Source organism: Camelus ferus, chromosome 13, assembly GCF_009834535.1.
Source record: "Camelus ferus isolate YT-003-E chromosome 13, BCGSAC_Cfer_1.0, whole genome shotgun sequence".
Lineage (NCBI taxonomy): Eukaryota > Metazoa > Chordata > Mammalia > Artiodactyla > Camelidae > Camelus > Camelus ferus.
This window is the reverse complement of record NC_045708.1, coordinates 2,022,053-2,150,764: the sequence shown is the minus strand read 5'-3', so window position 1 is coordinate 2,150,764 and position 128,712 is coordinate 2,022,053. Positions and strand designations below refer to the sequence as shown.

The following is a 128,712-nucleotide window of genomic DNA, read 5'->3' as shown; positions in this document are numbered from 1 at the left end:
CACCTGAAACTCAAATTGTAAATCAACTTCACTTCAATAAAAAATTTTTTTAAATAAAAGGAACAAAATCACCAGGCGATTGCACTCTGGTTACTCTCTCTGCTTCTTCCCTGGTTTCTGGAACGACCCCTGTGCTGGCAGCTGTGATCGAGACAATGTGGGTCAAGACCAGTAGGTGAAAAATAGACAAACAGGTCAATGGAACAGAATAGAGCCACATTCACCCAAGGCTGGGGGGAGCTCGGCCTTTCAGGCCACGCAAGACCCACGTTCACTAAGGCGGCTCAGAGCCGTGGCTCCGCCTGCTCCCCTGACCCTCTGGATGTCAAGGATGCTTGTCACGACTGAAGCAGAGCCCAGGGGCTGTGTCGGCTGACTGATGCCCCCCCACCAAAGATGCCCCCCGTCCTGGTTCCCGAGCCCTGTGACTGTGTCACCTTACATGGCAAAAGGGGCTTTGCAGGTGTGGGTCAGGTAAGGATCTTGAGGTGGGGGTTATCCTGGTTGCCTGTGTGGATGAAGGCTGTCCCCTGTGGGGGAGGGTACAGCTCCGGGGTAGAGTGCTTGCTTAGCATGCACGAGGTCCTGGGTTCCACCCCCAGTGCCTCCACCAAAAAATAGATAAATAAATAAACTCAATTCCATAAATAAATAAATAAATAAATAAATAAATAAATAAATAAATAAATAAATAAATAAAGAACATCTCCTGCCCTGTCAGCAAACAAAGGATGTCGAGGCATCAAGCCAGCGGCCACTGCAGCCGCCCCGACTGCACCCAGAGGGGGCTCGGGACGGAGGAAAGCAGGAGTGCTGGCCCTGCACAGCGAGGTGCGCGTCAGAGGGGTGACTTCCAGAAGCCCAGGCTCCTGCATCTTTCCCCACACAGAAAAGCACTAAATTCCTTAATTTGAGGCGTCTGGTTTTCTTTAATTAACAGCCGTCTTTTGATGTTGCGACTACCTGGTCTTGGCAGTAAAACTCCTGTGTGTCCTGGCTCCTCTGTGGCAGTCTCCCGGAGCGATCAATCTGAGAGGCCACCTCCCAGGCTCGAGTCCTCAGAAAGTCCACCAAAGAAGATACAGTGCTCAGCTTCTAGGTTGGACATTATTTTCCGTCAACACCTGGGTGGCCCGATGTCATCACAGAAGCCTTGTAAGAGAGGCAGCGGGGGCGGCAGTCGGAGGGAGAGGCTGTGCCTTGGGCTTCGCAGATGGAGGAAGGGCCGCAAGCCAAGGACCGCGGGAGCCTCTAGAAGCTGGAAAAAGCAAAGAAGTGGATTCTGCCTGGAGCCTCCAGAAGGAACCATCCTGAAGGCCCACTGTGGCGGCCTGGCCGCCAGATGGTGAAAGAACAGCGTTGTGGGGGGCGAGGTGGGAGGGTGTTACAGCCACGACAGGAACCTAACACCATGAGCATCCCTTTTCCAAATTTCCCCCCCAAACTCTTGGTCAACACCGGGCCCCTGGGTTCTCCGGACACGGCTTCAGATTTGCCTCTGGTGGCTTCCCGGCCCCATGACCTCAAGCAGGTGCCTGGTTCTCGGCTCTGATGTTGGGCCGTCAGTGTGTCCGGACAGCAGGGCATGGACTGGGGCAGCTGTGCACCCGCAGCCCTGCCTCCCGGGCCACACACGCTGCATTTGGAGAGCGCTGGCCACAGTGCCTGGCCCAGCAGACCTGCCTTCAGTGACCACTGCCGTCTGCCTGAGACTGCGCCTCCAGGAAGGATGACGCAAGTCACGCCCACGGCCCAGGGAGGGATAATTAAGGCTGAAGTTAGCCGGCTCGGGCTGGGTGAAGGGAGGGCTCAGGCCGACCAAGTCCCACACAGGGCTCTGCGACCCCAGGTCTAGGACGATGACCTTGGAGGCCAGATAGAGGGTGGGAACATTTCCCACCCCCTCCCAACCCCCGAACCTGCCTCAGAGAGAGAACCATGCTCCCCTGAACACTTGACTCATGTATCCAAACTTCTGAGCCCCAAGGAGCATGAGGAACAGACTGGGCCCCTGCCCTCCAGAAGCCTGGGGTCTGGACAGACACAAAGGGCTGAGCAGGGGACTGAGGTCCGTGGAGCAGCCCCACCCCAAGGGCGGGAGGGCTCCCCGGAGGACAGTGGGCAGGGCTCTGTGTGAACCGCATCTTCTGGGCACACAGCACCTTGTTACAAACTGGTCGGGGTGGTCTCAGCCAGGAAAGGTGTCTGTCATCTGGCTGTAGACAGACGTGTCCACAGCTCACTGTAATTCAGAAATCTGTGGGAGGTGGGGAGGACCACCCAGGCCAGGGGGGCTGCCGGGAAGAAGCGGACCCAGGGGCTGTTGAAGAAACAAACCAGTTGGGAGGCTGATTCTCCGAAGGGCCAGGAGGGACAGGGAGTTGCCGGTGACTGGGCAGCCCTGAGGACAGGGGGCCATCTGCCAAGACGAGGGTGCAGCCAGGGTGGGGCTGGGGCTGACATAGGGCGTGAGCCAGGTTGCAGCTGCAGCCTGTGAGGCCCAGCAGAACCCCTGCACGGAGGCGCAGGCAGCTCAGGAGGCCACGAACAGTCAGAGTAAGACAGGCCAAGAGGCCTCTCTGAAGAGCAGAGCCTTCCTCCCACCAGCGGGAAGCTCCCTCCCCGTCCCTGCTCTTCTCTGCCTGCTGACAGCCGGGGACGCCACCTGTCATTCCCCTCACCCACAGTGACAGGGCAGCGCCAGCCCCAGAGGCGCTACTGAAGCAATCAATCGTCCGGAGGATGGGGGGGCTCTGCCCCCAGGGGTGGGCTGCAGGCACGCTGAGAGCCGTGGCCAGGCAGTGAGGGGGGCCCCCTTCGGGGGAGACATCTGAGGGCAGGGCACCGCACCCGGCCCCTCGCAGTGGCCCTGAGGTCAGTGTCTCCAGAAAAACCCTCAGGACAGCGAACTTCAAAAAGGACGAAATCCGGCGGCCCGTCTGTGGCTCAGCTGGCAGCTGGCAGAGTGTCTGTAACAATTTCAAACTTCTGCTTAATCCCTCCAACTCTGGGTGTCTTACATAATCTGTTCGTCCGTCGCTGGGGAAACCCGCAGTACGCTGGGCAAGCCTGTCCCCGCACGACCCAGCCTGCAGGACCACAGGACCGCAGGACGGGGCTCCCCTCCTCCCGGCCAGCAGGCTGCTCCAGACACACTTCCCGCAACTCAGACCCCGGCCCCGGGCAGATGGGTTTCTGGACACCGCCTGGTGCCAAGTGACGGACGAGGCTGGCTCCTCTGACACCCTGTAAGAAGCTGGGTGCCAGTGGTGCCATCCCTCCCCGGGACACCCCCCTGAAGGCTCCGGGCCTGTCTGTCTCTGTCTATCTGTCTGTCTTTGTCTGTTTCTCATTCCTCCAGCCAAGCCCACCTCCCTACCCACACTGTGTGACGTCACGGGATTCCCAGCCTGTCACGAGGAGAGTGAGGACCCGGGGAGGGGCCCCTGGCGTGACTCTGGAGTCCTGAACCATCTCCAGATTGTGACCCTGAGAAGATGCAGGAAGGCCAGTGGTCCAAGGAGCGGAGCCAGCACCGAGCACCAGGGCCTGAACCCAGGCTGGCGGTTGGGTGGCCTGGGCACGCTGCTCCTCCCTCTTTCGGGGGCCCCACTTGTCTCAGCTGTAAACTGGGGCGACGGCGGCACGTCCTGCCTCCCAGTCACTTTCCCGAGGTCCAGTGGTCAGAGTGAACACTGTTGCTAGTGGTGCTGGTAGGGAGACTGAGCCTGGAGCGGCTGGCTGGCTTGTCCCAGGTCCTCAGCTAGGAGCAGCAGAAACAGGACCACGCTGCCTTTCAGAACAGCAGTCCAGATCCCAGTGTGGGCAGGGCTGTTTCCTGCTGGACGCTCTCTCCCAGCTCCTGGTGGTTGCAGGTCATCCTTGGGGGTCCCTGGACTTCTAGAAGCATCACCCTGATCTCTGCCTCCGTGGTCACATGGCCCTCTGCCCCGTGTGTGCACCTGTGAGGTCCCTTTACAAGGCACGCTGCTTCCCATGCGCCTGCGTCCACAAGGACACCCATCATCAGACAAGAGCCCACCCCAACCCAGGATGGCCTCCTCTTAACCGGGCGACAGCCACCAAAGCCCTATTTCCAAATAAGGTCACCATCACAGACACCAGGGTTCGAACCTGACATGTTTGGGGAGACCCACGATTCAACCCACTACACCTGTGAGCATCAAAAGAAAGTGACACCAGACATTACCAGCTGCCTCGCCAAGGGGACCACATCCAAGTCGGATTGAGCCTCTGGTTTCTGCTGCGCCTCGCCAGGAAGTCCCGGTGACAGCGGAACATGGTGACCGGCGCCAGCAGGATGCAGTCAGCAAGCCCACAGTCCAGTGGCCCGGGCCCTGCGGCAGATACATGCAGGGGAAAGCAGGGGTACAGGTGGAGTCTGTCCACCGAAAGAAACTTAAATATTTATCAGGTTTAACAGAATGGATAAGACGAAACCAAGTTCCACTTCCTGATGGGGGTGGGGGTGGGGGTGGCGGCGGCAGGGGCGTCTGCCTTATAACAATGCGTTAAACTAAACATGTCTCTATGGTTTTCCACACACAGGCTTTATTTTACAATGAAAAGGTTTTAAAAGTTAACTACTGAAGGGAGACGGTATAGCTCTAAAGGTAGAGCTCACGCTTAGCACGCACGAGGTCCTCGGTTCAATCCCTGGTACCTTCGTAAAAAAAAGTAGTCTGCATAGTGAATAGAAATGAAAATACTTAAAAAAAAAACTGATTTAAAAATGGGCAAAAGACCTGAACAGACACTAAAAACTAAAAGTTTAACTACTATAATTGTCATTAAAATGATCATCATTTTCATCAGCATCCTTATGTCTAAGGAGTTCCCTGTGTCCAGGACTGTGCCGTGTGCTGAGCACTCAGTGAGGAGTGAATGGGACTTGCTCCCTGCACTCGTGAGACTTACCAGCGGGGCAGGCAGGCGGCGGGCGGGTGGAAACCTGCGCACACAGTAAGCACACAGTCACTGTGTTGTTCCAGCAGACACTGCACGAGGGTGACGAGGACCAGAATCTGGGGGTGGGGGGCATGTAAAGCCTCAGGAAAGATGGGTTTGAACCAACGGACATTCCCATCCACTGTCTTCAGAGTGGAGAGAAGAGAAGGCGTTTCGTGTCAGTGGAAGGGTGGAGACCAGTCACTAGGAATAATAAAAAGTAGTGAGAACACTGAAAGCCAGACTTCAGTGTCCAATTACCACGGCCCGTTCTCTGTACCAAGAGCCTCGCATGGATTTCGCATTTAGTTTTCATGACAATCCTCGTTACACACGTGAAAAAAAAAACAGAAAGACTTGCTAGTGGGGAGGGTATAGCGCAGCAGTAGAGCACGTGCTGAGCACGCACTGGGTCCTGGGTTCCATCCCCAGTCCCTCCATTAAAAAATAAATAAATAAATAAGTAAACCTAAAACCTAAAAACCAAAAAATAAAATAGTTGCTTAAACAAAACTATAATTTTAAAAAATATTTTTTAAAAAAAGAATTGCCAGCTGGTGCTGAGAAATGTTTCTTAATTGATGTATGATTTGCTTATCCCCCAAATGCACAGTTCTGAAGTGCTCCTTTCTAAGAGTTTTGGCAATTGTACACACGCTTGTAATCACCTCCAAACAGGAGCTGTACTCTCGGATTGGAAGAATTAATGTTATTAAAATGGCCACACCTCCCAAAGCAATCTACAGATTTAACGTGATCCCTATCAAATTATCTAGGACACTTTCCATAGAACTAAAACAAAGAATCCTAAAATTTATATGGAATCACAAAATACCCAGAACTGCCCAAGCAATCCTGAGGGAAAAGAACAAAGCTGGAGGAATAACCCTCCCACACTTCAGACAACACTACACAGCCGCGGTCATCAAGACTGCGTGGTCCTGGCACAAACACAGACACACAGATCAACAGAATAGAGAGCCCAGAAATAGACCGACACACCTACAGTCAACTACCCTCTGACAAAGGAGCAAAGGGTGCACAGTGGAGAAAAGACAGTCTCTTCGGCAAGTGGTGTTGGGCAAACTGGACAGCAGCATGTAAGTCAGCGACGTTAGATCACTCCTCGCACCACACACACACACAAGCTCAAAATGGCTTAAAGAATTAAACATAGGATATGACACCATAAAATGCCTAGAAGAGAACATAAGCAAAGCATTCTCTGATGTAAATCATATCAATGTTCCCGTAGGTCAGTCTCCCAAGGCAATAGAAATGAAAGCAAAAATAAACAATTGGGACCTAATCAAACTTATAAGCATTTGCCCAGAAAGAAAACCATACAGAAAATGAAAAGACAACCTGCAGGATGGGAGAAGATATTTACAAATGATGCAACCGACAAGGGCTTAATTTCCAGAATATACAAACAGCTCATAGAGCTCCATTTCAAACATAAACAAAGTCCAAAAATGGGCAGATGTAAATAGACATTTCTCCAGAGAAGACATACAGATGGCCAACAGGCATGTGAAAAGGCTCAACGTCACTGATTATCAGAGAAATGCAAATCAGAACTACAGTGAGGTATCACCTCACACTGGTCAGAATCCATCATTAAAAAGTCCACAAAGGATAAATGCTAGAGAGGGTGTGGGTAAAAGGGAACCTCCTACGTGGCTGGTGGAAATGCAATTTGGTGTAGCCACTATGGAAAACAGCATGGAGATTCCTCAAAAGACTAGGAATAGACTTACCGTATGACCCAGGAATTCCGCTCCTGGGCACATATCCAGAGAAAACTCCGATCCAAAAAGACACCTGCTCCCCAATGTTCCCAGCAGTACCGTTTACAACAGCCAAGACATGGAAGTGACCTAAATGTCCACTGACAGATGCCTGGATAAAGAAGCTGTGGGATATTTATACAATGGAATACTATTCAGCCATAAAAAAGAATAAAATAATGCCATTTGCAGCAACATGGATGGACCTGGAGACTGTCATTCTAAGTGAAGTAAGTCAGAGAAAGGCAAATATATGCTATCACTTAAATGTGGAATCTAAAAAAAAGAAAGAAAGAAAACACTAATGAACTTATCTACAAAACAGAAACAGACTCACAGACAGAAAACAAATTTATGGTTACCGTTGGCGAAAGCAGGTAGGGAGGGATAAACTGGGAGTTCAAGATTTTCAAATATTACTACTATATATAAAATAGGTCAAAAAAACAAACTTCTGTATAGCACAGGGAACTATATTCAATATCTTGTAACCTATAATGAAAAAGAATATGAAAACGAACATATGTGTGTACATGTATGACTGAAACATGATGCTGTGCACCAGAAACTGACGCATTGTACCTGACTATAATTCTATTAAAAATAATAAAATGAAAATAAAAAGTAAAATATGACACAAATGAACTTATTTGTGAAACAGAAACAGACTCACAGATGTAGAAAACAAATTTGTGGTTACCAGAGAGGGAAAGAGGGGAAGGACAAATTAAGAGCTTGGGATTAGCAGGTACACACTATTATACATAAAACAGATGAACAACAGGTCCCGCTGTGCAGCCCTGGGGGCTACAATCAGTGCCTTGCAGTAGCCTCTAACGGAGAGGATCCTGACTCAGCTGGACACGCAGAACTGAATCACTTTGCTGTAAACCTGAAACTAACACAACATTGTAAATCAACTCGACTTCCGTAAAAGGAAAGGGGAGGTGCAGCCGGACTCCCATCACCCTAGAAAGTCCCCCGGGCCCCGCTCCAGCCCAGCGCCCCTCCTCCAGGGCCTCGGCCTTTGTTTTGTGAAAAGCTGCCCAAGGCGGTTTTAAGAAGCTTTCCTGTCATCGTTTGGCTGCAGCGCTTCCCAGAGGAGAGGCCGGGGCTGGCTGCCATCTCCAAGGCCCTTGGACCATCACTCCCAAACCTGCAGAAATGGGCAGGAGACAGCGCCAGGCAGAGAACCCCAGGGGCTGGGGGCTGGGGGCAGGTGGGGGTGGCTCGCAGGTCTGCGTCACCCATGGAAACGCAGGGTTCAGAGCCTGTCTTCATTCTCGGGATGAGGGTCCAGAAACCTCGGTGGCCCCGGGCAGCAGGCGGGGAAGGCACCCAGAGCAGTTCCTGGGAAGAGAGGAGACAAGGGAGGCGCCCCGAGGGGTCAGAAGTGCCACCGGGACTGGACAGTCAGGAGGCTTCGCCCCTTCTCCTGGGCTCCCCAGGGCCACAGGGCAGGCAGCAGCCTCTTCCAGGGCACGCAAGGCAACCCATGTTTAGGCCTTCCTCCAATAATCCTGTCTGTTGGTCAAAGCATCCTTGGAATTTCAGCAGACAGTCTCGGAGGTCATTTACCCTCTGCCTCCTGAAGCCCAGCTGGCCGCCTGGCCAACACCTGCCTTGAGCACAAGTTAAAGTGGCCAAAGACATCGTGGGGGTCTCCAGGTAAGCCCACCCACCCCCAGCCCCACGCACAGAGGATCGCGTCCTCAAACAGGGAGAGCATCGCCCTTCGATGCCACAGTTCAGGAGAGGTGTCGCGATGCAGAGGACTCGCGCCCTACCTGGGAAAGGGAAGAGACCGTCCCTGCGGGAGCAGCGGATGGCCGTGGGCCGGGGCAAAGCAGCAGGAGCCGCCTCCCCCGCTGGCCTCCCTGGCACACAAAGGCCTCCTCCAGCCGAGCAGGAGACTCACGTGAGCAGCGGAGCCACGAATAGCGCAGGAGCGGGCCAGCCCTTTGTAGCTGAGAATCGCCCGACAGGGGTCCGGGGGTTGGGGAGGCAATCGGGGGCATCTTGCTGGGGGAATGAGGGTCCCACAGACACCCCGTCCTCTGTGCCAGCCACTCCCACCAGCCCTCCGGCTCCGCTTTGGCAAGTCCCAGGGGTGGTGATCCTGGAAACAAGCCCCCGACCCCATTAGCAGCCCTCCCTTGGGGTGCCCTCCCAGCCCCCGCTGTCTGGGCACAATCTGACATCACACCAGCATGCTGGGCTGTTTGCAGTGGGAGGTTTTGGAGGAGAATTCTACCTGGAATTAGTTCAAGAGCTTCGTCGGAAACCTGCCACGTGAATGTCCCCTGGAGTCTGCCTTTCGTCCAAGCCCCTGCCCACCCCCCACCCCGTGGGCAGAAACACGTGCTTATTCCAAGAAAGGAGGTTAAGTACTGGCTCCCCTGCGGAGTCAGATGTGTCTCCGCACACCCCACACGTGCACAGAGGAGGAGGAAAACCACCTGAGCTCCGTCGTGCACGCGAGGGGCCCCCCGTCAGGATGCTGGCACCCCGCTCTCCTTTGCACCCTCCAGCTCGGCCTCAGAGAGCAGATGACTGAACGGGAGGACAGAGAGAAAGGTGATCTCAGTCTCTGCGCCCCCTTAGAAGGTGTCTTATCTGCACAGAGGAGGGCACGGGGGACTGACTTGTGTTTGGGCGCCCAGCACGGCCCCCCCACCCGGGACCCCCTTCTCCCCTCGCCTCTGGGGCATGCTGGGGCGTCCCAGCTCCGGAGGGGCGTATAACCCAGGCCTGACCCATGGGCTCCAGCCATCCCCTGGCTCACACGGGGGCTGGGACGCAGTGAGCATCCGGTCAGCCCAGGTGCCTGGAACCTGGGAGGACCGGTCCTGAGCGGGCGTCCTGCTCCCATGCACAACGTGCGGTGAGGAGAACCAGGGGCTGAGGCCAAGCCTGTGACCCACAGTTCCGGGACCTGCAGTCGCTTCCCGGGTTGGAGCCAACGGGGGTGGTTTCTCCTCATCATCTGCCGCCAGGAAGTCTGACCCAAGTGAGCCCCACTCTCAGGTAAGGCAGCGGGGCCAAGGCACAGCCCACGCTCACACAGCTGCTGAGTCACAGGGCTAAGCTTTGAGCTCAGGTCTGTGTGAATCTGCCTGAAGTAAATTTCATCCCATTTCATCAGATCCAAGGTGGATCATCATTTTATAAACCACTAAGAAAGAACGAAAAATGCCGCCCACTGTCCTGGAACACAGTGTTTTCTTATCGCTTATAATTTGATTTTAAAATTCTTGAAAAAACTCTTTTAGACTTACTTAGAGTTTTTTAATTTCCTGTTGAAACCAAGTCGCCCCAAAGCCGAGTTCCTCTGCTGAGGTCCCTCTCTTGCCCACACCTGCTCCCCTCAAGACAGGCGGGCGCCAGAGGAAAGGGGAGAGTGAACCCGCACAGAAGCCCCCGTGCCCCTTATGCTTTAGTCTCCCCTGAGTCTCTCGGGGCTGGCTCAAGCGTGAGTGATAGGAAATGTGAAGATGTAGAAACGCAGAAGGCTTGTCGGGCCAGAGACTGGTGACAACGGAGACCATAAACCAGCCACGCAGCAGGGTCCCTGAACACCTAGTTCCCTGAAATACAGACGAAGGGCTGGCACATTCTTAAGCTGTTTTTTTGCAGGAAGTAGACCCCCACTAGATGGACTGTTAACTGCAGGTATGTAGACCCCAGACCACTGCTTGAAACCAGAAGATGGGTGATGCTCCGAACTTCACCTTGGTCTCAACCCATCCGAGAGTTGTGCTGAGCAGCTCACACCCCTGACACTGCCTTTAAGACTTGGTGGTGCTCTCGGGACGTGAGTCTGCCATCCCCCCAGGTTGCCAGCCTCCTGAGTAACACAACCTTTCCTTTTCGACCAACACTTGTCTCTCGAGTGTTGGCCTTTCGAGCAGGGAGCAGCTGCACTTGCGTTCAGTGCTGGTCTCATCTGGTTAGAACATGTGCCCCACACACATGCATACAAAGGGACGTGTAAGGGCTAGGAGGCGTCAAAGGAAGGGTTTGGCCACAGTCAGGACCCTTACTCCTTCCCCACCTGGTCCCAGGGTGGCCCACGGCCAGGGCCTCGAGGTTCCTGGGACGGGGGAGAATGTGAGTCACGTCCTGTGGAGGGGACCAGTTTGCACGTGGTCCCCACAGACTGCAGGGAGCTTGCTTCCCACTTGATTCTGGAAGCATCGGTGAGACTTTTTTTACCTGCATTTTACTGTGAGGACCAGGGATTTGCAAGTGTCCCTGGCCACTCATAAGTCCATGGCTGAGCCTGGATCCCAACTCATGCATTCTGGGTCCAGAGCACGAGGGAAATATGAAGGTCGAGGAAAGAGAGTTGCTGTTTCTACAGCCGCCTGCTGTCCAGGTCTCTGAAGAGCCAAATAACGTCCCCTTTCTTCCCACCCAAGTCCTGAACTGTCAACTGAAACACAGATGACAGCGGTGAGCTTCGGTTTTATTCAGGGACTTGCTGAGGACTCTAGCCAGGAGACAGCCTCTCAGGAGCTCTGAGGAGCTGCTCCGAAGAGGCGGGGGGCGGTCAGCGCACGTGAGCTTGGAGAAGGGGCGCGTGCGCTCAGAACCACGTGTCGGTAGACGGCTGCTGCTCGTCACCGGGGCAGGTGTCTCCAGCAGTGACTTCAGTGCTTTTCTAGGAGGGAGAAGATGCGAGAAGCGGGCTCAGAAACTCTTCTCCCCAAAATATCTAACTATCTGAAGGCCTGCCCCGCCAGTCTTCCCAGAGCACAGAGCGCCTCCTTCCTGAGCTCTGTCCTGAACTCTCTTCAAGGACGAGTTGAAGGTCAGTGACTGCAGTGGCTAATGACCTCTTCCTCATAGAACCAGAGGGCGAGTGACATTTTTTGTCAGAACCAAATAAGAAATGGGACAAATGTGCCAGCGGGTGGAGAATCTGAATCGCACTGCTGTCGTGGATGGTTGGGGGTGAGCTGTGGGCAGAGCCGAGCAGGGTCCCTGCCCCAGCGCAGACCTGGGGCGCCCCCACAGGAAGAGCTGAGTCATGGGCAGACACGCTCGCCTGGCTGGCTGCCTCCCCTGATCCAGGCAGAGCTGGGGAGGAGAGGCCCGCCCGTCAGCTCAGGAGGTCTCCTGTTTTGTCTGCCTCCAGCCGGCAGAGGTGGGTCAAGGCTGCCTGAATTGGAAGGTTCCCCCACTGCAGAGGGAGGAGACAGGGCAGCAGACCAGCTAGGCGCCTCCAGTGGATGGATGTCTCTCCCCTGGAAGGGGAAGCCAGGAGCGGACAGTAAGCACCCTGTCCGGCACCCGCGTCTGTCCTCTGTGCCCTGGCGGTGTTGGCTTTGTCTGGGGAGCGTCTCTCTTCTGTTTAATGGCAGAACCCGCCAGTGGACCTCCTGGTGACACAGAGATGCTCCCGGAGCTGCTGGGAAGTTCGTGTGTGACGGGGGTTGGGGAGCCGGAGAGCTGGATGCTCAGTGCAGACACGCCTCCACCTCATGGGAGCCAGGCCTCCGCTGGGAGTGCACAGTGCAGGCCAGTCTGAAGCCAACCAAAAAGACACAAGCACCCTCCATGTTGCAGGAAAAGGGAGTTTCTTACAGGAATTGAGGCCTTTATGCATGTGAGGGTGGCCAGGGATTGAGGTCTGGGAGAGGGGAAGAAAACTGTGTCTTAGAAGCTGAAGCCCCCACATGGGACCGCAGCTGGGTCTCCACAGAGGGCCGGCTGAGCACCCCCTGCCCCATCCAGCACGATGTCAGAGCCGCTGTGTTCACCACCACATCTGGCTGCGGGGACCTCCCTGGAGCTTACGGCCGCCCCGAAGACCTCACCGCCTCTGTCGCACCAGCCAACCCCACCCACCTGGGGGGGCAGCTTCCAGCCTCGCAGAACGGGGCAGCGAGCTGACAGCAGACGACCCAGCCCTCTGAATGGGGGGGAGATGGAGGGTCTGAACCCTCAGGAGTTGGGGAGAGTCCACCGCAGGGGCTGAGGAGGAGGGGAGAAAGGCACAGAGGACCCAGTGCAGACGGAAGGACCAAGGGGTGCTTCAGAAGGGTGACAGTAAGGTCCCCTCCACTCCTCTTTCCGGAGGAACTCGTGAGGCAGGGACCTCCGAGCGCAGGTGCAGCATCGGCCACCGAGGGAAAGGGGCTGCAGCGAGCCGGCCGCCCGCCTGCAGGGGCTGAGGGCCGATCGACCCTGGAGGGCCGTAGGCTGACCTTGCCGGAGGAAGGGGGATGGCTACGTGTGCTGTGCATTAAAGGGAGGCCTCGCTGGGGCCAGTGGGGCGGCGTCGGCACAGCCATCAGCGGCACAGCCTAACGACGGGAACCTTTCACTCCGGCAAACCGTGACGTCACACACACGCACACGGTCGTTGTCGCGGAACCGCAGACCCCTCCCCCAAGCCCGTGAGGGATGCTCTTCTCGCTGGGCGCTGCTTCTCAGACAGTCACCACCTTCTCCTTCTTCTGCCTCAGGAAACCTCAGATGTGTCCCGCTGTGTGTGAGTCAGGATTCTCCAGGGCCACAAAACCAAAAGGACGTGTACGTGCACGGAAAGTTAGTCCAAGGACTGGCTCACAGCCGCGGAGGCCGTTGGCCCCAAACCTGCAGCTGGAGACGTAGGAAGAGCCGGTGCTGTGGTTCAGGTCCCAAGTCCGTCTGCGGCAGAACTTCCTCTTGCTCGGGCCACATCAGCCTCTGGTGCTACGCAGACCTTCACCTGATCAGATGCAGCCCGCCACACCATGGAGCCCACTGAGTTAAAGGTTGATCACATCCAGAAACACCCTCCCAGAAACATCCAGAACAACTGTAGGCCCTGCATCTGGGCACCGTGGCCCAGCCCAAGTGACACGTAGAATGCATTGTTGCAGATGGCCTTGAGATGGTGCCCAGGGGTCCCTGCCGGTGCTTTGTCACAGGCAGGAATCAGGCCATGTGCCCTGCAGGATTTTCTCCCTTATTCCCCAGTAGGACGGCTGTCACAGTGCATCAGAGCCACCTGCAGAGGCCCCGTGGCCCAGGAAACCCCCAGGAGATGCAGTTGGCTGTTTCTCACCTCCCTGCAGGGGTCACTGAGGCCATCCCGGCCTCACTTTCCGACCCAGACTGCGGGCTTTCATTGCCTCAATGTCTCTGCATTGCCGTTGCTAAAGTCGCGGGGGCTTCCCCAGGGCTCCCCATTCCCCCCGGCCCATTCTGTCTCCCAGCGCCCTCCCTTGGCCTCCCGTGGCTTGCTTAGCTGTGCTGTTTACCTCCATCTCCCTAGGCCCTGAGGTTCACAAGCACAGGCATTTGGGGCCAGCGTGCCCCCAACATTGTCCACATCAATGACAGGCACCTGGTAGATACTCAGTAAGTTCTGGTTGAACAAATGAATAATCTATATTTCAAAATCAATTCTCACCTAAGCTTGTCCAGTGGAGGCCCCAGACAATAATGTCACAAGCAAATCTCAACAACAAGAGCCCCCCGAGGCCTCCAACCCCCTCTGTGAACACGGGATTTGGACCAGCAGATCCCCATGGGCCCTCCGGCACGACTCACCTGTGACCCCACAAGAGAGTGGGTGTTTTCTCAAAGTCCAGGAGAGTGCGGAGCAGGAGAGGGAGGGACAAATCTCCCCGAGTCCTAAGTCCCACATGGCCTCCTAGGTCCCAGCGGGCCGGGCCAGGGCTCGCGGACGCCCTCTGGATGGGACGGTCTGCCCTGGCGGGCTCAGGGGAGGGCTGGACTCCCGCCTTCACACAGGATGGTCCATGGGCAGCAAATATGCTTGCAAAGACCAGCAAAGGATCAGAGGGGGATAAGCCAGCCCCAGGCCAGAGGCAAAACTTGGGGCGGCAGAAAGAAGGCAACTTCTTCACCAGGAAACCCCCACTCCCAGCACAGAACCCATGGGGACCCCCAAGGGAACCCACGTCACCTCCAGACCAGAGGGCAGGCCAGCCCCTCTCCTGACAGCCCCGCGCCGAAAGCAGCTGCTGATTCTCCTTAATTAACTTTTAATTCGCTGATTTCACTCCCTGGTGTTCACCAAGGTGTTTGTTGGGAACCCGAGAAGCTGAAAATTCACATTTTCCAAAGAAGCAGCAGCTGTTCGCTTGGCTCCTGGCCAGCTTGGGGGGGGGGGGGAGTCCTGAAGGTCATTAGAAAAGCAGCCACTTTCTCTGCCCCCGCTGTCCCTGAGAGCAGGACCAGCAGGGGAGCCAGCCTTCCCAGCCGCTGCTGCGGTTCTCTGTCTCATCCTGCCCCCTGGTGTCGGGGACCCAGGACACCAGACTCGGTGGGCGAGGAGGCCCAGGGAGCAGCCGCCCTTACCACGGGCTCAGCCCCCAGCCCCTCCCCGCGGTCAGGGCTTCTCCCCTGCAGAGGCCCAGGTGGGGTGAAGTGGGGTGTCTGGGGCCAGATCCTGACCTGCCACCTCCTTGCTCCTTGCTGTGTGGCCTTGGGCAAGTCATGTCCCGTCTCCGGGCCTCAGTTTCCCAGGTGTACACGGGGCCAAGAGAGAAGCTATCTCGTGGTGGGGGGCGGAGGATGAGATAACCCACGCAAGAGGCTTAAAGCCAGCCAGGCCCCCCCAGATGTGCTCAAAAAACATGTGAGGCCCCAGGACACAGAGAACAGACTCATGGTACCAAAGAGGAAGGGAGGAGGGTAACCTGGGAGTTTGAGATGAGCAGATACACACTACTGCATACAAAACAGACACGCAACAAGGTCCTGCTGTGGGGCACAGGCAACTACACTCTGCGCCTTGCAATCGCCGAGAATGGAAAGGAATGAGTACGTATAACCGAGCCACTAAGCTGCGCACCAGAGGTTAACCCAGCATTGTGAGTCAGCCCTACGCCACGAAACAAAAAGTCAGCAGCGCTAAGTTACGTTGACGGCAGAAACCTCTGACACGGTGGGATGAAGTGGAAATTCGCCTCTGTGGTCTTCCTCCCAAAACCCACACTCCAGTCTGATCATGAGAAAAACACGAGGCAGATCCCTGCTGAGGAGGGGTCTACAAAACTCCCGGCCAGTCAGATCGTCAGGGGCATTAAAAACAAGGCAAGTCTAAGAAGCTGGAACAGCCCAGAGCAGCTTCAGAAGCCCTAGCTGGGCCCCGAGAACAGGAGAGGGACATTAGATAAACATTAAGGAAATGCAGGGGGAGGTGGAGCTCAGTGATAGAGCGCATGCTTAACATACACAAGGTCCTGGGTTCCGTCCCCAGTACCTGCATTTAAAAAAAAAATTTTGAAAAAAATTTAAGGAAATACAAATAAAATGTGGGCATTAGCTAGTTTAAAAAAAAAGAAAAGAAAGAAGGAAAAAAGGAAAGGAAAACGGGGGCCGCACGAGGCCCGGCAGCGTGGGGCTCGGACACCAGGACGTCCCTGTTGTCACCACAACTTGCTTACTCACTCCGCGGTTACCAGTGGCCTGCTAGGGACCCCTCTTTTCCCAGCAAGTCCCACTCGAGTGTCAGCAGCCTTTGCAAGTAGACACCCAATTCTCTGCAAAGGTGAGGCCCTGGTGCAGCTCTGCAGGGCTGTGTCTGCAGAGCTGGGGCCACGCCCCTTATGATGGCTGCACAACCTGCTTCCCCACCGTCCCCAGGAAGCGCCCCGAGATCCAGCGCCCGGCGTCGGTCCCCACTCCGCACACCCCACCATCCTGCTCGGCACCCCAGCTCCAGCCCCAGCCCTCTGGTGCGGCCCCACACGCTGACCCCAGGGTTCAGGGTCCACGGCATGAAGGCCGCCCAGGCAGGGAGACTCGGGAGGGGGGTGGTGTTCCCGCCTGGACCGCGGACCTGGGCAGCAGCCCTGCTGCTTCCTGGAGTCAGCGGTACTTGACGCCCAGCATCCTGGCGGCAAAGTTTAAAGGCAGTCACTGAGCATCCCAAGACAAAAGGGTCACTGTTTAGACGCAGTTCCCTGCCCTGCGGGTGATGCACGTAACCACCCACTCGGGCGCCGCCGTGGTGGGACCGTCAAAATTTTCCTGACCTTAAAACACAGAATTTTTTTTAAACTCCAGGCAGTAAATGAACAGCAGACAGCAACAGCTCTTTGGGGATATGGATACTTTCACTTCTCAGCAGACAGGGAAGGCTGGTCTCTGGTCTGCACCAGCAGCCAGGGTCGTTCTGGGTGGGGCTGGAGAGCGCAGCCTCGCTGGGGTCCCCGTGGTCTCGGGGAGGAGCAAGGCTGTGCCGTGCGGCCTGGGCCCCTGCTTCTGTGGTGATGGCGAGACAACAGGAGCGGTCTTACAGATCGCCACGGTACCGCAGCCCCCAGGCCGCCGCCGGCCACCCTCCAGGGCAAGGCAAGTATTAAAACATTGTTATCTGCACGCCTCTCTGCTGGAAGACAGCATCCTCGAAGCCACAGCTTCAAAAACAATTTAGTAAATTAAAAAATTATTCAAAAGAACATTCTCTCTCACTGAGAAAAGGGCAGGGTGCCTCATTTTTTCCTGAGAGGAAGAATGTTCTATAACATCTTTTCCTTTGTAATCAGGTACATACAATAGGCATTGGTTCCAGGGAATTCAACAGCAATCAGGAAAAAAGAGATAAGAATTTCCAACCAGCCTGTGAATGGGGATGTTACAGACCCACAGAGCAACATTTTCTCTTTTTCTCCTTCTGTTTGTGTGTTAGAGAATTTAACCAGGCCTTTGCCCCTGCTTCTGCGCAGTCAGCCCTAAGACGCCCTGCCTGATACGAATGTCTTTGGTTTCCTGGGAGCCTCCGGTCACCCCAAATAGTCCACTGATGTGGGTGGGAGACAGCCTCACCTAGAAGTCTCAGGGTGGGGCTGGCCGGGCCGGAAAGACCAACCTCATGATTTAGGGAGGGGGGTCCCGGGTATCAGCCGCCTGGAGACGGGGGTCAACGATGTGAGAAATCCACCATTGATCAGTCCTCAGTCGCTCGATCATCAGTCATGCCTGTCATGGAGCCCCACCTAGTCAGGGTACGGGACACTGAGACTCAGGAGGCCCTCCCTAGTGGGCAGTCGTCCCCGAGTGTTGTCACATGCCAGTGCCAAGACAGTGAGGCGTCCAGACTCCATGGGGCAGGGTCTGCACTTGGGGTGCTTTCCCGGGCCTCGGCCTGCACGTCTCCTCCTTTGGCTGGTCTCCATCTGCGTCCCTTCCCCGCAAGTAGCCGTGGCTGTGAGGGTGACAACTCCCGTGGGTCCTATGAGCCTTCCGGAGAACGAGCAAGTCTGAGGGTGGGCTTGGGGACCCCCAAACTTGCAGCTGAATGAGGTCTTTGCGGACTGTGTCCTTTAACTTTGTAGTTGGTCTGAACCCCCCAGCCTGCACCCACGTGCGTGTGCCTGTGTGCGTGAGCACGTGAGAGAGAAAGAGAGAGAGAATGAACATCGTTCTCCATCTCCTGATCTGGTGTAAATCCATCCTCTGGAATACCGAAGGTAGATACCCTGGGATCGGCAAATCCGTAGGAAAAGATCATCCTCACCTTTTCACCTCTAAGCTCGTGCCTCAGCTCGAAAATGTGCAAGATTTCCAGATGGCTCAGCCGTAAAACCCTCCTAAGGCACAAACCTTATTAAGCTGCTCCCTGTCCACGAGCCAACATCCCACGAACCGAGAGACCAGATAGCAAAGCACGATCTGCCTCCCGTTTCGTGCTCAGGCTGAAAAGAAGGCAGGAGGGGAGCTCGCGCCGGAGCCAGACAGGTGAGACCGTTTCATCAAGCAGCCGGGAGAGAACCGCGGAGCGAGCCAGCCTCGGCAGAGTCACCACCTGAGAAGCAAGGTTACATCCGTGACGTTAGTGCGCACCTGTTGGCCGCTGTGGAGGGGCCACCGGCATCCCTGTCTATGCCGCTTAAATCTGTGTCCAGCGACATTTATCCAGCGCTGAGCTGCCTGGACACGCGCTGACCTGAGTCTGCTCTAGATTCCCAGGAGGCAGCAGGGTGGGGGTGCGTCAACAGGCCGGTGTCCTTCAAGGATACGGGGACTCCTGCAGGCAGAGGAGCCAGCCAGCCTGAGCGGAGACTGGCCATTTGTCACTCTGCTGCCTGTGCCCGTGGAGGAGGGCAGACCCCGCTGACTGACGTGGGATGGGATCTTTCCGGCCCCCCGAGGACCCCAGCTCACCCGCAGACTGGCGTCAGTTACGTTTTTGTGAGTTAACCACCTTCCCTATTGAATACCTCTCTCCCTTCCTGGACCAGCCACCAGCCACGTGGTTCGGGGAGACAGATGGGGTTCCCCCAGGCTTGCCTTGTTTCCAGGCAAATGCTGGTGGTGCAAAATCTCTCCAGTCCCACATCACTGAAAGCAAAACTGCGTATCAGTGCCTTTCCGGTCTTTCAAGCAGTTGAAATGCTTCTGGAAAGAAGGGCTTTGTGCGCCACGCGTCCTCCCAGGCAGACACTCCTGCCATCCTGCGTCTGTCCCCCCATTCTTCCCACCCATGGCTAGGGTCCCCCTCTGAGGGCCTCGTCACCCTTACTGATAGCTGGGAGGGTATGGCACCTTGTCATGTCTCTGCAGCCCAGATGAAACTTGATGGATTTGAAATCTGATGAAATTTAGCTCCGTGAGGGCCTGGCAGGAACGGACCTAGACTTGAGGTCAATTGCTCCTGGCACTAACTGGTTCTGCGTCTAGCCAGAAAGGGACATCAGTGAGGACACGCAGAGCCACAGCGGTGCCTTCTCCTGGGTGGCCTTCCCCACGTCGGGGGTGGCAGGGTCCCACAACGTTTGGGCTTTGATGGAGGCAATTTGCCTTCAAACCAGGAGGTACCTGAACAGCTACTGCTCCTGTGCACGGCCGCGTGCATCACATGGCCACGGAGGGAAAGCCGCCGTCACCCGTTGACGGCCGCCACATTTACGGGCAAATTCATATGCTTGGCGGCCGTCCCTAGCGTGCCACTGACGTTTAGCCAAACAAGCCGAGAGCGATGGAACCGGCAAGCGTGGGGGAGTGGGAAGCAGAGCTAAATCTGCTGCGAGAGACTCATTCCACGTTCCCTTCGCAGTCTGAGCCTCCCTGCGCGTGAGTGCCATCTAAGCCCATTTCCCCCAGCGGCGCCCCCCCACCCCGGCCTGAGGGCCAGGGGGCTCCCGGAAGAGACAGAGCTTTTCTTCCGTGTGTCTCTCTTCCTGCCTGCCCAGACGGCCTCATAACACGGCATCTTCTCCACTAGCTGGAAACTTAGCCTTTCCCAGGCTCAGCAAATCCCCGGGTTTTTACTCAAAGGACACGGCCACTGCGCTCCCCCCGCCCACCGAGTGGATGTGTTGAACTGCTGGAAGCTTCCATGCCAGGACGATGTCGGAGTTCAGGGCCTGAGTGTTTTGTTCTGCAAGTCAGTTCCATTAACACCCGAGTGGAGTGTGTTTGCTGTGATGTCAGAGTAAACGGGGACCACAGCAGCTCCCAAAGCCCAATCGCCCGGCCATCCTCCGCTGGCTCCACCTGAACGGCTGCGGATCTCCCAGACCCCGAGCCTGGGCCCCTCCCGGCTGTGGGCCGGGCCGTGTGATGTGGCTGCCAGGTCTCCTCCGGGGCTGCCGCGCGGTGCACGCGCAGAGCTCGATAAATGAAACGAACCTGTAACGATGTCCGTCACAACGCGCGGTGCAGGCGTCCGGAGGCCTCTCCTGGCTGATTCTGCTGTGTTTCTGCCCATCGCCCATCAGCGGCGGAACGTGGACGCTTTACGAGGGCTTTGCTTCATGCATGTTTCCACCCTGGCTGCCTCCCCCATGCGATCTGGAGTTGCTCTCAATAAAAACAGAAGCACAGTCAGCCTTCCTAGAAACGCACACACAATTAATTGCAGACAAAAGACAGAAGCCCTGATTGGAAAGCCAAGTGAACAAGGGAAAACAAGAAATTCTGAATAAGGAATCTTCCAAGTCTCCTGCCAAGGAGGCAAAGAGGAGGTGGGAACAGCTGTGAGCTCGGGGAGCCCCGGAAAGAACCTTCCACGGTCACAAATTTACTGAACCGTGAGCTTGTGGAACAGACCCACAGTCGGCCTCCCTTCCCAGCAGGTTGTAGGCGATTTGAAGCAGGAAATGACCTATTGTTCACAGGCGCTTTAATGTCACCGACTATTTGACGAGCCTGCAAAGCAGCCAGCGGACACCGCCCTGATGTTCAGCCACCAGGGAGACTCCGAGAAGAGCCTCACTGGGCTCCGCCCACAGACGCCGGCACACAAATGCCCTCCACCTGCTGCTCCCCCAGCTCTGCGTTGACATTTCCTACACATGTAAAGCCCAAGGCCAGTGCCACCTCCTCCGGAAAGCCCTCCTTGACCAACCTAACTCCAGAGACCTTTCCTGCTCAACACCAGTGGCCCTCTGGAACTTCCTGGCACGTTCTGACGGTCACAGGAGCTCTGTGAGCCTCTCCTGTGCCCCCTGGGGCTCTGAGCCTGCACATCCTTGTCAACCTCCGTGTCCTGAGGTCGCTGGCACCTGGCGGGACCTTGGCAGACTTGCGTGGGATTGACTCACATGTAGAGTGAGACGCCGCCCTGCTGGAAGTTTGAGACTGCCCCACCAGTCAGGCATGAGAGGAAGCTACTGAGGAAACTTACTCTCAGGGTCAATCAAAACTACAAATCAGGCTGTGAGCTTTTCCTTTTTTTTTTTTAAATCACTGCTGAAATTTATCACATTTTTTCTTTCCACAGACTTTTTATTTTTTAGAGCATTTTTAGGTTCACAGCAAAATTGAGAGGAAGGTGCAGAGATTTTCCACAAATCCCTGCCCCGCTACACACACAGCCTCCTTCATCACCAGCATCCCCACCAGACGGCACCTTGGTCACAGGCGACGAGCCTACACTGACGTCATGGCCACCCATGACCACCCAGAGCTTGCACCGGGTTCACTCTTGGGGTGTACACTCTGTGGGTCTGGATAAGTTTATAATGACACGTAGCCATCATTATGGTATCACACAGAGGATTTTCATATTTCGCCCTAAAAATCCTCTGTGCTCTGCCAGTCACCTCTCCCCCCACCCCTCAGCCCCCTGGAAACCACTCATCCTTGTACTGTCTCCATACCGGTGCCTTTGCCAGAATGCCATATTGTTGGAATCACATGGTATGCATGTATCCTTTTCAAGTTGGCTTCTTCCACTTGGCAATAAGCCTTTAAGATTCCTTTATGTCTTCTCGTGGTTTGGTAGCTCATCTCTTTTTAGTGCTGAGTAATATTCCAATGTCTGGAGGTCCCAACAGTTTATCTGTCCATTCACCTACCAAAGGACATCTTGGCTGCTTCCAGGTGGTAGCAACTAAGAGTAAAGCTGACGCAAACACCGTGTGAAGCCCTGGGTGGACACAAGCTTTCGACTGCTTTGGGTAAATACCAAGGGGATGCCTGCTGGGTCGCACGGTGAGAGCAGGTGTGGGTTTGCAAGAATCTACCCAGCTATCTTCCAGGCGGCTGCATCACGCTGTGTCCCCTCTGGCGACAGAGTTCCGGCTGCTCTCATCCTGCTGTGAGGCTTCTTTGGTTTGGGGGGTTTTTGCTTGTGGGCCTCTCACTTTTTAAAAACCTGTTATATCTTTCTTCTAAATATAAAAGGTCAGGGTATGAGAGACAATCCATCATCATACAGGCCACCGTCTGCGGGCAGTAGGGAGCCGTGCTCCAGCCAGGGTGGCCCCAGTTAAGGAATCCACTGGCTGCTGACCAGTGGGAGATTCTCTTCCAGCTTCCCGCCAGCCCCGAGTTACCTGTAAAAGGCAGACAATGAGCTGTGGACACCTCGGTGTTTCAGCAGCTTCAACATTATGTCACGGTTGAGAATATAAAGTTTCCTCGGAAATTTCAATCCTCAGTTTCTCAGTACGTGTCACCACCACCATCCATCACTCGACAGGGATGTCCTGGGCACCTGCCAGTGATCCAGCCACTATGCTGGGTTGTGGGACCATGGTTGGAAGCAAAATACAGTCCCCACCTTCAGGGAGCTTACAATCCATGGGGAAGACCAACCACCAATGAGAAACAACATCTTGCTGTCCTGAGGACACCCCTCTTTGGGCCCGTAACCCTGGAAGGGCAGGGGGTACAGCTGATCAGGAAGAAAAAGAGAGACAAAGTTCAGGTGAGGAGCCCAGGAGGACGTGCAGAAGTGTGACTTTGGTTCTGGGTCCTGTGTGCCCTCCAGGACAGACTGCACCCCGTTGTGGCGGCTCGGGAGATGAGGAGAGCGGAGAATCCAAGAGTGGTGCGTCCGGCAGCGCAGGGCCTCCCGCCACATCAGGAGGGGGCGGCCTTCTGCCCAGACGGAGGCTCCGCTGGATATCAGTTACTTGTTGAGTTCCTGCCTGTTTCCTCCTGGGGGCCCTGAAAGGGGCTGAGGTCCAGGAGGGAAGACATGACTCCTGATCAGCTTCCACTGTCGCCTCCTCCAAGGAGCCTGCCTGACCTCCGAGTGGACCTGACACCCCACATGCTGCCCCTGACGTGGCTTCTCCCCGTGGCTCTTACCACCGTTGCAGATGCACAATTCCCTGTGTGATTATTCCAGCAACGCCCGTCCTCCACTGCACTGAAGCACTAAAAAGGCAGGCCGGGCGTGAGCTCCCCACCGCCAGGACCCCAGGCCCAGCTCAGCCCCGGCTGCGACAGGAGCTCAGCAGACACACGTGGGGTCAGCGAGTGAAGGAAGGCCGGGCGGTGCTCCGGAAGGTGGGGCAGGAGAGCAGGCCCAGCCCCACATACGGGAGGAAGGGTGCGGGAGGCGGGCGGCCACCACTGAGCAGTGACCACCCAGTGCCAGCAGTGCCGGCAAGTGCGCCTTTGCAGTCCAGAACCAGCAGGGACGGTTGCTTATGGGAGGTGCGCAACAAGCGTCCCCCAGCTCTTGAGGATGGCCCAGGGGTCAGGCCTGAGCAGCTGGGTGCCTGGAAATACTATTCATAGAAACTGGGGGCTGGGAAGGGGGAAGCAGAGCAGATCTGCGACCAGAGATGGAGAGTTCTTTTGGGATGTTAAACTCCAGTGACACCGAGAGGACCCAGTCAGGCACACTCAAGCAGCGGGCACTGATCTCCACTGACACGAACCACCAACTACTGTAGGAGCCCAAAACTGGCTGGTGTGGATCAACCCCTATTTAGGACAACTCTGAGCTCTTATGGAGTCCAAATTAAAACCACAGAACCCAGCTTACTATGAAACCAACTTCACTGGAAATGGGCCAGGTGAGGTACTGAACACAGCATCACTTTGGTTTTTTTCTTAGCAGCTGGCAGTGATTAGATTCGTTTCCTCTTCAAACGGATTTCCTGCCAGCCCACATTTGTCTTTTCCCTTCGGTGTGCAATGGGGAGCAGCTCATTGACAAGCACAGGGGTGGGAAGGGAGACGGCCAGGAAGGTGAGCACGTGCACTTGTGCATGTGTTACCGCGGCACGACAGGCCAAAACATGGGGAGACGCGGTGTCGGGGCAAGGAAGGGCGACTTTCTTCGGAAAGCCAGCGGACGGAGAAGATGGCAGACTAATGTCCTGGAGAACCATCTTCCCCAAGTCAGAATTCAGGCTCCTTTTATACTTAAAAAAAAGGGGGGGGAGGGGTGTGGCTGGTCGTTGCAAACTTCTTGGTGTAGGATTCCCTTGTTCTTGGAATCCTTTGTTCCTGTAGCTGCCCACGTGGCTCAGACCATGGTGTCCCTCCCTGTAAACCTTCAACAAAACAAACTTTACTGTCTATTCTCCAACTTATCTTTATATGAATGGAAAAGTGCAATACTCTTAAAGGTCACAGCGTTGAGAATAGGTCATCCTGACCATTTCAGGCTAGAGGCAGCATTCTTTTACAAAAGGTGCAGAACCAGCATGACTCAGCCCAGGGAACAGAGCACAGGGTTAGAGCTCAAGGAACAGATCTACCCTGGAGTCAGGTTTGTTCTTTTCTGTTACACGTGAGTGTGCTCTGTGTGCATGGAAAGGGCCCGTGTGCACACCAAACTGCACCTGTCTCCACGCACTGCCCATCTCAGTGAACGGGCTCCCCCTAACCGCCTAAGGAGGCATTTCTAAAGAGAGGACCCGCTGCAGAGCACCCTTGGGGATCCTGAAGGACCCTCATTTTTTATGCACTGAACAGAGGCTGTACTTCCAGGCTTTGAGGGAGTCATTCCTTCAGAGCAAAGACCATGAAAGCCTCTGGAAGAGAAATGGACTCAGGCGACCACGCTTCTGCTGGGGAACCACGCGCAGAGGGACCCTCCAGCGGTACTCACTGCAGCCGTTGCAGTTTAACTGGAAAACCCATTGTTTCTGGCACAACTGTCTGAATCAAATGTTCACACCTGTTTAAAAAAAAAAAAAAAACGGTAGTAACAAAAGGAAACAGCACTGCCTTCCATTTGTGAAAGGCGTGCGGTCCCCGCGTGGCTAATGAGACGGGTGGGCGATTCCCGGAGAGGGGTCTCTGCGGGCGCGGAGGGCGGGTGTCCCCCAGCCCGAAAGGGTTGAGGCCCAGACCCGGGGGAGCGCAGGGAACCAACCGGGCGTACCTCATGCTCGTCCGCGTGGCGCTGCCGCACCGGCCTGAGAGCCAGGGCCGCGGGGCTTCGCAAAAGGCAGCGCGGCCACGCGCCCGCCTCCAGGGCCTCGAGCACCGCTGTTCGCGAAGCCCGGAGGTCCCGCAGGGCAGTCGCCTGCCGGACCAGCGCGGACCGGACCACCGCGAAGGCCCTTCCCGCTCTCCTCCACGCACGTGGCCGGGGCCCCTCACAAACATGGCCACCGCCCGGCCTAACCGTGGCGGCCGCAGAGCCCCACGGGAGGCGCCCCTCACAAACATGGCCGCCGCCCCGTCCGCTACGTAAAACTCCGACTTTGTTGGATCACATGCCTGGAGAGGCCGGGTTGTGATTGGCCAGCCCTCTGATGACGTCAGACGCCGCGCCGCGAGCCGAGGGCCGTCGGTTCACTGCCCCGCTGGAAAGCGTTAGGCCGGGCGCGGGGCTTTGGCGGCGGCGTTGGGGGCGGCAGTTCGCCGCTCACACTCATGAGGAGCCGGAAGGTGAGGGGGCCGAGGCCGGGGGGAGCTGCGCCGGGCCGGGCGAGGGCTCTGGCCGCTGGTTGTCTGGGGGCGGAGGAGGAGCCACGGGCCGCGCCAGAGGAGGGGGATTCGGCCGGGGCCTCGACGCCGGGAAGGGGCTCCCGGGCCACACCTCCCGGAAGGGGGCCAGGGCCCGCCCCCGGCGGGGAGCTCCCGGACCACAGCCCCAGGGTGGGGACTCCAGGGCTGCATGCCAGGAGCGGGACTCTGAGGCCACGGCCCCGAGAAGAGAGGGGGATCCCAGCCCAGCCCCGGGAACGGGGCCCCGTCTCCAGAGCTGGCCTGGACCCCCTGCGCTTCTGATACTGCCTGGCCAGGGGTTCGCGTGCCCCTGCTGCCGCCACCCGCGCCCGGGGTCGCTCAGCGTGTGACCTCGCTTGGTCCCGCACGGTTAGGGGTCCCCCCGGGAGGATGGTGAGGATTGAGGGGCACCCGTTCCTGGCACTCGGCCGCTGGCGGGTGGTTGAACTGGGGCGAGGGACTGGGACACGATGCGCCCCTGCCTGGGGAGGGGTCGCCTTCATGGCGGGCCCAGGCCGAGGGGCCCCTGGGGGATGGGAGCTGCACCTGGGCTCCCCTGACTTGCTTTCCTTTTACTCTTTGTCCCTTGGACCCTGGAGTGTGTCTCCCGAAGACCCCACGTGGTTGGGTCTCAGCAGTGGCGCTGCCCCGGCCCCGCGTCACTGCCTTTTGATGGATTGTTTAGTGGGTTATTGACTTGGTTGGATTCACACGTCGTTTTCCTTTTTGTTTTCTTCACACCTCTGTTTTGTTTTCCTGTTCGAATGTAGCATTTTAGTTCAATAATTTTTTTCACTCTTTTTCCCCCCAGTGATTGCTCTAGGTTAACCATGTACCTTGTAAGCTGGCAGGCCCAGTTTCAGATTGCACTAGCTCAGTTCCAGTGAGACACACAAATGTCACTCCTGTTTAGCTCTGTTCCCTTAACCCACTTTTCTGGTGTGTGCTTTTAACGTTTAATGTTACAAACCCTATGATACACCGTCATGAATACTTTACCACCTGTGGTCATTTCCTTAGCCGGGGGCAGCCTTGCTCCCACCCACCTGCTTTGTGCTGTTATAGGCAAATAGAGCACATTCCTGCACACATTGTGTACCCAGTGTATGCAGTTGCTCTTCACATCACCCAGGGGAAGTGGGTCATACGCATGTAAACGGCCTCCTGTAAGAACGCGATTACCTTACTGTTGGGCTCTTTTCTCTGTGGACTTGAATTACCGGCTGGGGTCACTTGCTTTCAGTCTCAAGAACTTCCTTTAGCATTTCCTGTAAGGGGCGCCTGCAGCAGCAAATGCCTGAAGTGTTTTTGTCTTAATTTTTTAGAAGGATAGCTTTGTTGGGTATAGTATTCTTGGTTGACAGTTCTCTCTTTGAGAACTTTGAGTGTCTGAATGTACCCACTGTGATCTGGCCTCCACTGCTTCCGCTGATTCAGCGGCCTGTTTATTGGGCTTTGCTTGTAAGGAGTCATGTTCCCCTGGCTGCTTCCAAGATTTTCTCCTTGTCTTTGCTTTTCAACATCTGTACAGTGTTGCGTCTGTTTATAAATCTCTTTGCATTTATTTATCATATTTGGAGTTCCATTCTTGGAGATTTCTGGATTTTGTGGATTGTTGTTCTTCAGTAAATTCAGGGAGTTTTCAGCCATTATTTGTTCTGTTTCTCTTCCTTCCTCTCTCCTCTTACACGTGTGTGCAGCACTGAACGGTGCCCCCGTCTCTCCAGAGCGCTCCCCGTTTTCTGCGTTCTTGTCTCTCTGTCCCGGGCTCGTTCGTGCAGCCCAGCAGGCTGTCTTCCAGTTCACGTGCGCGTGCTCTGCCACTGCACACCCACCATTGAGCTACCCCTGGTGAGCTTTTTACTTCAGTTATTGTAATATTCAACTCCTGATTTACCATTTGATCGTTTTCTAATTTGTCCTTTTATTGATGATCTCTATCTGATGCAATCAGCCATCAAATCTTTTTTCTTAGTTCTTGAACATGTTTATAATGGCTATTTTGAGATCCTTTTCTGATAAATTCAACATCTGATCAATCTCACAGGCAGTTTTCGTTGCCAACTTTTATTCTAGTGTACGGGTGTGTGTTCCTATTTCTTGCATGCTTAATAATTTTTTGTTGAAATCTGGGCATTTTAGATAATATATTTCAGCACCTCTAGGGACTGGCCCCCACCCCACCCCGGGGCTTGTTGCTGTCAATGTGCTTTTCATTCGTTTAGTGACTGGGTGGATTATCCTAGTGCTGCTCTCGGGGGCAGCACTGGCAGTGCCCACCGCCACCTGGCTTGTCACCTGGGTCAACAGTAGTTTTAGGAGGGCTCTCTTCCCCCCTCTCTCTGACCACACCCAGCTGTTAAACTCCACCAGTTGCCAGCTGACGGCTCAGTTGTTTCCAGTGATGACACGGCATAAATTTTCTGCAGACTAACCCAGTCACATTCTGGCTTCTTTAAAGGAACAGTTTCTAAGGTCACTGTTTGATACTTGTTCTGACCCCTGAAGGGCTCCCTCTGCTGTGTTGTGTGATTCCCTGGTTCTTCCCTGCAGACTAGCCGGCTTACAGGTTACCTCGATTCTCCTCCCAGCTGCTTTTCATCGCAACGTCCACTGTCCTTGAGGACCCCTCTGGCACGAGCTTCTCCACACTCCGCTGTCAGTGCAGAAGGAAGAGATGGAGAGCTCTAGGTTTTGATGCCTAACTCTCCCCTGGGAAGAATCTCTGTGCCGGGGCTTCCTGGCTGGGGACAGTGGCAGGCCTTTCTGTGTGACGCCCTGCTCTAGGAGCTGAGTGCCGGGAGCGAAGTGGTGGGCAGCAGCCTGAGGCGCGCCCACCTCGCCAGGAGGGGCGAGGGTGCTGGGGTCCTGGTCTTAGTTCTCTGGCTCCACGAGCGGGGTCTCGGCAGGAGGGAGTCCCCTCCTCTCAGCCGCGCCTACTGGGCACCTCAGCCTCACAGCAGGTAGGGTGAGGACAGAAGGAGAAAGGCAGCCATCCTGCTCCCCGGGGGAAGGCCCCAGCCTGGGAGCTGGGCGCGGCCCCTGAAGTTCAGACACTACACATTTGCACCTGGGTCACCACAGTCGTTCAGGTGTTCTCGAGTAACTGTCCTTCATTTTGCTCTCCCGTAGGGCCACTTCCACAGATTACGAGTGCTTGTACTTTGCACCAGTGTCACTGAGGCGAGGGTCGGTGGAGCGCCTTGTTCTTACTGCGGAAGCTGCCCTCTCCTTCCTTACGTCACTGGCTTTTCTTTACCTCCCCTTTAAGTGCTCTCTGCCAACTGTCACGTTTCTCAGAGCCAGCGGCCACCTCCAGGGGCCTCCAGAGGCATGAGGGCTGCAGGCTGTGGGCGGGGATGAAGGGGATGGGGGTGGATGAGAAGCTGCTGCAAAGATCTCGGGACCCGCTTGTGTGCTTTCTGACTTCTTTTCCCGCCGTTGGGCGCTCGCCCTCATCTGGCCCCATCTGCGTCCCTGGTCCTGGCCGTTGTGACGGCCGCTGTCGGGCCCTGCCTGCTGCGCCCTCTTCCCCAGCACCCACCTCTCTCATTTTCACTTTCTCACCTGAGCTTTAAGTGTAGTGTTTTCTAAGTGTCCGCGGTACCGACCCTGGAACAGAGAAAGGAATCTGTGGAAAAGCTGGTGAAATTCAGATACAGGCGAGTCTCGTGAACGGCGAGGCACCGATGCCAGTCTCTTAGTCGTGACAGACGGTCGTTGGCTGCAGGGAATCGGAGCGAGGCTCTGCACCATTTCCCTGAGCATTTTTGTGCTTTTCGGAAAACTTGAGATTATTCCTAAGTAAAATGATTGAGTTTTGTTGATTTAATTAATTCCTTGTTAACTAGACTTTCCTCTGCATTCTGAGTGAGGTGGCAGCGGAGGGTTGCGGGAACGTGGGGTACATCCCCCAGCAGCCGCGCCTTTAAGCAGTCAGAATTAGGACCGGCTCCCTGTGATCTGACGGGGGGCTAGGGGGGTTGTGCTTCTCCTCGTTTTATCAAGAACGTGGACGCCGTAGAAAACTTAAACAACCTTCTGAGCAACGATGCATGCTGCTTATTTTAAACACCCAGATTGACTTAACATCTGCTGACTTACAAATGGAGGCTCTGGAAGCCTCAGGTGAGGGGACGGGGGGCACCCAGGCTTCCCAGACCGTGGAGACAGGACCCTGCACCTTCAGCCCAGACTGCTGTGTGTGACCATGCACGTTCCGGGCACAGGTGTCTGTCTGTCCACAGAGATGACAAAGACATGGGGATGGGAGGGACTGACATCAGGTTTTCCATACTCGGGGACCCTCTGTGTCCTCACGAGGGCGCTTTCTGACCAGCCTCCTGGTCTGGTCCAGCTCGCAGGTGGAGTGCGGTCCTCAGCGCGCCTCCGAGCCCGGAGCTGCTCGGCCCGCTTGGCCTCGGCCCAGGAAGCCGGCATCACCACGTCTGCCCGGACGGCATGTCAGGTGAGCCTGGCCAGCGCAGAGACACGGACTCGGCTGAGCGTCCGCTTTCACACAGCACCTGTCTCGTTAGACAGCGTTGCGGGGAGAGGGCACGGCGTAGCGGGGGGAGCACTTGCAGGGCGCATGCTTAGCGTGGGCGGGGTCCTGCGTTCAGCCCCAGTGCCTCCGTTAAATAAATTAATAAGTAAACCTAATCTCCTCCTCCCCCAAAGAAAAGCACTGAGCACCACTAACAGACCAGGGGAAGGTGGCCACGCCCTCCATCCACATGCTCCCCCCTCAGGGCCGTGGGCTCAGTGCCCCGAGGGCCCCCCCGCAGGCTGGGTGGGAGGGACAGGACCCCGAGGCTGCTGTGAGTCCCATCTGCTCCCTTGAGCCCTGGCCCGGGGAGTCCAGCTGGCCTTGGTTTGACACCAGCCCCTGGCTGAGCGCCTGCTGCGGCCACAAAGCACAGACCCTGCCTTCACGGCTCCCGCTCCAGCAGAGGTGAGCAGACACTAGGGCTGGCTTCATACAGCGCCGCGCGCTTCTGAGTCTGCTCGGGCACCCGACAGCCCTCGGGGGCGGCAGGTGCAGGATGGCATCGTGTGTCTCAATTCTGTCCCTGTGGTGGCAGGCACTGGAATGACCGCGTCCTAGAAGTCACGGGTGTGGCGCGAGCACCATCCCCCAGGACTGAGGCTTCTCTTGCTGCTGCTCCATGATCTGGTGTGTGTGCTCTCCTATTCTCTTGACAGACTTCCTCGTCACACAGAGCCACCGACAGGCGGACTTCCAAGAAGTTCAAGTATGACAAAGGGCATCTTGCGAAATCAGAGTTACAGAAACTAGCCCCCCAGAGGGACCGTGCTGCTGTGCCCAGAGTGCCTTCTGGGACCCCTTGTGAAAACGAGCCTCTGGCATTTGTCAAGGACAGCGCACCGCTCCCGGGAAGGAAGGCCGGCAGTTCCACACAACCAGAGGCGGCGGGCCTCCCCGCAGGGCCCCGCCGGGCTGGGAGCGACGCTTGCCCAACCCAGACTGAGGATGGGCAGTCCCTGCCAAGGCCCAGTGCCCCCTCGGGAGAAGACCCCAATGGCGGCTACACCAGGCGGGCTGGGGCGGCAGAGCCCGAGCCCGGCCCCGGGCCGCTGCAGATGGACAACAGCGCCCTCCTGGACGACGACAGCAACCAGCCCATGCCCGTGAGCCGGTTTTTCGGGAACGTGGAGCTCATGCAGGTGAGGCTGATGCCCCCAGCCCCAGGGGGGCAGCCCTCAGCAGGCCCCAGGCTCGGGCCTGTCCCCCTCCATGCACGGCCGTGAATGCTGCCACGGTGCAGATCAAACGCCATAGGGTTCTGACCGGGAGGAGAGGGCAAAACCAAAACCGAAGTTGATTCACTGCCTGCCCCCAGCTGAGAACGGTTGCCATGGTGAGTGGGGGTCTCGCCTGGCCAGCAGGGGTGGGCGGCGTGGGCCGGTGTGTCCGGACCTGACCTCCCTGCGGGGCAGCTGGCGTGTCTGTGGCTTGTGGTTCAGGGGACACTGCCCCTCCCTTGCTGGGCTGGCTTCGGTTTCTAACCCAGTGCCCTTCCTCGCTCCCGGTCAGCCGGCGGGGGGGTGGGCGCTCCGGGGGTTGGGGGGGAGTGGGAGTCGGGCGCCCCACATCTGCAGGCGGGGCAGGCGCTGCTGCTGGGTGACCTGTGCCTGAGGCGAGTGTCCTCTTCCCTCCAAGGACCTCCCCCCGGCGTCGTCCACCTGCCTTTCAATGAGCAGACGCGAGTTCAGGAAAATGCACTTCAGGGCCAAAGAGGACGACGACGATGGGGACGAGGCAGAGACGTAGACAGAATCCCCGCGCACGTGTGCGCGACTGGCGCAGCCCCGGTCCAGCCGCGCGGTGTCCCCGCGGGAGCGCGCTGGGTCAGAGCGGCCGACCCCGCCGCCGGCCGCGGGGAGACCCCGAACTGAAGGGCCCTCGCCTGTAAAGCTGCTGTTTCCGCGGGATGTGTTCTCTGCGTCTGCACATGCGGTGGTGGTTTGAGCCACCCCCTCTCCTGAGAGACGTCTTGTAAAGAAAACCCCACTGGCGCTCTTTAGTTTTGATAATATGCAGGTTTATTTTCCATAATCAAAATTTGATCAGTCTCCTGACTGATCAGTGCGGTTCTCAAAGAGCTCTCCTTTATTACTGTATGCGGAGCTTGTGTTTACCTGGGAAATTCAGCAAAATACATATGGAAAAGAAATAAAATATATTTTGAAAATGTTTTCAAAGAAGTTTATCTCCTTAGCGTTGTATTCCTTCCTAAAATGTTTGGGAGCCAAGTGCCAAAAACGAATCCTGTCTCGTCTGACACTCGTAAGGCTGGCTCAGCCCGTGCACCCACCGCCCAGCGGAGAGGTGAGGGCCAAGCACAGTCCCTGGAGCGTGGGCTGGAAGGGCCACGCCCCTCCTCATGCGTTGGGCATGGGGTCTCAGATGGCAGGTGTTCGCACATCCCTCTTCCCAGATGGCAGGGAAGCCAGCCGTCCAGTGAGGCTGCGCTCTGCGCCGGGGTGTGGGGTTGCCAGGCGCAGCTGCCCTGCCGGAGACGCGCTTGTGATGCGTTCTCACCAGGGGGCTGTGGGGAGGGATGTGGGCCTGCTTGCCTGCTGCCTCCTATCACCAGCTGCTGGCAGAGGACACTAAGGCTGGGGACTAGGAGGGCATCCCGGAGGGAGCCTGGATCCCCAGGCGACGCACAGGGTGAAAACCTGCCTGCACCTCGGGAGGCCTGTGCTGGCTTTTGACGAGTGAGCAGCAGTCTTACTGGGTTTGAGCTAAACGTTTCTGGTTTAGTTACGGCAGCAGCTAGGCTCACCCCCTACGGTGTCCTGTGACCCACAGAAGTGTCTTACCTAACATCATCTGGGGGCAAAATAAAGTGCCCTGTGCAGTTCCCACTCTCCGTGACGCAGCCACGGTGCCCACCTGGAGGCCCCTTTCCCCGCGGCCACTTCACTCCGACGTGGCGCTTGTCCCACCAGCCGCTGTGCCCTTCCCCTGCTCTGCGTGACTTTGGGACATATTGATCCACAAGCTGTTCAGTAATTTGACAGTGTTTCTGGTAAAGCATTTCTATGGCAGCCAGGGAGAATAGTTTACAGCCGGGGGTTCTGCAGGAATGACTGAATCCTGTGCTCAGAAAAGTGGGTCGAGCTGCCTTGGGTCTGGAGATGCTGTCCCACCTCCACCCCTCCACCCCACCCCACCGAGAGGCATCGTCCTGAACCGGCTCACCTGCAGAAGAGGTGCCTGGTTGCATTCCTACCAAAATGCGACGCCTGAACTCCAGGCCTGGGACGCCCGCCCGCTGCTGGCTGCCCGCAGCACGGGGGGAGAAGGGCCTCCCAGCCGGCCCAGGCTGCCAAGAGTTAGCCCCGGGGAGGGCCTGCGTGTTCCTGACTCAGCGCGCGGCGGGCCTGCCTTCCTGCTTCCTCGGGTGTCAGCCGGCTCCCCGCCCAGGTCACTGCTGCTCAAAGCCCAGGGCCCCGGGCAGGCAGACATCTCCCTACAGGTGTCCAAGACGCAGAGGTCCCCAGGGGTCTGGGCAGTGTGAAGACAGGCTTTCTTTGCAGTGGGCAGGTTAAGTGTTGGTCAGCCCCTCCCTAAATCTCTTCAAAGTCTTCCCAGAGTGTTTGGGATTGAAACCCACCTCTTCCCTGGCCTCAGCTGGCAGCAGGGTCTGGGTCCCCCTCAACCCAGCCCATCCTCTTGCTCACCACACCCTCAGCCACAGTGGCCTCTCCGGACCACGGCGCCTCATCTGGCCCCTGGCTCCCTCCTCGGGCCACTGTCCGCTGGAGGGGCCTCTGCCCACCCTCCCCATCACATCCTTTTCTGCGCCTTGCTCCCAGTAGGGGCTGACCGCAGGCTGCCTTCCTTCTGACCCACAAGGCCAAGACTACAGGAGCGCTGACCACCACAGCCTCGTGGGCTGAGCGAGCCCAGCACGCAGCACATGGAGGCCTCGGAAGGTCACCCACCGGCTGCTCCTAGGAAGCCCATTCCGGGCACCGGGGCCTCCCAGCAGTGGAGGACCCCTCCTCCATCCCACACCCACGGAAGTCCCAGACCCTCCCCTCCCAGCGCCTAGATTCTTCTTCCCTGCTGTTGAAAATGGACAGACCAGACCATAAACCCCTATTTTGCAGAGGGGTTCGGCTGCCTGCTCTCCCCTGGGGGTCTGAGGGTTTGGGTGATGCGACTCCTGACTGGTGCCCCCCCCCATCCATAATGATCCCCAGCACCCAAGCTCGGGGCCTCGCACCCACCACAGGTGAGAAGGGTGGGGAGGGACGCAGTGCAGGAGCCAATGGCGCTGGAGGGGCGGCCAGAGTCCTAACAGATCAGCTCCCGAGGGGCCCTGAGGGCTGGGCAGGAGCCCCACGTGGAGGTGGGGAGGGTCCTGGTACCAGCCCTGCTGAGTTGCCCTCAGAACTGCAAGGAAGCTGTCAGAGGCGCATCGGCCACAGAGAGGGGCCAGCCGTTCCCTGAAGGCTGTGGGGTTGGGTTCACATCCCTGTCACACAGAAGGGACCTGAGGCAGGACTTCTCAAATTCTGCACAGAACTGGCACCTTCTAAAGTGTGTCCGTATTTCAGTGAAGATTTAACAGAACAGTTTGGGTCACATTTTTAAAAGCCACAGACCCCTTCTTTTCCTTCTTAACTTCGTCATTCCCCATGGGTGCAAACTTTTCAGACATGTCTATTTTTTAAAAATCTTTATTGCTTTTTGTGATTTTACAGTAAGTGTAAAAATTAAAATACTACAAAACGTAACTTTAAAAAAGTAAGTTTTAAAAACATGAAATAAATGCTCGTTTCAAAAACTTCAAGTACTATAAAACGTGTGCCTTAGAACACTAGTCCTTCCTGAGCCAGTCGCGCCCCCCCGCCCCCCGGGAACCCTGCTGTGCACAGGCGGTGCGTCCATTTGTGACGGGCTTCGCACGACCAGCATGTGGAGTGACAGACACTGGTGTCACACTGGGCACGGCCTCATGCCACCTGACAGCCAGCTTCCCGTTTCTCACGTAAACGCCTGAAGCTGCCGCGCGGTTCTGCAGGACGCAGCCGTGTAAGGCCGAACATGAAATAGTGTCTGACCGTCTCTGACCCACAGAGACACAGCTGCCTTTGGTCCGGCGGCCCCCCTACAACTCTCCCCAGCACTTCGAAGAGTCAGAGGATGGAGCATCGTTTCCCTGAGAGCAGAGACACAGTGGAGCTGAAGCCCAAACAGCAGGTTCCCTGAGCCCGAGGGGCCAGGCAGGCAGGGGCACCGACTGGGGAGGCGGGAGCGGGCCGCGCCCGACCCCGCGCCTCCCGGGAGCGCCCAGACTCGTCCTTGGCAGCTGGGCTCGCAGAGGTCGGGAAGCAGCTTCAGAAATGCGCGGAAAGCCAGGGTCTGCAGGGCGAGCTCGGCAAGCTCTTCCCAGGAGTGGCGGCTGGCACCGCTGACAAGTCTGTGTCACGGGCGCTTGCGGGCCGGCCGCTTCCTCCTCGGCGCCGCCCGGGCTCGGTAGAGCCTGCTGGGGTCGCAGCGGCGGTGGTGGGTGGTCTTCTTGTGGCAGGCGATGTGCACCAACTTGAGGTTCTCGGAGGTGAAGAGCAGGCCGTAGAAGTACTCCCAGTCCACCTCGCGGCCCTGCGCGCCGCGGACGGCCGCGGCCAGCGTGGGCACCACCGTGCGCCTCTTCTCTATTCTGCGGGGACGGCCAGAGACGTCAGGCTGGTTCTCTGCTAACCTCGGAGATGGTTAGATGTGGTTTCTGTGCAGCGTGCTCACGGAGACACAAACAGGCTTTGGCCGCTTCCAGGAAAGGCAGGTGGGGAAGGGTTAAGAGGGACCGCTCGGGGACCATCCCAGCCAGAGCAGGACCAGCCAGCTGTCACCAGACGAGCACAGGGGGACACTCCCGCACAAGCTGGTGGAAACGCCATCCCTGCACACAGCCGCACCCGCCAGCCCAGCTGGCCTGGCAGAGCCCCATGCAGGCCCCCCGGCCCGTCTCACGTTGGAAAAGTAGACGGTTGCATAGTTTTTAAGATACTGAGAAGCACACAGAAACAAAAATCATCATATTTATCAACAACTATTTGGCTTCCTTGGTTCCACGCTTATCTATGTGCGGAGATACCAAAAGATCACACAACAATATACGAACATGTTTTAAATGCAAACTTACAAGTAAAGCTGAAGTCACCTCTGACTACAGCCTTCCATCTCACTCCTGCCTCCCCTCCCCGGAGACGACGACGGCTAAGGGTCCGACTTTGTCTTTCCAAGCCTCACCTGGTACTTTTATGACAAGTGAAGCAGGTACGACACCGCCTGTGTAAGCCTGCTTCACTTACAAACAACAACTCAAAAGACCTCCCAGGAACAAGAGTCAAAGGTGGCACCCTGACGGGATGGACTCGGACACGCCACGGTGAGGGGAGCTGGGGCAGCACGGGGATCAGACTGGCACGTAGATCGCTGCCCCCACATCGCAGAGAAATGCCGAACTAGAAATGAGTAAATATCTGAGATGGAAAAAAAGAAGAGCCCCCCCCACCCACCGCCAGACACAGAATCAACGTGGGAGCACAGGGCGGGGCTGCACCCCAGCAGCTCACCAGGGTCTCCCATCTCGGCAGAGCCAGGAGAGAAGGGCGCGAGACCCCCGCTCCAGCCGTTAAAGGAGGAACAGAGAGGCTGAGGGGTGTCCTGGGCTTGGGGAGGAGGAAGGAAAAGCCACCATGTCCACAACCAGCCCCCTAAAACGCAGTGGTTGCCGCGGGTTGGCCCGGCCCACTCACGTGGCTGAGCTCTGCTGGGGCGTTGGCAGGGGGAGCCGGCCCTTCACCCCAAGGGGGTCAGGGCCCTGGCGTGGCGACGGTGGCGCGCAGAGGGCCACACCCCACGTGCAGGCAGGGACCAGGCCTCCCGGCTTCCTGTCTGCTGGAGTCACGTGGCCAAGCCGGATGCAGGGGGAGGGCTGGGGGCACAAGGAAAAGACACCGGGAGGTGCCGGGCAGGGGCCCCCTTCGCGTAACTGTCCTCCAGCATCGCAGAAAACCAGGACCCGCAGAACCTCTTACGCGGGCACACGTCCAACGTCACGCTGCCCAGCAGAATGGGAACCACGGGCAAGAACCACCCGTGGCTGTTGGAGAACCACTGGAAGCCGGGCATCTGTGGGAACTAACGCAGAGCCACTCGGAGGGGCACGGGGACAGCCAGCTCAAGAAGGCTGCCCACAGGAAACAGCGCCCACCGAGGACAAGCTCACCATCCAGACACACAAACCGCGTGGAACGCGACCCACTGCAACAGGCAAGAGGACGCAGCCGACGGCAGTGCCCTGGGCCCCCGAGCTAGTGGGGTTCACACAGACCCCCCTCTGCCGCTGACCGCAGCGCTCAGGGCCCGAGACCGCCCGCGGGCTCGCTGGTGCACTGATAGGACTCAGACGCCCCTGAGGGCCGTCACACTTACAGTTACAGTCTATGACCACAAAAGGATGCAAATTAAAATCACCCGAGATTAGGGATGCACAGGGCAGAGTCCAGGAAGCCCCAGGGAGGCAGGGACACTGCTCCCGGCAGTGCTGGTGACAACACACACACGAGTCAGCAGACAGGGACGCTCCCCGAGCCCCGAGGTCCAGAGTCTTTACTGGGGCTCTGTCACGTGAGCAGAGTTTCCCACCCACACAGCTGACCTCACCCCCAGTGCCCCCGCCCAGGACGAGCTGAAATCATGTGACCCAAAGCCCCTACCCTCTTCACACTGTTAGACTGTCCAGTGACCCCGGCCGCCCAGGCAAACGAAGCCCCTAGCAGACAGGACACTCCGAGGGCTCAGAGCTGACCTCCAGGGTCGGGGGCAAAGGCCAGACCTGTCTTTGGGCACAGTTAAGTTCTTTACTACACAACCATAAAATAAACATGCTTGAAATAAATGATCATAATGGTTTAAAAGAAATAAAAATAATGAAAGCAGACTGGTATGAAAAGGCTTGCTTTGTTTTTTAAATGACCCCAAGCACTTCTAGAAAGGGAGTGTGTGCTGGGGGGGCTGACTAGGGCCTGAGCTGCTGCGGGCATTCGGGCGCTCAATGTATGGGACGAGCATCAGTCGGCTCTGAGGCAGACGAGGCAGACGAGGCAGACGAGGCAGCACGGGCGGGCAGGTTAAACAACGGGAACTCGCACCCTCTCAGCTCTGGGGGCTGGAGTCGGCGGGCAGGGTGCCCACGCGGCCGGGCCCTGGTGAGATCCCCTCCTAGCCAGCAGACGGCTGCGTCCTCGCCGTGTCCTCACGCGGCAGAGAGACTCCGCTCCCCCAGTAAGACCACAGCCTCATCAGGTCAGGGCCTCATGTAGCCTTGGCCACCTCCGGAAGGTCCTGTCCCCAGCACAGTCGCCTGGGAGAAGGGTTTCGGCAGATGAATGCAGAGGACACAGCTCGGTCCACGGCAGGAAGGCCTGGGACGAGGCGCAGAGCTGGGAACACGCAGAAGCAGGTGCTGCGCACGGAGCAGGTGCCAAGTGTGGCCGGAGAGTCAGGGCAGCCCTGCCCGACGCTGACCTGGTCGCCCAAACTTGAGAAAATCGTCTCCAGAACAAAGGAGACAAGTCTCACTCAGGATCTGAACTAAAGATCTAAGCTAGATGCATGTCATTTTCAGAAAGAAAGAGAAAAATCTAACACGGCCACAGAAAAGGCAGGAAGGGGACATCATGACAGCAGCCTTGTCAGGAACAGATGCCACAAGACGGCGGTGTCTGGGCTTCAAAGACCTGCTGGCCGGGTGGCTGCCAGCCCAAAACTCATGTCACCTCAGCCAGCACTCGGGGCCTCTCTAAGACTGAGCGGCGCCAGCCCCCAGACCCTTGTGAAGGAAGCCCTCAGGACACTCGGCGTCAACAGGGAGTGGACCTGAGCGCCGTGCAAACACGGAAACCGTGACCGCCAGGCAAGCCCGCACTCTGCGCAGCGCTCACGGGCAGCGGGGTGTGATGTTAGCACGACCCCAGGGGGCCTGGGGGCGAGGAGGACGCGATTCTGCCCCCGATGTGCCTGGCTCTCCAGGGCCCCTCCAAAGGACACAGCAAACATCGAATTCCAGAACAAAGGAAGGTGGGGTGATGGGCTCGGGGGGAAAGAAAATGCGGCTAAACCCACAGAGAGCACCAAGGAGGCCAGAAGGGAGCAGGACGGTGACCAGGAAACCGGGCAGACAGTGGTTAAGGGGGAGGGTGCAGCTCGGTGGTGGAGCGAGCACTTGGCACGCACCAGGTCCTGGGTTCAGTCCCCGGTCCCTCCGTTAAAAATAATGAAATAAAATTAATTAAAAAAAAAGAACAGAATACAGTGCTTAAAATAAGTCCAGATACACTGACTATTTACTCAACAAATACCGACTGAGCGGCCTGGTGGCCAGACGCTGTCCCAACACCGGGAGGGCCGCCACCAGCCTGTCAATTCCCGACCTCGTGGGGCGGGCGGCGGCCCCAACGCAGCCAGGGGCTCCAGCTCATGCCGGACCCTCCCAGGCCCTGAGAGAACAAAAGCTGACACGACCCACAGGACACTCAGTCCAAACGCCCTGACACACCGAGGTCACAGGAAAGGGGCTGAGAGCCACCAGACCAGCTTCCGCCCAGCCGCGGGGGCCCAGCCCCGTGCACGCGCCAGGCCGCCACCTCCAGGCTAAGACGAGGTGTGAAGGGTCACGAAAGGGAGCAGGCCACCAGGAGCGGAAATCGGGGCCACGGGGCCACTGAAAGCAAACGCACGTGTGCTCAGACGCTCAGCCCGCTTCTAACCGGCTCATCACGATGGAAATGACAGACTCCTTAGGCCTAAACAATAAAATGACCGCACTCGCGGGAAGCAGCTAGAAGCAGACCTGGAATGAACACGTTAGACCACGAAAGAGGTGCAAATTCAAGAAGCAGCAAGAAGAGGCCTGAAACAGTGGACAGAAGGGATGAAAAGTAAAAGCAAAATGAACAAAGTGAAGGAGGAGGCAGAGGCGGTCCTGGAGGGAGGAAAGTGGTCCTGGCAGGAGGGCTGGTCACAGCCCGCGGCCGGAGGGGGCGCCGCGAAGCCCCCGGGACCCCACTGAGGGCAGGATGGCTCCGGACGCACTACCACACAGAAAGGAGGAGACACATCTCAGCGCGCTGGAATTCAAACCTGGCGTGATCAGAATCAGCACAGAACTGAGAGACAAGCCTGAACAGTGGAAAAAATACCTGTATCACAAAAAGCCGCCAAAGAACTAGCATCCAGGACGTGTAAAGCAGTCCTACAAGTTAGTAAGACCGAAGCCCTATAAAAAAGGAGCAAAGGAAGCAACAGCCTCTTCACAGAACACAAACACGCAAGGAGACACTCAGCCTCCGTCAGGCCACCGGACCGGAGAATCTGTTTCTCGCCATCACAGGGACAATGCAGAGACGCATGTCGAAACCAAGCGGCGACAAAGCGCAGGGCGCGTGCGCTCACACAGCCAGCGAGCGCGTGGCCGGGGCCGCTCGAGAGCAACCCGGCGACGCTCGCGAGGGCAGAGGGGGCAGGTTGGGAGCCAGCACCCGCGCAGGCAGAGGTCCGTGAGTAATTCTAGAGGCGGATCTCTGTGCACAGGGCTCCCCCATCGCGGTTCCTCTGTATCTGTGCTTCCACATCCACGGATTTGACCAACACGCACCGTGCAGCCCTCCACCTACCACGCACTGCTGCAGAAGCCGCGTGGCAGCGACCCGCGCACTCCAAACCCCCGCTGCTCAAGGCTCAGCTGCGTGTGCGAGGAGAGCGTCTCAGTTACAACAACACCTCCACTTCCGCCCGTTTTCCGGAATGAGCGAGGACACGCTCACAGCCCAGACCTGCTCACCCTGTGTGAAGCAGGAAACGCCCCACACCTCACCACGGACGGGAGCTGGCGGTGGGAGGGGCGCTCAGGGTCCCACAGGGGTGGGGGGGGGGGTCAGAGCCCGCCGCGCTGAGGGACGCCCCACACGGGCTAGGCCTGGAAGCACGGCAGGCGCCCGCAGCCCCTTCCACGCCGCACGCCCCCGACACCGGGCAGTCCGCCGCCCGAGAGCTGGGCGCAGGGGACACGAGGTGCCGGGGCACGGGGCCCGCGCACTGGCGGCCGGTGCACCGCACACTCACATGTGGTCCAGGTTCCAGGTGCTGAAGAGGACCCGGCTCTCCCTGTTGCTGTAGGGGTTGATGGAGTGTCTGGAGGCACAGTCGTCCACGTCAAAGGGGCCCTGGGCCGAAAGAGGAAGGTCATGTCCACGGGGCAGGGCAGCATCTCCCACACTCTCCCCCACGACGGGGCGCCTAGTCAGGGCTCAGGCCCGAGAAACAGTCTGTGTTCAGGCAAGTAGGAATCTGCCATGGAACGGCACCCCTGTCCCCTCGTCACCCCAGTGTGAGACTCTGCAGTGGGGACAAGTCGGTCCTCCCACTGTCAGGGACGCCAGCCTCCTCACTGCACGCCTCCCTCACCTGCAGCCTCCCCAAGCCACCACCACACACACCCTGTGGGAAATGGAGGCCCGCGGCCAGCGAGGGCTGGGAATGACCTGCTCCCTCCCTGTCTCCTCCACGGGCTCCTGGCACGTTCGTGACCCCACACAGACCCTGGACGGCAGGGGCGCTCTAAAGCGTCACCTCTTCCCTGAAGCCCCCAGCTCCACCCCACCCAGAAGACTGGCCCGCCCTCCCTCACAGCACCCCCTGCACGAAGCCCCCTAGCCGACTTGCCTACAGGCCCCTGACCGAGAGCCTGCCGGGGTCGGGGTGCAGGCCTGGTCTTTGTACCCCTGATGCTGAGGGGCTCAGGTCACAGTCCCGGGAGCGAGAGGTCACACGGGGTAACGTGAAGTGAGTCGGGAAGGAGCAGTGCTGGGACAGTCAGGGCCCGTCACCCAGGGAAGGACTAGCCAGGCAGGGGCACGAGGAGCCTGTCAGGGGGAGGGAGGCCACACCCGCCCCTGGGCCCTGCTCTGGATGACCTCAGTGACGCTAGGAAGGCCACCAGAGGCAGGAGGGGACTGCACTGGAAAGGAACCTTATAAACATGGACAACTCGCGGCCCAGGCCCTCACCAAAGCCCCCGATGCCGGCGGCACTGGAGGCTGGACCAGGCCTGGCCCAGCACACATGGGAGAGCAGGGAGGGCAGCAGGAAGGAAGCAGGGGGGGTGCGTCGGCCTCTGCCTGTTCCCCCGAGGGCCAGTGGCCCAGCCCCAGGGCGCAGTGATGCCCCCGCAGCTTTGTCCTGGAGGAAGCCCAACCCTCAGAAGGCTGCATCTGGCTGGTGACACCCTGCAGGGCGCCAGGCTTTACCAGGGCCCGAAACGCCACGTCCAGCCTCAACCGTGCAGCCCCTGGGCTCTCTCGTCCAGAAGGCTTAGCCAGGAGAGCAGAACACTTCTCAGCCACCCAAACAAATGCATCCCTTCTCTGACACCTGGGCAGGGCCCTGCTCCTGCCCAGTGTGTCCTGCTCAGCCCCCGCAGAAGTTCTCAAGGGCAGGGCCCTGCACCTGCATCCACATCACCTGGGAAGCTCGTTAGAAATGCAGGTTCTCAGGCCCCACCCCCAGCTGCTGGAACAGGAGCTCCAGGTGGGGCCCAGCAGCCTCCCAGAGCCCCCAGGGGGATTCCACCACCACTAACGTTTGGTGCCCGCCAGCTGAGCTGACGCACAAGGGCTACCCCACCTGTCCAGGCCATTGCCAGGGTAGCCCCAGGGAAGGCGCCCCACTCACCTGGCAGGAGAACCAGCCTTCGGGCGTGCAGAGCCGGCCGCCCGCCTTAGCCCCTCTGTCGAAGTAGCTGCCATGGTACCGCGCCTCCTGCAGCTTCCGGCACATGGCGCCCACGATCCGCTGGTACTCCTCCTGAGCCTCCCCACCAACCAAGGAGGCACAGGAGGTTACCTGGAAGAAGCAAGGGACATCGCCAAACGCTGGCCACAAGTCCTGGGCGGAGCTCCCAGTCCATTCAGCGCTACAGTCCTCAGAGCCCCTGCCCCGTGGGTCCCAGCACAGCCCTGAGGTCAGGGGGCGGGGGTCTGAGTTCACACCGACAGTGGCTGTCTGACCCTGGGGAGTTTCTCTGGGCCCTAGAGATGGCGCTCTGGTCACAAGTACACAGATAAACTCAAGCTCTAGGCATCCTGGCTGCTTTGGGGCCAGAAACCTGAGAGGAAGCGGGCATCACCTCCCACCTGCCCACAAGGCGCAGGTGAGGCCGCGCACCTCGGGGTGCACCTGAGCTCGTGCTGAGCACTGGGGCAGAAGCGAGAAGACCGCCTGGCCTAGCGGGAGTGACAGCTGGACAGCACATGGGCCAGTACAGGACAGAGGGCGGTCACCCAGCAGGGGTCGTGAATGACGTGCTGGAGACGCCGCCGGGTCACCAGTGCAGGAGGTGCATTCTCAGCAGCAGGAGGAGCCTGAGGGTGGCCACGGGAGAGGGGAGCCGGGAACAGAGAGCGACTGCCCCCTACTTCCGTGTGGCGTCTGTCAGAGCTAACGGTGGACAAGAAGGTTACTTGGGATGAGTTCACATCAAAACTGAACTGCTGGACAGATGAAGAGCTCACAGGTGGGTTCTGGTCCCAGCCCACAGGGAGAGCTCAGGCTAAGCGGAGGAAGACAAAATCTGTGACCCCAGGGGTGGAACTCTGAGGGGTGGGAGCCAAGTACCTGCTGTGCGGAGCGCGAGGTGGGGAGCTTGCTGGGCACATGGTCCTGCTGGCTCACGTCCGCCAGCACCCGCACCCGCACCCACACCTGCACCCGCACCGCCCTGTGCTCCTCCGACGTCCACGCCCACCCTGGGAACAGAGTCCCGACAGCAGAGCCCGCTTCTAAACCTGCCCGGCGGCACACCCGGCCTCAGCGGGGACCCACCTCTCTCAGGTAGCTCCGGATCCGGCTCTCGCAGCTGTACCTCAGGTAGCCAGACTTGTTCCGAAACCGGGCCTCCAAGCCTGCCGGAGGAGAGAGACGAGATGCCTGGAGACCAGGCAGCTCGCTCTCCCAGGAGGGGCGGAGCGTGAGGGCCGCCGGCTCTGCTCCATCTAGAGCCGTCCTGACCAGGACGGGCTTGCTGTCTCTGGATTTTGCTGGTCTGGGAAGGACCTGTGGTCCACCTGCGTGGAGCACGGCGGCGCCTCCAGGCCCTTTCTCCAAGAGGGCTGCAGTCTCTCAGGGCTGCCTCCACCTGGCTCAGCAGGCCAAGCCAAAGGTGGGAGCAGCCCAAGTGAATGGATAAAGATGTGGTCCATCCACGCAATGGAATATCACTCAGCCTGAGAAGCAAGGAGATCCTGACGCCCGCTACCACATGGAGGAACCACAAGGACACGGTGCTGAGCGCAGGAGGCCGGGCACAGACGTAAGCACCGCGTGGCCCCGCTCTCACGGGGCCCCTGGAGGAGTCTCATTCACTAAGACAGGGAGGGCTGGGGGCGAGGCGGGGAGTGAGTGTTTAACGGGGGCAGAGTTTCAGGTTAGGAAGATGAGAAAGTTCTGAGAACAGATGGTGGGGATGGTCACACAACGATGTAAATATATTTAATGTCAGTGAGCAACATGCTTAGAAACGATGAAGATGTTATGCCGGTGTTACCGTAACCGAAAAATAAATAAAAACAAAAAGGCCAGTCCCAGGGCTGCCCGGACTCTGGCCCCACACTTAGGGAGCCCCTGGCATTCGGAGCTGAAATAGACCCGGTCTCCCCACAGGTCGGCTCTGAGGAAGCCCCCGCCCCGCCCCCTTCAGCTCCCTCCAGGCCCGAGTCCTCCACGCACCTTCGAACCACGGCGGGTCCTCGTCCCTGGTCTCGGCCGCGATGTTCTCGCTGACGGTGTGCAGGAGGTCGGCCAGGAGCTTCTGCCGCAGCGGGGCCCGCTCGTCGGAGAGCAGCTGCCGGGCGGCCTGGATGAGCCCTGCGTGCGGCTTCTGGAACACGCTGAGGAAGCGGCTGATGTCACTCACATCTGCCATCGAGGGGGAACAAATGGAGAGGCCACCAGTCCTCGGAGCACCACCTCGGGGAGACGCAGGGATGCCCGTGTGCCCCCCCCACCCCCGCCCAGCCCTGTCCTGACCTCCCTCAGCCCGGTGCTCCGGGCCTTGGGCCTGGCTGCCCAGGCCGGGGGTGGTGAGAGGACAAGTGGGGAGGGAACAGGGCACGAGCTGGAAAGTGAAACCACACAAGCGAGTTGCGAGTTGCCGCCCTCCTCCAAGTTAAGTCCGCTGTCTCTGGGTCCCCCTGGAGACCTCATGTCTGATCACCCTGCCCTGTCCTCCTGTCCCTGGAGCCTTTCCGCACGCGCCCGAGAGCGGTGAGCCCCCGAGCGAGCACCGGGGTCAGGCGAAGCGGGCATACCGGGGACACGGGGACACTCGGTGCTCCAAAGCCAACCAGTGCCATCCACTCTCCACAGGCTGACAAAGAAAAGTCACGTGATCATAGCAATCGGAGCAGAAAGACAGAGAAAACCTCCGAGACCTAGGGCTTAGGGAAACCTTCTCAGACTGAACGCCAAAAGCATGGGCATGAAAGAAAACCAAAAAAGGGACAAAATGAAAAACCTTTACTCCGTGAAAGACCCTGTTAAGAAAATGAAAAGACAAACCGCAGAGAAAGAGAAAATATCTGCAGACCACCGACCCCGTAGCAGACTGGGATCCAGAGGAGATTAGGGGGAACCTCTCAAAACTGACCGATAAAAAATCCACTTAGAAAACAGACAAAAGGCACTTGACCAAAGAGGATATTCAGAGGGTAAACCAGCCCACGAGAGGGTGGTCAGCACGATTAGCCGGGAGGGAAACACAAGTCAAGGTGCCCGCTCGCCCCCCAGACGCTCGCCCCCCAGAAGGGCTAAAACAAAACCAGCCAGGCGCCCAGAACTGGGGAGGCCGTCCTGCCCCAGCTGTGCAAACAAGACAGGGCTGCCTTTCTGGAAAGCAAAGTGCAGCTCCTTTTCTTTTTTTTTTTTAACAACTTTACTGAGATGGAATTTTCTAGAAGGACAAGGTCCAACAGAGGAAGGGTGCTTGCAACTTGGAGCACACACCAGACGTGTCACCTTCCCTGAAGACCGTAGAGTCCCAGCAGAGGGGCGAGGCCACACCTCCGCTGCTCTTAGACCTTCTCTGTCCTTTAGGCAGAGGAGGCAGGACCGTCCCAGTCCTCAGAGCTCTGTGTCCTTCCCGGGGCACCAGAAGCATCTCCTGAAACGGAAGCCAGAGAGCCAGGCAGCACTCCTGGGGGAAGTGCACACACCTTGCCACTGGCCTAGGGCTCCGGAGAAGCACTTGTCACCCAACATGGCCCCCCCACCTCTGACAGCACGGCTCCAGCGCGGCAGCCTCAACGTGCGCCCGAAGGCAGCGTGTCCGCAAACACCGACGTAGACCAGACACCGAGCGTGACAGGAGCCGCCAGCCCTCCCCCGAGAAAGCCCCGCAGCAGAGCAGCCGCCCTCTCCGGTCCGCCTCACCCAGTGCCAGAGGCCTCCCTTCTGCCCTCGGGAGTTACTAGGACACCTCAAGTGAACAGAAATAAAACAAAAAGACATTTTTAAAGAGGAAAAAAGACACAGCAAACAACCAACTGGACATCCAGGCTCCTGGCTTTCCCTCTTCTGACTTCAGAGCATGGGGACCCCTCCCTCCCGAGCTGATGCCCCACCCCCGGGGAAGACCCTCAGCACCTCCAAAGCCCCACCAGTTCCCCGCCCACCTCCAGGGTCCCCACCACTTACAGCCCTGCCAGGTCTGGCCTGTGGTGAGAAGCACGAGCTCCGCGCCGTCTGGGATGCTGCAGAAACGATCTGCGGTCAGCTCCGAGCCGTCCTCGTACAGACACAGGCGGGAGCCGGGAACGGGCAGCTGCGGGGAGGGGAGGGGACAGCAGGGCAGGCACTGCCGGACTGGGTCACGTGGGCCCACCGTGGGCAGGCAACATACGGGCTTTCCACCTGCAGCCCTCGCAGTGTACAGGGAGGAACTACGTTCTGAAGACTCACACTTGAGATGCTGTCTCTGGGCACAGAGCACATCAAAACAAGGGCCCCTACTGCAGGTTGTTCTAAGATGTGGAAAGTTACAAAAATACACACATGGCGGTGACTGCTTTGTGGGAGTCATGACTCGGACTCCTTCAGAACGAGCCCCTCCCAGGCACTTAAAAATCCAAGCCTGGGTTTCCTGAAATGACGGCTAACTGCTTCCACTAGGCCTGTAAACACACCCGCACTGCCCGACAGGTGCCAGGATGCAGCACCTCCCGCTCACGTCTCTCTCTGGGCACTGATTAATTAAGGGGACATCTTACTGAAGACGACTCACCGCCTCTGTCTACGGGACTGTGACCAGCATCTGGGACTGTTAACTTGCTGAGTTCTCTGGTGCTTGACTCCGATCAGTTTTAAGAATTTTTACAGTAAATTTTTATTCCTCCCCTCACCCCACCTCACACACATACACATTTGCAACCCCAGCTGGTCTAAGCCCAGCCAAGGGAAGTAACACAGTAAGGGCAAGAATGTGAGCTGAAATCCTTACAACGGGGGTGTGCAAGGGCCCTTAGAGGCCTCTGAGCACAACCCCTTCAACTTGCGCCAAGGGAGACTGAGGAGGGGAGGGGCCGCATGGCTGTGCCCCGGAGCACGCAGAAGGTTAACCGGCGGCCACAGGAACTGGTCCCTGAATCTCAGGCCAGAGCTGTACTGACCTTCACGGTCAGAAAGACGGAAATGTTGTCCCAGGTCCCTCCACAAAGTCCCCCAGCTCTGACTGGGGCTGAGGGGCCAGAGAGGGACTTTGGGAACCCCTCCACAGCACAGGAAATGGGGATTCCCTGGGGCCCGGACGTCTCCCACACTGCCTGGTTTTGAGACGGAAAAGCAGCATCTCTTATTCTCCCCAAATTTCTCCCACGCAGGTGGGCACCTGAGCGCTGGGGCAGAGGCTTCACTAGGGCCACCTGCTGAGACGCAGCACCTCTGCAGACACCAGGCATGGCCAGAAGCCCCAGAGGACTCCAATTGCTCCAGCTTGTGGTAGCCCCCGCCCTCACAGAGGCTTTGCTAAGAGGCTTTGGGCTCAGCCAGTCCTGGGTTTAAATGCCCGCCAATCCTCTGCAGCTATGGCAGGTTGCTTAGTCGCTCGGCACCTCAGTTTTCTTCATCTGTGAAATGAGGGTCTTAGCACCCGATTCACAGGGCTGCATGTGGACTCCACCACAACCCACAGAAGAAGCCAGAGGGGCCCAGGGACCGGCACGTGGCCGTCAGCTGTGGTTAGGTTCAGGTTCTCCACCTGTGGGACATGGACAGTGTCCCCTCCCAGTGACCAGGTCAGGACTCAGGGACACACTGTGTGGCTCGGTGCAGCCTGAGCTCCACCAGTCCCGAGGGTGCAAGACGACAGCTCAGCATTGTTTCATCTCACCAGCAGCGTTCTGGGCACGCCCCTGGCTCCCGGGCCCGCGGCGCCTGCAAGCGGAGGCCCCCAGTCCCCCAGCCGCCGGCCCCGAGGGGCGCCTGCAAGCGGAGGCCCCCAGTCCCCCAGCCCCCGGCCCCGAGGGGCGCCTGCAAGCGGAGGCCCCCAGTCCCCCAGTCCCCCAGCCCACGGCCCTGCGGGGCACCTGTAAACGGAGGCACCCCTTCCGCAGCACTTCCTCACAGCTCTTGCCCGCCACCCCAAACTTCTTCTGGCTGTGCAGAGCCCGCAGCTTGAACGTCTTGGGCTTCTGAGTCACCGCAGACATCCTCAGACCCTCGAGCCCCGAGGGGTGCACCGGCCTAGCTGGCAGCGCCGGGGTTCGGCGCGTAATGTGCTACACCGAGGGGAATCAAGAACGCGCGCCGCCCCCAGCCGGGAACTACATTACCCAGAAGTCCAAGGGAAGCGGCGGCGCGACCCCGCCTTGTGCGCAGGAGCCGCACTGCGGAAACTTCATTACCCAGAAGGCGCGGGAAGCGGCAGACCAATTCCGCCTTGTGCGCAGGCGCGGCACAGTGAGGCGGGTTCGCGCACGCGCGGAGGCCAGACCGGGCCGGCCCGGTTGTCATGGGAGCGGCGGCCGCGGGCCGCCTGGGCAATTCCTTCTCTGCCACCGCCACTGCGGCTCGGGGGTGCGGGCCGGCCCGAGGCGGCGGACGAGGCGCCGCCTGAGCTCCGCCGAGGAGAGGGGCGGAGACCCCCGGGGTCGTGCGGGCGTCCTGACAGGTACGGGGAGCGGCGGGGCGGCCGTGCGGGCCGGGGCGGCGGGGCGGCGGGGCGGCGGGGCCGGGCCCGGACCCGGGCCCGCGGAGGCCTCCCCGGGCGGCCAGCCGAGCGGCGGCCCCGGCGGGCGCGGCCCGCGCGCTGCGTCACTGCCCCGGCGGCCTGCGCTCGGCTCCCGCGCTCGGCGGCGGTGCGGGCCGAGCCGCCCTCTCACAGAACGGCGACCCCACGTCCGTGCCGGCGGGACGCGAACGAGCGGGCTCTTTAACCTCTTGTGTTTCGGGTTTTCTCGGAGGCGCTTTCGAGCCTTGCGGTTGCTTGACCAAAAATCATGTAACCGTGTCACATTCACGCTTTCTTGAGAAGAAAAGTGGATGCAAGTTTTGTCTCCCAGTCCTGTAGCGAGATGGTTTGGAAGTTGCTAAACTATTTCCATGTAATTTCGCGGTATCAATACCCCTGATACATAGTGACAAGCAGAAGTTACCCCGCCCCGTACCAGCGTGCGTACCGAGGGCGCGTGGGCCGTGACCGCTGCCCGGGGAGAGGTGCGGTCCGGCGCGTGTTCTGGGATGCGGACCGCTGTGCACCAGGGCGGCTGGGGCCCCGCGTTCACCGGAGTTTTGGTTCTCCGCAAAATGTTAGCGATGATTCTTACAGAGCCTAATACGAGTGTCCTTTAGTGACACCCCAAGTATCTTTTGTAATACTTGAAGGTTTACACAAAGGGGGCCCTAGGGTACAAGGTGGAAGGATGCAGCCAAAAAGGAATCCTTTTCAGATACCCAAACCCAGGTGATAAGGTTGCCTCTACTGTTCCCTGACATGTCTCCTGCCTGGTTCCTAAATGCCAGCCCTGTGTTTTGAATTTATTGAGGCAACATAGTGTAGTTGTGGACACATCCTCTGTTCAGATTTAAAGGGTCTTGTTTCTAAGTCTTTGCACCATAACAGAGGCTGTTGGTCAAGACCTGAAACTCTGGAACCTGACCAGCTTTAGGACAAACCCTGCCTGTGTGGCTTCATAGCCAGATGGCCCTGGGCATCGGCTTCTCTGTGCCTCAGTTTCCTGGTCTCTACAGTCAGGGTGTCAGAGTTGTCATGAAGGTATAAACACATGCCCATCTGCAAGCAGGCGTACCGAGTAAGGGCGTCAGTCTGACACATGCCAAGCAGGGTAAACAGTATCTCAAATCTCAGAATGTCCAGATACATTGTCACATTCAGTTGAAAATATTTCATTGATACCTACCGTTTTCGAGGTGGGATAGGAAGTGACAGGCCCTACTCTTGAAGCTGACCAGAGGATGTGGAGAACCCCAGCACAGGGATGTGGCACTGAGCTTTAGTGAGTTTGGCTGGGCTTGACAATCCCTGACAAGAAGTGAGGGTTGGAAGAGCAGATGGGGCTTGAGGAGGAACGTTCAGCAGGCAGGAGCGGTCCTCCAGGGAGGGAGACCTGGCTGTTGTTTTCTAGAAAAGACTGTGACAGCCAGAAGAAGGCGTGTGTGCAGTCACCATTCCAGGGCAGAACCAATGAGACGTGGCGCCCCATGGGTGGAAGTGGGGAGGGGAGGATGCAGAAGTAGGTGGGGGGAGGTGGAGGTCGAGGGAGGAGTCAGTCCAGGCCGGAGCCCGGCACCAGGGCACCAGCACGCAGGAGGCGCTGCAGGCTGGGCGGGGCGGCTCTGTTCCTGGCGCGGAGCTGGCCGGGCAGTGGGCTGCGGGGGAGCTCGCGCCCACCGTCTTCTGTGTCTGCACTTCAGCATCTCCAGGTTGGCTTAGCTCTCCTCTTCTATCCTGTGACGGGCTGTGTGCAGAAAATAACCAGGCTCTTTGACAATGGTCTCTGTCTGCTTTTAGCACTGCCGACACTTACCAAGCTGGCCCTCTTCAGGTTCTCAGTAAGTCAAAGGAAGCCCTAGCTCGTGTACCAGTGTGTGAAGCAGGCAGGTTGCATGTGGGGCGTGCTCACATGTTACCTAATGCCGAAAAGCCTCGGCTGACAGTGTGTCCCGCCCCAGAGACCTCTGTGGAGAAGCCTGCCCCCGTGTCAGCGAGGGCCGTTGGTTGCGTACTGACACCTCACGCAGGTCGGCCTGTTGAAGAGGGATGGATTGGCTTATTGACTAGAAAATGGGAGTCCATGAGTTGTTTGGTCTTTAAATCCTGAGGCTCCCACAGCGTGTCTGCCTCTCAGCACTACTTCCCCCCAGCAGCCCTGCCCTCTGCCAGGATCTCCCAGTGGTGGCCTCCAGCAGCCTCCGGCCAACACTATCCTATGGCTGCGGCCCCAGCAAAGTCCTGGTATCGAGTCACATTGGTCCTGTTTGTTGGGTCTTGTTCTCATGTCCCCATCCCTGAACCAGTTACTGAGGAGGGATGTGGGACTTGTGGACCGACCAAGCCCAGGACCGGTGCCCCCGCAGGCGTGGAGCTGAGGAGCGCAGGGGGCGTCGGCCCCGCACATCCGGGCCTGGGGAGGGCAGAGTCACCCAGGCAAACTGCGACTGGGGCGCCGTTTCAAAGCAGCAGCAGGCAAAGCCAGGTATCGCCACAGCCGCCCTCGAAACGAAGGTGTGTAACTATGAACCAAGTCGGGTCACTCACACGTCATGACAGACAACAATCACTCAGCCAACACTTAAACGTCTCCCAAGACTCAGCCGCCCAGCCCGGCCCCGGGGCGCGGCTGCGCACTAGGCGCTCTGGCCGCGGGCCGGCGCCCCCGGCCGTGCGTGTTCATGCAGCAGTTAGGGCGCTGTTGACTCACCCGCCCCCTTCCCCTTACTTCTGTGTGGCTTACTAACACGCTGGTTGTATTAATTTCTTAACTGATAGGAACAACTTTGCTTTCATATTTTAGCAAAAAACCTTGTTTCTGCTGTAACAAAGTAACACAAACTGGATGACTTAAAACGATAGAAATTTATTCAAGAGGTTAGAAGTCCAAAAGCAAGGTGTGGGTGTGCAGGGCCAGTTCCCTCTGACGGCTCCGGGGGCCCGTCCTTGCCCTACCAGCAGCTGCCACCCGGCCGTCCTCGGCCAACAGGTGCGTTGCTCCCTGCTGGGCCCTTGTCACATGGACTTCTCCCTGTCCATGTGTGTCCCTGTCTCTGCTCTGATAAGGACACCAGTCACGGTGGAGTAGGCCCACCCTACTCCAGTGTGACCTCACCTTAACTTGGTTACATCTGCAAAGACCGTGTTTCCAAATGAAGCCACATTCACTGGTCCTGGGAGTTAGGACTTAAGCTTAGCTTTGGGAGGGGCATAGTTAAAACAACACTGGCCACACTTTTTGGACATATATTTGGAAGACGTTAAGGTAAGTTAACTGATGCCTTATGTGGAATTAGAGGTGCCTTGAAAAGTACTTAACAAGAGGGCAGGGATGGTATAGCTCAGTGGTAGAGTGTATGCTTAGCACGCACGAGGTCCTGGGTTCCATCCCCAATACTGCCATTAAATAAATACAAAAAAAAAAGTACTTAACAAGAAACTGGACTCTTTCAAAGTGACGGGACAGTCCTGGCCAGGTCGTGAATGACTTTGAACAAACACTTTCAGTGTTACGTGCTTCTGAGTTCCTTGATTTGAAAGCTGTCTCTCCTGCTCCCATAAACAGCCCCGAGTGCAGAATGCCCCACAAGATTGGATTCGTGGTTGTCAGCTCGTCCGGACACGAAGACGGCTTCAGTGCCCGGGAACTCATGGTCCACGCTCCGACTGTCAGCGGGTGGAGGTCGCCGAGGTGGGCCGGGCCGGGGGCCGCGGGCGGGGGGCTCTCAGGAGCACGCGGGCTCTGGCCTCCGCTTTGTTATCTGAGTTTTATTATAACTGAGACGGCAGAGCCACTGGAGGGTCGGGTTCCCCGTGGATTCACCAGCCTAGTTACCTCCTGGATTTCCTTCCTTCTGTTTGTAAAGATTTGTTTACCCTTTTCCTGATAGCAGTAACCTATGCTCGCCCGAGCAGTGCGCCGTGCAGAGGATGGGGGGGGACCCTGCCTCGCCCTCGGCTGAGCTCCGTGGTAGAGGTTTTGCATCTGGTGGCTTTCGTGTAGCTTGGGACTTTGACCCAGAAAGTCTCTTTCGAATCCATCTGGAATGTTTGTACACCTTCAAAAATGCTCACTACTGGAGTGATGTAATACTAGTAAGTATTTTTCTGAAACCTTTAAGTGTTTTCCTGAGAGGCCTTCATTCTTCCCCAAAAGCAGAGTTAGTTGTTGAGAAGCCCCGGGGCCTGGTCAGGCCCCCTACACGTCCTCAGCGCCAGCCGCCTGAGGCCACTCGCCTCCCGGGCTGTCACCTCCTCGTGACTTGTTTTCCGAGAACGAGTAGAAGGTGCTGTTTGCCCCAGACTCACAAATGTGTAAACATGCATGACGTTTAAATTCAGTCATACCCTTGCCACTTACTTTTATTCAGAAGATGTATTGCTGAAAAGTTGAATGTAAATCCTATTTAAAATTCAAATATATTTTCTTTTTAGAGTTGTTGAGGGGCCTCAACAATTAGGGCTCCATTCTCAATGAACTGAGAAATTAAACAGGAGTAAGCAGATAGGGGTAGACAGCCCCTTTCTTGCTGCTGAAGCTGATAACTGGGACCGAGGGCCTTATCTGCAGGCAAGGAAGCGTCCTGGGCCTGCCCCAGCTGCGCCCCGCCCTGCCCAGCCAGGGCAGCCTCCTGGGTGCCGCGGGCGGGCGGGAGGGACGGGGGAGGAACATCCCACGCAGGCAGCCCGGGGCACATCCACACCCACCCCCTGCACTCACAAGTCAGTCCAGTCCTGCCTCTCCCCAGGCCGGAGGCCCGGATTGAGCTGGGGCCACGGTTTTATGCGAACGTCCTCCATTCCCCTGCGTCCCCTGCCTGCATCCCCCTCCGGAAGAGGTCCTTTAGGCTAGATGGGCTTGTTCGGTGCTTATGCGCATGGCCCGGACCCCGTTTCTAGAAGTACTTATATGAGCAATACTAACATGATTCTTTCCTGTATTGATACGGTGCCCCTTCTGGGACGTGCCCTCTCCTCGTTTTAGTAGTAGGCTTTCCAGTCCCCCCAAAGAAAGGGGATATGCGCCTGGATCACCACTCAGACTCATCCTGGGCTGGGCTTGGGGTCTCCTGCCTTCAACACAGTGTTCCCTGAGGTCAGGCGCATCATACGAAGGCAAAGGAAAGTGCCCTCAAACCAAGTCTCCCGAGGGAGGGCAGGGCGCTGTTAGCCCAGGTCAGAGGGCCTGATAGGGCTGTCCTGGGGGGGCCCTGGGGGGCTTTACAGGGCACAAAGGAAGTGCCTCCGGTGTCTCTCCAGCGCGGGAATCCACAGGGCCTGCCGTCTTCAGGGCGCGAGACACGCCTCTCCAAGAGAGCACAAAGTTTACACCAATGACCAGAGCCTCCAGGCAGGAACTTTTTGTCAAATTATTTTTATTCAAAAAGAAATCAGGGCGAGCAGAGCTCAGTGGCAGAGCACACACTTAGCACGCACGGGGTCCTGGGTTCAATCCCCAGCACCTCCATTAAAAAAAAAAGCAAAACTCAAGAGACACATAGAGCTGTCAGTTTGTCCTGAAAAATGACACACCAGCCTTTTTAGGTCATGTCAGCCTTAAAAATCAAACAGCCAGGGGTCTTACTAGCAAAGTGAGCTTACTTCACGACGACAAGGAACTGCAGTTCGGAACATGCAGACCGTGGCGAAACCACAGGAAATGTGGGGGACAAAGGAGGGAGAGGAACGTTACTTTATGGAGAAAAGGAGGAGGTTGGGAGGGGCTGCTGGGAACAAAGCCCCCAGGAGGGGAGCGAGGGTCCCAGCGGCTGACATTTCCCGTTGGCCGGGCCGTGGCTGGGCAGGGAGAAAGTCCGCCTCTGCAGGCGCAGCGCAGCCAGCTGCTTCCCACCCAGGAGTGAGATCAGGGACGCCCCCGAGAGCCCCCTTCAGGGCCCCCGGCTCTGCTTTAGACGAGGTTTCCCTTTGTTCACTTGCAGAGTGTGTTGTTTCTTCCTTTAATCAGCTTGAGGGTTTTTCTGGTTCATCTATAAACTCTTGATAAGCTGCATTTGAACAGCTGAGTCATAGCCCTTTTTTTTAAAGGGTTTTAAAATACACAACTTCAAAAAAATACAATTTGAAAATTTTGTCAATTGTCTTAATTTTCTTTAAACAATTTTGGAGGTTGTTTAAAAAATAATAAAGGATTTTTTTCACAATAGATTACCAAGAGTCCTCATGTCTAGGGTGGTCTCACCACAAGTTATGACGCGTGTGCCTTGCGTTTAAACACAGCACGTGTCGCCCGTGTCTAAGGCGGCACTTGGCCGGAGTCGGGAGGGAGGGTGTTGGAGGTTCGAGCTGCGGGTCCCCTGCCCTGGCGGCCCTCCTGCCTCACGAGCACTCCCCTTACAACCTGTGCATTTCTGAAATCTCAAGTGTCCGGGAACCCCAAGGATCACAGCCCCAGAACAAGCCCGCTCAGCCCACGGTCACCCTGCCGTGTCCCTCAGCTACACACAGAGGTTCCCACCCGCCCTTCCTAGCCCAGCCTGACGTTCCTTTCTGTGCCCTTCCTCCTTCTGCCCTGACCGCCCGCCCGCCCGCCCGCCCGCAGCCAGGTCACCACATCACAGCAGGGAGCCGTCAGGCAGAGCTGGGGGCCTCTGGCCATCCTGTTAGGAGTTAAGGACAGGCATGGGCCATGGGGTGGGCGGCGGGCCACTGCTGAGGTGGGAAAAGCTGGGGGAGGAGGCTGGTGGGGGTGGGATGGGGGAGCTGGGCGGGGGTGGGTTTTGTCTGTCGCATCGAATGCCTTGTAGACGCGTCCATGGAACGTCAGGTTGCCGGCTGGATGCGCAGGTTCAGACACAGGTGGTGTTTACTTGGGGTTCTTCGTGATAGAACTGATGGGATCCCCTCCAGTGGGTCTTGCTGGAGCAGAGAGCCCGGCACCTGACCCAGACGCAGGAGTCCAGGCACAGTCGGGCTTGGACGGGGAGGCAGCCTGAGGCAGGAAGGGGCCAGGAGGGGTGGCCAGGTGGGCCAGGCTTGTGGGCTGAGCAAGATCAGGGCTGGGAGGTGCAGGTCACAGTCAGCATCACAGAGGTCAGAAGTGGCCTTCACAAGAGTGACCTGTGACATTGGCTGGGGTGGCAGCTGAGAAACGGGCTGCGAGCCGGGGAGGGATTCAGGATCACGGGAGGGTTCCCTACAAAGGGGGTCCTAGAGTATGTCTGTGTGAGGTCGGGAGGAGGCCGATCGGGTCGAAAGAAAAGGCAGGCTGGCTTGGCTGGGAGAAGAGGAGGGAGAGGGGGCAGGCGGGCCAGTGGATGGTCTACCAGGGCGCTCATGCAGGGTCGGACACTGGTGTTGGAAGGGCCTTTCCCAACAGCCTGTCCTCGGTGCTTCCCCGCTCTGATGCCCTGGGCAGCCCACTGCTGTGTGCAGCCGGTACTCCGTAGCCCCACACACGCTCGCTCGTGTCACCTGGGCACAATCATACACCACGAGAGAGGTTTCCAGCGCACTGAGTCACTTCTGAGCAGGAGTAGCGGCTCCTCCTCTGGGCCACTGCGTGTGCGGGGCACGGGGCTGACTGACGGCTGCTCCATCGGCTCAGGGTTCTGGGAAGCAAGGGGATTTAGGTTCCTGTGGAAAATCCTGCGACTCACAGCACAGCCTCTTTAGATTGATGTGTGACTCGTGATTAACTTGAAGTTTCATTCAAACCACGAACTAACTGCTCAAAGTGTGGTTCACACCGGGGGCGGCAGACCCCGTCACACCTTCGCTCAGAGCCCCTGCTCCGACTGTGAGGCTGCGGGGACGGGGCTGGTGGCCTCGCGGCCTCGGCCCCACGGACCTGCCACGTCACATGGAAGCAGGGTGCAGACATCCAGAAGCCCTCTGCGGGGATCGTGCGGAAACAACAAAGTGTGTTTGCTTTCAGGTTTTGCCAGTTTCCACAAGAAATTGTTCTGCAAATGGTGGAGCGGTGTCGAGTGAGAAAGCTGCAGCTGCTGGCCCACCAGTGCCTGATCCCGAGCAAGGTGGAGTTCTACGTGGGCCAGAGCCTGCCCGAGCGCCTCGCGCCGCGCCCAGCCGAGCGCTTTCGAAGGCTTGGGTAAGGACGGATTCAGAATGTATGGCGGCAACTTTCAGCCAGGCCAGTTCCACCTCAAAGCAGTGAAAGCTAAGGAACTGCCCCTTGCTCTTGGTCGTCCTCTAGGCCCTTGCATGTGGGTCAAGATTGCGTGATTTCCTAACACCTGCCTCGTGGTGAATGTGCTTACTAAGCCAGGCCACCGTTGTATCAGCAGCGTTCAACTCCCCTTTCCAGATGCAGAACTTGTCCTAAGACAGGCTGTTTAGAAGTTGACTTTGCGGCTTTTTTCCTAGGATTTTTTCAATCCAAACCTAAGTTTTCCTTGAAACCCGTTGATCTCAGAGGGAACAGAGGGGCAGCGTTATTTCCGAATCAACGTGATTCTGGAGTCGAGTTTTTTCTTGCAGGTACGTGTCTCTCTGTGACAATGAAAAGACAGGCTGCAAAGCCCGGGAACTGAAGTCCGTTTACGTGGACGCAGTGGGGCAGTTCCTGAAGCTGGTCTTTCACCAGAACCACGTCAACAAGTACAACGCGTACAACCAGGTGAGGCGCCGCCCCCAGGACTCGTCCTCCCCCTCAGGGCGTTTCAGACTCTTTTGTTCTTACTGTATTAGTTTTAATATCTAATCAGCATTTAAAAGTTTCCCAGCAACACAAAGGAATATTTTACCTTTGAAACATTAATTAAAACTGTGCTTACATATGTATATGTAACCATTACCACTAACATAAGCTACTCTATTTTAACACTTTTCAACGAGGTAAGCTGAATTTTCTGTACCAAAGTACCGTATTATTATTATTTGAAAATGTCCACAAGGCAATATCAGTTACATTAGCATCTGTTACAGAGTCATAAAACGCATAAAACGTCAGCAGCCGACAACATTATGCTTTAGAAAGAGCACCCAGTTCACTGCGTGACGGGCTCGGAGGAGCCCCTTTGGCATCAGACTGCCCAGCGGGGGGGTGTCTGTGCGGAAGGGTCAGGTGGCCCGCGGCCGCGCCCTTTGCTTCGGAGCCCCGGCCACGCTGGCTGAGGGCGCCGGGAGCGGGGCCGGTCCAGCCGCGGGGGCCGCGCGCCGGCTGGGCTCAGTCGCGCGAGGGGGTGACGCTGTCTCGGCTGTTAGGCTTCGACGTGTTACTAAGCTCAGTTTCATCTGCTTCTTTCACACCCTTTCCCGTGTCTACTAGAGAACTCACAATCGCACGCACGATGTGTGCTGTGTTTCTGTTGGACAGCACCGCTCCGGGTAAACCCACCACACTTGTGCGAGCGGCAGCCCCTGGTAGAAATTGGGAACCTCGTTTCATGTCATGTGCAATCCAGGATCTCTCTAGCTCCCAGCCTCCCTTTCTTTCTTTTTCCTTTTTTTTTTTTTTTTTTTTTTTGGCATAATTAATGGAGTGGAAATCACCGGTGTCCAAAGCAATCTTTTTTGAGCAAACTCGCACAAATATTTACGACGCTCCCAGCCCGTCCAAGGGGCCGGCAGGCGTGCCCACCAGGCAGAGCTCTGTGCGGAGCCGGGTGGGGAAGGGGGGCTCTGGGGTGGAGCGCTGTGGGCAGCTGACTGGGGTGATTCTGAGCCTCTTCCTCCCTCCCGCACGTGCGAGTGCTCGCCATAATCCCCGCTTGTTAGCTCAGCTGCAGTGATGTGATTCTCGAGGAAGGGGGTCCGGGAGGGCGACTCCTCCCCCTCCGGGGAGAACCGCTGACTGAGACGAACCCTGCTGTGTTAACGTGGGTTTTCATTTCGTTGTCGAATTTACCACCATCGTAGAGAGATGACCCCATCCTTAACCTTGAGTGGAGAGTTCAAGGCAAGTCTGGGTTAAAGTGTCGGAGGGTTTTTAGCTATTGTTTTAACATCCTTCAGACCCCGGGTTCAGCATTAGAGCACGGACTGAGGTGATTGACAGGAGTGGTGAACAGTGGTCCTGCACGAGCGTGAGGTTTTCCAGCTCACGCCCTGTGACGTGCGCCTCCCATTTGAGGGCTGGTCAGTGAGAGTTTGTTACAAAGAGTTTAAGTCACACCAGACGTTTCACACGTAATTTCTATCGATCGACTCTCTCTCAGGTTGCTTTGGTTGCAATAAACATCATTGGAGACCCTGCAGATGTCAGCGACGAAAGCGATGTTGTAAGTTTGGGATGTTCGTTCCTAAAGAGGATCATTTGTCTCTAACACGGAAGGAGGGGAGGGGAGCATTTATTTTTGTCACAAAAAGTGTCATCCTAAAAATCTTTATCAGAGCATCTGGTGAATACCTAGCAGGGCATTCTTGCAGCTGCTGTACATCAAACTGTCCTTGAGAATTTTAGTGTCCTTCCAGAGGACCAGGGTCGTCGAAGCTCGCTGATGTTTCGTACCGCGTCGTCTCCAGGTCAGGGTTTGTGTCGCTCCTTTTCCTCTGAGACAGTAAGCAGGGCTTCCTCTCCCCAAGGCCTCCAGGGAGAAGCTGATTGACCACTACCTGGGACACAGCACGGAGGACCCAGCTCTCGAAGGAACTTGCACCGTGTAAGCATCCCCTGCAGGGCGGGAAACTTGCGTGGCTTTGCCTGGGATCATGGAAGTGTGAGTCATCTCCAAAGGACCCTGGACTTGGGGGCCTCGGAATTGAGTCCGGAGCTGGGGGAGCCACTGACAGGGTGGTCCTGAACCCACCGCAGGTGAAGTCCCCTGTTTTATTTAGCGCACCCTCCACGCCCGACCTTCGGAGATGACTGCATTTCTCGTGTGTTCAGGTGTTACTAGAGAGGTTCTAAGATGTGCTCAGATGAAGGGCCTGTCGCCACCAGCTGGCACCTCAGAGGCACAGGCAGGTTCATGGGTGAGACTGGAAGGTATCACTTGGCCAAGTGGCCAGTTACCGGAGGCGCCATCTTGTCTGCTGTGGAACTTTCCTCGGGGGATGCGGACGCACGCCACGTGGGTCTCTACAGGTCCCCTCCGCACACGCCCTCAGTGACCGCCCTCCAGACCTCTCCGTCTTGCTGCTTCTCTTTAGCGGGTCAGGTGTGGAGAGCGAGGCTGAGGGGCCTGGTGGCAGGGCCCTGTCCACCCCCTGATCCCGGCGCCCCTGGGGCAGAGGCCTCCAGCACTCTTGCCACGTGCCCACTGTCCACTGGAGCAAGGGGCCACTCCCCAGGTGCCCGGCCTAAAGAAGGGAATTCAAAACGATACCCAGTGCGTCCCTGACAGCAGCTACCCAGCAGAGAAAAGACAAGACGCCTCTGGGCTCCCGCAGCCATGTGGTGTCTGCCGTGACTTGTGCGCCATCTCTCACATGGGGTCGGGTGCTGGCGCGGCCGCTAAGCCGGCTTCTCTGCATCATACGCGGAGTTGGTGATGGCCCGGGCGCCGCTGGCTCTGCCAGGCATGCACCCAGCGGCCAGTGAGCCTGCTCCCTGCAGGGCCTCATCCCCTGCAGCCTGGGCTCCAGGGGGCCCTTGAGCCTGAGGCAGGGGCCACCATGGTGGCGGTGAGGGTGGCATGCTGGGCAGTGGTGTGTGAGAGGTCGTGACAAGAGTGACCTGCCACACCTGCACGAGCTCCTCCTCAGTCTCGACCCGGGTCCTCGGCCTGATGGGGTCCTTGCCTTTCAAGGTGGGGACGAGGGAAGCTGGGGCGAGGGAGTGCAGCGCTAAGGATCAGGTGCTCGAGCCACTCCCCGCAGGTGTCATCGTGGGGCCGCTCCGGGGCTCCACCCTCGGTGACGCACGAGGCTGAGGAGCTGGGGGGGTGCTGGCTGGCCGGGCTTGGGGCCCCCGATGCGAGCTCTCTGGGGGTCTCGTTTCTCTTTAAGTCAGTTTTGTATCATGTTGGCCAAGTGGGCCAGTGGACTGCAGTCCTGCCGCGTCCCCCCGTTCTTCTGGAAGGTGAAGTGAGGTCCTGAAAGGTTGTGTGCAGTGCCAGAGGCACAACCCATCTCAGGCACCTGGGGCTCCTCGGGGCCCTGAGATGCCCGGAATTCCGACCCCGCTGTGTCCCTCGTGGACCTCCGTGCTGCAGCGACGGCTTGGTTTCACCTCTAGATTTTCAAGGCGACGAGAGTTAGACTTGAGGGGTCAGTGTGCACTTGGGCACAGTAGCCCCGCGGATCTCGTCGACACGTGGGCCCTGGGCTCTTCACTCGCCACTGAGATGAGGGGGTTTGAAGCTGCCCCGGCCTCCCTGCCCGCGGCTCCTCCTGCAAACTGCCTGAGGCCAGGGAGTCGGGAGGGGGACTTGGTGCTTTTGAAAGACGGCCTGGTCCCCTGTCCTGTTTGAATTTACTATTAACCCACCAAACTTCTACGACAGATGCTCTGTCTAATAAGTTCACCTGTGTGCAGGGCGTCCAGCTCAGAGCCACCAGCAGTCTCCTTTCTGCCGCTGACCCAGCAGATTGGGAGGCTGTGAAAGGCGTCCGCCCAGCTTTTTTGTTGGGTAGTTAGACTGGCGTCTCACTCTGAACATCAGGCCTGGAGGAGAGCTGCTGGCTGGCAGGCTGGAGGGCTGGAGGGGAGGAGGGTGGCACTTAATCAGGGCATTCAGGTGACTTGGGTCACTTATTCCAGGAGGGATCTTCCTGATTGCAGGGCTGGGCAGCCACGTCTTACAGTCTGACGCTTTGAGGCTCAAGCCCAGGGGTAGCAGTTCTCCATCTTTAATGTCCGTCACTGTTACAGCGGCAGGAAGTGCCTGCCTGGGCCACCGAGTCTGCCTCTGCCAGGGGAGGGGCCTGGTCACGGCTGGCTCTGGTTTCCCCACGTCTACCAATGATCCACGCGCACTGTCCTGTCCCTGCGCCCACAGCAGAGCCCGGCATGGTCTGCACTCAGAGTGCCTGTCGAATGAGTGAGTAAAAACGAGTGAGTGGACGCACTGAAGGTCAGATGCCCCGAGGGCAGCTAATTCATGGTCAAGCGCGTGAGCTGTGACCTCAGAAAGACCCGCTGGGCTTGCTGCTTCGTGACCTGAGGCCTGTCACGGGCTCCTCTGAGCCCCCACTTTCTCAGCAGGAAACATTCCAGTTTTGGAGGCAGGGGGGCACTTTCCAGACCACCCTGGTGTCTTCAGCCCTGAGCCCACAGGCCCCTCTTCTTCTGCAGCATCAGGTGGGCTGACGCCGGCCCTGAAACATTCTTTTCTTTCCTCTAGGAAATCTGACTATATCTCCCCGCTAGATGACTTAGCTTTTGACATGTACCAGGACCCAGAAGTGGCACAGATTATACGCAAACTAGATGAAAGGAAGCGCGAAGCAGTGCGGAAGGAGCGTTACGACTACGCTAAGCAGCTGAAGCAAGCCATTGCCGACTTGCAGAAGGTACCTGTTCAGAACAGTGAGCGGGCCTCGGAGGCTGCGGGGGTCAGTGGGGGTTCAGGGCGGCGAGCACCGCCCGGCCCCGGATGGACGAAAGCGCACCGTCCCGGGGTGCGCTCCTCCAGAGTCATCCTGGGCCCGAGAGCCGTCCCGCCGCGGCAGGAAGCCTCAGGTGCTTAACAGCTACCTGACTGGGAGGGTGCAGCTCAGGGGCGGAGCATGGCTTAGCACACACAAGGTCCTGGGTTCAACCCCCAGCACCTCCGTTACAAGTAAAATAATAAACCTAATCCCCCTGCAAAGAACCTTTTTTTTTAAAAAACCTGCCATTAGCCATGCAGGCACAGTCCCATCCCTCCCCATCCCCCGGGACGTGGGGATGGCCGCCCACGCTGTCCTCCAGCGTTACTGCAAAGCCGACGCATGTGCCCAGGTCGGGGAGCGGCTGGGCAGGTTCGAGGTGGAGAAGCGCTGCGCGGTGGAGAAGGAGGACTACGACCTGGCCAAGGAGAAGAAGCAGCAGATGGAGCGCTACCGCAGCCGCGTGTATGAGCAGCTGCGGCTGCATGACCTGATGGACGCCGAGCTGGTGGGTGAGGCAGGCCTGCGGGCGACAGGTGGCTGCGGCCCCTGACGGTAGAGGAGGCGGTGGGAAGGCTCCCCGCTGGGTCCCTCCATCTCCCCGGCCCCTGTCGGTGAACTGGTGGCGGCCCTGCCCCTCGCACCCCTTGGGGTGTCGGCCGAGCATCACCCTGACGGCTCAGGCTGACTAGGGAGGGGTGGGGCAGGGGCCTCTGCCCTCGTCTCCAGAGCCCACGTCACAGGCCAGGACACTGAGGCCCAGCGCCAGCGCTTGGAGGATGGTGCTGGGGGTGCAGACTTGGGGGTTCCCTGCCGGGCCCGGTGCCCACCCTTCAGGTCCAGCTCTGCTGGCTTGGCCTCCATCCTTGGCCGCTCTGTGCCAGGCTTCCCCGCCCTGTCCACGGGGTGAGGAGGGGGTCGTGACCACGTCATCTGCCCAAAGCAGCAGGTAACACCCGCCCAGTCCTTGCGCTCCTCAGGGCGACCCGGGGCCACCAGCACACTGCTTGGTCCAGCCCGGGTGCTGCCAGCCCTGGCCGCGGCTGCCCCAGCCCATCTGCCCCACGCCGCAGCGCCCGTGCACATGTGCTCAGGGTCACACGGGCATTTGGCATGCGTGTCGCTGGCGGGTCCACATGGGAACCACCCAGAGACGGTCCAAGGGCTGGAGGACGTTGTCAGTGTGGTTGCAGCCCTCTGCCTTGTGAAACCGCTGCACCCCCACCCCAGGAGCAAGAGGGCTGGGCCTGGCATGGCAGTGACATGGGGATTAAGTGTCCCGTTTTCCCCCAGATGCGAAGGCCTCTTGACCTGCCCCTACAGCCCCTCCTCCACTCTGTCAGCCCCCACCACCAGCAGCTGGTGCCCTCACTGCCACCACCAGGAGAACGAGGGGCAGGAAGCCACCTTGCAGACCCCTTCCTGCAGGAGAAGCCTTCGGCCCCTGCCCCGGACGCTTCTCCTCAGTGCCCTGCAGTGGACCAGCCACCGCCCACCGCAGACCCTCCTCCCAAGACCCAGGTTGGTAACTCGGTGTCGCACCAGTACAGTTGATCAGCAGGTGTGGCGTGAGGACTGTGTGTGCGGGGCTTCCTGGTGCGGGCGGCGTGTAGGGGGGCACGACTGGGACACCCTTTCCTGCCTGTGTTCCAGGGGAGGGGCAGAGCGCCGTGGCTGGAACGTGGGGACATAGGCAATCAGCCCCCGCCCGGTCCTGCCCCCTCGCCCGGCAGGGTTGAGGCACACCCCACCCGGGCCCCTGCTATCTGTCTGTGAACTTGTAGCCACCCACTCGGGGTCGTTCCCCGGACTGAGGGGACAGTGTCTGTCAGGTACCCGACCTGAGGTGACCTCAGCAGAGCCTCGGCACACGCCGTGTGGTCACTGCATCTGCTAGAACTCCCTGTGTTGTAGGTAGCAGAAGGCCGGGCTCAAACCGGGGGGCTGTTGGCCTTTATAACCAGGAATTTAAGAGATTGTCGGGTTTCAGGTCGGTTTGATTAAGTAGCTCGGCAGTGTCAGCAAAGCCTGGCTTCTTCCTGTCTGGCAACTGTTTCCTGTGGTTCCGGGCACCCTAGGGGAACCCATCACGTGGCCCCCAGCTTCAGGGTTGCACACTGTGCCATCCAAGAGGAGCATGCATCCCACTGTGGGCAGAATCCCCAAGTCTTCCCTGATGAGTGCAGCCTCAGTCCCGCGCCCGCCCCAGGAGGGCGAGGACCAGAGGAGGCAGAGGTGCCGACGGCTTGTTAGGGCCTCCCTGGAGCATCTGTGTGCTTGGCCGTGTGGCCGGTGGGCACTGGGGAGGAAGGAAGGATGCGGGCGGATGAGGGCAAGCGTGAGCTGTAGCCAGAGGCCAGGGAGCCGGCTCGCAGTGGCCCTCCCTGGGCCCATAAACAGTAACGAGGCAGAATCGACATTGCCTTTTTTTTCTTTCTTTTTTAAATTATTTTATTTTATTTTGGGGGGACAGAGGGGGTAATTAGTTTTCCTCATCTATTTGTTTATTTAGAGACAGGACTGGGGATTGAACCCAGGACCTCGTGCATGCTAAGCACACCCTCTACCCCTGAGCTACACCCCCAACGCTGCCCTTCTATTGGGTCTATACTGAGCTTAGAAAGGAACAGTGACCCTAATGTAATTTTTTTCAAACTCACTCTATTGTGTAAGTTGTCCTGATCAGATGAGGCTGATGCTTAGTAAAACACCCTGGTTCTGACCAGGTGAGTCCAGAGCGGCAAGCCCGCGGGTGCAGACCCGGATCGGCAGGTGGGGAGGACGGCGCTGAGCCCTGCAGCCACCCTGTCCTCCTGCAGCCAGAGTCTCTGCCCTACGACGAGCGGCCTCTGCCTGCTATCCGCCAGCAGCCCGGGGTGGCAGCCGTGGAGCTGGAACGGAGTGACAGGGACGGCAGTGAGGCCCCCAGAGCGGGCGCCGCAGGCGAGCCGGAGCCCTTGACGGAGAAGGTGTTGAGAGAGGCCAGCTCTGCCGTGGACGTGCTGGGCAAGGCCCTGGTAAAGGGGAAGCCACGTGCACAGGCGCCACCAACCACAGGCCAGCCAGGGGGAGGTGGGCGGGCGGGCGGGCCCTCTGTCCCTGGGGTCCCCCTGCCCTGCATCCTTGCTGTTCGGGGGTCACGCAAGGCAGCACGTGCGTAAGCCAGACTGAAGGGTTCCTGATGCGCATTCGCTTCAGGCGGGTGTCTGTGCTGCTGGACGCCAGCTCGCGTGTGGGCACCGCCAGCCCCGGGACACGGTCGCAGAGCAGGACTGGACATGAGGGCATCACCTGCCCCCAAAGGTCGCTCGTGCTGGAGCCTCTCACACATTCCGTGTTCTGACATGGTCTTAAGTTCTCCACATTAGGAAGGGTATTTCTCTAAATACACCTACTTAGTCGGCAGAGAAAAGCTACGTCTTCGGTTGAAACAAAGCAAGGCCGGGGTTGCAGGTGCCAGGTAGGGGGACGTGGCCCGGGCGCCCGCCTGAGGCAGCGGCCCCCACCCCCGCAGGTGGCCGGCGCCTACTCCAGGTTGTGGTCACACCGGGAAGGCGCGCTGCTGGCCTTGTATGAACAGCTGTCGGAGACGCCGGTCGGAACCCCGAGGGAGGACTTAAAGAACACGCTGCGGGCGTCCGTCTTCCTCATCAGAAGGGCCATCCGAGACATAGTGACCCCAGTGAGTGCCCCGTCCGCCCTCAGGGACCCCAGTGCCTGCCCAGGAGGGCAGGGCAGCCCCAGAGGGAGCCTGGCCCCCAGCGCCGTTGTCCCTGGCACGGCGGAGTCACTGGGCACGAGGGTCTCCCGCAGGAAGTGCAGTCAGTGATGGGTCTGGGGTCTGTCCCACTGGTCATGACTCCGCTCTTCAGAACCCACGGGTGCACAGGCCTGGTTCCCCGGGGCTGATAAACGTCCCGTTTGTGTTTGAGTTTCGTAAAGTCTGGGGAGCTGGGGAGGCACTGCTAAGTGTTCCTGACCCCGAAAGAGCCCGAGTCAGCGCCCCACATTACGGGGTGGCCTGCATTCACACGGGGCTCAGCCACGCGCACAGGAACGTCAGACACAGGGCCCCCGGGGACCTCACGACACAGGAGAGGGGAGCGTGCGTCTCCCCTGCAGGAAGCGGGCTCGGACGGCAGCTGAGTTTGCCGTTTCCAGACCGCATGTTGTGTTCAGTATGACGCCCCTGCTTATCACTACTGGCGAATCCCCTGCAGACTTCGGGTGGGAGTCAGCGGTCCCGGCTCACCTGTTTTTAATCGATTTTCCCTTAGGTCTTCCAGGCGTCTCTGAAGTTGTTGAAGATGATCATCACGCAGTATATCCCCAAACACAAGCTGAGTAAGCTCGAAACCGCTCACTGCGTGGAGAGAACCGTTCCCCTCCTGCTCGCGAGAACCGGAGACACTTCCGCCCGCCTGCGGAGCACGGCGTCCAATTTTATTCAGGTATGAGCTTCACCGTAAAATCGGAAACCGTGAGTGATCAACACACACCCCCAGGGGCTCGGCTTCCTTCCCACCTTGCAAGGTTCTGTCTGCTCAGGAGCACCACAGATGATCCTTAGTGACTCCCTGTCACACTTTCCTTAGTCCTAAGGAAGGTAAATTTCGCCTTAAATATGATTAAAATGTGCAGCTTGCTTTTTCTAGTGTTTCTCTTATTCAGTGTAGGCTATTCATATTTTAAATAAGTAAAAATATATGGAAATTAAATCAGAACAGAGAAATGGGGTAAAGAGGTAGCAGTAAACGTGTAACTGTCTTGATCTAAATGTTCTTATTTTTCCAGCAAACACGCCTCCTCTAGCCAGGGCACGGGGAGATGTCGAGATGGAGTTAAATGGCTAAGTTTGGGGCACTTTAGTGAATTCGCCTGGTCTAGGAGGTCTTAAGTTAAGTTAAGGTTCATGTCTGGGCTTCAGAAAGCCTGTGAACCCCTTCGCATGTGGCGCACAGTGCTGCGAGCGGCACGGCTTTCTTGGGAAGAAATCCAAAGCACCCGCGGTCTCAAAGGGCTCGTCCCTCCAGCACGAAGCACCACCGGTCTGGCCTCGCTTCATGGGTGTAAGTCTTCAGGGAGGACGAGCACATAGCACCGCTTGGGGTGCTCGTGGGACACGGCATGGCTTTGTCTCATCACTTTTGAGCCACATGAATCTCTGAGACGTCGGTGGGGCTGAGGGTCACCTGCGTGAGCGTCCATCCTTGTCCTGCACCGGCCTCCCCTCGGCCGACTCCGAGGCCCCGTGTCCGCGGCGGCGCCTGCCTGCCTGCCTGCCCCACGGGGAGTTTACCGCTCGCACTGCTCTGAGGGACGCTCTCCCCCCTCCCCTCTCACTGTGTTTCAGAGCTGCTCTCGGGCTCCGAGAGAGAGCTCACTGTGCCGCCAGGCAGGAGGGCACCACGGCCGGTGTGGCCTGCAGCCCCGTTGAAGCGGACTGCTTCCTGTGCCACAGCTTATTTTATCCACGTTTCATCATGTTTCCAGTCTTCTTCTTTAACATTTTAGCAGTTTTTTCTTTTCCTGTGTCTGGGTAGTTAAATGATAAAGGACTTAATCATAGAAAGAGACATGTTTCATGTTTGGAGACGTGAAGATTGGGCTGGTACCTGCGCCCCTCACCCACCCCCAGCGCTCCTGGCAGCCCGAGCGGCGGCCCCCTCGGACTCGGGCCCGCGTTCCCTGACCGCCAGGATGGCGGTTCTCACGGCAGAGCTGACTTCTCTCAGGGCTTTAGAAATCAGAAACTCTTCTTCTTGAGGTTGGGAAAATCCTGAGAAGAGAGACCTTAAGTTTTCAATCACGTTTTGTATGAAGCTTTCATTCATCTCCAGGTCATGCAGGTTTTTGTTTCTAGTTGTTATTATGTCTTAAATAGAAACAGGAGCTTAGAAATCAATGGCTTTATTGCCATTTGTCACTGTCCCTTCTTAGTCCCTGTCGTTTCCTTCCTTGTTTACTTTGAGCGCATACTGAATTGCACTGAGTTGCCTCAGCTTCTTCCAGTGAAAGTGAACAAATTCTGTTGGTTTTGTAGGAAATGGCCCTGTGTAAGGAGGTCAGGTCTCTCCAGATTATCCCAGCTTACTTGGTCCAGCCGTTAAAAGCCGGCTCTTCAGCGCACCTGGCGATCAGTCAGATGGCCCTGCTGGCCCGGCTGCTGAGGGACCTGGGCACAGAGGGCGCGGGCTTCACCGTGGACAGCGTGATGAAGGTGAGCACCCCGAGCCGGGGCCTGGCCAGGCGGGCGGGTGACCTCAGGGACACGCCGGTTCCTCTGAGGGCGCTGGGGTCCCCCCACTGCTGGCGCTGCACACATTGGGGCGGAGTGCGTGCCGAGCCCTGTCCCAACGGGAGCAGGTTGTGCAGCTCAGACAGCGCGTCACAGCGCATGTCGGGTCTGCAGGAGGAGACGCAGATTTTGTGCTTTGATGACTAACGGGCCTCAGAAGGTGTAGGGGAGAGATTTCCTGTCAAATCAGAGGTCCCCTAGTCCCGACTCCAGACGTTGCCAGCATAGCTCTGAGCGTGCGGCCCCGGGCCACGCGGATGAGAGGGTCCCGCCATGTCAGTTCCCGCCGGCCCTGCGTCAGCCCCGCGCCCGTTCCCGCCAGTGGCCGGGGAGGAGGCAGCTGTGCAGCTGTTCCACGCGTCCACGGACTCAGAGCCCGGACTTGGACCTGGCATGACTCAGGTGGCAGGAGCACACGGGGCCTGTTAGTACTGGCCTGTTTCACTCATAGACACTGGGATAAATAAGCCTCCAGAAGCACCTTCTCCACTCGGCTTCCGGGGCCCCAGGCCTGTCTCCTGCAGCGCCAGCCTCGCCGTCTCAGCCCCTCGGTGGCTCCGCTCCACTTCCCAGCTCCAGTGCGAGCATCTGGGCCCTGGCTGCTCTTTTCTGTACACGCGTCTCCGTCCACGCCACACCGCCGCTTTACGAGGGCTCCCGACCTGCGGCCTTGGCCTATCCCCTCCCTGAGCGGCTGGGACTCCTCTCCTGCTGCCCGCTCAGCGGACTCCGGCCCCTCCATCTGGCCGCAGGAGGTTTGCACAGGACACAGACGTTGGGGTCCACTCCATCCCCTCCCTTTGTCTCAGACCTCCATCAACAAGTGCCGTGGCTCTTCCTTAATATGTTTCCAGAACCTGACCAGCCACCACTGTCTCTCTTCCTGCTGGTTGTCACAGACTCCCCGGTGGCTTCCACATCCCTCTGGGCCCGCAGTCCGTTCCCAGCCAGCTCTCGGAGAGCGCCTGTTAACATGAGGTCGAGCTGCACGCTCCCTGCTTGGATCCCTGGTGCCTCCCGCCTCGATCACTCTGGCCGCAGACTTCCAGTTCTCTCTGGAGCTGGACTTGTTCTGCTGTGAAACCGCCAAAGGCGGCCAGTCCTCCCCAGATATACCAGTCCCCTGATTATGCCCTTTCACCTGTCTCACCACTAGAGCAGTAGCCCCGGCCCACCTTCTCTGTGTGACCCGGTGTCAGCTGTTTGCCCTGTGTGACATGGATTGCCGTCTCCCCGACCTCCACGTTCGGTTTTCCGGTTCCCCACCAGAGACCAGAGCCCGCCCGTGTTCACAGCCCACGTCAGGGTCCCGACAGGAGCCTCGGCTCCAGTCATCTGAGCCGCAGTGACAGACACGAGCCCTTCGGTGGCAGCTCAGCCTTGTCGCGGCCAGAGCCGTCAGCTGCTCTGCTCTGCGCGGGCCTTCAGGGACTCAGCCTCCCCCACGTGTGATGTCGCAGCTCCCTACGTGACCGCCCAGGTCCCTGAGGAGAGGAAAGTGAGTGGGGGTTTCCGTGGGCCAAGCCATTCCCGCCACATCTCTGTTGACCGTGGCAGCCCTCCTCACCGCAGGGGCTGGACTGTGGGGCACATGGCCCTGTGCTGGTCCACTTGAGTGCAGCGCCATGCAACCAGACAGAGGGAAAAGGAGATGAATCAAAGTGGGAGGGGGGTGAGGGTTTGACAGCAGGAACAAAGCACCCGCTGTAGCTGACAGATTGGGCTCCGAGCACACTCGAGGGGGCCAGCTCAGAGCAGAGCAGGGACCAGCCCTCCCCTTAATGAGAGGAGGTCAGCTCTAAGCCACGAGTGGACGGTGGGGGCTTCAGAGGCGAGAAGGAAGTAGGGGACACTGCCCTGGGCGTCTGAGAAGGGAAAAGGCCCAGGAAACATCACAGGTCAGTTCACCACACGACGCCAGGACCCCTAGGGCGGCTGCGGCTGCGAGTCCAGCGTGAAACCTGCCAGCACGACCCCCGGCTCTGCAGTCATGCTCTGCTTTGCTGGTGATCACAGGGAAGGAGGGAGGGCCCAGACTTGAGGATGGGCATGCGTGCCGTGCCGGAGGGACTCAGTGATAGGCGTGCGGGGAGGAGGGGCTGCAGACTAGCGAGCTGGAAAGGGAGGTGTGATCATCGGAGGAGAGGGCGTGGATCCTTAGATTGGAGCCCCTGGAGGTGGGCAGTGGTTAGGGTGACAGGGACCGGGGTAGGAGCTGAGTGCATGTGGCAGGTGATGACGTGGGCAGTGAGGAAGCCAGTGTGTGAGGCTGACCCAGGGAGGACCCCCCAGGTCGTGGATTTACCGCGAGAGGAACTGGCGGTGCGTTGATAGGTCCACGTGACACCAAAGTACTTGAAGCAGGAAGAATGAATGAAATGAATCTTGTCCGTGTGCAGATCTCAAAAAAAGAAGGCTGAGTAAGAGGCCGTGTCAGGACCACAGCACAGTGGGCCATCTGTCGCGTAGAACAGAACATCTGCGTGCGTGCACGCACCCTGCACACACCCATGTGCACGCGTGGCAGCCAGTGAGGACATCTGGAGGGTGCAGGCCCCCGGCCTCGGAGATCGCGGCCCCCGAGGAGGAGGAGACAACGGGCCGGGGGGACCGCAGGGCCCCGCACAGGCGTCTGTGCTCTGACTTTTAGACAGGTCTGAAGCAAACGCGGCAAACTGGTGACGCCGGGTGCTGTGGGTGGTGGAGAGTGACGTCTGTTGATTCCCGCTCCTCTGTGGCTGAAACGTTGGGTAGCATTTAATATGAAGTTTGTGGGAGGACATAGCTTTGAAAGTGGTAGTTAATGCTTGAAGCAGAAAAAAAGCAAGACTCTGAGCTGTGCCTACAACACGAACTCACCTGCGCATGTAAAGAAAGAAGGTGGGAAGAACTGTATCTTTATGGCTGCAACTCTGTGGGCGTCGCTTTATTTTTCAAATGTTGATCATGTACCCTTGTTTCTTTCATGCTGGAAAAATAAACGCGGCCATCATAAGGGTCATTGACAACAAGGGCCCCCCCACCCTTACGCTCAGTTTTCAGCACGTGCCCTGGAGCACAGAGTCCCCGAGGTCCGCGAGGCGGCGGTGCGTCTGATCCTGGGCCTGTACGCGCAGCACCGGGCCGCGGTTCTGGAGCACCTGCCCCCGGCTGACAGCGCCACCCGCAAGAACGTTCTCTATAAAACCATTTTTGAGGGATTTGCGAAAATCGATGGCCGACCCACAGATGCGGAAATTAGGGTAAGTTCACCTTCACAGAGTTTGCTCTGATCCCACACGTAAGAAGTGACTTGTGCATGAGGGAACCGACCCGACGGGAGGCGCCGCGTGTCCGGGAACACACCCCCCGCAGCGCTCACGCCGGCGCCCACTTCTGCCTGCAAGCAGGCGCGCTGTGGCCGCGGGGGCACCTGCGGGTGCGGCAACAGCGAGCGTCTGTGAGAGAGGCCTTTCTGACGTTCGCCTCAGTGACAATAACAGTGTGTGAGAAACATGACTGACGTGCTGCGACTTGTCTCTCGACTCCTAAGACCACCCTGGAAATAAATCAGCTCTAACAGAAAAATAATTCTGTACCAGGCGCAGAAGAGAGTGGCCACAGAAGAAGCGGAAAAACGGAAGGAGGAGGAGATGACAGCCCTGCAGGGCCAGGCGGCGGCGCCGAGGGAGCTGCAGGCCCGGGCCCGGGCCCGGGCTCTGCAGGTGCCCCGCGTGTCGGTGTGCTCTCCGTGGGCGCACGAGGGCTGTCTTCACTCTCTCTTGCTTGTTGAATTAGTTTGGGGGTGAATACAGGGAATCCTGTAGTAACTCATCTGCATGCCCCTCATCCCCTGGGGTCTGGGGGGTGAGGGGAGTGGCCGTCACTGCTGAGAGAGGGACTTGGGGACTGGAGGGCAGGAGCCCGGGGCGCTGGGTGCAGGGCATGGGCAGGTTTCCTCCCGGAAGCTCCCCGCCCCCTTCAGAGGCCAAGGAGAAAGGAAGCTTGAACACGAGGGCCTGACTTCCCTGCAGTGAAAAGCAGGCTTTGGACAAACGTTCCCCCTCCGGAACCCCTTAGTCCTAGTCCGTGGGGGGTCCGATGGTGTGTGCTCGAGTGCACACGTGTCCCTGCTCAGCTTCCCTGCTTCTAGGGTAGACTGGCCTCATCACACTGACTTCTGTGACTCAGCTCCTTAAGTTGACAGTAAGGAGGGGGCAGAAGCTCGGTCGTGCACGAGCGAGTCGGGCCGCCACACTGAGCGGTGTCCGAGGCAGGCTCGTGGGAAGGGCTCTGACCACCACTTGTTAGAAAGGAGTGAATGGATAAGAGCGGAGAAAAGAGAAATGTGCTGAGTACATGCTGAAGTGACAGTGACGTTTCCACTGAACACTGCGGGTCAGTGACTTTAAAGGAGTGGGAACGGAAGATGGGAGGCAAGGGGCCCATGGGCTGCGTGGGGACAGTGTCCAACGCCCACTGGACCCGTGTCCCAGCGGGTTCTCGCCTCAGGTGGGTGATTCTCCTTCCCCTTACGTACAAGTGGGGGAACTGAGTAGAGCACCCAGCAGGTGGTTCAGCCGGACCGTCAGGCTCAGCCCCAGAGCCTTCTGTCCTTGGCGAGCGCCGGGGACAGTGGAGACCACTCGCCAGGATGACTTAGAAAGCCGTCGAGGGTCTTGAACTAATCACCTTCCAGAGGCAGTAACGGTTTCCTGGCCCTGGGGTTTGGGGCGGAGGAGGGCTTGGGAAGCGGAGGCTGGGTGAAGTGCCTGGACGCGGCGTGTGTTCCGAAGTGGACCCTGTGGGGTTGGGAGGGTCCGGACAGGCTAGCCCAGGAGAGGGAGGGAGACGTCCCAATCTCCCCAAGTTTCAGCCTGAGTAGCTGGGCCACTGAAGGGGCCGTGACCCCCAGAGCAGGCTGTGAGGGGGCGCGGAGGGACGCGGGAGGGTAGTCTGGTTAAGTGGAGTTTAGGTGACATTCCACACCCAAGTACGTGCTGGGTGGCACTGAGGGCTGGGGTGACAGCTGAGACGTCTGTGTCATCGGCGCAGAGATGGGTGTCAACCGAGGAACTGGGTGAGAGCTCCGGCAGGGTCTGTACAGACAGGCGGGGGGTGGGGGTGGGGGACTGAGTACAGGGTGCACCAGGGGAGGGGGCTGCACCCTGGAGCCCAGCTAAGGGACCAGAGGAGAGGCGAGGAGGGGTCATGGCTGCTGGGAGCCCATGGAGATGTCCCATGGGCGGGTGACCTGGAGGAGGCGTACGTGGCCTTGCAGAGCATTTCCGTGGAGTCGGGAGACCAGAGCCCCGAGGGGGGGGCCAGGGGAGAGCAGGACGGAGGGGGCGGCAGACGTTTGACATGGACGACTCTTTCAAAGGGCTGTGTCGTTTCCTGGTATAAATTCTCCAGCAAAACCTAAGGACGTGGATCGTGGAGAGACCCGCTCACCGCGGCGCACTGTCCCTGACCTCTCTGTTCTTGTGTCTTAGGAGAAAGAAAGCGAAGCTGCCAAGGCGCAGGATCCGGGTACGTGGCGTGCACGCCAGGGGCCTTCGGGTGGAAACCACTTTCATTCGTTCAGCAGACGGGTGCGGGAGGCCGGCCGCGCTCGGCCGCTGCAGGGCTGCGTGTCAAACGCGCTGCCTGCGCTGCCCGGCGTCCCTTTATACCTCACATCAGCCTGCTTAGTGAAGCTTGGAAAATCGTTTTCTACAAAAAGTTATTTAAATTGCCTTCTTCATTTCTCCAGACACTCCAGGAGGGAAAGCGGCCCCACCTAGCGCTCCAGAAATCCCAGACAGTCGCTGCCTCGATAAGTGAGTACAGGTCTTTGCTCCGTCACGGAACAGTCAGAGGGCTAAGCGGGAGGATGCTGTCGGGTCAGCGCGCCCCCGCGTGCGTGAGGCCCCTGTGCCCGCTGGGCTCCCCCCGCCGTCAGCCCTGAAGCTGGGGCAGCTGCCCTCTGACCCGGCGGCTGGAATCAGCAAGCGAGTGAGCTCCACTCAGAGGAGGCGTCTCGCCTCCCGAGAGCCGCCCCCGGGGCCACCAGACACCCACGCGGGGCCCCTCCAGCTGCGGGGACAGGGCACCAAGCTCCTGGTGACGGCGAGGCCGGCTGCGCCTCAGCTCTGGCCTTCCCGTCCTGTTTCAGTTTGTGTATTTTCTGCGGGGAGAGGAGTGAATCCTTCACAGAAGAAGGCCTGGATCTCCATTACTGGAAGCACTGCCTCATGCTGACGCGATGTGACCACTGCAGACAGGTCAGGCGCCGGGCACGGCCGGCCCGACCCAGGTGTGAGGCCGGACGCACGGGTCCCCAAAGGCCGGATCAGCAGCGTCCCAGGCCTTAGTATTTGCAGAGGAAAAGCTGTGGGGAGAGCAGCTGAACGTCTGTCGCCCCATTTGGTTCTGGGTTGATTTTTCTGACTTTTTCTTAAGGTGTGAGACACACGTGTAAGTGTGTACAGGTCACAGGTGCTGAGCTCCTGAACCGTCACTGGACAAACACAGCAGTTGACAGCCACCAGGCCAGGACCCCAGGGCCCCCTCCAGAGCCCTCTCTGTCTGGTTTCTGTGTCTCGCTTCTTGAGCTTTCTGTCAGCACGCTTCCTGTCACCCGACGTGTGCGGTGCTTTGCTTTGTCTCATCCGCCGTCTGAATCCAGGGTTTCCATCCTCCTTCCTGTTTGTGGGACTCGGGTTGTGTCCACATCGAGGCCACTATGAGCAGTGTCGCTGCAGACCTTCTGGGGTGGGTCTGCGGCACGCGTCTGATGGCACTTTGCTGGGCACCGCCAACTCGTGGGAGCGCTGGCTGTGCCCGCGTCCCCCAGCCTCGTGCCAGCAGTGCCCCGCGCGCCGCGGCCAGCTGGAGGGCTGCTCCCGCGCGTCTCCTGAGCAGCGAGGTGGCCTGGTGCCCACGGCCTCTCTGCCCTCCTGTGGGAAGCCCTGCTGGGCTCCCGCCCGTTGGGGGATTGGGCGGCAGCCTCGGTCTCACTGACACGTGGTCGCTCTCAGCACGGGGGACATGCATGCCGAGCTGCCGGTGCGCCGTGTGCCCCCGCGTCAGGGCTTCCTTCTGACGTCAGGAGCTTTGCATTTTAACCTCATCCACCTAGTCAGTCTGCTTTGTGCTTCGTGCTCGCGTGTCCTGTTGAAGAAGTCTCTCCCCCGCAGCTTTTGTCTTTCCTGGGAGGCAGCCGGCCCCCTTTTGATAGCAGAGGGAACTGGGAGGGACTCCCCTTCTCCCCACTCCTGGGGGCTCAGGCTTGCAGAGCAGAGTGTTGATGGGCAGCCCCCCCCCGCCCCCACAGCAGCTACTCCCTGGCTGGCAGTGTAGACGCCCGGCCCCGCGTAGCCCTCCGGCAGCATGTGTCTTTGGCGGGGAACTCAGCTCTCAGGCGTGTACGAACCGCCCCCAGCAAAGCTGTCAAGAGTAGCGAGAGGCTCTCCCAGCATCTTGCTGCACTCCTGTCTCTGTGATGTGCCCAGAAACGGCAGGGAGCCGGGATGGGACCCCATGGCCACACTCCAGGCCCCTAGGATGGTCGTCAGTAAAACCGTAGCTCCTCACCCCCACCCGCCCCAGCAGTGGCCTTTATATGTGGCTGAGGTGGCGTGACATGCAGGATGTGGGGTCTTTAGCAAAGTGCAGCGAGGACCACAGCAGGAACAGGTGTGCACGCGTCCCTTCCCTCATGGTGCTCGTGGGCTGGGGACCCAGGGCAGGGCTGTCACGCTCTCAGCACCGCCTCGTCCCTCCGGGCCCAGGTGGTGGAGATATGCAGCCTGACGGAGCACTTGCTGATGGAGTGTGACAAGAAGGCCAGCTTCGGGAAGTGTCACCGCTGCAGTGAGGCTGTTGTGAAGGAAGAGCTGCCCAGACACATCAAAGCCAAAGACTGCAACCGTGAGTCCGGCCCCTGAGCCCCCCGGGCGTCTGTGCCAGCAGGGTCAGGGGGCTCAGATCTAGTGTCCGCGGGGCTGCAGGGGTGCATCCGCCACCCCCGGCCCCGGCCCCGGCCCACAGGAGTAACCAGGTCTCGTCTTCCTGAACTCGTTTCAGCTGCCAAACCGGAGAAGCTAGCAAACCGGTGTCCTCTGTGCCACGAGAATTTCACCCCTGGAGAAGAGGTGCGGGGCCTGTTTGGGGGCGGACCCGGCCCGGGGGCGACCACGAGGATGGCAGGCGCTCGGGGAGTGGACGGGCTCTGCCCCCACCTCGCCAGGCTCTCTGGCCGGGACAGCTCTAGTGTCTCTCAGAGGCGCCCCACCTCCTTGGGGTAGAAGCATGAGTGGTTTGGTTTTCCCGGGCCTGGCCTTCATCTCCGAGCCGGGGCCTCACTGGCATCTTGGCCAGATTCCATAACACTCTGGCCCCTCTTGACAGCTAAAGCCGAGCCGAGGCCAGTCTGGAAACTCCACCTTGTGTCTGGTCCCCGGTGCTCCCCGCCCCAGCCTGACATCGCGGGGTCTCCCTCTCCCACCTCTGCCTTCATGTGCCCGTCCTCGGCATCAGGGGCGATGGCTGTTCCGGCTCACATGTCAGCGGCGCCCTGCTCTGTGTGCCCGCAGGGGACGCCGAGCCCCATGGGGCCCGTAGTGGCTCAGCCCCCGGGCCCTGCCTCCGCCGCCCACCTGCCGCATCTGGCCTCTGCTCTCTGGTCCCAGCCCAGCAGGTGGCTTTCTCCTGACACAGACTCGTGCCCAACGTGGGGCCGGGCACCCATCCCTCCAGCCCTCCCGCTGTCCTGGCTCATCGTCTCTGCCCCTTCTCAGATAATGTCAAGTACCCAACAGAGAAGCAGGGGACCCACACATCCCCACCCTCCACGTGTAGCTGTCTGCTCACTGCCAGCCTGGCCTCACGTGGGGCCCTGGTCACCTGCTCCCCAGACAGCGTGTCCTGTTACCTCACGCCCTGGAAGGACTTGTCCCGTAGCCGCAGCGGCATCCGCCCAGCTCCCCAGACAGTGCCCCCCAGGCCAGGGACCCCACAATGCTGATCTGTTCAGCGGCACCTGGATGAGGCCCCAGGGGGTGGCTGATGGCTCTCTCAGTGGCTTCCTTCCCACAGGGAGGGAGGTGTCTGTCCCGTGGGGGCTCCTTGTTGGATCTAGAGGCTGGGTCAGATACAGGGCTGAGTTACCAGTTTCCCCTGTGGTCACTTCATGGATGGCCATGGGTCCTTCCCCGAGGAGGCAGGGACGTGTGACTCTCGAGGCTGGATCGTGACCTCATCGGGGCTGCAGGGTCCAAACGCCCCAGCACTGCCCCACCGCCTTCATCGGTGGCTAGAATGTTTCTCTGAGCAGAAAGCTGTCTCCTCTGCCCTTGGGTCCCCAGGCCAGGCTGTGTGGGGGGAGCACACGGGGGCCGTCCAGTTCTCTCCCACTGTTTACGGGTTTTCAGACTCACAAGCTGGGTCCCCGGTATCTTCCAGTGGGAGTGTACTTGCTCGGGTCTTAGTATCGGCATGAAATCACGGATTCAAGCTCTGGACGTGTTCAGTCATCGCAGTCACCTGCTTAGTGATGGTGGATTATCCACCTCAGGCCGGTGTCGCCCCTTCAGAAGGGCCCCCGGCATAGCTGATGGCCCCGGCGGACCTGAGCTTCCCGTTTTCTGGTGTGAACGGGGGCCCGGCCGAGCCTGCCATCCCTGCGCCTGGCCTGGGACCAGCCCCTTCTTCACGGGGGCCTGGATCCCAGCTCCCTCCAGGGAGGTGACATTCCAGGCCCCCCGGGTGCTCCTTGTTCCGGGGTCATCGCCGTTCTAGGGCTCTCTCTCGGTGGTCGGAGCCGGGGAAGCGTGGAGAGGAACACCTCCAAGACCCTACCGACACTTCCAGTTCAGAGTCGGAGCTGCACGGGTCTCCGCCCCGTCCATGTCACATCTGTGTCTTCCCCCGAGAAGTTAGAGTCGGAGTCTCAGGCATGGCTGACCTCCTGGGACGGTCTCAGGACGGCAGCGCTGGCGCTGCCCGCCGGGACAGCCACGGGACATAAGTTTTCCCCGCCCCTTGTCCTTCCCGGGCACCCCGCTGGGACGTGGCCCCGGGCCCTTCAGCAGTCCCCGGAGTCACTCTGCTCGGTCTGGCGCCAACCGCGGGCCCTTTCAGCTTCGTTGTTTCATTTTACGGTCAAGTTTTAGGGGGTTTTAAAAATCAAGTTCTATAATTATTTAAAATATTTACATGGTTCCCGAGCCTATAAAATGAGGCGCCTTCAGAGAAGGCCCCACAGAAGCTGCGGCCCCGCCCGGCGCACCGCCCTCCTCGCGCAGGACGGGCTTCAGACTGTTCGGCCTTTTTTAGAGAAGAATGTGAGCAGCCCTCACGCCTCCTCCGCCCGGGCTGGGCCCCTGCAGCGACTGCCACCCTCGCGCTCTTCTGTCACGCACGGCCAGCCCCCACCCCCCCGGAGACCCAGTGTGTCCCCTTGCTGAGCCGTGCAGACGGTGGCCGCCTCCCCGTCCCCGCCTCCCGCCCCCAGCGTCCGCCTCGACAGGGCGGCGTCTGGCCCCCAGCAAACAGCCACGAGGCGCTGGCACTGGCGCTGCTCTCCATCCCTCTGCGTTCTCCGTGTCTCTTAGCAAAGCACCACACACTCGCTGGGTGGCGGAAACATCCGTCTGCTCGCTCAGTTTCTGAGTCGAGAGTCCAGGCACAGCCTGACCGGGCCCTCTGCTCAGGGTCTCACCGGGCAGCACTGGGTGTCGGCCGGGCTGCGTCCCCGTCCGAGGGCTGGACCGGGGAAGGAGCCACTTCCCAGCTCCTCCCGGCATTGCCAGAGCTCTCTTCATCACTGTAGGACCACGGTCTGTCTCCTTGCTGGCTGTGCAGCAGAGCCACCCTCAACACCCCTGAACCTGCGCCCCGGCCTGTGTGCCCCTGAACCGCCGTCACACACCTGCGCACCTCGGCGGAGCAGTCCTAGCCTGCTGTGCCCAGTGGCAGTGAGGTCCAGGGGATGTGAAACAGGCCAGCCGTCTTGCGAGACTGGGTGCTTCCCAGGCGCACCTGCCCGGAGGTCTTGGAGATGGGGAGCAGGCAGACCCAGGACTCACACAGAGCTTGGCGCTACTCCCGCAGCTGCGGCGCGTAGCTCCCTCTGGCTTCACTGTCTTGGTGGCCCTGCTGGTGGCCTGATGGCTGCCCCATGTGCCTCTCTCATTTCAGGCATGGAAGGCGCACCTGATGGGCCCTGCCGGCTGCACAATGAACCTGCGCCGGACACACGTGCTGCACAAGGCCCCCGTGCCGCCGCCAGGTAAGACGGCCTGCCCCCACGCCACTGGGCCCTTGCATGTCACCAAGCCTGTCCCCGCCCCAGCTCTTGCCGAAGGCCCTTTGTTGTGACCGTGCTTTTCCCCAGGCTCTGTGGTGGCGTTCACGGAGCTAACAAACCAAACGGTGGGCCTCCCAGGGGCGCACACCCTGGTTCTCCGTGTCCTTCCACATGGCCAGCTTGAGTGTTCAAAGACACGAGGCTCAGTAGCAGGCCCACGGGTGACAGCACCGCCTGACCTCGAGGTCCCCACTGCAGCTGCTCTATGTCGGGTTGGGACGCCTTCCAGGAAAATGAGTTTTCATTGCAAAGTTATTCTTGACCTGGAAGATGGGGGGCGCACAGCTGTGCCTCGGGAGTGCGGTCAGCGGGAGAACAGGGGACAGGTCTTGTGCTCTGCGGGTGCCGGTCCCCGCGGCCCCTCAGGAGGAGCGCCCGGCGCGTCAGCGAGCCCCGCTCACCTCAGGAGCTAAGTGTCTGAAGCTGATCATTAGGAAACAGGCATTTCTATTTTCCTTTCCCACCTCAGGCTTCTCCTCTGGGCTCTCTTCCTCCTCTTCTGAGTCCCACGTGCAACTTACTGTGTGGCCAGCACGGCCCCCCCAACAGGGGCCTGCCCGGCCGGTTCCCTGGGAGCTGACTGACCGCCGGGTGCGGTGCTGACCCCGTGGGTTCCGGCCGAGCCCAGTGGGAGCGTCACACCCCTGGTGCCCCCCCACCCGCCTAGTGTCAGTGGCGCCAGACCACTCGGACTGTGGCTGACCCCCATCCGTCTCCCCCTGACACAGTGCCCGTGCTCTCTCCATGTGTCCACTGCAGGGAAAGGCCCAGCCACGAGCACCATAGGGACCTCAGTGTCAAAGGTCGGCAGCAAGATCCCGACACCCAGGGGGGGCCTGAGGAGAGGCTTGGGCAGGACATTCACAAAGCGGTGACACCGTGGGCACTGAGCCACCTCCCGACCTGACCACACCCCGTCTCCTGAAGGCCACCTCTGGGTGTGGCGACCCCTGCACTCCACCCCTGCTGCCCTGGGCTCCTGCCTCACTGTGGGCGCCCGTGTGGAGCCGAGCCAAGAGCCCGCGTCCAGAGTCCGGCCCTGCCCTCACTGTCGCTCTGGCCATCAGGTTTCCACCGTTCTCGGGTCTCAGGCCCAGTGTCAGTGCCAGAGCGACACTCTGTTAGAATAGGATCCGGAGCCATTGCCCCAGTCGCGCGCTGGACCAGGCGCCACTCAGGCCGGGTGCAGGGGCCTGGTGTGAGCACAGCGCCCCTCCCTCCGCGGCTTGGAGCGGTTCCCATAAAAACCCCGCTGCGCACCCTTCCTATATCGGTCTCTCTCGCCCGTGGTAGCAGGTCCGCAGGGCATCTCCCCCGGGCACCGAGCCCCACAGGGCAGCAGACCCCACGTGGTCCACGGCAGGAGAACTAAGGTCAAGACCGCAGCCCTCAGTACAGCCCCCTCGCTCCCCCTGGCCAGATGCTCATGAGGGTCTCTGCCCACCTGGCCCCACCCCTGCCGGCCCCCTCAGGGATCTGGGGTAACACTGGCGGCTCCACGTCAGGCCCCTCCTGGGGTGCTTCCTAAAGAATATGCAACACCCTGCCACTGACTGCCCTGCGCTCGCCTGGGCGTGTCGGTCACGGCAGACGGAGCAGCCCCAGCACCTGCCCTGTGTGTGACGGTCACGAGGGGGCCTCCCACACGGGCCAGCGGCCCAGCACCTGCTCGCCCGCTGCCCCATCCCGCCCAGATCCGAGCTGGAATTAAACTGCAAGTTCACTTTCCTCGAACACTTTGTATGACACTCTAACACCAAAAACTACTTCAAATGATGAAACCAAACCTCCAAATCCAGCCTCCTAACCAGCTCCTGATCCACCATCCCATCCCGTGGAACTGGTTCAACTTGCTTCACATCCGGGTAGCTGCAGAGAAAAGCCAGCCTGTGTCTGAAACTTGCCGTCCATGCCTGTGGTCCCCAGGGGCCCCCTCCACCGGAGACCGGAGGAAGCTGGCCCTCCCCACCCCACCCCGTGCCCAGAGGTGGGCCTCCCTCCTGAGCGTCACGGGGCTCAGGGACACAAACACGGGGTCGGTGACTCCCAGGCTACACCATTGGCGGATGAGAATCTTTCATTCCCATCCACGTGAAATAACAAAACCCATTTTTTAAAAAATTAATAGCTATTTAAGCAAGGTATTCCCTGGGTATGTTAGTGACCATGAATTTGCACTAATCAATCTCCATTTTTGGTAAACTAGTATCTCTCATATGGTTGACTCAAAACGGTGAGCAAGAATGTGACTGACCAAGAGAATTCCCTTCAAAACTGTACTCAGTTTAAAAGCATGGGGGAGAAGGGAACACTGCACCAGAGCGGAGGACGGACGCCAGAACAGTTACAGAGTGACGCTTCCTGGTCTCAGAAAGGTGCTCCTCGATCCCCTAACCCGTTGCTGAGGCACAGAGAAAACACTTGTTTACATAGAACAATGAGGAAAGGTAGCCAAGAAATTATTCTTTTCTCTTCAGTCAGAACTTCCCAGAAATACATACGGTATGTTTTCTATGTAGTGTAACTTAAAGAAGATAATTGTAAAAATACTAAATTTTTAGTGATTGACAAACAAAATCGAGCACACTTAAAGCAGATTAGCCCTGCTGCTTACAGAAGAACCATGTGTTTACGTTCAGATGATTCCCGGCAGAGATTAGTGTCTATTAAAAGCTTTACAGGGTGCAGTACTATTAAGGAACCAGGAATAAAGGGTGAGAAGTGAAAAAGGACCTGTAAGCTCCCTTGGCCATTCGTGAATAAATATCTAAACTCGGAACAGTAATTAATAACAAATTTCATTCAGGAATTTGTCGTCAATACTTAACACTATTTATTTTTATTATTTATACTTCAAAATATTCTATCAGTCTAACTTAAAAGAACTGTATCTATAAATTTGGCATTAGAATACAAATGTAAATACTCCATGAAAATTTACAGCTTTTTAATGTTTTAACATCATTTTCTATTTGTCTTTATTTCAGGTACCAGAATTATCAAATAAGTAATATATTTTTGCTGTTATTTTAGGGTTTAGGGGTTAATTCATCTGAGCATATTAAAATAATAAAAAGATTACTAAATGTTTTGTCGCTTTTAATTTTAGATCATGATTAAAAAGCAGTTCGTAAATGACACTGACTTCCGTCAACACGCAGGTGCAGCCCAGGCCGGAAGCCTCAGAGAACCGCTGAGATTCGCTGGGCAGAGGGCAGAGGGCGTGAAGTTGCTCTGGGAGAGTTTGGTTCCTAAAATAAGTTACCTGTCAAGACGGGTTTACTGCTGAAGAAGCTGACAGATTTTAAGCTGTCTACAAATTAAACTAGTGACCAGTTTTAGCCTGTGGAATAAAGTGAGAATTTTATAAATGCTCTAACTGTGCCCAGGAGAGGTTCACACATTATAGTCCCTCTGCTCTTTCCCCTTTGAGAGAGGGTACTTCTACCAGCCAACAGAGCTGTTTCGTTCCTCAAATAAGTGAAAATACAGTATGTTCTCTGATTCAGCGTGGTTTCAAGCTTTTACCAGCTTTAAAGATTTTATACTTGTTTCCATTTTGAAATTATCATGCAGTTTTCCCTTTACACAAATACGTATGTTAACGTAGCAGCGTTACAGTTAAACAGCAGGAACCAAGCGCCGCGGCGCCACCGCCTCGCGGCGACGCACCGAGGCTCCCCGTGTGGGCCGCGCAGCGCGCTGCTCGTTTGTGCCGCCGCTTTTCTGCTCTTCGAAACTAGATTCGTTCTTAAGCACAAGGACCTGCCGGGGCGAAGTGCCGCCCGCAGCCCCGCGAGCGCCGCGGCCGGCGTGTCGGCCCCGCGGCAGCGCAGCTCTGGGCAGGCCTGGGCCCCCACCCACCCACCCACCCACCCCGGGCCGCCGCCACCGGCCAGGCCCGCTGCCGGACAGGAGGGCCGCGGTCAGGGCGGGGGCGGCCGCCCGGGCCGCTACCACAGCGCGGCGACCCCGCGGGGCGTCCTGGAGCCCCCAAGGGGCTGCAGGGCGGCTGCTCTCTCCCTCCCCACCCCCCCACCCCCGTCGCAGGCCGGGAAGTCAGGCAGCGCGCAGGGCCTCACCCCCGGAGGGCGGCGCCCGGCCGTGACCCCTGAGCTCGGCAGCCCGCCCCCCGGGGGACAGCGCAGGGGCGGGCGCGGGAGGACAGTGGGCGCAGCGTGGCTCCGCCTGCTTCCTCCTCCGTGGACTGGAGCTCGGGGAGGCGCTGAGGCCCGGCTCCCGCGACGCGTCCTCTGCGCAAGCACAGCCGCCCCACCGTGGACCGTTCCAGCCCAGGCAGCCTCCCTCCCTCGTCTCAGGCGGGGCAGATGCCGGGCCAACGGGGGAGTGAGACTGGAGGCGGGGGGCCCTCCACCTGCCGACGGCTCCCAAATCCCCCCAAGCTTCCTTCCAGCCTCTGGGGTCCCCGGGTGCCTCCTGGGAGGGTGAGTGCGGGCCCCTCCCCGTCGAGACGTCCCTGCGGGGGAAGTGGGGAGTGAGGCTGGACTCCGAGCAGCAGGGTGGGGGTGCCTTGTGGGCACGGCATGACCCCTGTCCTCTCCCCAGGAGTGTCCTACAGTCGCCTCCACACCAGTCACCTCCTCCCTGGGGCCTCCCGGTGTCCTGGGACCAGGCCTGGAGAGGGAGGGGGGCGGTGTCTCGCCGGAAGTGGGGTCGTTGCTGGAACCATCGCTAGGGTTCCAGATGGAGACCTTTCTCTCCCTGAGGGGCGGAAGGAGACAATGCTAGGGGTGCAGGGATCCTGAATCAGATTACCCCGGAGGCGGGGACAGAGGCGGGAGGGCACGCACTGCAGGTGTCCGGGGTCTTGGGCTCCCAGCCTCAACCAGGTGGGGACATGGTCAGGGACATGTCCGAGCAGGGACAGCGATGGGTCCTAGCACTGGGCAGTGGCGCTGGGGTCCATATGCACTGTCCCCAGCGTTGACTTTTGCCATCCTCACGGATTCGCCACACGTGAATGTATCCCTCAGTGACGTAACCTTGAGTCTGACCTAACTTGACGCCTGCGGACGGAATCACACTGCTCGTTTCCTGCTGACTTGCTCATCTCCGCTGTGACCCTGACCCTCATTCATGCTGCTGGGGCCACATCCTCATTCGCTTTCAGAAACGTCGCAGTTTTCTTTTCCATCCGCCTGTCGGTGGACATCAGCTGTTTCCACTGTCGGCTACTGTAAAACTAGCAATCTTCTTAGAGCCCGTCAGGATCGGTACATAACTGTATGAGCCATTGGACAGCGGCCCAGAAATCCACTCCGGAGAAACAGGAGGCAAGAAGATACACAGATCCAGGAACTGAAATCCACAGGTGTTACACACGTGCTACGTTCTCCCAAGAAATCTCTGGGGAGATCCAAGGTTCTTTTGAACGGGGTGCGGCTCAGAAAGGGCAGGTGGAAGAAGTCTCAGCCCAACTCTCGCCGCTCCGGGCACGGCCTCGGGACACTCGCTGCTTGCCCTTTGCAGATGGAACTGGTCACAACAGCAACCAAGACAAACATGCAGCTTTCCTGTGGGGTGATGGGGGGTGATGGGGGCGAAGTCAGGGCAGCACCAAGGTCCTGCTGGAAATAAATATGGTACATTCACAGCTTTCCTATGACCCATCCACTGGTGCCTCCCACGCATGGATGGTCCCGCAGGCATAAGGTTGAGCAAAGGAAACCAGGCACCACGGAGCTGGCCCTGCACACCATACAGGAGGTGCAAAAATCAGCAAAACTAGTCCACGGTGTGGGGGGACAAGGGGTGCGGGGGGACGGGTGAGCACCTGCTTCTGTCACGTGTGTTGGCTGCACGGGTGTTTTCTGTCTGGAGGAAGTTCACAACCACGTGTGCACACTCTTCTGGATGTGTACTGCCCTTCAATACAAGTTTGGAAATTTCAAAACAAAACAACTGGAAACCCTGCTGGGGTGAGGAGTTTATGAAAACAGGCAGAGAGAACAAGGGAGCTGATCTAAGCGTTCATTCCTCCAACCCTTCTCCTCCTAACACCTCTGGGGAGTGGATCCCAACATGGGAAGACTGTCTGACCCAAGCAGTTTCTCAACCTCGCCTACCCAGCAGGAACACCGGGGAGGCGGGGGGGGTGCTGCTAAAAATCCCACACCCAGACTATCAGGCCAAGTCTCCAGACAAGGGACTGGGCATCAGTCACTTGTAATTTCCTGGAGACTCCAATACACAAACTACTAATCTGGAAAAGAAAAAAAATTTTTTTTTGCACTGGATGCTTGTTAAAAACAGCAAGGAAGACTTAACCTAAGACTTGCAATAGGGGAGCATGAACTCAACTCGGAATACATATGTGAACAAAAAGTACTGCAAACCATCTCAGTAGACAAAGCCATCAAGTCATCAGCCGCTGCCACCCCCCCCCCCCCCAGTGGAGACCAGCCTGCAGCCGGGCCTCTGCAGCCACTCACAGTGGTGCCCTCGGAGGGGACTCAGAATAAGAAAGGACAGGATACTGGCCATAGATAGCTAGGTGCTTGTCAAAGGAATGAATTCAACGAGCCCATATGTTTGCTTCCTCCCATACATAGAAAAGCACTAAATTCTTTAACTTGAGATACCTGGCTTTCTTTAGATAACAAGCAATCTTTTACTGTTCCATCTACCTGGTGTTTGTTGTAAAGCTCCTATATATCCTGGTCCTCCCCTACCTCTTCAGAGCAGCCCCTCAGAGCCACCTGAGGGGCTGTCATCCCGGCTCGAGTCCTCCCGCCAAATAAAACATAACTCTCAACTTTTAGGCTGTGCATTTATTTCAGTCGACAGAGGTTTACGGCCACAGGGCAGATGGGGCCAGTGGATGGAAAATCACTGAAAGGTACCTGGTTAGGTTTTCAAGGGTAGCGGAATACGCCACCCCGAAATGTGCCTAAGAGTTCAGATCACACCACCGCAAAACATGACAGTTCAACACACTGACTTCTGAGCTGTGTGCTCTTGAAAACCAGCCCACGCAGGGAGCGGTCTGGGGAACTGCCCCCCGTCTGCCTACAGACCCTCTCAAGGGCACTCGGTCGTCACAGAGCCCCCGGGGAGCCTCGCCTTCCCGGGAAGACGGGCTCACCGCCGGGAGGCTGCGCGACCTGCACCCTGCATCTCACTCCTCACTCCGCGCGTCCTCCTGGTCCCTCCCCTCCTCCCTCCCTCGAGATGGTGTCCCCCGGAGCCCAGCGTTTTCCCTGGGCCCCTCCGCGCGCCCGCTCTCCGGCCTTTGCTCCAGGGCAGCCGGCGGCGGGACAGCCCCCGCTCCTCCCTCAGCCACACGGGCGGGAGGGGTCCCTCGGGCTTGGGGCTCAACACTCGCCGCACCTCCAGGGCCCGGGCGCTGGGGCCGCCGTGCCCGCCCCGACGCCCGGGCCCACCGCGCGGACCCGGAGCCCCGGCTGTGACCGCCTCGCAGCCCCGCCCCCGGGCTCCTCTGCGGCGCTCTAGCCTGCGGCGGCTCTCTACGGCTCCTTCCGGCCCAGACCGGAAGTGGCGCCGCGCGCCCCGGAGGCGCCCCGCGTGGGCTGCGGGAGCGGCGGCGTGATGGCGGCGGCGGCGGCGGCGGCGCCGGAGGCCTGGCCCGAGCTGGAGCTGGCCGAGCGGGAGCGGCGGCGGGAGCTGCTGCTGACCGGGCCCGGGCTGGAGCAGCGGGTGCGCGCGGCGGGCGGGCGGCTGCCGCCGCGGCTCTTCACGCTGCCGCTGCTGCACTACCTGGAGGTGAGCGGCTGCGGGAGCCTGCGGGAGCCGGGGCCGGGCCTGGCGCAGGGCCTCCCGCAGCTGCACAGCCTCGTGCTGCGGCGCAACGCGCTGGGGCCCGGCCTGAGCCCGGAGCTCGGCCCGCTGCCCGCGCTGCGCGTGCTCGACCTGTCGGGCAACGCGCTGGAGGCGCTGCCGCCGGGCCAGGGCCTGGGCCCCGCCGAGCCGCCGGGCCTCCCGCAGCTGCAGAGCCTCAACCTCAGCGGCAACCGGCTGCGCGAGCTGCCCGCCGACCTGGCGCTCTGCGCCCCGCGCCTGCAGACGCTCAACCTCACCGGCAACTGCCTGGACTCCTTCCCCGCCGCGCTCTTCCGCCCCGGCGCGCTGCCACTGCTCAGCGAACTGGCGGCCGCCGACAACCGCCTCCGGGAGCTCAGCCCCGACATCTCCCACCTGGCCTCACTCAAGGTCAGCGGGGCGGCCCGGCGCGGGCGGGGCGGGCGGGCCCTGTTGTCGCCTGGGAGGGGGACCTCCTCCCGGTGCTGAGCCGACCCAGCTGACGTCCCTACTCATCGTGGCGGCACCTCTGGAAAGTCGGCCCACCCTCGGGTCCCCTCCCACCACCTGGCCTCCAACCTCTGGTGGTCCTCTCGACGCGCATCGCACACTGTTCACGTCTGGGCTGTAACACTGTTTTGTCATTGGCAGCAAACAGCTTCTCTCTTAGGTGGAAAGCAGGTCAACAGCAGGGACCTATGTCTTAATTTTTGTAGTCCCAAGTACTTGTGAAATGACCTGGTAGGCCCTGTGTGGGGGGCCATCCAGACGGGGCAGGAAGATGTGAAATGACTAGAACTCCCATAAGGGCACAGCGTGTGATTTCACGTAGGACACTCCCTTACCTCTGGCAACTGCTTCGCAAGGTACAGGGTTGTTATTCCTGTTTTATCAAAAGCCGGAAGGGGTTGCCCAAAGTAGCCAGCAATTTGGGGTTTCCTCTAGACTGCGTTGTCTAGGGACTGCTGGCTTATTCATCTCGGGTCCCCAGGTCCCAATGGAATGCTTATCTCAAAACAAGGGCCTATTAAGTCTGTTGAGTAAGAGACAGGAGGGCAGAAGTCACTATGATTGGGATGAAATCCAGGCTCCTCTCCTTAAAAAGGGAGGCCTGCATTTCTTCTTCCTATTTTTCATCTTTTTATGCCTACTTTCTGTAACAATAAAATGTATATACAGTTTAGTAACTGACGTATTTGCAGCAGAAATTACTTTTAAGATGTTGCCAACTCATTTTACTAACGTCTGTGTTGGGATAGAGCTGTGTGTGTGTGTGTGTGTGTGTGTGTGTGTGTGTCTGGGACACTGTCACCCAGGGCTGGGGCCTCCCTCTAAGGCTCCGGTATGACACACGGTGTAAGCACTTTCTATTCCATCTGATACATCCCTTGGTTTTCCAGAAGGCTCGTGTACCAGATGTGTAGCTTAACAGCGTCATGTGAGTGCAGTTTTTGTATTTTTCTTTAAATCTGTAATGTCTCACCAGTATTCAAGTTTGGTTTTGGGATTTTTTTTCAATAATGTCCTATGCTACTCTTTGTAGTACCCACCCAGTAAAGTCATCTTCATTGTGTCCAAAACACCCTCATTCAGGCAAAGAGAACATCTCGCTTGCTCAGTTCCCCCTGGCCTGGCCCAGCCTGGTCACCACTTTTAGACTTCCATCCACCCTCTTTCATGGGAAGAGACCTGTTTCTTGGAGACTGTCTTGTAAGAGCTACTTGGAATCCCTTCTGGGCTCAGGTGTCCTTTGGCGCCTCCATAAGGAGCAGCTACCAGAACTGGGTGAAGCAGCGTCACTCCCCAGGCTGGAGCTTCGGTACGATCTGTTCTCGGTCCTTCCTAGTGCTGCGGGAAGACAGCTCGGCGTCCCGGGCCTGTCTGCTCACCTGGAGACCTGTGAGGGTGACCACAGCACCAGGAAGACCTGCTAACTTGCTCGCGGTTCTCCATTCTGGACTGGCCTCGCTCCTGATACTCGTGTGGCTTCGGTCCACGGGCTCCGGGCTGGGCTTCTCTCGGTGTCGTCTTGGGACCTCTCCCGCCCCAGCTCCACAGTCTGACTTCGTACGTGGCGGCCCAGGGCTCCTTAGAGCGCGAAAGCAGAAGCTGCCCGGCTCCTTAAGGAGCAGACCTGGAATCCGCAGCTTGTCACTTCCTCTGCAGCCTGTTGGTTAAATCGGTAGAGCTCAGTCCAATTCGTGGGAGATGTCACACCAGGATGTGGGTACCTGGAGGTCCTCTGGGGGCCACCGGAGTGACGCCACACAGGTGCTTGTGCCACCCACTCCAGTTGGGAGACATCAGATACAAGCAAGTGCCTTGGTGCCCACTCCCCTGGGAGCTGCCGCCAGGTGGCGGTCCCGGGCCTGCAACCATGAAGGCCTGACCTTCTTCCCCGCTGCAGTCACCTGGGACGAGGCAGCTGAGGAGACAGCTGTCTTTCCCTCACCAGTTAACTCCACCTCTGGGGAGCCTGGCTTCACCATCATCTCCCTGGTCTCAGACCCATTCAGCTGGGCTTCCCCAGGGGGAACCTAGGAGACTGTGGAGTGGACTTCTCTCCACTGGGGATCTGTTACCCATCGGGCCCAGCCCAGGGCTGTGATGCACCGAGGGTGGGGAACCCTCATTTTGAATGACTGTTCCCAGCCCCGCGGCCCTGCGCGTCTGGGATTGACGCAGGCATGTGCAGCACAGACGTGCCCCCAGACTTCCGCATCGGGCCAGGATGGTCCATTAGCTAAAGGACCACAGGATTCCTCCCATTTCCTACCAGAATCCTGTCCACTTACGTTGTCTGATTTCGGTCGTACGCAGGGCTCCTCCCATAACCAAGTTTCACAGAGACATTAAACTTTGAATGTGAAGCCTTTGCCTGGTAATAGGAGAAGAATCCTTCCGTCTTTTTATTTTCTCAGTGGCTGCCGGAGATGGTGGGTCCAGGTCCCCTCAGCCTGGCCACCGTCTGCTGGAACAAGGACCAGTCCCTTCCACATTTCTGGGGTGGAGTGTGCGTCTCTGGGGCTCGCAACTGGGAATTAAGGGTCCCTTCCCCAGCAGCATGGCCCAGAAGGCAGTGGAGTCACTGTCTAAGGTCAGGGGCCGGCCCCACCCACCCTTTTGTGCTACCCATAGAAAGGGAGTGAGTGGGTGTCTTCTGGAAGACCCCCTCCCAATACCCTTGCCCCTGTCCTCTGTTGGGACCACCTGACCAGGCTGCTGGCCTGAAGCTTCTCTAGTTGGGGCTGGAAACCAACGAGGCACAGCCCCCCTGCCTCCACCCGCCGCTGCCGCCCTGTGGGCTCTTCCTCTGCTGCTCTTTCTGGGTCTTTTCATGTGAATGCAGAGACACTCCATCCACCCGGCGGCTGTGTTTTCCTGCCGCAAGAGTGGGTGGCCAGTGGACTTCCAGCTGTTTGGCCAAAGCTCCCCTTGGACCGTGCAGGAGACCCCAGAGTTGGGCGGGCAAGTCCAAACCTGACCTTGAAATGCCAGCCCTTCACTATAACTGCCAGCCTCCGAGCGGGGTGAGCACCCGGTTCTCCTGGGCCAGGCCAGGCTCACGTGTGCACACAGGGACATCCGGCCTCAGCCCATCCTCCAGCTCAGGTTCGTTCTAATGCTGGGCATGTTCTGCTGGGTCAGCCCCGCAGGCCTGGGCTTACAGCTGGCTGGTGCTGATGCAGCCAGTTTGTAGTGAGTTAGGAGGCCAGGCTGGAGGAGATGCCACCTCCTGGTGCCCAGGTGCTGGCAACATCGCAGAGCAATGCAGAGTGTGACTCTGTGTTACTCCTGCTCTGGTCTTTCTTTTTTGCTCATTTAATTTAAAGAAACCATGGTACCATTCTGCAGGGAACCTGTTTTTCATGTACAGTTCTTTCTGCCTGTGACCAAACAGCCCCCTCGTCCCTTGCAGTCTTTCTGCACCCTGATCACCGGCCTGAAGTTGTGCTGTGGTTGTCACAGCGAGAAATCTGTGGTCCTGCAGTGCCATCACCACCACTGTTTCACAGAGCTTGTGGGAGCCCGCTCTAGCCTTCCCCTTCGAGGAGGCACTGGGCAGGGGCCGGTGGCCACAGGACTGCGGGTCCTTTCCCCCATCCTGGCACCTGGCCGGAGCTCAGAAATCTGATGTGTCCCCGTCTCCCTCCCAGACGCTGGACCTGTCCAACAACCAGCTGAGCGAGATCCCAGCGGAGCTGGCCGACTGCCCCAAGCTCAAGGAGATCAACTTCCGAGGGAACAGGCTAAGGGACAAGCGCCTGGAGAAGATGGTCAGTGGCTGCCAGACCAGGTCCATCCTGGAGTACCTGCGTGCTGGGGGCCGCGGGGGCGGCCGCGGCAGGGGCAGGGCAGAGGGCGCGGACAAGGAGGAGGGCCGGAGGAAGAGGAGGGAGCGGAGGAAGCAAGAGAGTGGCGAGGGCGAGGAGGCGGCGGTGGACGAGGCCAGCCGGCTGCTGCTCAGGGTCCTGCACGTGTCCGAGAACCCGGCCCCACTGATGGTCAGGGTGAGCCCCGAGGTCAAGGACGTCCGGCCATTCATCGTGGGCGCCGTAGTGCGGGGCATGGACCTGCGGCCCGGGAACGCGCTCAAGCAGTTCCTTTCCTCCCAGGTGGGTGCCTGTGGCTGGCAGACGAGGTGGGGGTGGGCTGTGGGGCTGGTGACCTTGGCCTTCGCTCCTGCCAAATGCCTCGGTTTCCTCGCCTAGAAAATGGGGCAGGCCCGGGCCTCCTTCCCCGGGGCAGTGAGCGTTCCTTCAGTCTCTGATACACTAGTGGGCTTCCTGGTTTCAGTAATAAATTCTACATTGAGTTTCACAGGAGATAGTATTAAAATTTTCAGCTCTTGCCAGCACATTCTTAGGTGAGTTGTTCAGTTTTGTTAGATTTCAGTTAGGCGAACTTGCAGGTTACTGCTTTTCTGTGAAGTCTGCCCGGCTTTTAAAATAAAAGGCACATCCTCACATGTGGGAGACCCCGAGTGTGGCCGGCGGGGCTGAGGTTGCCTCGTGGAAGGGACTCTGTTCAGGGAGGCAGTTGGGGCACGCGTGGCAGGAGCTCAGAACTCAGAGATCAGTGTCTGGGAAGAAAAACACGCTGGGGTCATTGTTCTGTTTAGGTTACACTTTTGTTCATTCAGTCATAAATTTTAACTCAGGATGGTCCTTTAAAGTCTCGAATGTTGTGTACTAGAGTTAAGGAAAGAAGGAATTCTGCTGATCAATAGATAAGATCATTTTCTGACAGTGTTTCTACAAAACTGTGGCTTGGGGAGGCAACGGGCGAGGTGGTGGCAGGCGGGCTCATTCCCGCCAGCCTCGCCCACTGAGACCTGCCCGCCCACCTTGGATCTTGTGTCGCAGACAAAGCTCCACGAGGACCTTTGTGAGAAGAGGACAGTGGCCACCATCGCAACCCACGACCTCAGAGCGGTGCGGGGGCCCCTGCTGTACGCTGCCCGCCCGCCGCAGGACCTCAAGGTGAAGCCACATGGCCCTCCCGGTGTTTGCGATTTGAGGGCTCATTTTCTGTTTTTCGAAAAATACACGTGGTGTTGATCGAGTTGGAGCATTCTGCATGGACCCGGGCCTTCCTGTGCTCCTAGCCGAAACATCAGATAACCAGACGGGCCGTGTCGCCAGGAGGTGGTGATTGAAAGAGGCCTTTCTCCACTAACTTTTAGCCAAACATTGTGGTTTATATCCCACTTGCAAACGCTGTACTTTGGGATTGACTTCAACTGAGTTGCTCCATCAGGGTCCTGCTCCTAGTCTGTGAGCTCTGCACGGTGCTCTCAGTTCCCTGGGCGGGGAGGCTTCCCGGTGGCCACCGTGCGGACCTCAGTGCTGTGCTGCTCGCCTGAGGACCAGCTCCGGCCACCGGCCCCATCTCCTCCCTCGGCCTCCTTGGGACGGATGGTCATGCAGACGTGGTCGTCTGTTTGGCGGGTTAAGGTTCAGCCCAGCTTCATAAGTACTGGAGTGTTTGGGCGTCCGGGTGCCCAAGGTGACCTCTGAAGGCACGGTGTGTCCACAGGTGACGTGAAGGGCAGGTTCTGCCCTCAGTCACCTTGACATCCACCTAGGGGTCGTCAGCTCTCAGAAGCATCCCGCTGCCGTGGAGGTGGATAGAGGAGAGTGCGGGGGTCGCGGTGCTCAGAGCCATAGTGAGCGAGAGGACGGGGCGCGCCTGGCTGTGACCCCAAAGCTGGCTTGTTTCCACTCGGCTGACGTGCGGCCTCCGCCCCACAGATCATCCCCTTGGGGCGCAGAGAAGTCAAGGCCAAGGACCTGGTGCGGCAGCTGCAGCTGGAGGCGGAGGAGCACAGGAAGCAGAAGAAGAGGCAGAACGTGTCAGGCCTGCACAGGTGGGCGCTGCGGGCGGCGAGCGAGGCTGGGGGCAGCCCCGGGAGCCGCCGTCGTTCGGGGAGCTCCTGAAGCTGCCAGAACTCGAGGAACCTCCCTGGCCTTCAGCCCCTCTAGTCAGGAAAGAGGGGACCGTGAGCCCAGCTTCTCAGGCCCCGGAGAACCAGGTGACAGGAGTGTCCCACGGGAGGGTGGCCATCGGCACAGATGCCAGGCACGCAGGGACAGAGGGGTGGGGAGAGGCATAGCCCCACCGCGTTTGCTCCAGATCGGGCAGGGCGGGGCCGGGCGCGCAGAGGCCCTGGGGCGCCATCAGACCGTCCCACCTGGACGTCCCTTGCCGCGCCCGGCAGCCACCCTGCGGACACAGGCCTCGGAGCCTTCCTCGGCCCGGCTGTTGACACGCGCCCTGGACCTTGCGCCTCCACTGTCCGGAGGGCTCGCACTGCCCACTCGCTGCAGGTCTGTCATGGCTGCGCCTGTGATCGGTGCCCCCTCCCGCACAGGTACCTGCACTTGCTGGACGGGAAAGAAAACTACCCGTGCCTCGTGGACGCCGAGGGCGACGTGATCTCCTTCCCGCCGATAACAAACAGCGAGAAGACCAAGGTGGGTGGCGCCCCCTGTGGCCTGGCCTCTGCCAGGCTCCCACGGGCGGCGCTAGCACGCGCGTCTCACCAGATGCACCGCGCCCGGGGCTCTCTGCTCACGGAGGCGACAGCCTGGGTTTGGGTGACGCCATCTCCCTGCTTTTCTTCAGATGAGGTGTTGCAGTTGCTGGTGGCCCTTGTATTACTTTATTCTTCTCTGAAATCTTTCCCGTTTCTTTTGAAGATTAAGAAAACCACATGTGACCTGTTTCTGGAAGTGACCAGCGCCACCAGTCTGCAGATCTGCAAGGACATCATGGACACCCTCATCCTGGTACGTGCACCCTGTGGCCACCTCAGTCTCCCCGGGCCACCTCTGATCTCGCGGTTAAAAAGATACCTTTTATTTGCAGAAAATGGCAGAAATCAACAAATACACTTCAGAAAACAAGGAGGAGGGCTCCCTCTCCGACCCTGAAGCTGATGCAGTTTCTGGGCAACTTTCGGGTCCCAGGGCGACTCTTGGCGCGGAAAGTGACGGGTCCCCGCCGCTGGTGGTGGAGCAGGTTCGGGTGGTGGACGAGGAGGGGCACCTGAAGGTGGTATACCCGTCCAAGACGGACCTGGACATCGCGGCCCACGTGACCGTGATCCGCTGACAGCCGGAGCCGTGCTGCTGGCCCTGCCGGAGTCCGCCCCGTGACGCTCAGTTATTCGTTCCCCTCGGGGCTCTTAAGACACATGCATTCTTTGTTCAGTTTTCCAGACGGCTCTGTTGGAAAGGGAGGCCATGTGGCCGTGAGCTGAAAGGGCGTCGCCTCTGCAGCGCCAGCCTGACTTCACTGAGACTGGGTGTGAAGTTACTCGAATGTGGGAGCGAACTGTTCAGAAGTCCTGAAATCATGTCAGCGCACAGCCAGCACCTGCACTCACAGCGAAGAGGGCGCTGTCGCTGGCTGGAGTGTTCAGCTGGGTGAGGAGCGAGACGCCCCGCCTTTTACTGACTAGCAGCTGTTTTACTACGACCCCGGGTCTCACAGCCAGACTGCCCACAGCGCGGCCTGGACGCGTGGGGCATCACGTTCTCCAGCTGCTGCAAATCATAATCTTTTTAAAAAACTTCTTCCTGTGACCCTGGAACTGGCAGAGTCTCCTCCTCAGAACTGCTGCTGGCCATGTCGGGGATGGAGATGCCCAGCATCCGCGAGCAACAGCGGGCCCACCTCCTGCGCTGGACCGGGCTCCATGCTTGGAAAGTCGGCCCCGCGGAGATGAGGTGTGACACCCACGTCTCCAGGTCCGTGTACAGGTTTCCCATCCACGCCCAGACGGGACAGTTCCCTTTGTAAACTGTCTGCCATCGACAGCCCACTGGAGGACGGGGCAGCAGTGACTGGAGAAGGTCACAGAGCCCAGACATGCATGAGGCTGAGACCCCGCTCGCCGGGCCTGCTGCTTGGCCGCAGTTTCCCCAGAGCCGAGCCACCCTACCTGGAAGGATGAGCCACAGCTGCCCAGTCACCCAGCCCAGCTCCCCGGTCACCACCAGGACGGCTCACCCCCAGTCCCGGGGGTGGCCGTGCTCGGCTGGGCCAACGTGGGTGCCAGGTGAGAGTATCTCCCCCAAATCTGCCAGGCACCTGCGGATCGGTGGCTCTGCCTTGTCACTTCCTGACCCTCAGGCTGCCAAAGCCACAGATGCCATGGCTGGCGCGGGCGTGGGCATCTCGGCTAAGCCCTCCTGGGGGGGGTGTGCCACAGCCGAGCTGCCCTCTTGGCTCCGAGACCACAGCCTCAGTGGCCACGTGGCGTGTGGCCCAGGGTCTCCTTGATGGAAGTGAAGCCCCAGCGCCTGCTGCCCTTTTCTGATGCAGCTGGAGTCCACCTGAGGTCTGGAAACGCACTCCACTTGCAGCACAAAGCCCCTTTGATGTTCCTCCTCCTTGGCCCGTGTGACCCTCTAATTAAAAGCGTTCAGTAGGAACACGTGGGCTCCTTCTTAGTGTTTCTGGAGGCGGGGGTGGGGAGCATCCATGGGGACACTGAGGACCTGGGACCCCCTTCCCAGCACAGATCTTGCCACCAGAGAGCGGGGCAACCCCGGGATCCTGGGAACCAGCTTCCAGCGGCATCTTCCAGGTCTGAAGCGCCAGATGGGAACCCATCCCCACCATATCACCCCAATTCCGGGCCTTCTACAGAAGGGGAGGCCTGTCCCACCCTCTCCAACCCTCCTGGGGCTGTCAGGACGCCGCCTCCACCTTGACCACTTGGGTCCAGCCGGGGCCGGGGGCCCATCTCCCTGAGGTGGCCCAGGTGGAGGCAGGTATCCCGTGTGCCTCTGCCTGCAGCCTCCCCACAGGCCAGGCAGCCAGTGCCAGCAGAGCCCACGGGCAGAGGACACCACATCCACCAGGGCGTGGGCCAGTGCCCCCAGCACTCCACCCAGAGATCTGCTGGGCCATGGAGCCTACAGGGCAGGACCCCAGCATCAGGCTCTGCAGTCCACGGCCACCCCCAGGGCTCCCCCACCCTGGGGAGCAGGCATTGTGAGGGCCCGTGGGTGGCACCCAGCATTACCGGACCGAGCTGGACAGGCTCCGGGGAGGTCACTTCCTCTCCTCTGGCCCCTGGTACTGCCCCCGCCCCCACCCTGAGCATGGGCCACACCTGGCTGTCCCTCCTTGCCCCATCCCATCTCCCTGCCTTGCCCGTGGCCAGTGGCATCTGACCTGTCCATCAGCAGACCTTCCCCTGCCCAGGGGATACTCAGGGACGTCTCAAGCCAGGGAGGCCAAGGCAGCTTCCCAAAGAGGGAGGTGTGACAGGCAGGGGACAGCCTGGGCCCCTCCTCCCTTCTGTCCTGTACCCTCGGGGACGCCCAGCCCCTGCACCCCCAGAGCAGACTGCCCACCGCTGAGAGCCCACAGAGGCCATGTAGCCGCAATGCACCCGGCCCCTGCCCACCTCCCCACAGCCCCCACCCCAGGACCGGTCCTGAGATGACCGGAAGGGGCTCCAACTGGGATTCCAGGATGAGACCAGACAGGTATGGGTCAGCTGGCGCCTCCTCCCCCAGAGCGTGATCAAACAGGTGGGGGCGGAGGGGTCTCTCTGGAGACAGGTACTGAGGCTCAAGACCAGGGCTGCTGGACCAGGCCCTCCGCCGCTGCCCCTTAACCTGCTTCCCTTGCTCCCAGCACGCAGCAGGCCGTGCCGGAGCACCAATGCTGGGAGGCCCCGGCCTGAGAACAGGCAGGCTTGCCAGGTACCGCCCCTGGGGCCACGCCCAGCCGCCCTCCTTGGGGTCAGAGCCAGGGATCACCTGGGCAGTGAGGCCCCACCTCACGCCCACCTGGCCCAGGCCTGCTATCCCCATAGGCCCATCCCGTGGGGGCCTCTGCTCCTTCCTGCCAGCTACGTCTCTGACACCCAGGTTTGCCATGTGGTCTCCGATCACAGGGCCCACAAAGATCCCGACTGTCCCTCATTCCCGCCCTCAGTTCTGGGGCGAGGGCCACATTCCTGAGGTGTTTCTAACAAGGGGTCTGCGGGGCCTGAGACACGAGTTCACAGCAGACGAGGGCCAAGTGTGGCCCAGGAAGGCACCTACTGAGGCCGGATTGGCCCCAAGGCGGGCGAGGGACTGCCCGTGGTCAGGGCAGGCAGGAGCAGGTCCGGCCACATGCTGGCCCTCAAGCCTGCCCGTCCCCACCTCCCACAGGGGCCCCGCCAGGACCAGGACGGGGCACACCCAAGGCCAGAGCCAAGCAGGGGGCGCACAGGCCCTCAACAAGCCTCCTGGCTGCTATCCACATGCCCCCGGCTGGCTTCACACCAGGTGCCACGAGTCTCGCTTGGCTGGGGGGACCCATAGGAGAGACCGAGATCCGTGCTTTTGTCCAACAGACATTTAATGACTGCCTCCAGGCACAGGCTCTGGTCCTCCCATGGGGCACAGGCAGGGAGCCGGGCTCCCACTGGGCCCCAAGGGAACAAGCCCAAAGATTCGGTGGTGGGTCTGGGACCAGGGCCGAGGCCCCTCCCCCTACTCAGTCCTGGGCTGCTAGACCTGTGTCCTCAGTGGGGGGAGGACAGTCACCTGGTGCCTGGGGAAGGAAGGGGGTTCTGGGGGCCCAGGACTGCAGGACCAGCCTGGGTGTGTCCTGTAGCCCCAGTTCAGGCAGGGACCCATCTCCCAGCCAGTGAGCCCCGGGTGGCTGTGTGTGCCAGGTATGCACACACCTGCCCTTGCTTGTGTACCCTGTCCTTGTCTGGCTGTACACCTGCGCCCTGTGCACCCCCAAAGTCTGTGTATGGGGAGGGGGGAGTGTCTGTGGAGAGAGGGACCTGTACACAGGGAGGCTGTGCATACTGAGGTCTGCAGGTACAGATGGGCCCTTGTGCGTGGCGAGTGTCCCTCCGAGCCCCACCCCCGGCTGCTGGGCAGCATTCATTTGCACTTGTGCACGTAGTAGCCGGTGACATAGCCCAGGATGAACACGGCCCAGAAGAGGGCCACTCCACTCAGCACCTTCATGGAGATGCCCAGCTTGCCCGAACACAGTTTCCAGGAGATCCTAGGGTGAGAATCACAGGCAGGTGAGCCCCAGGTGGGCCCCAGAGTGGACTGTGGGGGCTGGGCGGGGTGGGGAGGGGGAGGGGGAGGAGCCGGCCCGGCCCGGGCAGGTGGGCCATGGAGGAGGGCTGCCTGGCTGCTCTGGACTTGGGAGACGGGAGGAAGCCGAGTAGGGGAAGATGCCGGGGAAGGCATGAGGACCAGGTCTGCTGAGACTGCCCAGGGTGGGCACCCGGCTGGTGACCTGTGTGGAGCGCAGGTGGGCGGGAGGGGCAAGGTGGGGTCTGGGTTGGGCATGCTGGCCTGGGGGACCAGGTGGGGCACCTCCCAGCCCCTCACCTCTGCCAGCTGGAGGCCTCCTCTGTGCCAGGCCCTGCGGCCACGCTGACTGCATCCCGGCTGCTGTTGGCCCACCTGCTGTACTGGATGCTGCTCTCCTGGGGCTGCATGCTGGGGGCTTCGGAGGCTCTGGCGGGAGGGGCAGAGGGCGGGCTGAGGCCTCCAGAGGCACCCTGTTCTGGCCTGGTCAGGTTAATGGCAGGGCTCTGTGAGACACTGATTTTAGGGTGAGGGTCTGCCTGGGGGCCGGGACAGAGCAGGGGGCTCTCAGGTGGGCTGGCTCCTTTATCCGCATCCTCTCATCTGGCTGAGGAGGTGACCAGGATGCAGAGGGGTTAAGCCACAGGCCCCAGGTCACATGGGAGGAGGCAGAGGGAATTCCAGCAGGGAGCCTGAAAGTCTGCCAAACCCTGCCCTCAGGAATGTGAGAGGCTGTGTTTCCACCCAGCCTGCTCCCCTGGGGGTGGAGGGACCCTCCAGGCACAGCTGTTGCCACCCTCCAGACAGGACATGAGACAGGACACGGCAGACCTGCGGCGGCCATGTCACCAAGCCTGCTAACTGCTCCCTCCCCTCCCGTTCCTACCAGATAAGGCCCCAGAGCCATCCCTGGAGGCTGAGGAGAAAAGGGATGGGGTGAGCAGGCAGCAGGCCTCGGGGTGGCTGGTACGACCTGTCCTGTAGGGGGAGGAGACCTGGCAGCCTTTGACAGCAGCTGCGTCCTCTGGCCTCTGGCCTCTGGCCTCTGGCCTGTCTGCATTGCAGCCCCTCCCTGACCCACTGCTGTGAGAGGACCTGGGACTTTCGGGGCCCTTGGGCCTGCTAGGGGCCCAGGGGCTGGGTAGGCCGCTCACTTCTAGGGGCTGAGACTTTGCTCAGCCCCCACCAGCCTGGGAAAAACTGACCTTTCTTCCAGGCAATCTTGGACACAGAGGCTTAAAAGCACAGTGAACCACTAGCAAAAAGCCAACGCTGAGTTTCAGAAACTCATGAAACAGGCAGTTCTTAAACCCCTGGCTTCATGAGTTCCCCGTTTGCCCCTTCCCAAGTCCCAGGCCTGCAGGAAGGAGGGGAGCTTGTCTCGAAGACACGAAGCCTTTCCCCACGGGAGCCCAAGTTCTGGGGCAGCCATGCAAGCCAGGTCTCAGGCCTGGAGGAAGCCAAGAATTTGTTGAGTGAGGGTTCTGTTTTCCCACAGTATGTCCAGGAAAGGGGCTATGGGCCGACTCTGTTAGTTACCTACCTAATGCCCACCCCCTCCCTCCTGTGGCCAGAATCCCTGTCTTGTTCCAGGAAGCAGTATGCCAGCCCCAAGTGACAGTCACAGGATAAGACAAGTTCACTACTCTGATCCCTGTTTACCCATGTCACCCAGCTGTGTGCTAGGGTTCAGCAGGAGATAGCAGGCTCTTGCTTTCATGAAAGAAAGAATAGCCACCTCCTTCTTCCTGCCTTGATGTGATGGCTGGAGCTGCAGCAGCCACTTTGCAATCTGGATATCCTACAACACTAGCCCATGGTACTGAGTCACCAAATCCACACCAACTGCCCACCCATGGGCTTCTTGCTGTAAGGAGAGCCAATCCCAATCTGTTCAAGCCTGGGTCACTGGGTTGCTGTTACTTGCAACAGGACGGTTCCTGACTAATATGGACTGTGGCTCTCAAGTTGTCCTGATTAGATAAAGCCACCAGAACCTAGTGAGGTGCTAGAGCTGAGCTTCTGAGGGCTTCACCCACTCACACAATGGCACACCGTGTCACAGGACCCTGGGGCTGGGCTACCTAGCAGGGCTACCTGCTAAGCCTGGGAGCCTTACGGACTACCATCGCCTCCAGGGAGCACGTGAGAACAGAATCCTGGGCACACAGGGCTGCACAGACATTAGGCCCCTTTACCCCTACTGCACCTCCAAGGGGCCCACAACTTACAAGGGGAGAGTCCTGGGTTGGAGTCAAAGCCTCCGGGGCCCGGGAAGATGGTCAGAGCCTGGGCAGTGGATCTCACCACCTCCCAGCCCACAGCTCGGGATCTGAAGAGCCTCCGATGCCTCCAACCTTAAAGAAAATCAAGAAAAAATGAAGAGACATGGCAGTGCCAGGGGCCAGGAAAGGAAAGGGGCCCTGGGGCGTCCCAGGCAGCCAGCGGGAGCTGTGGGGGCAGTTAGCCTCAGGGTGGGTCGGCGGGGGACAGCCTCAACCTCGCCCCCACCCCAGCAATTTCACTCTCCCGGGCCGGCGCTCGCAGGCCAGGGAGGCCGCAGCCTCGAAGGGCGCGGGGCTGCCGCACCCAGGCCCACCTCCCTCAAGCTGCACGAGGAAGCTGCGCCTCGACCCCGCGTCTCACCTGGCTGGTTCGGGGCGGCTCAGCGCGCAGCAGACGTGTCCCTGGCCAGAGGCCGGCGGAGCCTGGGAGGGGGCTGGGGGCCGTGTCGGGTCGTGGGGCCAGAGCGGTGGCGGAATAGGGTCCAGCGGGTGGAGCCTGGGGCGGGGCCGGGTGGGCGGGGCGGTGGGTGGTGGGGCCCGGGGAAGGGACGCGGCAGATCGGTCAGGGCGGGGCCTGGGGGCCGTGGGTGAGCTGGGCAGGGCTTGGGTGCGCGCGGCCGCCGGGCTCCTGAAACCCGGGAGGAGCCTGGTGAAGTCGTGGGGAGAAGGGGGACGCGCGGCAGGGGGCGCTGCGAGCAGGAGCGCGGGCCGGGCTCCTGGCCTTCTGGGAGGTGCGCGGCGCGGCGGTGAGGGGCAGTAAGGGCCGCAGGGGCAGCACAGCGCTCACGTCCCCCGGGCCCGGACACAGCTAGGATCTCCGAGCCCCCTCCCCACTCATCCTCCCCCACCAGACCCCGACGAGAACAGGGGTCGAGCGTAGAAGCGGGTTCAGGGGTCCCGGTGTGCCTGGTTAGAACCGAGACACCAGGCGGCTCGCGGGGGCGCCCGGGGTTGCGTGGAGCTCGGCCCAGGTCATCGCTCTAAGCGGCCAGAAGCCGGAGCGGGACCGCCACGCACCGGGCATCGCTCCGCGAGCCCGCTCTGCGCGAATGAAAGGATGCGTGGACAGGTCGGCGTGGCGAGCAAAGGGAAGAGGCGGAGGATGGACTCCGTTCAGCACGTGTCTGTGTGCCGGAAACCGCACAGACAAGCGTACCTGTCCTCGTGGAGTTCTCATCCTAGGAGCGATGGATGGGAACGGAAGTGCCGCACCCCGACCCACCTTCTTTCCCAGGGTCGCCCCAGCAAGGCAATGTCCCAGTCAGGGGAAGCCCAGCCAGGGAAGCCCCCCTCCAGGGGAGCTGCCGCAGGTGTGTGCAGCTGGCGGGAGAGAAAGGCCACTGCGGGGCCTGAACTGAATGCATAGGAGCCCAGACCAAGCCTCCTACACCTGGGACCCCCAGAGGGCACCCTGCTCGGCGTGGGGTCTCCCCAGGAAGGAGCCTGGGTGCAGGCTGCTATGCAGACCCCCAACGAGTGAGTTTTGGGATTGGGGGGGTGTCGATGTAGCCGAAGCCCCGCCGTGAGTCCTGGTGAAGGGCAAGGTGAGAGCATGGCCAACAGCAGGTGTAATTCTGAATCCCAGCTCAAGGGTGGGGCGGGGAGGGGGGTGCTGACACAGCGTGCCCCCAGGCTGGGTCCTGGCCTCCCCTGGGCTGGCCGTGCCGGGGGTCCCGGCTGGGGCTACTTGGAGGTTATCTTCTTGGACTTGCTGGGCGAGGCTCTGATCTCCAGCTGCTGCAGGGGGGGCATTTTGACACCCTTCTGTTTCAGCTGGTTGTAGTAGTCAGTTCTCTCTGAGATGATCCTCTGGAAAGGAAACACAGAAGCGACTGCCAGGTCCAGGCTAGACCCCACCCTTTCCTCCCCCGAAGGGCTCACTGCCCCAGTGCTGTGCTGTGACATTTACAGCTGCTCACCCTGGGGGGGGGGGGGAGCTCTGATTTGTAGTATTTGCCAGTTTCTTTGCTGAAAGCACTCCCACCACAGCTGACCCAGCCATGGGGGTGAAGCCTCAGAGCTGGGAGCTGGGGGGAGACGCCCACTGTCAGCGCCAAGGCAGCTCACCCCAGGAGCCCCGCCAAGTCCACCTCTTCGGTCCCCTGGGAACTGCCAGGGGCCCAGACTGCTGGAGACCTCAGACGCTGTCAGGTCTGACTCCCAAGTCCCTTGTGTCCTGCGCACAGGGAAGTCTGTCCCGCCCCGCATCCCCCCCCTCTTCTCTCTGGCCCACTGCTGTTTTGTGTAGGGCATTGGCAAAGGAAAGGCGTTCTTCCCTGGCTGCTGGGTGATGACTCTCCTGTGCCCTCCCTCCCATCCTCCCGCCCCCCATCCTCCCTCCCTTTTCCCTCCCTCCCACCCTGTCTGTCTCCTGTCCCTGCCTCCCCTTCCCTCCCTCCCTCCCCAGACCCCTCCCTTCCTCTCATAACCTCTCCTCCTCCCTCCTCTCCTCTCTCCGCTTCCCTTCTCCCCCTCCTCCCTCTTCCTCTCCCACAAACAACAGTAGCCAGGCCACAGAGACTTCTCCCCAGATCCCCATGCAGGGGTCCCCCTCTGCCCTGAGGGCTGTGGCCACCTTCAGGAGCACCACTAACCAGGTGGGGCGGGCCCCACCTAACAGAGGACAGGAACCAGGCCCCAGGGAAATGCGACCTGCCACGGGCAGCTGCTGGGGTCAAGAGCTGTTGGAGGAGGCTCGGGGCTTGGGGATGGAAGCAGCCCTTGTGAGAAGCATGTGAGCCCCCCCCCCACCCCCTGCACAGAGCGTCTGTTATCTGGGCGCCTTCCTCCCAGAGCTCTTGGCCCCACGATGCCTGGAAGGCAGGCACGCTCGCCCACGTACAGAGCAGGGCTATGCAGCTCAGCGAAGTCGAGTGATCGGCCCACAGCTCTGTAGCCAAAGTCCAGGGGCTGGTGACTCACTCCTGCCGACCCCTCTGAGGCCTCTGCTTGTCAGTGAGGAGCTGCCGTGGCCTGAGGCCAGGGAGGGGGCCATGCCAGGCTCCCGGCTCAGCAGATGATTCCAGCTGAGGCCACACCGAGGGGCAAAGAAGCATCCTCAGAGGGGGCTGAGCCGGGCAGAGCGTGGGGACGGGCTCCTGCTGCGGGAGAATGTCCGGGACGCAGCAGCTTGGCCCGCTCCCTGCTGCACCTGTGGGCTTGCAGCAGCTGCTGCTGGTGGCTGAGTGCTGGGAACAGCTCTGTGACGTTGCCACCCCTTAGGGAGCTCTAGTCCCCTCTGTCTGAGCAGAGAGGTAGGGCCGTTCTGGGATTACAGTGAAAGAGAGACACTCTAGGACGAGAATGGGGGGCTTCTCCGTCCGCCCCCAGCTGCAGATCCAGGAGCTCTGGCCTCCAAGCCGGATGTACCTGCAGGGCCTCCAGGATGTCACTGTCAGAGATCTCTGTGGCCAAGGACTTGACCCCGACGGCATTAAAGGCAGCCTGGATGATCTTGTTTCTCAGTCTTTCGAGCTGTGAGCACAGGGGAAGCAGCTGAGTCTAGCCTTCCACAGCGGGAGGCCGGCGTCAGCCTCGCCCACCATGCTATGCAGAGACCGGATCTGTCCTCGCTGTCCCCGGCTTTGAGGACAGGCAGCTGAGGGCAGGAGAGGTCAGCGTGGTCTCCTGCAGAGCTGGAAGGTGCCATTCAGAACCCAGACCCAGGTGGCCTGACACGAAAGCCCAAAGGCTTCCTCTCGCGCCCACTTCTTTTTAACTGAAGAAGTAAGACCTGCATGTGGTCCAAACGAAGCAAAACAAAACAACAAAAGCTCTGAATAAAGACATAACACAGAGCTCTTGTCACTTTGGATATAAAAAAGGAAGTTTTCCAGCTTAAAAAAAAGCTCCAAATGACCCCCAGGCTGCCCTCCTTTCCCCAGAGGACCTTCGCCCACATCTGCTGACTCCCAGGAGACGCTCCACCACTGACGTCCTGCAGACCCCGCCAGCCCCGCTCCTGGCACTGTACTCACGGCCCCGCCTCCTTTTCTATGTGACCGTGACCGAGAGGCCTTCCATGCTGTGGACATCTGCACTAACCAGGCGTTAACCAGGCGTTAACCAGGCGTTACCCACACGTGAAGCAGGATGGACCACTGAGGCTGTCTAGTCTTCTGCTGCCATCAGCATCCTTGTGTGGGGGCAAGGCCTCAGCCCACCTCCCCAGAGAGGGGTGGACCATGCCTCCCAGTAACTTCAGAATAAACTCCTCCAATCTGTACCCCAGGAGCCTTCAGACAGTGTCCCCCGGGCTGTAGTGACAAGCTCCGTGCTCGCCCTCAGTGTGCAGAAGAACTGCCCAGCGCAGAAATGCCAAGAGAGCCACGCTAGACACACGCGGCGCTGCCTCACGTGCTGCAAGTGTGTCCACTTTGGCTCTGGGACAGGGTTGAAGGGACAGTGGGGGTGGACCCTGAGGGGGCAGGGGACTTCCTTTCCTCCTTCCCAGTATATACTGATGCCAGCTCTGTGCTAGGCACTGTGCTAGGTGCAGGGGTCATGGGGGAAATGGGGGCTCGCCCTCCGCACCAGAGGTGGCCCTGCTGGGTAAGGGGTGCTGGTCACCCAGGGCGTCCAGCCGCAGTGCCGCCGCCGGGCCTGCCTCAGGCATCGCTTGTTGGTCAGGGCACTGCTTCCTGCCGACCCTAGACTCAGCCTCAGAAGCTTTCTCAACACAGCTTTCTGGGCTCCACCAAACCCACACGAAATGGAATTGTATCTACACCACCACCCGTCCGACAGTTTAGCTGGAGCTGCTGCTGGAGGGAAACACAGGTTCATCAGAGATAACAGGCGGAGGGAGGGGCGCGTAAAACTCAGCTGCGGAGGGCGTGCTCAGCATGCACGAGGTCCTGGGTTCAACACCTAGGACACCCACTAAGGAAAAAAAAAATGACAGGCCTGGAGGCAGGGAGCCTGAGTGAGGCTGTGTGAGCCGGCCGGCAGGAGGCCGGCCCCAGTGGAGGGAGAGCACAGCTGGGCTGCCGCGGCACCGGGCAGACAGCTGGGTGGGGAGAATGTAATTTCAAAAGCCTACGTGCACAGGGCTTTGGGGCCTTTACCGCCGCTGGTTTTGGGATTCTAAATCAGGTCAGCTCTTCTCTGATTGTCCTTCTCTGCCTGGGGTGCTCCTGAGCAGGGGGCACCGGCCCCACTCTGTGCCTTTGCTCGTGTCTGACACCGTGGGGGTGGGGTGGGCGGTGGGCGGTGGCGCTCAGCCTGGGGCCCTGCACGGTGCATCCCGGCGCCGCCTCCGCGCAGCTCTGGGACCCGGCTGCCCCGTTTGCCCTCTCTGCTGCGGGTTCCCAGCTACGGGGTGAGGACGCTAGTGAAACCCACGTTGTCGCTTTGTTAACGGGGCCGAGTGACGCACAGCTGCTGAGAACAGCCCCAGCCCACAGCAAGCCCTCTACCAGCGTTAACAGATGGCATTATTATTACTACCTCCCTCCCACCTCAGGGCCTTCCTCCTTCCCGGCTGGCCATCCAGAGCGCCGCGTCCCTCCACAGCAGACCCCAAGAAGGGCTCCTCTGGGAACGAAGCCCCCCCACCGCGCCCCCCCCCCCCGGCTCCCTCCTGCCCCCACGGCGGTTTCAGGCGGCCACACCCGCCGCACCCTTGCCCCCTCCTCCACCGACGTCTCTGGATGCGAGGGGGCGGGGGTGAGCCCCTGCCCAGGGCCGGACCCTCCGGAGCGGAGCCGGCGTACCCGGGCCTGGGCGCTCTCCAGGGCCACGCGGGCCTGCTGCTCTGCCTGCTGGATCTGCTTCTTCTTGTCCTGCGCCTCCTCCTGCAGCTGCTTCCGCCTCTGCAGGTGGTCGTGCTGCTGGCTCACCTGGGCCTGCAGCTGGCTGATCCTGGCCTCCGAGCCCGAGATGGCCTGCTCCCGCTTGGCAAGTTCTCGCTCCAGGTCCCACACTTGCTGGGGGGGCAGGGAGACGGAGGAGTAGGCCCCCCGCCCAGACCGATTGCACCCACGTGTCCCCACCTCCTCCCCGCACCAAGGTCCGCCTGGCCGGGCAGGGGCAGGGAGCCCCTGTGTGCATTTGATTTTTTGAGATTTGCTGAATGGGGGACTGCCTGAAATGAGGGGGGCCCGTCTCAGCTGGGAGGGATTTCAGCCTCTGTCCCATCGCCAAGGCTGCCCCCGGCGGGCACCTGTTGGAGAAGGAGGTTGTCTTTCTCAATGAGGCCCATCATCTCCTGGTGCTTCTTGTCCTCCCGGAGGCTGGAGAACTGCAAGGCAGACGGGGCGGGGGAGGGGCTAACAGGCTGCGCCCGCGTCTGACTTGTTCCCTCCCTGACCTCAGCGGGATGAAAGCGGTGGGGTTTCTGACGAGGCGGGTGGGGGAAGGCACCACACACACCCGGGAAGGCAGGAAGCAGAGCCAAGCCAGCAGCGGGAGCAGCTGGAAACAAGCCCAGGTCGCAAGGCAGAGCCCCTGAACGCCTCAGAAGTCGGCGGGGCTGGGGTGCTCTGGGCGGGGAGGCTAAAATGAGAAGCATCACCTCAGAAACCAAGAGCCACGGATTCGTCCCCCACCTTGAGCTTCCAGGGCCCTGCCCCTTTTCCACCTGGCAGGAGACTGGATGTAGGGGCACAACAGAGGGTCTCTGGCCCGGGAGATGCCCGGCTCTGTTAGTGGAGACCTCCAGCTCCCTGTGTGGGATGTGGGGCTGAACGTGGAGGCTTCAGCCTCTGACCCGCTTGGTCCCGGAAGCCCGGCAGCTGGGTCTTTACGTTCTGGGCAAGGAATTCTTCCAGTTTCCCAGCTTCCGGGGACATCTGACCAAACCAAGAGGAGAGATCTGTTGAACTGTGCACTCTGCCCGGAAGCCCAAAACTGCTCCCCGTGGACCCCCAGGTCCCAGGCAGCCCCGACCTTGGAGCACAGGTCTTGCACGAATCACAGAAACTGGAAACAGTTACAAAAGGAGTTTCTAGGAAATAGAAATGACACGAGGCGTTTGAAGCCACAACTACCACTTACGCATTCAACGAGGCCAGAGAGACCACAAGTGACAGACAAAACGAGTGTGGGCTTCGAGAAAATCTTGGGAACTGTGAATGGAGCAAAGTTAAAACCCGGTGGAAGGGCTGTTGGTAAAGTTAGGGATATCTCCTAACGAAATGAAAAGCAGGAGGGAACCGGCAGGAAGGGAGAAGGAGAGAAGAACAAGACCGTCTGGTCCACTGGCCAGACAGTGGGAGGCCAGAAGGAGTGGGTGGGGAACCCAGAGGAGGAAATAAAAGCTGTATAAACAAAGGGAAATCCCGCAGCTGAAGGGTGCCAGTCTCCAGGTGGCCACCGAGTGCCCAGGACAATGAAAATAGACCCTTAATAAGGACCAGCTGTGGGAGCTTCAGAACACTCGGGACAAAGGTGGGATCTTGCAACTTTCCAGAGAGGAACCAACCACGACCAAGAACGGTGTTGTCAGAAAGGACAAGGGTCAGGATGAGTTTGGGCTCCCCACCAGCAACCCCAGAGGCTAGGAGATGTGCAGCAGCGCCTTCACACTGCAGAGGAAACATGCGTGCCTAACTGGAAGTCTACACCCGACCAAGCTCCATCACCGTGCGGAATAAGGACGTGTGCAGAATACGGTGACCGCCCCCCATTTACCTCCACTCATCTTTCTCAGAAAGCTACTGAAGGATGTGCTCCAGTGTAAATATGGGAGTAGATCAAGGAAGAGAAAGGTGAGGGTGGCAGCAGTTTAAAATGTGGCTGAAGAATCTTAATACTCCTTCACAAAACTTAAGTTTCGGTCACGTGCGTGCGCTCCAGCTAACTGTCCTCTTGATGTAAATACGGCGTCAACTCAAGGACATTGCGATAGAATAGTATGGGGGGGGGGTTCCCTGGGTGAGGGGAGGCAGAGGAGGAAAGAGGGAAGCATTGGATAGTGTCAAGATGGAGAAAAATCTGGAAGAGGCATTTTATAAATAATAAGCATGCTATCTAGAGATACGGAGAGCCAGCCCTGAGGAATCAGCTAGAAGAGCGCAAAGCGGTTGTTTTGGGGGACGGGCGAAGAGGGAAGAGAAGGTTGGACTCCTGTTGTGCGTAACAAGCCTGCGGGACTGTGAAGTTCCTTAAGCTACATAGCTTCGTGCGTGAAAACCTTTGATAAAAGTAAAAATTAGAACTGCCCCACAAGGAGCCGGGTCTGGGCAGTGGCGCTCTCTCTCAGCTCAGTGGGGCGCTCACCCCGGTGCTCAGAGGCTGGGAGATGCTTGAAAAGTTGCCAGGAGCCTAGTGGCCCAGGATTCAGGGACGCCCACTGGGGCCAGAGGGCAGCGTGGGGTGTGGGGGCCATGGTGTGAACCCCAGCTCTGCTACTATCAGCGACGTGGCCCTGGGAATGTGGCTTCGGCTCCTGGGTCCAGCGCCTGCACCAGGGGGTTGGCACAAGTGTGCCCCAGAGCGCCCTGCGGGAGGGCGGCCGCCTGCGGCGTGACTGAGGGCGCGGCCACCTTGTCGGACATGGCCTGCAGCTGGTGCTTCCGCGCCCGCAGCTCCTTCTGCAGCAGCTCGTTCTCCGTGCTGACCGCCTGCAGCTGGGACGCTTGGCGCTCCACTTGTTGCTGCAGGGACTTGATGACTCCTGAGTGAGCAGCAGGGAATGGACAGAGGCGAGAGCAGGAGGGGGCCGGGGGGCGCCTTCAGGCTGAGGGCTGCGGGTCCCACCCCAGGCGTGCAGCACCGCGCCCCATGGTCCCGGCTCCCCGGGCATCCTCACTGCTCGTCCCGCCTCGGCCTCCTCCGACATCCTACCTGTGGCCAGGGAGTATCTGGTCCGGGTGATCTCCAGCTGGAACTGGAACTCCTGTATCAACTGCTCGTACTCCTCCAGCTGGGCCGTCAGCTCCTCCTCAAAGGTGTCGTCCAGGGAGCCAGCCCTCCTCCTGCCGACAATCTCGTCCTCCGGGACTTCCTTCTCCTCCTCCAGTTCCACCCCTGACTCCTCCTCCTCCATCACCTCCTCCTCCTCCTCCTCCTCCTCCTCCTCCTCCTCCTCCTCCTCCTCGCCTCCCTTCTCCTGCAGAGTCCCCTTCTTGCTCCCACTGCCCCTCCCTCCCTTGTCCGCCGCCGCCGCCGCCGCCGCCGCCGCCCTCTCAGCCTCCCCTTCCAGGCCTTCTTCCTCCTCGAGGCCGCCTCCTTCTGGGACCTGGCCTCTGTCAGTCATGGTCACAGAGAACTCTTCCTGCATCTGGGAGCGGAAAGGGGATGCTAAGCAGGGCTGTGGGCATCCTAGTGGAGGGGGGTCTGAGCACCCACGGGTTTGGGGGAGCCTGCTGCGGGAGAGCACTGCCAAGGGGCACCTCTGGGCACTGGGCCGCTGACCGGCCTCCCTAGGGGAGGAGCTGGGGTCGCTTCTCCAGGAGCCGCCCCGCCACCTCACCCGTTCCCCTCAGGTGCAGCCAGGCTGAGGGGTTAGGGCTGCAGGAGGGACACCGTGGCCTGGGTGTTGCCGGGGCAGCCTGGGAGGGAGGCCCCGGCCAGCCGCACCTGCCTCCCGGGTTCCAGCTCCGCCTCGTCCCCCGTGGTTTTCGGGGTGCTCTGCCTCTTCTGTGGCTTTGACACGCACTCCGAGGGCCGCTTCTGCAAGGTGCCCGCGTGAGCCTCAGGGTCTCAACCTCCACCCTCAGGTCCCCGGGGGGATGTGCCGCCCAGACCCCTCCTCCTGGCCTCTCCATCTGGGACCCACCGTCCTGGGGGGGCGTGTTGTGTCGGTGGACTGGGGAGTGGGGTGCGGGGTAGGAAGGGACCTGCAGCGGCAGCCCTGGGGAGCAGTGCGCTTTCTGGCGCCCCAAGAGCAGCCCGGCGGCGCTGAGCCCTGCGCTCCCGCTCACCCCTGTCTGACGGCCCTCGGGGGGCCAGGGGGCAGGGGACGTCGGTCGGTGCTTTCAGGGTCCTTCAGACTCCTGCCGCCCCTGCCCACCAGTGCCCCCCACCATCGGCATCTGGGTAGATTTTTCTGGAGGCATCCAGAGAACTTGGTGATGGTCTGAAGCCACGCCCCCCCCGCCCCATTTTGTATGTGCACCCAGCATAAACTCCGGCCACATCCTCAGGCATGAAAGGAATCGGGTCTTAGACCAGATGCCTGCTCACCAGGGCCACGCGCAGAGCAGAGCCACTCCTGGGCCCCAGCCCTCCTGCCTCCTGCAGCCCCTCCCCCCACCCTCACTTTACAGGCAAGGACGCTGACCATCCCGCAGACGGAGCAGGTCAGGCCAATCCAAGCCCATGGGGCCCATGGCCGGGCCAGGTCTCGGGACCCCACCTTCGGGGGCCTTTCCGTCCTCCAGGCTTTCAGAGGAGCCGGCCCTCATCTTTCAGGTAAGGGAGCGCCTGCCCCTGGGACACAAGCCGGCAGCCAGGAGCAGCGGCTGGGGTCCGGCTCACTTCTGTCTCCAAACCGTTCTCCCTTCTACTGTCCTCTGGAGTCTGGCCCATTGCTCAGGGCCCGGAGACCCAGACTGAGCTCTGGCAAGGACCCGGCCACCTTCCGGGATGACAGGGGTTGACAGGGGCTGGAGGGGGTGCCCCAGAAGCCAGCCGTCTGCTCACCCTGGTGCCCTGGTTGAGCAAGGCCTCCTGGCCTGTGCCCTTCAGGAGGGATCTCAGCTGCCTCTTCAAGGCCTCCCTCTCCTCCTGGAGAGCCAGGATCTCCTGGTCTTTCTTCTGAACCTGCATCTCCAGCTCGGAGAGGCGCCGGACTTCCTCCCCGAGCGTGAGCAGGCAGTGATCCTGGACAGGAACAGGGCTCCATCAAGCCACACAGACCCCTCCCGCCCAGCCACCTGCAGGGCCCAAGGAGAGCAGGCCAGCTGCCTGGACCCGAGTCCCCAGCCCGAGATGTGTGCTTCTTAACTCAGGGCACCTCCCGCTGAAGGGCAGCCCAGGGGCTCCCGGCAGCCTCCCCTCCAGGCCTGGCTCCTGGTCAGCCCCTGGTGTGACGGAGGATACCTACGCGGGACCGCCCTCCGAGGAGCCCCTCCCCGGGGTGGGGCCCCTTCCCCTCAACCTCCCACTGTCAAACTCCACGCCCTTAAGTATTCGAAATTGGAGACAAAATCAAGGTGTTTTTAGACAAACGGAAGCTGAAGGAGTTTGTCACCAGCAGGTCTAAACGGATGTAGAGGAGTGCAAAAGGCGGCAGGCAGGAGGGAGAAGGTCCCAGACTGAGTTCTAGGGAGGAGAAAATAGCTAGGAAGTCGTCCAGGTGTCTGGAAATTGAAGCGGGAGCTTCCCACAGAGCCCGTGCGTCAAAGAAGAAGCCACAAAGGAAGTTGGAAGATGTTTCACACTGAATGGTGACAGGCCCCGGGAGCGTCAAGCCGTGGGGCAAAGCGGCAGCTGGGGTTAAGGCCTTTCACAGCCTTCAGATGTGCTGATTAGGGGAAACAGCAGAGAATCAGTGATCTAAGTACCCATCTTAAGAATTCAGAAAAAGAACTGGAAATTTGACTTGAAGAACGTAGCGGGGTGGGAGGGGAGGGGGCAGCTCAGTGGGAGAGTGTGTGCCTAGTGTGCACGAGGTCCTGGGTTCCATCCCCAGTACCTCCATTCAAAAAATTTAAATAAAGAAAGAAATAAACCTAATTACCTCCCCCCAAAAAACAAAAATTAAAAAAAAAAAAACAGAAACAAAGAATATAACAGGAAGGAAATAAGAAAAAAATCAGGGCAAGAATGAGTGACACAGGGAGACAAGGCAGGGTGGGGACAGAAGGACAGCAAACTGGCAACATTTGAACATTTGGAGCATCCGAAGGGTAGCTGGGAAATATTTATACGATTAAGTTAAAACAGCACGGAGAAACCCCATTTCCTCGCCCCGGCCAGGGTGCTGCAGACGTGTGCACGTGTGTGTCCCAGCCAGACGTGGTTCCCGGAAGGCGGCGCCCATCTCTGCGGGGGCTGCTGACTTTGCGCTATGCAAGCTTGTGGCCGCAGGCAGCTCTCTGGCCTCCAGAGGACAAGTGCTTCCCACGACAGATCAGATGAAGGCGGAGGGGAGAGAAAGAGCCCCGGAGGCAGCCAGCCCGCAGCCCGTCCCGGGCCGGGTAATTGCCTTTCCTAGCAGCCCTGCCGAGACCACCTTTTTCCATGCATCTGCGTGACTCTGTCTACTCATAACCCCAGTCTGTTTCCCCAAAGTGGAATTGCCTGGTCCAAGGGCATCCATGCCTCTTAAACTGTGAAATCTCTCACAAGAGGTAGAGGTACCGTTTCGTGCGTGAAGATAAAATGAAGACTCGTGGGCCCACACACACTCCCAGGGCTTCCGAGTCCCCGCGGTCTGCCTGGCAGCCACCCAGCATCGTGCAGGACTCACTTCCATAACTGTCCTCAAAGCTTTACCAGCTTAAAGCAGAAACCTAAAGAGACCAGACGCTGCTTCTAAAGAAAGACTTCTGACATTGATACACCTCTCACAAGACTGGTGGAGAGAAGGAGAGGAGGCAGAAGTGAGCAAGGACAGGAGCGAGAACGAGGCAGTGCTCTTCCTGCAGCATCGCCTGCTGACACTGGAAGGATGCCAGCAGACTCTTCTGCGCAGGGCTAGGCTGGTCGATTTGAAAAATCGCTTGCAGTGGACACATTCCTAGAAAAACATGGTTTACCAAAGCAGAAACAAGATGGAAAAGGAAATCTGCGCTTCTTAAAAGGAACTGAATTTGTTATGTTTTAAAAACCAACCCTGTAAGAAATCCCCAGGCACAGACGACCTCAGTGATGGCTTCTTCAGAGCTGAACCAAGAAGTAACACCAATCTCAGGCCAACTCTTTGAGAGAAGAAGAGGAAACTTCTGTCGTGGTGGTCGTGCGGCCAGAGTGACGCTGGCACCGAAAGCAGACAGGGAGCGCCAAGGCAGGTAGGTCACCGGCCCGTGTCTGCCAGCGAGGATGACACCACAGTGAGCTGATGCGTAGGTGCGTCTTTGCCTATCAGGCGGGTTATCACTGTTTTAAAGAACACATTCTCCCAAGCGGAGTGACTGAGTCAAAAGGGATGGATGGATGACGGTCTTGATACGTGTGGGCAGCTGTGTAAGAGTCAGGGAGCTCGAGGCCAGCTTGCACTGCCACCCCAGGGGGGAAGATGAACATAGAAGCCACAGGAGGGGGATTGGGGGTCAGGTCACAGCCCGCCAGGCGCTAGAACCAGAGCCCCTGGGTCGGGCATCCTCTCAGGCAGGATCTGTGCCCCGGGCGCCGCGCTCGGCCATACCTTCTCATGGATGACAGAGATGTACCAGGGCACCCTCTTCCTCAGGTCGCTCTGCGCCAGGGCCGGGCTGCTGGAGGCCGGGCTCAGCACCTGGGGTGCACTCCTCTTCCGCAGGTAACTGAACTCGCAGGCGCTCTTACTGAAGGGACGGAGGAGGCCTGTCCAGAAGCAGGGGGATCAGACTCCGCGCACTGAGCGGCCCTGGCGTCTGCCGTGATGTCTCCCTTTCCAGGCCCGCCCCTCCCTCCCCCGCCCAGCTGGGCTCCTCTGCGTCTCCTGGTTCTTACACAGTCTCCTGTTCCCCATGCCCAGCCCAGCATGTACAGTGAGGCAAAGCGGGGAGGCGTCAAAGCACCCTTCCAGATCCCAGAGCCTGGGGGTCAGGACAAGCAGGGTCGTCCTAACGCTGCCCCGTATGCAGGGCCCTGGCACTTTCGAGGGGTTTCCCCAAATTCAAGCAAAGTAGACATCCGGGTGAGGGTCTCACCTTTGGATAAACAAAGGTGTTTGTCTGTAGGAGCAGGTGTGGCTCCCTCTACTCAAGGAGGGAGGCACCCAGGGGCATGGGTAAAGCACGTGGCGCCAGGCAGGCAGTCCTGGGAAGGGAGTTCCGTGAAGCACGATTTGGGTAGCTCTGGGGAGAGCAGGGGCCCCGGCAGGTGCAGGCAGGGGCCCTGGGGGCTGGGGAGCCAACGAGAAGACCCCATGGGTCACGCTCACCACAGGGCCGGGCAGGCCCTGCCCTCACCGTCCACCTGCACGTCCAAGCCCTGCTGGCCAGAGAGCAGGTCCTCGGTCATCGTCCGGGGCTCAGAGTCGAAGCACAGCTCCTCCGGCAGAGCGAGTGTGGTGGCTGGGCCTGCAGGACGGGAAGATGCCAGCTGCTGACGGCAAACATCAGGCCTTCCCAGCACCTGCGGGCACGGACTAGTGTTTCGTTTTTTTTGAAACACTGGGTAGGGTTAAAAGTGACTTTCTCAGCGGACGCACAAGACTGGGCTGCGGGACGGAATCGAAACCTGGTTCTGTCCTCCTACTCACTGCTGGAGCGTCCGCCCGGCACTGACCAGGCCAGCGTGGTCTCTGCGTCCCTTCCTCGGCGGGACGGACCCCGCCTTCCCTCCTCACAGTCTTGCAGGCGGCCCTCCACCCCAAGGGCTGGCCCCGGGGCCGCTAAGCCGGCAGGACGCAGACAGTGGCAGGTGCCCAGTGATGGTGTGTAGGCTCCCTGCTCCCGGGATGCTGCGTGGTCCCTCAGTCCTTCCCAGCCACCTGCCACTCTCCTGGTCCTGGAGTGCTGGCTGCTCTCCGAGGCCCCAGCCCTGAGGAAGGGGAGCTTAGACCCTGGAAAGGGGGCTGGGGCGCCCCTTGGGCCTGACTGCTGCTTGGGACCCAGGAACAGGCCCCCAGCTGCTGTCTACAGGCCCTCGGCCACGATTCCACCGCCACTGAGGGTGACGCCGTGTGTGGGGCGACGGGCACTGCGCAGGGCCCGGCGCCGGGGGCTGGGTGATGCCTGGCCTGACTGACGCTCCCCTGGGGACCACTGCACCCCTCGGCCGCCCTCCCGGAGCCGCTCCTTCAGGGTCAGAGCGACGCGGGCTGCGCGCAAGGGCTGCTGAGGCCCCTCACAGGGCCTGGTCCCCAGCGGGCTGCCTTTGGTCCCGGGGGCCTCTTTCCTGAAGCTTCCAGAGTCTTCAAACTTCTTCCTCCCCCACCCCAACTCTTGGAATCTTTGGTGATTGAAACAACAGAAAAAGCAAGAAGGCCAAGAGGAAAATAACACTAATCTGCCCAGTGGAAGGAAGAGGGCCGTCCAGCCCCCCCGCCCCCCGCGCCCCCACCCTGGTCGCGGCTGCCGGTTCCGGCCCCGCTTCCGCAGAGCGAGGCTCAGAAGCAGCAGCCGCAGCCACCGCACACATCCCACCCGGCCACCGCCCTTGGGCTGCCCGGCACCAGGGCCCTGCGCGGGGCCCCGACTCCGACGGGGTGGGGTGGGGGGCGGTCTCCACGCGGGGCCCCGTTAGTGGCTCTCACCATAGTGGGTCATGGACGTGGACCTGGTGCTGAACTGGGGGCAGCTGGGACGCGTGAGAAACTTTCTCCAAAGCTCCTCCACTTCAGACACAAAGCCACTGTCCTCCAGGCTGGCATCGTGGTTGTAATCGCCCTGGGGAGGTGGGAAGATGAGGCCGCCAGGGGACAAAAGACCCTGGAGGAAGCTCTCCCATCAGCGGGCGGAGCGCCGGGGCCGGCGGCGTGGACTGGCCACATCGGGCTGCCCCCTCCCCACAAACGTGACGAGGGCCACGGGGACACTGCCTTGGAAGATGCAGTCAGCTGAGCCCAGGCGTGTGTCCACTTGGGAAGCCCCTGGGGAGGGGGCTGGCCCTCCAGCCTCCCTCAGTGCGTGGTACCCGCGTGAACCTAAGGAAGGCTCCTCTCCCGGGCTCACCCTCTCCTGTCTTTGCCCTCCCGGGATCCGCCCGTCGTCATCATCACTCGGACATTTTTGGACCACTCTCTTGGCCCACCTCCCTCGAGGCCTTTCATCCGCAGGGGAAGCAGGTCCTCTCCACGCGAGCTGCGTGCCCGGGCCACCCCTCCTCCCGAGACCCCGTACCGTCTTCCTGCAGCAGCAGCCGGCAGCCTGGGCCGACCTGCTGAGGGCATGCTGCTTGCGGTGAAGTTTCCGTTCCGGGGTCTGGTCTTCCCGGCTGGCCACTCTCTGGAGGACCACCAGGCTCTTCTCCATCAAGTTGGGCACCATACTTTTCTTCTTTGGCATGCTGGCTCTGACAGGTAACATGGGGAGCGTGGGACCAAATGGCCAAGGTTTGCCACCTGAATGATGACTTGGACTGATCCTCTGGGCCTCCGGACCTGGGTGTCGTGGGGAACTCGGCCCCTAGCATGAACCTGCAGGCCCAAGCACGGGCCGAGAGAAGAGCAGTTCCCAAAGCTCCCTGTCCTAAGGGATCCTGGGAACAGCGTACAGCATCACAGATGTCTCCATAGAAACGGGGCATGTCATCTGCCTTAATTTTCTGCTGGGAAGGGAGACCAGAAGCCAGTTCCACGTGAGAGATCTGCCCTGACACGTTAGCAGCCCGCCCTCCTGTCTCCTTTTTTACCCCCATCATCAGTATTTCATCCTATTTCAAATCTGACCCCGTGTCGGTGGCGCTGATGTGAAAATTTAACGTTTTTGGTTAAAAATCCACACTTTAGATGTATTTCTTAACACCTGAAAATGTGATTTAAAAAAAAAATAGAATTGGATTGGAGGAGAGAGGCTGTGATCTTGCAAAAACCTCACCATCCCAGATTCTTGGACGCACAGGCCTCAGGCTCGCAAAGGACACTAGGAAAGGGTGTCTGTGTTTCTCTGCATCCAGGCTGCTACCTGAGAAAGTTTCTTTTCGGCCACTTCACGCTTCTCAAACTGCAGTCTGACATTCTGTTCAGTGAGAGAAGCCAGACACGAAAGACCACGTAGGGTGTGATTCCGTTTATCTGAAATGTTCTGGATGGGCAAATCAGGACACAGAGACACAAGCTGGTGGCTTCCTGGGGCAGGAGGGAGCGAGGAATGGGGAGTGACAGCTCATGGGTCCGGGGGATGAAGAATGTTCTGTAACTAAATAATGATGATGGTTGCACAAGGCTGTGGGTGGACAAAATTCCACTGGATTGTACACTTTATTTATTTTAATTGAAGTATAGTTGATTTACAATGTTGTGTTAATTCCTGATGTACAGCATAGTGACTCAGTGACTCAGAAAATATTCCTTTTATATATATAATCTTCCTTTTCATATTCTTTTTCATTAGAGGCCGTTACAAGGTACTGGATACAGTTCCCTGTGTTGTACAGCAGGACTTTGTTGTTTATTTTAGATATAATAGTGTGTATATGTTAATCCCAAACTTCTAATTTCCCCATAAATTTGTTTTCTATGTCTGTGAGTTTGTTTCTGTTTTGTAAATAAGTTCATTGGTGTCTTTTTTTAGATTTTTTTTTTTGAAAAAAGAAAAGAATAGAAATCTTCTGGTTGTGATGTGGAGAAAGAAATCACATACAGACTTTTGTTAAGACATGTAAGTGACGTCATATGGTATTTTTCTTTCTCTTTCCGACTTGCTTCACTTAGCGTGACGACCTCCAGGTCCATCTGCGTCGCTGCAGATGGCACTATTTTGTTCTTCTTTATGGCTGAGTGGTTAGATTAGTACACTTTTAATGGTGATTTTCATCTCTATTTTTTTTAAAACTGTAGTTTGAGTCCACCGTCTTTCAGCCGACCCTTCGGGGGGATGGAAAGTGCCAGGCCCCGCAGGCAGCGTGTAGAGCTGGGCTTCTAAGCAGCCTCCCTTCTTTGAAGGGAAACAAGGTGCCAGCGTCCAGTCCCGCAGGGTCGCCTGTGGGTCCTCGACAGCTCAGCGCAGCCTCCTCCTGCTGCCTGCTGGTCCCTCCCACAGCCGTTAGCTGGCCTGGGTCAGCTCAGAGTTTTAAGGGAAATTGGAGTATTGTTTCAAATTGAGCTATCTTGTCTATTTCAGTGTCACGTGCCGCAACTTTCCCTCCAGTCCACTCCAGGGACGTTTCCTGGCATGAAGCTCTCAGTTCTGCGTTTCACAGAAGGTGGAACCTGCCATCTTGGCTTCCATTCCTGACTGTGACCTTGAGTCTACAAGGAGAGGCTCCCTCTTGGAATCAGAGGCTATGAGAGCTGGCAGGGGCCAGAGTGCCGTCCTGGAGGGACCTGTATGAACAAATGTGTGACTGAGAGAGAGAGAGCCGGAACTATGCAAAGATGCTGGTGCCTACCCTGTGTCACTAGAGAGAAAGATAGTACAAGGTAATCCTGAATCATGGAATAAATGTAAGAAAGTCAAATTCCGATCATTCCCAGATGGCTGTACTAATGCTTTCTGTGGGATCTAGTCAATTTGTTCCTAATTTCTTCTTCATCCGTTTTAGTGTCTCTGCAGTAGTAGTGCCCTAAGTCTGTCCACTGAGTGATTCAGCCCTGGGTTAGGGGCAGCCTCCCATCCCACCCTGCTTCATTTGTTGATGTTGGGTGTAGTGGTTTATACACAGCAGTTAGGTAGAGATGATGGATGGTCTTGTTTAGATCTTCTTTGGCTTACTGAATTTTCCCCCTGTCATTTGCCTAGAGAAGGGTATGAAAGTCTTCCAGCTGCGGTGTGGAACTGTGTCCCCTTTTAGTTCTATAGATTTTGCTTTACGTATTTAGGGACTCTGTTATTGGGTGCATACACATTTAAGATTGTAGTCTTTTCCTCGTGAGTGTTCTTTTATCTTTATGAAAGTTCTCTGTTATATTTTTGTCCTTTAAGTCTATTTTATCTAATATTAATATAGTCACTTCTACCTTCTTTTTCAAAAATTTTTTGAAGGGGGAGGTAAACTAGGTATATTCATTTATTTACTCATTTTCTTTTAAAGGAGGTACTGGGGATTGAACCCAGGACCTTGTGCATGCTAGGCACATGCTCTACCACTGAGCTATGCCCTCCTCCCGACTCTTACCTTCTTATGCTCCATTTTATGGTATTTTCCCCATGCATTCATTTTCAATCTATTTGTGTCTTATGTTTAAAGTGCATCTCTTATAAACAGCATATGGTTGGGTCTTATTATCCACTCTGATAACCTCTTTTAATTGGAGTGTTCAGTCCATTAGTATTTGCTGTAATTATTGTTGTGACAACCTGACTTTGGGGTCTGTGTTTTGAACAGCTCTGCCTACATTGCCGTCATGGAATTGGCTGGCTTTTAGAAAGGGTGTCCAGTAGTTACCTGCGTGATGCACCACGTTCTGTCATTACTGGGTCCAAGGCAGTGCCACAGGGTGGTTAGAATGTGGCTTTTGAGCCAGACTGCTTGAGTTCACATCCAAGCTCCAACATCTCAGTAGCTGTGTGCCCCTGGGCAAGTTATTTCACCTCCCTGGGCCAGATTGCTTATCTCTAAAATGAGGATGAAAATGATACCCGTCTCATAATTACAAAATTACACTCTAATTACGAAATCTCTGTAAAGAGCTCAGAATAGCGCACGGCCCGCAGTCAGAAAAGATTAGCTACTGTTACCTGTGATCATTACTAGCGTCATACTCACCACCAACATCACCCCCGTCATCCTTTTGTCTGTCCGGGAGGCACCTGGATGGCCTGGGTAATTAAGAATGTGAACAAAAGGGGTGATTAATAAAAATAAATCATGCTGACCCACGTAACAATAGTTATTACTGCCCCAGTCACCAGTATCCATTGTTAGCAACTTGGATACCAAGGAGGCCGTAAAGCAAACTAGTTTTACCTTTGCCTCTTTCTGTATCTTTTTGACAGCTTTGGGCTTTTTCATTTATTCTCACTTATTGAGCGGCTGCCAGGTGCCAAGCACTGTCCTAGACCCCAAGGACACCGTGGAATCATTGAGATAGACCAAGTCATGCTGTGACAGTCAGCAAACTCCCATCTCAGGGGCTGAACACACACAATTTCTTTTCTTAATTGTGCTAGCTGGCCGACATCGGGCCTTGCAGGGACACCACTGGTTGTGTTCAAGAAAAGCTATTCCTACACTTGTTAAAATGATAAAGAAGACTTTATTCAAGACTATTGCCATAGGAGAGAGAGTGAGCTCACCCCCAAACACAGCAAAGGCAGCAGGGGATTTGTAGCCAATGGTAGGGTGAGGGGGTCAGCAGCTGGAAAGCCACTAGGTGGAGACACCAAGAACGGGGGAGTCTTACTGAGCTGGCCTAACAGGGTTCTTGCTCAAGGCAGGCTGAGCATTTGGACACAAGGACTTAGGTATCTAAGCTGGGGAAGGAGGAATTTGATCACATACCAGGGGTCGGAGATTCTGGCAAAACGGACTTAGCAGGATTCTTGCTAGAACCAGGCTGGACAGGGATGGACACAGAAGGCCAAGGTGAGAAAAGGGCCCGGAGGAGTCTGTCCAGGAGAGTCTCTGTCCATGGCAGCTGGTCAGGGACCCAGGATGCTGGAGGCTCCACCTCTGTCACCTGCATCTGGATCATGGAGGCAGGAAGAAGGAACTCAGAGGGTCTCATCTTAGCAAGCAACGATTTGGCCAGGAAGTGACACCCCCCACTTAGGCTCACATCTTAGAGGTCAAGGCCGATCACCTGGCCGTGTTGTATTGCAAAGGGGTTGGAGACGTGCAGACCTACCATTATGGGCTGAGTTGTGTCCCCTCAAAAAGCTACGTTGACATCAACCCTCAGGACCTCAGAACGGGACCTGGCTTGGAAATGGGGTCTTGAAAGAGGTGACTGTGTTAAAATGAGGTCGTCAGGGTGGGCTCTCACCCCATACAACCAGTGTCCTTATAAGAAAGGGAAATTTAGACCCAGATGCATACAGAGGGAAGATGCCACATGAAGATGAAGATTTGGAATAATGTGACTACGAGCCAAAGAACGCCAAGGGTCGCTGGCAGAGGCTGGGAGGCAAGGGAGGAACCGTCCCTGCAGGCTGTGGAGGGGGCACGGCCCTGCAGTCAGCTTGATGTTGGACTTCGGCCTCCAGAACTGAGGGAGAATAAACTCCTGTGGGTTAGGCCCCGGGCTGAGCTTGTTTATTCTGCAGCCCAGGGAACGAGCCCGCCTACCACGTGAGGGGCGGATGGTTGGCTGTCTCCTGAGCTGCTGGCATGAGCACCACAAACAGGCCCGTGTCCTGGAGCTGATCCCAGGGACCCAGCAGGGTGTGAACAGAGCTGTGATGGGGACGGGCCTGAGAGGCCATGCTCAGCCCTGGGGACCCTCCGGCTGCAGGGCAGAGCAGCCCCGCCCTGGCTCTCCACAGCTCAGCGCACACGGGGGAGGTGGCGGGGGGAGCAGCTGGTTAAAACACTGATTCTGATTCACCAGGCCTGGGTGGTTCTCACTTCCCAGCCCTGCTGGACTCCGGCTCTTTGCTGGGTGTCTTGTGGCTTTCCCTCCACCCGGGCCTCTACACGGAGGTGGCGTGGGCTGGGGCAGCCACGCGAGCCACGCCTTTGCACAAAGCCTTGCTTTCACCACCGGCAGCACTTCACGCCCCTGGTAACCATTCAGCCTCTCTTGAGAGGGGTGCCCCGCCTCTCCAGGGGCCCCCAGAAATGTAATCTATCCAACTGCGTGGCCTGTATGTTAAATTGCTATATCCTGGGCATGACCAGCACATTTATGGAGATTCTATGAAGACATTTCCACATGATGCGGTAATAAACTATTTCACTTTCACAGATTCATACCCCAAATCCACTGATAAAACGTGCAAGACCAATTCTAAGTGAAGTTAGCCAGAAAGAGAAAGAAAAATACCATATAACATCATTCATTTGTGGAATCTAAAAAAAAAAAAAAAGCCAAATGCACTTATATATAAAACAGAAACAAACAGACATAGAAAACAAACTTATGGTTACCAGGGGGAAAGGGGGTGGGAAGGGATAAATTGGGAGCTCAAGATTTGCAGACACTGACTGGTGTATATAAAATAGATAAACATGTTTATTCTGTATAGCACAGGGAACTGTATTCGATGTCTCGTGGTAGCTTACAGTGAGCGGGAATGTGAAAACGAATATATGTATATTCGTGTATGACTGAGGCATTGTACTGTAGACCAGAAATTGACACAACATTGTAAACTGACTATACATGAATTAAAAAAGTAAAAAGAAACAAACAAAAAAGTGCAAGACCAGCAACGTGCTGAACACACTATATCTTCACTGATATAAGCCCTCAACAAGCCCTCAACAAGTTTCCTGTCTTCCTTCCTTCCCCAAGACAAAAAAAAAAAAATAAAGTATCTCCCATGTGCCCAGCTCAGCGCTCCCAGTGGCGACACAGTGAAAAATCAGATCCACGGGGTCCTTTCTCTCTGCAATCCAGAAAAGATGGACAATGGATTGGCTCTTTGATAATGCAGTTTCCACTATAATCATGATCACTTTGGGAGGGGATGAAAATGGTAGACAAGACACCTGCATACCCATGTCACAGCAGCATCACCTACTACAGTCACCAAAAGTAGAAGCAACACTCGTGTCCAGTGATGAATGAATAAATCAGCAACATGCGGTCCATCTGTACAATGGAATATTACTCAGCCTTAAAAAGGAAGGAAATTCTCAGGGTTGGGGGAAAGGGATAAATCAGGAGTTTGGGGTTAACATATATACACTACTATATATAAAATAAACAACAAGGTCCTACCGTAGAGCACCAGGAGCTATAGTCAGTATCTTGCAATAACCTATAATGGATAAGAATCTGAAAAAGAATGTATATGTGTACGTATAACTGGGTCACCTTGCTGTACATGAGCAGCTAACACAACGTCATAGATCAACTATCCTTCGATTTAAAAAAGGAAGGAAAATCTGACACCTGCTGCAACGTGGATGAACTATGAAGACATCATGCTGAGGGACATAAGCCAGTCACAAAGGGACAAACACGGCACGGTCACACTTCTGTTAAGTCCCAAGAGGAGTCAGACTCACGGGGACAGGAAGTAGAACCCTGGAGAGGAGCACTCCTGGTAGAGGGAGTGGCTTGTGTGCTGGGGGTGGAAGGGAGCTTGGCTGATTTGGGAGCAACAGAGGTCAGCTCCCTGAGGCCTGCATTCCTGGTGATGGGGAACGGCCGTTAGGAAGGCGTATGAGCTCTGGGATGCAGCCGGAATCCCCAACAGCGAGCATCACTGTGTGCTTCCCTGGGGCTTCTGCTACAGAGAGCTAGTCTCCCCCAGTCCTGGAGGCCAGAAGTCCAGGTGGGTGGCTCCTTCTGAGGCTGTGAGGGAGACTCTCTCCCAGCCTCTGGTGGTTGGATGGCCATGCTTGGCATTCCTTGGCTTGTTAGAAGTGTCACCCGACCTCTGCTTCATCTTCACATGACATTCTCCCCGTGTGCATGTCAGTGTCCAAATTTCCCTTTTGATAAGGACTCCGGTCCTTTTGGATTAGGTGCCCACCCTACTCAACCGATTTCACCAGCAGCAACCTCATTTCCTAATAAGGTCATATTCACAGGTACGTGTGGATTTTGGGGAGACAGGACACCACCCATGACCACTGGCCTCTATCAGCAATACCAAGTGCATGTGCTCTGCAGACCTGATCCCCCAGCCTCAGGGCACTTAAGACATGCCTGGCACATAGCAGATGCTCAGAAAGTATTTGGTCGAATGAATGAATGATCATTTCCTGGCTTATAAGACTTTCTAATGAAAAACGCAGGAAAAAGCGGAGAACATTCCAGCTTATTTTCAAACTTTATTTCGGGAAACACTGTGACCCATGAGCGCATCCCACATTCAAAATCTAGAAACAGGGCTGGATCACCAGTGGGGCAGCTGCTAACACCATATCCCTTTCTCTCTTAGAACAGAACCCCGGTTTTACGCCTGGCAGGGATTGATCCAGCTAAGAAGACATTTCCCAAATGTCTTTTTTTTTTTTTTAACACATACTTCTCCAAAAGACTTACTATCTTTTCTTTAAAGGAATGGATTTTGAAGAGCAAAGACATGAGGCAGAGAGGTAAGAAACAGAAAGTAAACAATCGGTTTATAACCACAACAAATTCGTATGGAGAATGCCCTGTGTGAAACAACACAATAAAGGTTCAAAGCGCGAGGTGTTCCCTGGGGCAAGGTGAAGATTTCAGCCTCCGGGATATGGAATTTAGGCTGCAGTCCTTGTCTTTGAATGGGTCGCTGGGTGTGTCACAGAGGAGTCAGTGGCTCTCCGGAAGGCTCTTTAAATAGAGGGGCTGCTTCCGTTCAGGATGCGATCTTTTCACCTTGCACTTTCCCATCTTCAGGGCACGGTCCAGAGTCCTGACCGCGAGGTGATGAGGGTGAACGTCTGGCCAAGACAGACTGAGAAGGGAGAGGAGCCTGGCTCTCAGCTGATGCGCTGCCTATCTCGGGACTTCTTTAAGGACACAGAAACTAACCCCTAAGGATACAAGCCTTTGTGGCGGTGGCAGCGGAGGTGGGAAGTCTTTTCTCGCTGGCTGAGGGAAATTCATGGGCGGCGCCCGGGCGGCACCTGGAAGTGGGCGTGGACTTCACGCCTCGCCCCGCCCAGGCCCCGCCCACGGCCAAGGCCTCGCCCACCGGAGCCCGGAGTCCCGTCCCGCCCCGCCCCGGCGAGGCCTCCACGCCCCGCCTCCAAGCCACGCGCGGGGCGGGGCCCGAGTCAACTCCCGCACTTCCGGTTCCGGTTCGTTGCGGGGACCCAGGGGTTTCACGCCGTGACGCGGCGGCGGTCGGCGGCCGTCGGGGTGCGGGGCCGCCCGTGGAGCTAGGTATGGGTTGGGGGCCGGCGGGGGCCGGCGCTGAGGCTCCTCTCGAGCCGGGCAGGCGGCGGCCGGGCGTGGCCTCGTCGCCCCCGGTAGCCGGCGCGGACCCCCGCCCGCCGCCCGCCCCCGGAGACCCCGGCCGGTCAGCCCCGCTGGGACACTCGTCGCTGGCGAAGTGTCTGCAGTGGGGTGACCCGGGACCCGGCCTGAGGGTTCGGCCCCGCCGCGCCTCGGCTGCCGCTGCCTCGCACGCAGCCCCTCGCCGACCGCTTTCTCGGGGCTGAGTCTCCGCTCCCAGCGTGGAGCGCGGACTCTCGGGGTCCCCTCGCGCCCCCACCCCCGGGGCCGGGGACCCCACAGTGGGCCGGAAAAAGAAGACTTAGCGCGACTATGCAGCTGAGTTCGCGGACTTGGTGGTGAAGCAGCACGTGATCGAGCACAGCGACGCGGGGGACACCTCCCTGGTGGAGACCCTCTACTGCACGGCCTGTGAGCTCCCCGTAAGGGTGCGGAGGGACCCCATCCTGGAGCATCTGTCTTCGGACGGGCACTGCCGGAGCCGCAGACTCGGCCGGCGGCTCGGCCTCCGCTCGCCGCCGGTGCTCGTGTGTCAGCCTCCATGGGCCGACCGGCCGACACCCGCAGTGGGCGAGCGGAGGGCGCGCTGTTACTTTCGAGTGCGCTGCGCTGCAGGGGATTTCCATCTCGCGGGTGATGGTATGTTAGCTTAGTGTAACCCGCGAGGGGTCTTAACTTGGGGAGGAAGCCCCGTGAAGTCTTGGCGTTGTGTGCTTTGTGCTCGTCCTCCGCTTTGTTCTGTCCTAGAGGGAGCAGTTCCCCTCTGTTAGCGTCTGTGGAGTGATTCGGGGCCTGGGGACACTGGGTCTTGCCACATTTTGTTGTGTGACAGGTCTGTCATCTTCTGTCTAGTTCGGCAGCCTGGGAGCTTGCTGCAGCCGGCCTTGCCTCCCACCCCAGTCACCCATCTCTGCGTCCCCAGCCTCCACTCGTGCTCCCGGCCAGCCCCGCCAGCGCCTGCACGGGGGGGGCGGGGGGGGGGGCGGGGGCGCCTTCTCCTCCCACTGGCCACACATCTCTGGGCCTTGGCCCCCCCAGTGCTCTCAGCTTGACTACCCGTGATGTGCCTACATAGGTGGACCAAACGCCGTCTACTTCCACCTGCCACCTTGCCGCGTTTCCAGCCCTCCAGATGGAAAGGCCATCAGTCCCCTCAAAGCAAGCCAACCAAACACTTGTTTCAGAGTCCTCCAATGCCGTGGTGTCCAGAAGTGGCATGAGGCAGCTTCCTGATACCGGAGCAGGGGCCCCTGGCCGCCTTGGCCAGGCTGTCTTTAGGGCTGGGTTTGGGAGCGAAAAGCTGTTTCAGAGCTTGATGGGTGAGGACAGCTGCTGCTTGCTTTATGTCATCGAGGACCAGCTGTGTGATGTGGAGCACGCCTTCAGAGCCGAATTTGGCCAACACACAGGTGGTTTGCAAACAGAATGCAGACGTGGTCCTCAGTGACCAGCGGTAGGATTTCAGTGAGTGTACAGATGTCACCACCCACCGTGGGTGGGCACTGCTCTAGGGGCTGGAGGCATGGCCCCAATTGTGGCAGAGCCCCACTCTGTGCTGCTGAGTTTGGTGGAGAGACAGACAAGTAGATCCCAGTGC

The 128,712-nt window shown here is 58.7% G+C and overlaps 7 protein-coding genes across 26 annotated transcripts in view; 4 read left to right on the top strand and 3 right to left on the bottom strand.

The window, feature by feature from the left end:
• Positions 1-9,960: 9,960 nt before the first annotated feature.
• On the bottom strand, positions 9,961-49,346 carry DFFB (DNA fragmentation factor subunit beta). 8 transcript variants are annotated; one of them, XM_032495031.1, is made up of 10 exons: positions 49,056-49,297; positions 47,170-47,225; positions 46,906-46,951; positions 46,480-46,636; positions 45,205-45,393; positions 44,302-44,381; positions 43,153-43,323; positions 41,545-41,645; positions 25,027-25,095; positions 9,961-11,421 (listed from the first exon to the last, which is right to left on the bottom strand). In XM_032495031.1, the coding sequence occupies exons 1-10, from the start codon at positions 49,176-49,178 to the stop codon at positions 11,190-11,192; spliced, it is 1,224 nt and encodes a 407-aa protein (XP_032350922.1). In that variant the 5' UTR covers positions 49,179-49,297; the 3' UTR covers positions 9,961-11,189. The 8 variants fall into 8 exon arrangements, with proteins under 8 accessions (XP_032350922.1, XP_032350926.1, XP_032350921.1 ...); XM_032495035.1 differs by lacking the exons at positions 46,480-46,636; positions 46,906-46,951 and having other exon boundaries at positions 9,962-11,421; positions 45,205-45,365; XM_032495033.1 differs by lacking the exons at positions 46,480-46,636; positions 46,906-46,951 and having other exon boundaries at positions 9,972-11,421; positions 47,170-47,296; positions 49,056-49,346.
• Positions 25,657-32,603, top strand: C13H1orf174 (chromosome 13 C1orf174 homolog). 5 transcript variants are annotated; one of them, XM_032495038.1, is made up of 5 exons: positions 25,657-25,814; positions 30,232-30,342; positions 31,080-31,562; positions 31,678-31,756; positions 32,059-32,603. In XM_032495038.1, exons 1-5 carry the CDS (start codon positions 25,800-25,802, stop codon positions 32,292-32,294), a joined length of 924 nt encoding a protein of 307 aa, XP_032350929.1. In that variant the 5' UTR covers positions 25,657-25,799; the 3' UTR covers positions 32,295-32,603. The 5 variants fall into 5 exon arrangements, with proteins under 5 accessions (XP_032350929.1, XP_032350932.1, XP_032350928.1 ...); XM_032495037.1 differs by having other exon boundaries at positions 25,675-25,814; positions 30,214-30,342; XM_032495041.1 differs by lacking the exon at positions 31,678-31,756.
• Positions 49,347-49,429: 83 nt separating the features above from the next.
• Positions 49,430-83,862, top strand: CEP104 (centrosomal protein 104). Of its 8 annotated transcripts, none has more exons than XM_032495019.1 (22): positions 49,435-49,639; positions 53,265-53,390; positions 57,594-57,767; positions 58,157-58,295; positions 59,836-59,898; positions 60,203-60,279; positions 62,905-63,073; positions 63,504-63,659; positions 64,445-64,672; positions 65,878-66,168; positions 66,666-66,833; positions 67,429-67,602; positions 69,195-69,371; positions 72,485-72,691; positions 73,031-73,153; positions 74,924-74,960; positions 75,184-75,250; positions 75,586-75,694; positions 77,204-77,342; positions 77,499-77,566; positions 80,613-80,703; positions 81,251-81,534. In XM_032495019.1, exons 2-22 carry the CDS (start codon positions 53,278-53,280, stop codon positions 81,382-81,384), a joined length of 2,904 nt encoding a protein of 967 aa, XP_032350910.1. In that variant the 5' UTR covers positions 49,435-49,639; positions 53,265-53,277; the 3' UTR covers positions 81,385-81,534. The 8 variants fall into 8 exon arrangements, with proteins under 8 accessions (XP_032350916.1, XP_032350918.1, XP_032350910.1 ...); XM_032495024.1 differs by having other exon boundaries at positions 49,436-49,639; positions 66,022-66,168; XM_032495023.1 differs by having other exon boundaries at positions 49,436-49,639; positions 66,019-66,168.
• A 4,437-nt stretch (positions 83,863-88,299) lies between these two features.
• Positions 88,300-97,502, top strand: LRRC47 (leucine rich repeat containing 47). Its single transcript, XM_032495029.1, has 7 exons — positions 88,300-88,971; positions 92,718-93,176; positions 93,927-94,043; positions 94,815-94,930; positions 95,435-95,537; positions 95,763-95,852; positions 95,932-97,502. The coding sequence occupies exons 1-7, from the start codon at positions 88,351-88,353 to the stop codon at positions 96,175-96,177; spliced, it is 1,752 nt and encodes a 583-aa protein (XP_032350920.1). The 5' UTR covers positions 88,300-88,350; the 3' UTR covers positions 96,178-97,502.
• A 1,912-nt stretch (positions 97,503-99,414) lies between these two features.
• Positions 99,415-103,651, bottom strand: SMIM1 (small integral membrane protein 1 (Vel blood group)). 2 transcript variants are annotated; one of them, XM_032495018.1, is made up of 4 exons: positions 102,783-103,651; positions 102,368-102,493; positions 100,437-100,619; positions 99,415-100,098 (listed from the first exon to the last, which is right to left on the bottom strand). In XM_032495018.1, exons 3-4 carry the CDS (start codon positions 100,544-100,546, stop codon positions 99,972-99,974), a joined length of 237 nt encoding a protein of 78 aa, XP_032350909.1. In that variant the 5' UTR covers positions 100,547-100,619; positions 102,368-102,493; positions 102,783-103,651; the 3' UTR covers positions 99,415-99,971. The 2 variants fall into 2 exon arrangements, with proteins under 2 accessions (XP_032350909.1, XP_032350908.1); XM_032495017.1 differs by having other exon boundaries at positions 100,437-100,565; positions 102,783-103,458.
• Positions 103,652-103,753: 102 nt separating this feature from the next.
• On the bottom strand, positions 103,754-118,485 carry CCDC27 (coiled-coil domain containing 27). The gene is made up of 13 exons (XM_032494790.1): positions 118,296-118,485; positions 117,714-117,845; positions 116,425-116,535; positions 115,677-115,834; positions 113,009-113,188; positions 111,944-112,036; positions 111,414-111,644; positions 111,209-111,371; positions 110,908-111,038; positions 108,585-108,662; positions 108,136-108,348; positions 105,791-105,895; positions 103,754-104,230 (listed from the first exon to the last, which is right to left on the bottom strand). Exons 1-13 carry the CDS (start codon positions 118,483-118,485, stop codon positions 104,105-104,107), a joined length of 1,911 nt encoding a protein of 636 aa, XP_032350681.1. The 3' UTR covers positions 103,754-104,104.
• Positions 118,486-127,045: 8,560 nt separating this feature from the next.
• The window catches only part of LOC102509860 (putative TP73 antisense gene protein 1), a 13,734-nt gene continuing 12,067 nt past the window's right edge, over positions 127,046-128,712 (top strand). Inside the window, 3 exon segments of the mRNA XM_032494789.1 lie at positions 127,046-127,249; positions 127,421-127,714; positions 127,948-128,712. The exon segment at positions 127,948-128,712 is cut by the window's right edge and continues 12,067 nt beyond it. Coding sequence (XP_032350680.1) covers positions 127,046-127,249; positions 127,421-127,714; positions 127,948-128,562 — 1,113 coding nt within the window. The 3' untranslated portion in view covers positions 128,563-128,712.

What these genes read in the sequence shown, in the direction of transcription:
- C13H1orf174 (XM_032495037.1), top strand. An exon ending in CTGCCCGGACGGCATGTCAG is followed by an intron (nt 30,343 to 31,079) that starts GTGAGCCTGGCC and finishes TTCTCTTGACAG; the next exon opens with ACTTCCTCGTCACACAGAGC. An exon ending in AGCTGAGAACGGTTGCCATG is followed by an intron (nt 31,757 to 32,058) that starts GTGAGTGGGGGT and finishes CTTCCCTCCAAG; the next exon opens with GACCTCCCCCCGGCGTCGTC.
- DFFB (XM_032495030.1), bottom strand. Translation starts at nt 47,554, where the DNA reads ATGACTCCCACAAAGCAGTCACCGCCATGTGTGTATTTTTGTAACTTT. An exon ending in TCCGGAGCTACCTGAGAGAG is followed by an intron (nt 43,324 to 44,301) that starts GTGGGTCCCCGC and finishes TGCTTCTTCCAG; the next exon opens with GTAACCTCCTGTGCCTCCTT. An exon ending in GTTAAACTGCAACGGCTGCA is followed by an intron (nt 11,422 to 25,026) that starts GTGAGTACCGCT and finishes TCTCCCTCCTAG; the next exon opens with AAAAGCACTGAAGTCACTGC.
- CEP104 (XM_032495019.1), top strand. Translation starts at nt 53,278, where the DNA reads ATGCCCCACAAGATTGGATTCGTGGTTGTCAGCTCGTCCGGACACGAA. An exon ending in AGCGGGTGGAGGTCGCCGAG is followed by an intron (nt 53,391 to 57,593) that starts GTGGGCCGGGCC and finishes GTTTGCTTTCAG; the next exon opens with GTTTTGCCAGTTTCCACAAG. An exon ending in GACAGTCGCTGCCTCGATAA is followed by an intron (nt 75,251 to 75,585) that starts GTGAGTACAGGT and finishes GTCCTGTTTCAG; the next exon opens with TTTGTGTATTTTCTGCGGGG.
- LRRC47 (XM_032495029.1), top strand. Translation starts at nt 88,351, where the DNA reads ATGGCGGCGGCGGCGGCGGCGGCGCCGGAGGCCTGGCCCGAGCTGGAG. An exon ending in AACGTGTCAGGCCTGCACAG is followed by an intron (nt 94,931 to 95,434) that starts GTGGGCGCTGCG and finishes CCTCCCGCACAG; the next exon opens with GTACCTGCACTTGCTGGACG. An exon ending in TCATGGACACCCTCATCCTG is followed by an intron (nt 95,853 to 95,931) that starts GTACGTGCACCC and finishes TTTTATTTGCAG; the next exon opens with AAAATGGCAGAAATCAACAA.
- SMIM1 (XM_032495018.1), bottom strand. Translation starts at nt 100,546, where the DNA reads ATGCAGCCCCAGGAGAGCAGCATCCAGTACAGCAGGTGGGCCAACAGC. An exon ending in GAGGCCTCCAGCTGGCAGAG is followed by an intron (nt 100,099 to 100,436) that starts GTGAGGGGCTGG and finishes TTCTCACCCTAG; the next exon opens with GATCTCCTGGAAACTGTGTT.
- CCDC27 (XM_032494790.1), bottom strand. Translation starts at nt 118,485, where the DNA reads ATGTTACCTGTCAGAGCCAGCATGCCAAAGAAGAAAAGTATGGTGCCC. An exon ending in CTGCTGCAGGAAGACGGTAC is followed by an intron (nt 117,846 to 118,295) that starts GGGGTCTCGGGA and finishes CACCTCCCCAGG; the next exon opens with GCGATTACAACCACGATGCC. An exon ending in CAGATACTCCCTGGCCACAG is followed by an intron (nt 111,039 to 111,208) that starts GTAGGATGTCGG and finishes CTGCTCACTCAG; the next exon opens with GAGTCATCAAGTCCCTGCAG.